General features: G+C 51.5%; 3 protein-coding genes across 8 annotated transcripts; 2 read left to right on the top strand and 1 right to left on the bottom strand.

Moving 5' to 3' along the window:
- Positions 1-51,683: 51,683 nt before the first annotated feature.
- On the top strand, positions 51,684-80,314 carry MTCL2 (microtubule crosslinking factor 2). 5 transcript variants are annotated; one of them, XM_065850036.2, is made up of 16 exons: positions 51,684-52,451; positions 60,456-60,680; positions 62,636-62,794; positions 65,357-65,419; positions 68,689-69,921; positions 70,867-70,983; positions 71,148-71,273; positions 71,626-71,856; positions 72,036-72,143; positions 72,421-72,591; positions 73,580-73,831; positions 74,008-74,079; positions 74,428-74,498; positions 74,696-76,145; positions 76,242-76,383; positions 77,367-80,314. In XM_065850036.2, the coding sequence occupies exons 1-16, from the start codon at positions 51,744-51,746 to the stop codon at positions 77,393-77,395; spliced, it is 5,157 nt and encodes a 1,718-aa protein (XP_065706108.2). In that variant the 5' UTR covers positions 51,684-51,743; the 3' UTR covers positions 77,396-80,314. The 5 variants fall into 5 exon arrangements, with proteins under 5 accessions (XP_065706108.2, XP_071671857.1, XP_065706107.2 ...); XM_071815756.1 differs by having other exon boundaries at positions 70,864-70,983; positions 74,014-74,079; XM_065850035.2 differs by having other exon boundaries at positions 51,685-52,451; positions 70,864-70,983; positions 72,424-72,591.
- A 7,643-nt stretch (positions 80,315-87,957) lies between these two features.
- Positions 87,958-121,020, top strand: ACSS2 (acyl-CoA synthetase short chain family member 2). Of its 2 annotated transcripts, XM_065849630.2 has the most exons (19): positions 87,958-88,133; positions 88,370-88,565; positions 106,243-106,334; positions 106,995-107,098; positions 107,359-107,431; positions 108,199-108,274; positions 109,696-109,810; positions 111,330-111,368; positions 113,160-113,297; positions 113,605-113,775; positions 114,587-114,720; positions 115,112-115,244; positions 115,726-115,782; positions 116,066-116,146; positions 116,584-116,692; positions 116,836-116,904; positions 118,059-118,235; positions 118,969-119,043; positions 119,253-121,020. In XM_065849630.2, exons 1-19 carry the CDS (start codon positions 88,010-88,012, stop codon positions 119,378-119,380), a joined length of 2,091 nt encoding a protein of 696 aa, XP_065705702.2. In that variant the 5' UTR covers positions 87,958-88,009; the 3' UTR covers positions 119,381-121,020. The 2 variants fall into 2 exon arrangements, with proteins under 2 accessions (XP_065705702.2, XP_065705703.2); XM_065849631.2 differs by lacking the exon at positions 111,330-111,368 and having other exon boundaries at positions 87,959-88,133.
- Positions 121,021-122,411: 1,391 nt separating this feature from the next.
- GSS (glutathione synthetase) lies at positions 122,412-132,489 on the bottom strand. Its single transcript, XM_065850001.2, has 13 exons — positions 132,437-132,489; positions 132,052-132,182; positions 130,466-130,611; positions 128,957-129,032; positions 128,274-128,413; positions 128,001-128,117; positions 127,520-127,600; positions 126,226-126,303; positions 125,012-125,078; positions 124,209-124,403; positions 123,932-124,013; positions 123,431-123,620; positions 122,412-122,763 (listed from the first exon to the last, which is right to left on the bottom strand). The coding sequence occupies exons 2-13, from the start codon at positions 132,178-132,180 to the stop codon at positions 122,640-122,642; spliced, it is 1,425 nt and encodes a 474-aa protein (XP_065706073.1). The 5' UTR covers positions 132,181-132,182; positions 132,437-132,489; the 3' UTR covers positions 122,412-122,639.
- Between the last annotated feature and the right edge of the window lie 8,231 nt (positions 132,490-140,720).

Raw genomic sequence — 140,720 nt, 5'->3', positions numbered from 1 at the left:
TCCATGCTGTTGTACATAGGTTGGATGTAGGACATCTTTTAAAAAGTGCTGGGGATGCCTGGAATCAATGCAGCAGTGTGAGAAAAAGGCTGTTCTGGTGAGCTTAAAAATAAATGGATGGGTAGGAGTGATGGATAGAGCAAGGGGCATCTAAAAGTAACAGAGAAGGAAGGGAACAGTCCATGAACGAAGTGTGAAGGAGGGAAAACTGATGATAACAAAAGGCCTGAGGAAGGGAAAACGCAATGAGAAGCAATTTGGAATACTAGGAAAACTAGAGAAGTAGGAAACAGGCCAGCTGAGAAGTTTCAAAGGTGTCCCGTTATTAATGCCCATAAAGCCTTTTTGCTGGCTTCCCAGGTCCAAGACGGATGATCCACAACTCGATCCAACGGACAGGTTTTTCCCATTGATGTCATAAGTCTTTCTGCCTCTCTGGCAAAGTCCTCTTGGGGTCAAGCGATACAGAAGGGACGTCAGAATCTCGCAGGGATGTCTGATATGAGGATTTTGGTTTTCAGCAAGCACTGCAATCACTGCTCAAATCAAAGCTCCAACAAGAAGCTCAACACCGCCAGCCTGGCTGATCGCTGCTGCACTGGGGGAGCAAACCCAGCAGGGTCTGTGCATCAGCTGCCGGCAGCCAGGATGGTCCACGCTGGTGAATGGCAGAGCCACCCCCTGCACCGGCCACCGAGGGGCTGGTGACAGGCTCATGGGGAAATATCACGGGGCAGAAATATAAGGGCATCTTTCCCACTGCTAGCGGCTCATTAGGGCCCTGACCTACAGGGATCTGGCCTTATTTCTGTAGCTGGTGGAACTAGTGGTTTACATATAAATTATCTGATGAATGTAGCCTTGTTTTCTGTTCATGAATCATTCATGACCGGAGCCCAGATTTGGCAAAAGCCTGTGTTTTCTGTAAGTATGCTCCGAACCCGCTGAGGAGTGCTGAGCTCTCGGGCGTGCGCACGCTGCCCATTAAGGCTGCTTGCTACACACAGCCTGCGGTCGGGCAGGTATAATAACTTGTGTGATCTGATTTTTGCCTCCTTCACTGGATGGTTTAACTGTTTAAAACCAGGTGTAGAATCATAATGCCAAATAGTAGTTCTCTTCAGATACGATTTCTCTTGCTTACCTTCAAAGATGTTTGCTTTATGAGCTGCACCTGTTCTTCAAACTTCCCTATAGATAAAAATCTTTACATGCACACGGACTGCCATTATACAGCATATTCCAGCCCTCAATGCTCAGTCCTTCCCCAAAACTTCACAGAGGAACATGTTCCCTGGTCTTGACACCCAGATCCTGTTTGTCTCTTGCAGCTCCATTAAATAAGCTTTGTAATACACAGTTCACACTTCAGCTTACGTAGCTGTTAAAGGGTTTTATCCCTACTTCTTGCTATGTAGACTTTCCCCTGATTGTCCTCATCCCCTTACTGGACACTCTCCTCTTCACTCTCGTGCTTGGGGTAAGAGAACTGTGCACACTATTTTGATGAGGTCAGATCAACCTTTGTAAAATTAAATTAGTGCTTCCCTAGACTTCCAGCCTTCACTGGAAACCCTACTTAGGTATAATTGATATTTTTTCTCCTTGAGACCATATAATTGGCACTTAATAGTTAATGTGTGACATCCAAGTACACTCAGGTCTCTCTCAAACTTGGTCATTTCTAACAAATAGCTGAAATTCTCTCTACTTGTCCGTACAATATATATTATTATATTTTATCCCTTTGCTTCAGTTTTCAAGGTCAAGTCCTCAGTTAATAGCTCCATCCTGGTTTGCGATGACGATGCTCCTACCATCACACGAGCCGTAAGTGTCATTGACATGCTCATACTTTCCCTTCCAAGGTCAATACAGAGCTGAAATATGTTCGGTCCCACTCCTGCTCCTCAGGGATGTCTACTGACAACCTCACTTCAGAGTGATGATTCCCCTTTCAGTGTTCCCTGTCATTGCCTTCCCTTTAGCCAGCGCTGTACCCACTTTACAGTTCCTGTATAAATTCTCAGCACTTTCAGTTCGACTGATAATTTCCCATGTGGCACTATATTAAATAATGTCTTCAGTCCAGATAGATGAGATATCTTACATTTCCTTTGTCTAGAAAAATCATTTATCTTATCAATTTTGTCACAAATGGACACACTTTGCCCAGAAGGGTTTGATCATCAACAGGATGATCACAACTGCAACAAAATATCGGGACACGGGCTATGGTCCCCAGCAGCTCTACTGGACACATTCACTTGTCGAGGGAACCCTAATTTCAAGGACAATATTTCCTGCACTGCTGCCCCTTGAAATGACCCACTCTGCACTGGGGTCTGTGAATACATGACCACTGTTGTTCCCCATACAGAGATTAAAGTCAACGTGAGTGATGTATGTTCTTATAGGCGGCCGTTACAGCCCGGCACCCCGAGGAGAGGAGCCAAAGCATTTACTTGTTTTATTTCGGTTGCTGTTATATATCTATTTGTTTATTACAAGGGAAAAGGTGCACGTTTTTTACACAGAACTGATATGTTTAGTGCTTTCATTTTATGTTTTGAGCAGTTAAGCTATTCAGTGTTTTAAGGGCAGTATTGGTTCTTTATAACTCTATGCCAACAATAGGTATCTAAGATAATGGAGCCTAAAAGAGAGATTTTTCCATTTCCACACTGTTCCTGAAATATGGAGCGATCAAATGCACTCAGTAGAAGGTTTCTATCAGTAAATCTTTAGTAAGAGTGCCTTTAAAAGTTGGATAGAAGAATTGTAGAAGGGAAAATGGCTTGAGGTTTTGGTAAATACTGAAGTTTCGTGAAAATTTCTTAAATGCACCGGAGCAGATTTTCTCTAATTGAGATATCAAAATGCCTCTCCCATCCCTGTTATTCTGGCTCTTTGGATCCATTTCAGCAAAGCTCTTAAGTAATGAGCGTTTGTACCCATTGGAACAGAAAACAAACAGCTTGAAGTTAAGCATGTGCTTAATCCTCTGCAGGCTCTGGTCTCTGCTGTGAAGGTAGAACAGACTCGTGTGAGAGCTGAGGAACGGGACGCCCTTGTCCAAATGTCATCCTCCCTGCAAAGTGATTAAGGGGTGCTCATTAACAACGAGCTCTGCACAGGGTAGTCTGAAATTCAGATCCATCCCAGAAAGGGCAGGGTGCTGCAATGTCATAGAATTATAGAATTATTTTGGTTGGAAGAGACCCTCAAGATCATTGAGTCCAACCATTAACCCACCCCTGGCACTGCCCCGTGTCCCTGAGAACCTCATCTCTGTTCAACCCCTCCAGGGCTGGTGACTCCAGCACTGCCCTGGGCAGCCTGTTCCAATGCCCCACAGCCCTTTGGGGAAGAAATTGTTCCCAATATCCAATCTAAACCTCCCACAGTGCAACTTGAGGCTGTTTCCTCTCATCCCATCAGTTGTTACCTGGGAGAAGAGACCAACACCCTCCATGTCCCATGGGTCTGAGCACACAGAGCCCTCAGAAATCCACACTGCTTGAAGGAAACTGCTTCAACTCCTCCTCATCTCAGTATTCACACAAAGAATGAAAACCCAAGGAGGAGTATTTGACTTTTCCCCATCTCCTGTGCATCCCTTGGCTTGTGCTGGGCAGAAAAAGGAAGGGTTAACATGAGTTGCACCTTCCCAGGGCAGCAATTGCTACCCAAGGCAGTGAAGATGCCCACTGGGTGCCCATCTCTGCTGCAGGATACCCCAAACATGTATCACATATATTTACTCCATTTCTCAGGTTCGTCATCTTCATAAAACCCTGCCTGCTGATTACAGTCCAAATGTTCGGTGTTTCCAGACCGCCAAGAAGTCCTCGTCCCTCTTGGGTGTCTGGTTTTAAATTCCTACTTGTGCACATTTCCTGGAGTGAATAGAAATGTGGGACTTATCTGTGCATGCAGTTGATACAATCTCCTGCAAAACCTGCCCATGGGCAATTATGCATTGAAAGGGCAATTACACACACAGCAGCCCAATTTGCATACAAAATCTAGATTATTGCCAAGAATTGCATGTATATTTTTGTGCAATATTCAGAAAATTGGGCCCCAAAGACATAAACTCTTTCTTCTGCTATCAAATCGCTTTCTACTTCTGCACCTAGAATAGGAATATATATGAGTCATATTAGAAAAAATGTTATTATCAGAAAATGAGTATGGGCGCAGCAGGTCAGAGTGCAGGTCTGTCGCCACTCTCACCACATCTCTCCCAGTTGGAGGGACAAAGAAAACAACCAGCATGTCCCAGGGCTTGCCCAGCATCCTCTCCCAGCCACCTGTACTCCATGGCTCAGTGACTTTCAGAGTCAAAGAAGGGATTTTAGTATTTAATAGCCTGGATTGTTCACTAATAAATGCATTATTATTGCAGATAAAAATTCAAATATAGGATAAACCAGTTCCATTTGCTCACATTCGTCCGTATCAATATAGCATCTGATGAGTAAATGTGCCACAGTGAGCAGATTCCTTTTCCTGCGTTTGCACCTCGGTAGTGAGAAGAGGAAGAGAGGTGGGAACATGGGTGTCACAGCTGTGTCTTCTTGTGTGTGTTCATAAAGGCCTCTGCTGGAGACAGGTAACAGCCAGCCCTTCTGCAGACCTTCTCATGGACCACCCATGGCCTTGGCTGCAATAAGGACCAGTGTCGTGGTTGAGACGGACAAACGACATGGACCAAGTTCTTCCAGGATGAAAGTAGTAGATGCCATTTATCGCCACAAGTGCATTTTTATACAGTTTTACCAATTCATGTGTCTTTTCACTATTGGTTACAAGTTACAGCAGTAACATCTCATTGGCTAATTTTGCTATCATCAGTGTTACTCTTCTACTCCCTTCTCTCTCACGGGTACACCCTTAGCATCTCCGGATACTCCTTTACTCCCATCTTTCTCATGGGTAGGCCTTCATATCTTCAAGGCTAATTTCTGTTCCCATGCCCTCCATCAGGGAATCCACGGACCCACCGTAGTCCCCCACAGACGAGAGGCAGAAGTATCTGGTTTTGAGGCATTTCTGTGCAGGACAATGGCAGCTGCAACAGCAGCAACACCCTCACTCCATCGCTGTGCATGGCGTGGTGTCGAACCCCTATTTTACCTGCTTCAGAGTTCCAAACACGGGATTTGAGACAAGTATATTTCACGATGTGCAAAGACATCCTGATAAAACACTGACAGTTTTAGCATCCTGAAATTTTTAGCGTCTCTTCCTAGGGCTCAAAAAGAGGACAGAGGGAAGCAAGGAAGCCAGGCAGCAAGATGTTTATTTGCTTCATAAACTCCCTGTTAGCGAGGCCGAGAGCACCTTCCTGCGTGACAGCCCACAAAACACCCGGCGCGCTCGGCGTTGTCACTGAGATGGGGCCAATAAACTTTACGCTGGTAAACGTTCTCATTTAGCCAGTGTATTTCAATAACTTTACTTCCCGCTGTCACAGGTATTCAGATTCGAAAAATAAAGTCACCCTTTATAAAAGTACATTTAGTGAGAGTTTAATGTTCACACAGTAAATTTGCAAGCATCTGGATGTGGTTTTAAGTTTCCTTGACGTCTTTTATTTGTTTAATACATGGGTCTATAAAAGCCGTTTCTCTGAGCCTACTAATGAGCAATAGGGGACTCGCAGCTATTTAAAACCTGGAACAAGGCATCAAAATGAAGAATGCAGTAAAGGCTGCTGGAGCAGGGAGCTCCAGATGTGACAAGCGGTGCTTTATGGCGCAGGAAGATGGAGCACCAGGCTGCGGTGTCACCCCAGATACGGGCTTGCTCTGCTTTCCATCAAGCTGAACATGAGCTAATGAACTTGCTCCGTGTGGGTGCTAATGAGCTCGTTTTTTGTCCAAGTTGCAATGGGAGCCTCAGCAGGGAAGGTTTAAGAGGATGGGAAGAGGTAGAACCGGTGTGAATTTTGGGTTTGTCCTATGCAGAGATAGGAGTTGGACTTGATCCTCGTGGTTCCCTTCCAACTCAGGACATTTTATGATTCTATGAGCAATGGATAGGAACAGATAGGACTGAATCGGGAAAGAGAGAACACCTCTATGAAGATCACTAGGAATCTGAAGTATTGCCCATTCATTTACATCATCTTGTATGGAGTAAACACCTGGGAGCCACCAGAATCAGCTGAAGTTGGGAAGACTTTCCTCCAAACATTTGCCGTCAGAAAGATGAAGATACAAGCTGAAGGAAAACTTTTGCTAATGCATTTTGATTTGAGAAATTGATTCAGAAAAATGAATCCTTAGGACAAAAAAAAAATCTAAACTAGGCTATTTATTCTTCATGTCTTTGAACAAAGCCTTTTAAAATTATATAATAACAAGGCATCTGTTTTATTTTAAAAGAATTAAAAACTGAGTAATGAAAATCACTTCATGAGAAAGATTTTTTACTTTAATTTCAGTAAATGAAGTTTATAAATAGCTTCGGGTCGATGTAAAATGATATCCTTTCACATTGCCTTATTCAAGTTGTGCAACAGACAGAGAAATCAGTTCTTTGCACATCTTTACTCTTGAATTTATTGAATTCCTTTGTGAAGAAGGAAAGGCTGGGAATCCTTGCAAAGTGAGTAATTCAGATGAATAGTGCCTTCAAAGCCGATTACTGCTGTGCAGAGGCGATACCTGCTTCTGTCTCATCTGGACTCTCCAGCTCCATTTTTGCTCTAACCAGAATTTTCTGAAGGTTTTTGGTTGCTTTGGGGTTTGTTGGTTGTTTGCATTTGATCTTTTGTTTTGGTGGGTTTTGCGTTCTTTCTTTTTTTTTTTCCAGGCAACAACTTAGAAAAGGATCGCTCTGTTGTGCACATTTAGGGCAAGAAGGTTTAAAACAATTCCCAAATCCCAGAATTGCAGTACTATATTATAAAATTACTCACCAACACCCTTTCGCACCTTGGTCCATACGTGTTCTTCATGAGGCAGGTTACTGGCAGCTCTGGTCCCATCTGGTTTGGACTCACCAAAGGGGGAGAATAGTTTCGCTTTCCCCAAAAAGGCACAAGGGGACACCAGTCCCCCACCATCTCCTGATGAGTCGCGGTAGGTTCCTTCTTGCAGGCTGTATCAGTTTAATGGAAAACACCAATAACTGTGTTAATATCATGAGTATCACGTACGTTACTGCTCCTGAAAGACAAGCATTCAACTTTCCTGCACGCTTGTTGGTTTAAAATAGGAGAGCTGACTGCGCTGCCCGTCTCTGCCTGCCCAAGGTACCTCTGAGTAAGCAAAACTTTGAATTTAAAGCACTTTATCTGCCTGCTGTAACCATCCACCACGAGCAGAAAACCACTATATTACTCCTTTCCCAATGTTCATGTCCATTATATGCCTTTCTGTTTAGTCTGGCAACATGCTGCTACATTTCCTAGTCTTTATTGCTGGGCAGAAAATAAATAAGGCCAATTATTCTTATCGGAGTTGCATTAAGAAAGACTGCTTCCTCCAGCGTAATGTAAATGCCACTTTTCATTCTTACTTTTATGATTCTTTAGCCAGTTATGGATCCATGTAGCTATGCTTATATCAAAGGCAGTTTTAATTTATTTCGAGATTAAAATTTTATGACAGATTGCATCAGATGCTTTTCTAAAATTCAAATAGACAACGCCCACCACATTCCCTGCAGCCAGTAACTGTAATTCTATTTTAATAAGATATTGAGTTTGTCTGTAAGATTATTATTTTTTCCGTACAAACCCACCCTCAAAGAAATATTTATCTCATCTCATATTTGTTTCACATTGAGGAATGGTATGTACTGTGTCATTCTTTCTCTGATTTTCCGACGAGTAGGACAATATTTGCGTTTCTCCCTTCTTCTGGTGCTCCTCACATACCTCGAGTTTCTCAGGAATAAGTCAAGACAAGTAAGCAACTCCATCTGGCAGTTAGTTTATCATCCTGTGATGCTTATCGGTTCTGTTAGTTGGTCTCTGCATTTTGAATTTTGCAAGGATTTCATTAATTTGCTTTATCTTGGAGGAGGGGTTGTTTGGTTTTTTGGTTGGTTGGTTGGGTTTTTGTGTTTTTAAATTGTCTCTTTTATTTTATGTTTAAAACCACCTCTAAGCCAAATCTGGATCCACTACGCAGACACACACATCGCGTGTTGTACCGTGTGTCCCTGCGCACACCCCTGTGCTTGCACAGAGGCGCTCGTTGTGATCCCAGCAGTTTTGTTCAGCCAAAGGGACGTCCCTTGGGCTGTGTCACCTGCGAGATGGAATTCTCTACGCTGGCCAGGACATTTCCATCTCAAACCAGCACACTCAGATGTGTACGAGGAATATCACTCCACCATAGGCTCTTAGTGCCTGACAACAGACTGTTTCAGCTGTAACATATAGTCTGATACAAGGCTATACGTACCCCGTGTTGCAACATTTTCTTAGCAGGAGGTGAACCAGGTCTTTCCAGAGAGAATTAATATTCACCAGTGTGGAAGGATGTCCATGCTCAGCTTGTGGCCACCTCATATCCCATCCCCTATTGCCTTGATTATAGCAACACTTGCCTCTTCTTAGTGTGTTCTCATCTCAGGTGGCCAAGTTGCTTCTGTCAATAGTAAAAATAAGTAGCAGAGCATCCAATGTATTATTGATCAGAGAATAAATATTTTACTGTTTTTCAATAATTCAACGTTGTCTCAAAAAAAAACTCAACCCAAAGCCCCATGAACAATGGAGAAAATTCCCCAAGTCCTGAGAGGGCTTTGGGAAGGATGTAAAAAAGGATGGAATCTGTGTTAAAAGCAGGCATGTCTCTCTCATTTTAAAAAATATTTTCAGGTTCGATAAAATAGTAGAGGGTTTGATGCACATAATGATTCGCCTGAGCTGGTTGGGAGGGTAAAATATCTTTCCGATCTCAATAATTTATCAGAAATAATGTTGCAGTGGGAAGTACACAAAGGATTGCACCCTGATGGAGCAGAGCAGCAAGTATCTGCTTCAGCACCGTGTTTTAAGTGACTGTTTATTTTTATATGCTACCTCCTTCCTTCCTTAAAGAAACCGTGAGCTCCTTCTCTTACACTATAGTCTGTGTCAGATTTACTTATTTTTACCCCTAGGTGAAAAAAAACCTCAATCTTCTACTTTTGATTGCAATGGACTGTAAAACCATACACCTGATGATAGTTTGCCGAACATTAAATACTCGTATTTCTTTTCTCAGTGCATTTACTGGGAGAGCTACCACGCAAGCAGCATAGCTCTTCAAAACTATAAAGATCACAGGAAATACATTTCTACTCTGAAACGTGACTTGGTAAAAAATGGCCCCAAGGAATCCCACAGTTGTTTTTTCTCTCGTATTTGCCCCATTTACAGCTCCAGAGGGATGGTTTCCCCAGCGCTCAGCTCTGCATAGTCATCCATACCCGATAATGAACCTCCTTGGCTCTGACCCAGCGACCAGTCAAAACTTCAGCAGTCACTTTATATAAATGATGCCTGCACTAGGGCAGGATTTTGTTTACTCTCTGCAATTTCCACCAACAGTCGTGAAATTATGGAAACAGTCTTTTCTTTCCCCTCGTTTTCCTGCAGGAACTGTTTGCCTCAGCAGTACACACACTGCAGTGAAATAATAGGAAGAGGCAGATCAAGATATTTAACCAGAGGTTTCTTTCCCAAGGCTGTTTTTCCGCTCTGCCCCGCTGTTCACGCTGCCGTAAATCCCACTGTCCCCAACCCAACCTGTGCCCATTTCCAGGGTGAGTGGGGCTGCTCGCATGGATTTAGAGCCTGTGAGGCTCTGGGTTGGGTGAACTCTCCATCCAGGCAGTGATCCAGGCTCCGATGTCCACAGCGTGCTTGGGAAGGCTGAAATCGTTTTCATGGGATAGAGATGAAACTGCTCAGCTTCACCTGAGCCTGAATCACCTAAAAACCCCTTGGGCCTGTGCTATGGGGGTGCCCATGGCTCTTGGCAATAGTTTTCTGTTTAGAGATGATGCGGTGCTAATCTCCCATAAAAAAAGAGAGAGGCTCCTTTGCAGGGCTGATGAAATAGGATCACTGTAAGAAAAAAAGGGGAGACTTACAGGCATCACTCCCTGTCCTCTTCCCGCTCTCTAGCCATGACCCCTCTTTCCGCGTTCATAATAAACACTTGTGTAGCTCCAAGGAGATGTTTTGACCCCGGAGGATGCTACAAAAGGCTGGTCCAGCTGAGTTCAACGCAGCGCAGTTCAGGTCCGACACGGGTCTAAGCAGAGAAGCTGTGACAGTGGTGACAGCCCCCTTGTCCCTGGCACCTCACACTCTGCTTGTGTGTGTCCACATTAAACGTCCACATCCCTTCACTAGAACAAGGTCAGCTTTGCTCTGCCCAGCCATTTTTAGAAAAGAAGATGCGATTTGGATTTATTTTAGATGCAGACATTCAGCTTATTAACAATTATGCGAGCTACAGCAGCACGGACCAGACCTAATTCCCATGAACGGCAAGCTCATTGAAAAAAAATAGCCTGATTGGGGATGAATCACCATTTTTGTATCAGAGCGAGAAGATTCGGATGAAATGCGTTACTGATCCTGATCCTCTCCTTGCTCAGCTCCTGTTCCTAATGGAGATCAAAGATCCCATTAGACAGGTTTGATGAGGAGACCGTCCCTCATTATGGACTTCGAACAAGCTGAACAAAAATAACACAAAAAATTCAGGGGCTGCTCTTTCAGCACAGAACTTGGCCCTTCCTCCGGCAGATGTGCCCTCGTCTGAAACATCCCAAGGAAAGATTTTATAAGCTCATTTCCAGACTTTGACGGAGTTCTGATGAATCTGTCCTGCTCTCTGACACGGAGGAAGGAATGCAGAAACAGCTCATTAGTTTAAATTAAAAATAAACAAGTGGGAAGAAAACGCTCTGAAAAGGAGTCATCAAGGCATTAAGGCTTTGAATGTAATTTAAATAACCAGCTTCTATGGGAAGCAAGTAGGAATTCAGGTGTCAGAAGAACTTGGGCTTTGGGGTTTTAGTGGGATTTTTTGGGGTTGTACAGAGGGACATTGACCCTGGTGTTCCTGCTACCACCCAGGAGAAAGGCACACTCAGGAAGAACCAGGAGCAAAGCATCAGACAGGGTAGATATTCATTAAAGGCTCCTATTCAAGACAATCCTGTTGTCACTGAAGCCTGCACTTGCTGGTCCAGCAGCTAAGTCATCTTTCCAGCAGCATTAGTGTATCCTAGAGCACTTGGGAAGGACTCTGTGCTGCTCAAACGCATCATCTCCAGTGCTCTTCCTGCCCTTTCTTGGCCACTGTATAAATATATAGATTTTCTGCCGTGTCTTGAAGTCCCATAATACTGGGATCCCCTAATATTAGATTAACATACACTATGTTATACCAGACCAGCTAAAAATCATTTCCATGGCAAACATATTCCAAAGCTTGGTATCATTCTATGTTCCAGCACTCTTCGCCTTCTCCCCATTTAATCAATATTCCTGAAAAACAATAAAAAGTATTTTAAAAATTCAACCTACTTGCCAAAATCTCTGGTCTTCATCAACATAAGTTTAGCCTGATGCACTTTGGAGTTTTAGTTTGTGGGGTGTTTTAGCTGCTCGCTATTTGCTCTCCTCTTGATGACTGGAGATGTCTTTTCCTGGAGAGGAAAGTCCTTCACCATTTCCCAGCTCCTGCTGTTCTATTCCTACCTGGACAGAATGAAACAGAGAGAAATTCAGTGCAAGAAGCCTTCAATTTGTTCCCCTAGTGCAGCCCTGTGGCTGCAGCCTCAATCAGCTGCGCACTAAACACTTTAGTTAATTGGCAACAAATTGGGAGATATGAGCTGATTGCAATAAATATTTTATTAATTTTAAAAAACAAAAGGTTGCATCCCTTCTAGCCCAGTGTGATTGTGCACAGTCACACATATTAATATGTAATTGCCACATCAATTGGCAATCGTGGGCACCGAAGGAGCTCATTATGAAAAATATTTATGCATGTATCCTCGGTAGGTGTCAATCAGCATCGTGCCATTGAGATCAATGGAACCAGGCTTATTTATAGAGCTAAAGCTCCAGCAATTCACCTGGAAAATAAAGTCTACAGCATGTTCTCGTATTTAAGCTGGGCAGAGGATTTTTCTCTGCATTTTTTATTTACATAAAAGTGCGATTTTATCTATATCTTTTCTATGCTTGGAAACAAGTTTTTGGTTTGGTTTGGTTTGGGGTTTTTTTTGCTGTAAAGCCCTGTGCTGGTTGTGGCTGAGACAACATTAATTTTCTTCATAGTAGCTGGCATGGGGATGCTTTGGATTTGTGTTGAAAACAATGTTGATACCACAGGGATGTTTTAGTTACTGCTGAACAGAAAGTCAAGGTCCTTTCTGCTCCTCACACCACCCACCAGTGAGGGGGCAGGAGGGGACACGGCCAGGACGGCTGGTCCTGACTGACCAAAGGGATGTTCCATACCATATAGTGTCAAGTTCAGCATATATTTTGGGGGAAGAAAAAGGAAGGGGGGGATGTTCAGAGTGATGTCGTTTGTCTTCCCAAGTCACCGTTACCCATGGTGCTCCGTTGCTTTCCTGGGGATGGCTGAACACCTGCCTGCCCATGGGGAGCGGTGAATGAACCCCTTGGTTTGCTTTGCTTGTGTGTGCAGCTTTTGCTTTCCCTATTAAACTGCCTCTATCTCACCAGTTTTCTCACTTCTACACTTCTGAGTCTCTCCCCCATCCTACCGAGGGGAGTAAACGAGTGGCTGCGTGGGGCTGAGTTGTTGGCTGGGTTAAACCACGACAATCCCTTAACGAAAACACAAATATTCAAATCAAACAGCATTATAGGTCTCCACAACCTGTGTTTATCTTCTCAGTTTCAGGCGATATACTGCAAACATAAGCCCTGAGTCGCTGTAGCGCTGCTGGTGGGGTCAGGCTCATTTCCATCCCCAGTGGTGCTGCAGGGGGATGAGAACCCATGTCGTGCTCTTTCTATCTGCAGTTTTGAGGTTTAGATGGTAAAATGATTCATGGGGACTATGTTAGCAATGAGCACAGCCCCTTCCCAGGAAGCCTGTCTGAGGTATCTCTGATGCGATGGAGTCTTGAGTAGATCAAGAGTAGCACCAGTTGACTCAACAGACTTCTGTTGAAAGGAGATTGGTGTCAGGATCAGGCCAGTACCTTGCAGTCACTAGAGCTCTTGCTGGAGTGGTATTTTCGTTAGCAGATGTGGTTTTCATTTTAATCAAAGTGTTGCACGGGAAACCATTGATTTCCATAACATTTTTGATGGGGAAAAGTCAAAATAAAGCACTCCTCTCTCATTTTGAGAAGGAAAAAACTTCACATCATCTCCTTAGCTGACTCAAATCTTTACTTTTTTGTGTGATTCTGATGTTCTCACATTTTCAAAACAAAGAACCAAAATAATATAATAAAGTTTATTCTATTTTTCTCGTAAAATTACTGTTCTATGGAAAAGGTAAACAATTTTTCTTCTCTTTGGTTTTTAATTCCATAGTTTTCTGAACAGAACAGAACAGAAATCCCTTTTTCTGATCAATTTGTTGTGCAGATGGGATGAATAATTTTTCAGGCTGTATTTTCTTCATAAGTTGTTTACTTTGACTACTTCCTAGTCATTCTGTGGGATATTTGAGTTGTCACTGAAGTCATTTTGGCTTTCCTTCTGCTCCCGGAACAGAGGACAAATTGTTTAAACAGAAAAATAACAAATGATGAACAGCAAGTAAAGAAATGTAAATAATTCATAAATACTTGTTTCTGCTCGCCCTGGCGTTCATGCTCAGCACAGCCGTTCTCAAACAGCTACGCAAACAGAAAGCTGTTTGTGCAATGATGCTCACGTCCCTTTTGCCGTCGCTATTTGCAAACAGCAGCCTGGAATCAGAGCAAAGAGCTGCAACCAGTTGCACTGAAAGGGGTAAGATAGGGCACAGCAGCAAATTCTGTCCCATCACGAAGAAGTGCCGTTAGTCTCATCTCATTAGTATTTTATATCATATAGAATTCAGCTTTGTGTGAGAGATCGGGATTTGCAATGTGGTGATCTGCTTGTTAAAGTCAGACATCTTAAGGTGAAATCAGGAGGATAAATTCATCAACTTTCTTCAAAGCTTGGGTCTTCTTTCCTTTTTTTTTTAGATCCGAGGGTGGAATGTGTTTTATTAGTATAATCTGGGATCCTAGGATAACTGAGCCAAAGGTGCGGTGAGGATGACATTATTTATAAGGATCTTGACCGAAAGCGAAAGGATAACTCGAGATAATGAAAGAAAACAATGAAAAAATCTTCAGTTAAGCCATAGAGGTGGAAAAAACCATCCATCGAACATTACGGTATTCAAGGAGAGAGTGTGTAAAACAGCTGCTCAAGACAGGAGACTTGGCAGGAGGCGTGAAGCAGGTCGGGGCCATGGGCTGTTGTGCTCCCCAGTGCACATGGAAGGGCAGAAGCAAACCGGGCTTGTGATGAGGTCCCTGCAGGACCAGGAGAAGTGGCCAGCTTGTACCTAGGAAGGGCAAATCAACCCAACCATCACACTCTCCGACATAACATCTCCAGGAGTTCAATGCCAGCAACGGTGGTAAACATCTCCCAGGGATTCATGTCTCCATCTGAATTTCCACAAGCGTTGAATTTGTTCGAGAAACAGAGCCAGGCATTTCTCTTGGCAGCTTCTTCACCTTTCCCACGGTGCTTTGGCTCCTCTGGAGCAGATACAAGTCATGGCACAGCTGACCAGAAAAGATTGGCTGTTCCAGGACCTCATACCCGGCTGCTCAGGCCCAGCCTCAGGCGCAAAGCAGGATCCTCTCATGGTGGTGCCTGTGGGCCACCAAAAATGTGCTCCAAACCTTTTCAGTTTGACATGGGGGCTAAGGGTCTCTCCTACCATATTGCAATCCTTCTGTTGTCAACCAAAAAAAATGACAATAGTAGCTAGATGCGAGTGGATAAATTTGGGTAAGCCCTGGAGCCAGCTCCCCAAGTGACTGTACATTAATCATTTACTGCCAAGGAAGTACACATTTACTATTAGCTCCATTCTGACTCTTTTCTACCTTAATTTTACTTTTCTTTTCTCCACCAGCACAGTCAGTCACTGTACTTTTCTTCTCCTAAGCAAAACGCCATTATTTATACAAGGTGAAACAAGCAGAAGAGAAATGGGTGGCAGGAGTGCCAGGACTTTCTCGTCCCATGAGTCCAGCTCTCTGCAGTGGTTTATGTTGGGACAGAAGAAACCCCAAAACAAAACAAATCACAAACAAGCATCCTACTGCACCACTCTTCCATCGGAGGACGTTTCCAGGGTTGGAACTGGGTGGATGAGCTTTTCCAGTGGCCCCTGACGTCACCTTATGGAGAGACGCCAAATCCCCGCTGCTCTTAAATCCCTCTTTGTGTTTTACCCAGCCTAATTAAGCTGCTTAATTCCATTCGGTGGATACATTGTGGGAGCAAAGCTCTGTTCCAACAATGTTAACGAGCCTGGGTTAGAAGTTAAAGCATCCACTAATGTGTTTAAATGACTTCTTACTCCCAGCTTCATAATCGGCTGGAAGACTCCTGGCTCGGACTTTGTGGCGGTGGGACAGGGCAGGGTCAGCCTTGGGTTAAGGTCCCTCTTCCCACACCTCAGCTCTCGCTCTGAGCTCCTCAAATTAATCCCAGCTTGATGAGACCACCTGAAGGAGCCAACAAGTTGCCATGCACCTCTTCAGCTTTGCCCTTTTGTGAATTTCAATGATTTGGGTATTTTTACAAAAATGGTTCTTCCTGGGACACATCTCCATCCCTGGGAGAGAACGGAGTTCATTGCTGCTGACCTCTCGTCTCCTGCCAAGAAATCCTCCTGGTACCCAGCAGCCCCTTCACCCCCCAGGATCAATTCTGCAGAGGTAATTGATGGCTCCTTCATCAAGTCTTTCTTCCAGCAGTAAATACACTTCCTTGTAGCCAGCATTAGCATGGTCAAGTGAACTCTTTACAATCAATGGCCGAGGGTGAGGAAGTTTCTCAGAGAAAAAGGCTGTGTTAGCAAACTTGGAGGCTTGCTGCTGGGGCAGAACAGGAGGGCTGAAAGGAGCAGCATTCGGCTTCTCTCGGGCTGTTTTATTCCTATACTTTTTTGTATACTTTGCATAATAATGCAATAGAGTTGACAAAAGATTTATTCCCGGCTCCTATAAAATGACACAATACAATGAGTTTTAAATGCAGAGAAGAAAAAAATTCAAGAGAAAAGGTAATTATGCAAACTCTTCCTAAAGTCTGTAAATGTTATGGACAGAAATTCAATTAGTGCAGAGGAAGCTGCAGGAGCATTCATTTTTTCTTTCTTTCTTTTTTCAAGCCTTTTAATGTCCAGGCAACAGGGCATATTTAAAAGATGCCAGTTGTGCCTGTGCACAAGCGTGCAGACGCTTATAGGCACATATGTCTGTATGCATATAATTGCTTCTGTTCTTCTCCTTTATATCCAGGCACAGCTGTTCTGCTTTATGATGGAGCACTGCTTGCTTAAGTAGAAATATTTTTATAGATTATATACAATCTTAAACTGGTGGTGCTCAACCGTGGGCTATAGTGTGTGCATGTAGTTTATATAAATCAATAACTCTCACAGAGCACATTTTGGTTTGAAGTATACCTTTGGATTGAAAAGGAGATGTTTATATGAGCGCTGGGCACCCAAGCCTTTTACAGCATGTCTTGCTTTTTAAGGCCTTATCGGATTTTCACCCTGAATGGCAACAGTTCCCAGAAAAGACTTCGCACAGGTGTTTTTCCTTTCAGAAACTTTTTGAGGCTTTACCTTGTCTACCTGCTGATAAATCCTCTCAGGTACAAAGCGTCATCAGCTCCCATGCAAAACCTAAACATGGAAACTGTAATTGCTATGATTTAAAACGTGCAGCTGGACGAAGGAAGGTGAGCAGCCACCTCACCCAGAACTGATGGGAGAGCCCATGGGGACATGAGCCCCATCCATGTACCAGCAATGCGGTGGGTGCGTGTGTCCCACCACATCAAACTGCCCCAGCCTCATCCCAACTCCTGCCAGGAGGACACCACAAACCATAGATGATGTTTTCTTGAGGTTTGAGCTCTCTTTGGCACAGGAGATGGTGCTTGCTGAGGTCACAAGGAGCCCTGGAAAAGTCAGCTTGTTGCCTATATGCATACTTAGCTTCAGCATCTTCTCGAAGGACATGTCAGCAGGCTGTGCACACGGGGATTTGAGGACTGTGGCTGTCAGGAGACTTAGCAAGGCAAAGAAAATACTGGGGCATACTGAGCTCTGCTTTCCGATGGGCTGTCTCACTAGGGCAGGCTTCAGAGTGACGATCTCCTTATCTCCTCATGCTGCGTCTGCAGGCAGCTGATGCAAACCAAGAGCACCATCTACCGTCCTGCGCTGCGGGAGGATCTGTTATTGTCGCGTCTGTGGTTCAATACAAAGGCTGTTATTACAGTCAGGTTTCTCAACTGTTGCACTGAACGTTGTTCAATAGCTTATTAGAGTTTACTAATAAGGAAACCTCACGGAGGAATGGATTTTTCAATTCAACACTTAGACCACATGTGAAACTCAGCATTTAGAGGGATGCAGCAAGCCCCTGCTAATTGCATACAGTGTAATACCACAATAAAGTTAATTTCTGCAGTATGATAATATGCCCTATGGACTGTGCAGCCAACCAAAAGGGTCATAAAACACTGGCTTGCATTTCTGGGTGGAAGCAACATGTCTGAACAGCAGCAGAAGGAACACGTCATCCTGCATTACATGATGGATTGATGTCAGCTCCATACAGAAGAACTCTTATAAAAATAGCATACGAATTGCATGGCCTGAGGGCTGGGTCCATCATCACCAGGCTGTGCAGAGCAATCTGCCCTCAGTCTGCCAGCAGAAGCACTTGTGTAGCTGCTCCTACCAAGGCATTTTTCTACAGATACCCCAATTTCCCAGCAAACCTGACCTTTCTCCAGAGTGCTTTACCAGGACAAAGGCAAGAGCAAGCAATGGGCAAGGGGTTGCAGGCTGATGGTCATCAGGATGGCTCTTCAACCTCCCCAACCACCCAGACAAGGTGGGGTTCCCTGTCCCCCAACACCCAGGGTGCTGCATGGGGACAAAGTGACAGCAAGCAGAGTCAGGCTGAGCTTTGCAGTTTGCAATCCCCTATTCGGGAACAAAATCTTTCCTTGCATTCAAATCTACAAGCAATGACTGTTGATTTCTTTTGACAATGCTTCTACATTTTTGACAGTTTCTTTGTTGCTCTGTAGTGTATGACAAGGCAGGGGCTTTGCAGGGCAGGGGATTCCTAGCATTTTTTGGGGAAGGTGCTGTCAGTTCATTAGTTGTTCATCCTGTTTTTACTTTTGCTCTTATTTACTTTGGAAGAAAGATGCTATTTATTTATTTATAGAGGTGGAGAGTTCTGTCCTTAAATCCAGAGTGGTGCTTTTAACGTTTTCTGTTAGGGCAGCCAGCGAGACCCCACCACATGAGGCAGGATAGACAGGGCATAGATGGTCCCATCCTGCTCCCTTTAACACCTTTGCTATTGAAGACAGAAGAGCAGAAAAACCCCTGTAACAGCCACAGGCAGGAGTGCCTGCTGGGGATGCAGGAACAGGAGCAAATCCAAGGAAGAACTTACCCCCTTTCTCAGTCATCATTAGACCACATTTGCACCCCATTTGGGGCCACCCAGTAGAAGAAAAACTTCAGCACAGGCATGAGCATCAGGACACTGATGAGAGGCACCCTGCAGCTGGTAGCAAGTGCTGCCATTTTGATTTAGTAGCATTTTATACCCTCTTTGATTTAGTGTAATAAACAGCCAAGGCACAGATCAACTGGCCTCATTTTTACAGGGAGACTTTGAAACCCTTCCCTGTCAGATCAAGAAATGCATCATTTGCAGTCACAGTGATCTAAAATAAATCTGTTTTGATGCACACTGTTGCACAGAAGGTGGAGGCCAAACCGCAAACATGAAGAAACCCATTTCCTTCATTTTCCTTTAGTTTTCTTTTCCACTTTGAACTGCTGAAACTCGGGATGTTTGCAGAGAGCAGCTGTAAGCATGGGGTCCAGACTAAGATCACAGGGACTTTCCTCCCAGCCCCATAAATCTCCACGGGGTCCCACTTTTCTTGCCATTGTTCCCCTGTCCCCCACAGACATAGAGTGGTGGGGTCTGTCACAGAGATGAACATGGATGGGGCTGAGCTCAACAGCTTTAATTGATTTGTGACTGGTACCTGCAGCACAATGGGGCACCTTAGAAAGCAATCGCTTATCCTTTTATGCATTCTTAGAAAACAATTACCAGCAGGAGTGATGAATGCACTTCTAATTATATCCTTGCTGTCTCACCCCCTCCTAGTCATGATCCACTTTAATAGCAAAGGGCACTCAGGAAAAAGAATAATTTCATTCAGTGACTATTAACCCAATGAGAGATTTTCTGCACCTTGTTGGTTGTGCAGGGACAGTCACAGCGTCCATTGCAGATGCTGTGCAGGGCTGAGGGTGGAGACCCAACAGCTGGACTGAGGCCCCAAAATGTCCTCATGTTTCTGCACATCAGCTGTAGCACCGTCATTCCCAGCTGGTGGTTTGGGTGGTGTAGCATTCGGATGCATGTTTTATGGCTTTCACATGCAAAAGTAGTTCCTGGCTCTAGCAGAGAGGCTTTCGTACTGTGATATAGGTGAGACAAATGAGTGTAACCTTTTAAAGCAAACCACTTGCCCGTGCTGTATTTTGACCACAGTTTATAACAGAAGGGTGAAAAACACCTTACACATCTTAACTGTTTTTAGCTAAGAAGGTAACTGAGGCCTGGCAGCGTTTGTAGAGGAGGCACGAGAAAGTACCTGATTTGGCAGATGTCTTTGCTTCATCCAGCCTTGTAGGCATGTTGAACAGTCCCAGAAAGACAGCAAAACCATGGTGTTTTTTTTTAAAGAGATCAACACTCCAGCAACCTGTGACAGCTGTCAGTCTGAAAGCAAACAACTCCGCAAGCAGCAGCAGGGATGGAACAGCCCAGCCCTAGCCTCCTTCCAAATTCCTGCTAAGATTTGCATCCATCTCATTTTAATTGGTCTTTGCTGGACCTGTCTTTAGTTTCCTCTTTGTTTTCCTCCTCATTTCATCTAAATCGTTTGCATTTCCTAACAGCGCTGCGCTGCTCAGCTCGTCCAGCGCGGGCTGCACCGCCAGCCCGCTGTTCTCCACGCGGCTATCGAATCAGTTCGCTATTGTCTCAAAGCACTCTCTTCTTCCTCCTCCCTCCCGAAAGTCTTTGAGAGACACACAATACCCTCTTGAAAATGGCTCATCATGGATGTATCACCTGAGGATCTATTTCTAACTGAGATTCGCACTGAATAAGCGTTATCCTTGACAGAATTTTTCATGCGTTAGATTAGAAGCAAGCATTGATCAATGCAAGTTACAGTAACACTAAGCTACATAAATATAGAGCTCTACTTTGTAATTATTTGCAATACTTGACTATAAGCTTGAAAAATAACATCGCTTATCTCATCAAGCGTGACCTTCTCTGTGTGCCAAACACTGAGCAGCTTTTCCATGGGGATTTCAGACTTCCCTGCAAAAACAAATAGCCCAGCCAGTTTCAGGAGAGGGCATGTTTTGGATGCTGGAGAAAAGTCACCATTTCTAACCTGAGAGCGCAGAAGAAAGGGCAGCTGCAGTAATTTGACAGGATACCCCAACCTTTAAGAAATGTTGGGGCAGAAAATGAATTTAAACCAGGTTAATATCTCCATTGCCAAATGCCAGCAAATAAATTGAGCTTCTTCTCAAACTTTGGTAAAGGGCACAGGGAGAGACAAGGTGGGATGTGACAGAGACTCCTGTAAAACGTGGCCCCTCGCAATGGTGCTCAGCAGTGCCCAGCAGCAAACATCACAGGGATACCATGATGCTCCCCACGTCGGGTGGGGAGGGTGCCCCAGCAGCACACGGGTGGCACAAAAACATCTCCACATCCCTCTGATTACAGCTCTGGGGTGGCTCAGGGTACAACCCCAGCTGTTTTGCCATCGCTGAGGCTGACTCAGTATAATTCTAAATCTATTATCTCAAACACATAGCGCACTGTCTTTTACACTATAATTGAGGCTTCACTTTTCCTCTGTGGATTAGATTTTTTTCTTTAGCTGGCTCATGGCAACCAGATAGGTGGCTTCATATTCCCAGGAAAACTTCCAGTGCATTAGAACCCCCCTGTTTTTTCATTTGTCTTTTTGTAATTAAAGTGAGTCACAGAATATTTTATATTTGGAATGATGTTATTTGCAGACAGCAGTCAAACGTGTTTGGTTAGCAGTCAGATGCAAAGCACGTGCAGCAGAGGAGAGGGGTGAAAGGATGTAGGTAAACGGGGGAGATGCGCTGATGCTGAGACCGACCCCCAGACCTCCCTGTGCTGCTGTGCTTGCTAACATAGATGCCAGTGTTCATGCAGCCTGGAAGGTAAATGAAAGCCAAATTGGAAGGGAAACAAGAAGTAATTTGGAGAATAAATTTTTAATTAAAAAAAAAGCAGAATGGGATAGCAAGTTTAAAAAGATTGCTCTTAAAAGCTTAAGGCTCTGTTTCTCCGCCCTCTATCTTCAGGGGTTTTTTGTCAATACAAAATGAGGAAAGAGTTTTTTCCAGGTGCATTGTATGAAAACAACGCACGCTGTAAGCATCTTTCTCATTTCCATCCAGTATCACTGCTAGACCCCTTGAAAGAAATACAAAGAGAGCAGAAAGGGGCTATCTGCTTGCCAAACTATATGTTTCAAGCAGGGAGCATGTGGACCTAGAATTCTAATAGCTTCTAATTATCTTGCAGGGGTAATTTAAATTAGTCCAACTCTTATTTATGTGTGACATTTATTTCTTTGCATTGCAGCCATTCTTAAGTGTCTTGATGCAGGATCAATATCACTTTGTACCAGGCCAGACCTGCACAATGTGCTGCTCCCCAGAAAGTGTTTTGCAAGCCAAGGGCTCTTGGGCAAGGGACAGAACCCCATAGGATGGGGTTTCTTTCTGGTTCCTGGCTGTAGCTCCTGCTGCCCAGCCAGGCATTTACACAGTGATGCCACCAACCCAGCCCAGAATTGTGGCCTTTTGCTTGGACGAAGATAAATGGGAGGGAGAGGGGACGTGAGCATTGCTGAGTGTATCACTACTGAGTTTATAAACCGCGGTGCAGGAAACTTTGCTGTATATAAACTAAAATAATTTCACTTCCACACACTCTTTGCAAATTCACAATGTGTATCTATGTGACAGTAACTACGTTTTGAACCCTTTCTTACCTTTTATCTGGCTGTTCCAATAACCCAGGCTAGGAGATACAATCAGCCAAGGAGCATCCACGTGGTGCTCTCCAGGTTCTCTATTCCAAGCGTTGGTGGCAGGTGAATGTGTCGCTCTGCAAATTGCATCTGCCTGCGGTTTGAAAAGTTTAAGCTTTTGATTTGCTTTGTGTAGCCACAAATGGATTAGCTTAGTAAAATAAATTACTTCTGTGCCATCACGTGATACAGACATCGCATCCCAGCAGGGGCCAGAGAAAAGTATAAGTGATGGGTATGGTAGGAGAATAATCTGAAATCTAGTCTGCCCCGAGGTGTGCAGTGCTGGAGACTGGAAGCTGTTATCTCTGAGAAACATCAACACTGAAGAATCTACAGAGGAATTTCTTAGATGACAGATCCCTCCGCAAGACATCACGGTCAGAAATATGAGATTTGGTGCAGCACTAACGCGTTTAACTGATGTTTTTAATCACTGACAATTGTATGGGCAGAGATGAAGTAGCTGGGGTCTACCCGCTTTGACATAAAGAGGGGCTGCAGCTCCATCCAATGCCCACTCATTTTTATAGGATGCTAAACTGGGTGAATACAGACATCACTATTCACCACTTTTATGAGTGTCTCCGACTCATTTTATGGCAAGATATCCTCATCCAAGTTAAATGTTTTGACCTATACTCGTACTAAGGGAATTCCATGAGCTTAAAGATGGTCAGGGCAGGAGTTAGAGACTTTTACAAACAAACGTTGAATTCAAGGCCTTTGCTGTTGATGAAATCTCATAAAAGTACCTGGTACTGAATAGAATATGCTCAGCCTACCTGGATGGAGGTCAGAGGGACAAGTGCTGGGGATGGAGAGATGCAGGACCCATCAGCTCCAGCCCAGGGGACACCCAGTGCCACTGACACCAGATTCAGTTCTGCAAACTGGCAGACAAACTCCTGAATGCCAGGCTGGACCTGACTCCAAACAGCACTAGACATGAAGTACAGAGGTAGGAATAAGTCACTTGTGACCTCTGAAAAAGAATGAAATAAAAATGTTACCACATTGCTCTCATGTACCTACAGGTGACAGGTAACTTTAAAAATCCAGAATCTTTACAAACTCAGAGATGAGTGTTATCTACCCTGGTCTCTTATCCCAGTGCTAATTCCAGTTACACCAGTGGAAATTTCTCTGAAATTGCATGTCCATACCCGTCTGCAAGAATGGAGCTCTTCCTCTGGAACTTTAAGGTAGATAAATCAAATGAATGAGGCAAAAGCATCGCTCGAGTTTGTTCTGACTTTAACAGACAAACATCAGAGCAGCTCCAGCCAAGCTAGGGGTGGTGCGCTGAAATCAGATTAACAAGTCAGAGAGCAGCAAGTCCAGAAACCATCCCTAGGGGCCATTTCACAACGGCCCTGATGCTGCTCCCCAGCATTAACCTCAAAAGCCCCACAGTAACGTCCTTTCTGGCACAGGCAGGGATGTTTCAGAGCCAAGTGAACATGGTTTGTTAACGCTGACTGGTCTTAATATTCCCCCTCATTCAGCAGCCTCAGAGGGCAGTTGATACAGCACATGATCAGGCACGACAAGCTGAACCTCAGAGATTAACAACCTTGTTGATAAAGGACAAGCAAGCATTATATTTTAATGATACTAGAAATTAGCATATCAAACCCTTGTTCGTTCTTTTCTGTAGCCCGTGTTTCTGGAGAGGGAGGAAGGAGCTGCTAAACAGTGCATGGTAACATATGCTTGTCTCTGTTCTGCCAGTTGAAGTTCTTCATCAGAAAACTTTATTTGAATCCGTAAGTAGCTGCAGCGGAAGAACAGCGAACAGGGACACACAGCGGTGCTCCGAGTTTGAGGATGCAAGCCTCACACAAGGTCTCTCTTTTCCCTTTTAATTGCAGGATATGTACAACAGAGGCCACTCACTGTCAAGATGAAAAAAATATTAGCAATTCCTCCTCAACATTACTGCTAAAACACCTTAGGCATGTTTCACTGTGGCTATTTCAGGAGAGAAACAATCTCTGCTGTTTGAGTCCTGTGGCATAAAGCAAATGCTGCTGGAAAGGAATGAAACCTGCCAGCAAATATTTCTGCAACAATCACCTTTGTTTTCAATTCCCTTGTAGCATTAATTTTTTTTTGCCCATAAAAACAGCACGTACAGAAGTAAAGGAGCTCTGAGGAGGATTTGCTGTGTCTTGCAAATCCAGGTGGTTTCACAGCCCAAAGTCAGTTGTAAAGGACAGAGAAAATGAGAAAGAACTCTTGCTTTTGTGCCTTGTGGCTGCAAGCACCTGAAGGGAGGGGATGAGTGGGTGGAGGGAAGTTGTTGGTCCCATTACCTAATCTGCCAAAACTACCTCTATTAAATGTATTTTTTTACCCTACTCAACACAGAAAACTACAAAACCTGACTGATAGGAGCTCATGTCTCACCAGCCAATCTTGACAACAGGCAACCTTGACATCCCACAAGCAATTTTAAAAACTGTTTAGAGTTATGCCTGACTCCTTGCAAACTTATTTTTAGGTTACCCATTTAAAAGAAAACAACTGTGAATTCATTGTGTTCTCCAGGAACGCAAGCTGTTTCCAAGGTTCTGTTTCTGAGAACTTCGCTCTAGCTGTATCTTAACAATATTTTTTAATAAGAAACGGACACTTCGAAGCTTGAGATAGAGTCATTGTTTGAGCTAAAGCCCAGCAGCTATCACTACTGAAAAGGAATTAATCCCATCCACTGTCAGAGTAGGTATGCCTATCCCAGAAGCATATTATGAAATTTTCATTGAATGGCCAGTTGTTCCCTACATAAACAGGAATAAAATATCACCAGCTACATTTATTTAGAGAAATGTCTAAAGACAGACAGTAAGAGAAATGATACACAGAATCTGAACGCCTGTTTGAGTGGTGGTGATACGATGGCTCCCATCACCGCCTGAGGAATGAGAGGCAAGTTTTGCTGGGAGGTATGATACATCTTCTATTAGACAAAACAGATTGATACAAGCAAACCAGGAAACCAGAGACAAACAAACTACAAGCAAGAAGCACTATGTGCAAACCACATATGTCCCTTTCTAGCAAGTTTTCAGAGGCAAATTAATACAGATTTTGTTGGTTTGTTCCAACATGGCCCTTTTCTTACTCCTTACAAATGATCTGCTGAGCTTATTTACCACTGGATGCTTTAGCCTGCTCCTTGCTCCAAGCAGAGCTGGGGTGCCTGGGACTTACACTTTACAGCATTAATATTGCTCTCTGATATGTTGATGGAGTTGCAAACAAGTACTCTGGTGAAGGCTAACTGCTATCTGCTCTGAATTTAAACATCAGAATCAAATGCACAGTGGGATGCACCAGCCAGAAGAACCGTAGACAAATCTTTGAGGTCTTCCCCTAGACATGCTGGGAACATTTTTCCGCTCAGCCTTGAAAGCATCAGGATTGTTCCAAGTCATCCAAGTAAAGCTAAGCTGTTGATCAGCATCCAGAGCAGACCCGCCTGGTCGAGGTTGCAAAAGAAAAATGGTTTTATTAGGGCCTGCCAAAGCATAAACCCGATCCCACGCTGAAGACACTGCTTTGCTGTCTGTGATAAAGGACCTGTGTGTAATGAGAGGTTCAGCCCCAGCAGTAAGATAAATTGGTGGCAGAGCTGTCTGGGTGTGCACCACTGTTGGTTCACACTGGATGTGTCCTCATCAGGGAGCCCCTGCAGGGACTCGGTAGTTCCAGCTCTCAAAGCAGCAGCTCAGCTGAGGTTTTAAAGCTTCTGTGGACTCCAACAGCATGAATTTTCCCTTTGTGCACCAACACTGTGTCTTCAAGAAGTCTCAAGATCCTCAGATCTCAGTTCCTTGCTGATGTAGAAATGCCTCCTTCTGTTTAATCAAGTCCATCTGGTTATCGGCATTCAGCTGTGCTACCGCTGCCTTCAGTCTGGCAGCACCAGAGGATCTGAGAGCTAATGTGAGCTTCCCTGTTGATCATGGATTTTTCCTAGGTCTTTGTGGGATTTGTAGTACGGTGTTTCATTTGTCACCTCAGCTTTGAAGTGGTCTTCTCAGTAGTAGTCATCTTCAACCAGAAGCAAAGATGACTCAGGTTTGTAAAAGCTCTGTGTCCAAATACAGAGAATGACCTTTAAAATGTGTGCAAGTGCCATGTGGGTTAGCAAACCATGAAATATGCTTCCCAGGGTGGTCTGCAACATGTGCACTTTCTTCCCTATATTCCCATCGCACATCATTCCAAAAAAATTAGATTTTGGGCTCCTTGTCAACTCAGCAGTGATGGTATCCACCTCTTCCTTGCCAAGTTGTTTTATTACCACCATTGCAGTGGGGTTGAACTATATGACCTTTGAAGGTCCCTTCCAACCCAGATTATGATCCTACAATTCTGCTTGACTTTCTTGCATGCAGCATCTCCAGGCCACTTCAGAAGAGGAAGAGGAGCACCCATGGAGTTGTCCTCACCTGTGTAACATGGGTGCTGTCTCCAGGGAGAGCAGAGCCAGCATCTACAGGATGCAACCACAGTGTAACCAGGAGCATGGCCAGAGCTATATCAGACCCCTGAGAATAAAGGGGTGGTCTCTGTGTAAGCCAAGAACCTCTTCTCTTCAGAGGGGAAATGTACTCAAACACCCCTGGAAGGGCCACTGCCCTGCAGAGACCAAGCTGCACACCCCAGAACTGCTTCTTCCCTCCAGAAATTCCCCTCCTGAGTAGCTTTTCTACAATTAAATGAAGCAGTTCAGGGCATGGGCAAGCACTGTCCTAGAAATACAAACTTCTGTTCTTCTGACTCACCAAGAAGACAAAATTAAAGGAGCACAAACTTGGAGTTGAGAAAAATGTAAATATAATTACCAAAGCCTTGTCTTGCTTCCACTGGCCACCAAGACTGGGTGAGGTGGGGTGAGAGCTGTAACAGTAACCTCATAGGATCATAGAATAGTTTGTGTTGGAAGGACTTTCAAAGCTCACCCAGTCCAATCTCCACCACCATCAGGGACATCTTCACCAGCTCAGGTTGCTCAGAGCCCCGTCCAGCCTGGCCTGGGATGTCTCCAGGGATGGTTCAGCCACCACCTCTCTGCCCAACCTGGGCCAGGCTCTCACCACCCTCAGGGTCAACAATTTCTTCCTCGTGTCCAGCCTCAATCTCCCTCCTTTAGTTTAAAACCACCACATTTTGTCCTATTGCAACAAGCCCTGCTGAAAACTCTGTCCCCATCTTTCTTACAGACCCCTTTTAAGTACTGAAAGATCTGCAGTTATCACAGCAGCAAAGCAAAATACATTTCAAACCATCCTCAGTCCACTTCTGCAAAACTGAGGCAGGAACGCTCTGCTTGCTGTCAGGTGCGTTGAGCAAACCATCTGCATGATGTGCATCCATCAAAACAAAACCAGTTTCAAATTCAAGTCACTGAAAGGTATCTGCGTTATATCCTGTGCTATTGGTGCTTCAGCAGCGAGTATTCTCTAGTTTTGGCAGCGAGGAGCCATTCAGCTGGGTACTTTGGGACCCAAAGCAGTGTCAAGGATGCTGTCATGCTCAGAATGGACAGATGCAGGCAGCTGCCTGTTATCACCATCTCCTCTCCAAAGCAGACAAATACAATACGGTTCTAGAGCAGATAATCCTAATATTCATGTTATCATGGCATGGGGCCCAAGGTAATATGCCAAGCCTCTCAAGTTTATTCATACATTGTTTATCTGTGTTTATAGTCTTCAAATCACAGCTCTCTGCCATACTAAAAGATCCAAAACAACTGCAACAATAAACTGAAACTCAAGACAAACAGATAGCAAGGCAGAGAGAGCAGAAAATAGTACTGGTGAATCACAAATACCGAGACAAAATAAATGAATCAGTCCTAAATAGCCTAATAAATAAAGGTTAATTTATTTATCATCCTGGCTAACCCGATATCTCCGAACTTGTCCAAATTAACAAAAAGGAGCAAAGCACAAAAAGGGCAGCACTAACAGGAAAGTCTCAGCAAATACATTTTCCAGAAGCTTCTCTTTCTGCTACATAAAAAGCATCCTAGGTTCTTTAGCACATCACTGTGGGCAAGGTGCACAGACAAGTTCATTCACATCCTGATTAGCAGCAGCATAATTAAAAGGTTGATAATGGCTTAAATCTTTCTTCTCTTTATCATGAAAGACATGAGAGATGGTCACCAAGACAAGCCCTTCTCACACATAAAATGATGCTTCCATCTTACCCAATGAGTCTGCAGGGAGGAAGACTTCATCACTCCCAACTAACTGAGCCTAGGACACTATAGGCTGTGAAATAATTGTTTACTGAGCCTAATTACTAAGTCATCCTGCTATAACATGCTACTACCTTTCTACATTCATATCTATTCCAACTAGTACATAAAGTTCTGCATCTGGATAAGCAAAGACATCGCTGCGCTTGCTGGCTCACTGCGGTTGTAAATGCAGTTCCACACAGATGCACCGTGCACATCAGCCCTCCCCCAAGGCACATGGTCACCCAACCTTGATGTCTTCTGAAACAAACACAAAATTCTTGCTGAAGACTCAAAACTGACAGAGAAAAAGGAGTCGCATGGTTAAACAGGAAGAGAAACACTGGGAGTAGCTCTAGATGCCCTATTCCTCCCACAACCCCATAAGCCATCCTACATACAGTTCATATAGCAAAAACCATTGCATAATCCTTCAATAGCACAAAGAATCCAGATTTCGTACTTTCCATTGCACCATTAGAATGCTTCAACATGTGCTGTTTGGTAAATTCAAGATTCCCACAAAGCTGTTACCAGCTTTTAAACTGGGGCTTCACTAGGTTCTCCCCCTTCCATTTTGTCTCCTCAGTATGCAAACTGTAAAGCTGATTTCTAATACACTTAAACAGGAAAATAATTGCCTGAAAGGCCTATAAAGACTATTTCATGTCAATGATTTTCAAGTTTGCCAGGAATATAACAATACCAACCTTTTGATGCCCCTTCAAGCTCCACATGCTGATACAAGCTCAGTGGCTTCACCAGAAGGTACCTTTGCCTTCCATTAAGGAGAGATATGGTCCTCACTGAAAAGCTTCAATAGCAGCCTATGAAACATGGAGTTAAAGAAACCTAATGGGGGTATAAAACAAAGTAGAATCTCAGATTATACAGCATAGCTGTGGTCTGTTTTTAAGAGTCCTTCTGGATTACTGCATCCTGTACACTGGAGGTGTTTTATTTTTAAAGAGAAAAGTGGTTGTCACTTAAGAAGTAACTGGGGGAAATGGCAGGACAGCATGTCAAAGTGTTCAGATGGACATGTGCATTTTTCATCACTGCTTTCCTTGACAATTCTGAAGATGCTAAGGAATTTCATCCTCTTTCAACAGAAGAAAAGACACTTAGGGCTGTATTTTTTTTTTAAAGATATAAGAGCAATTTTTGGAAATGAAGATGCTTCCCACTCGGAGCAGACCCGGGAGCTCTGATGTGTCACTGGAGAGAACAGCAGAGCAATTCAGGGAGGTTTTAAAGGTCGCAGCTTAACTGAACTGTAATTGACTTTCAAACATTGATCCATTATTATTAGTGTTTGTTTAAAAATCAAAGGTTACTTGATTTGAAGTAATTTTGCTGCTTTCAGAGTCAGGAAACCCTCAGTTTGAACCCACAAAATTGAGTCATTCCATCAAAACAAAAAACTTCCAGAAAACTTTACTGTAATGCTTTTTCCTCCAGCATCCCAGACTTTTCCATACTCAAATGCTTGTGGAGACTTTGCTTAGCTCTCAAGAAGCTCCTGCTTGGCTTTGGTTGCTTCTTTATCATTAGTACGACCCATTAACATCTTCCAGCTTCTAAATGTAGAAGACAACCCTTGTTGCAAGTTCCCTTTTGTTCTTTGTGTTCAGTTGTACTGACCCATGAGAGGCAATCCTGGGTTGTTGCAGTAGCCACCAGAAAGCCCTGGGCTTCCATCAAAAGGGTGGAAGTTCTCACACTTCATTTCCACTGGTCCCAATTAATTTATTGCTGACATCTTGCAGGAGCAGACACCACAGCCTGAGTGCCCAAGTGGGTTAGTGAGAAATCATTTCCAATTGCTTATTTATTGGCTATTACAGGGGAAAAAAGCTCCAGATATTTCATTTTGTGATAATTTAATCTTTTTTCCAAATACTGGGTAAATAAGAAAACTGATAGTCAAAAAAAAATCTGAATAACTTCATTATGAATTACCATACCTTCTCGGAATAGAATTGTGATTATTAGTCCCAATTCTCATCTCAACCTGAGGTTGACAAAGTCAACATTTTTTTAACCTTGAGTTTATAAGAAATCCATTCAGTTGGTTGCACCCAATGGGGTCTGAGTCATTAGAAGGTTAAGTTTTCCTAACAAAAATTACAGTGATATAAACATATTTCCTTTTTTAAAAGCAGGGATTTTCACATAAGCACATAGCTCCACCTGGGACTTGAACAAAACGGTCAAATGTTGCAGAAGAAAAGCTATGAGCTGCAGTGATTGACTACAGAAAGCAGATGAAGCTCCTGAGACGTTACCTGAAAAATACAGCCAGGTATTAAGCATAATTGGTACTAACATGTTTTAGTCCCCAGTGCAGGGATTGGTTTTGTTTGATTCTGCACAGTAGTTCACATAAAAAGGTCCTGGACCTGAGGCACAACAGTAGTATAAATACTATAAATAATTTGGGCACTGACCATATGGGACTGAATCCATAGAGCAAGACGAGATGATCTGCTGTGGAGGATGGAACTGTGCCAGCATATGCTGAGGAAATAGCCTGAGATCTGATCATGTTTGTGGGAACCAGATGGTGTTTTATTTTATTTTTTTTTTCACTTTAGCTTTCTCAGACTGGCAAGGGGAAAAAGGAACGGGGAACGGTGTATTGCAGCAGGTTGGTGGGTTGTGATGTGGAAGGGAAGGAAACAGTAGCATTTTCCTGGCTTTGTGGAGCGTAACTTAGAATGAAACAGCATTACTGACTAACCAGAGTGCTTGTTACTCTTGGATATGAATATCTATTCCTCTTGTTGGATAGAAGATTTTCCACCTTCTGTTCCACTGAAGCAAACACAGGACCCGGCTGGTTTACTCCAGCTATGGGTCAGGTCTAAGTCTCCTAGAGGTCCATCCTGAGCCCCTCATTGGAGACTACAAGGAGGTTGTTAATGTTAAATGTTAAAGAACAACAATTCCACAAAGTGCAATGAGGAGGTCAAGAAGCTATTTAAGACCTTTCCAGTGCCTTCACCTTTTGCAGAAAATTAATAAGCTAAGCAGGCAATAGCACATAGTGACTTCTCAGAAAACAAAAGCTCAGCAGCAGCTCTACCAGGCAGAAGCTGCTCTGGACATCTTGCCTGCCAGATGAATGGAGAAGCTGCATTAGAGCAGCTGTCAGATCACTGACAGTCCCAGCCCAAGTGCTAATTTGGGTTTGTGCCTTTCCTTCTCCATATGGGTACATGCAGCTATATGTATGTGCATATACACAGACAGTCTCAGTCAATATAATGGAATACAGGTCTTTAAACATTGTATTCAACAATTTTGCAGTAGAATGAAAAGCCATTTGCAGTAAAGCCAGCTGAGGTTTGCCAAGTGTTTGTCAACTGAGTGGGTTCTGTGAAGGCACAGATGTCCCTCCAGAATAGCCTGTGCAGATGTCACCATTCCTGGCCAATCTTCAACTTGAAAAAGCAGCCAAGGAAGGCAGAGTAGTCAGAAATTACACTAAGAAACCCCTACACTGTCAACCAGCCAAAACACAGGGATCATGGTCACCCCCTTCCTGATAAGAACCAGTTGATCATCAAAATAATCTGGTTTTCATTGCTGGACCAGGGGTGGCTCCTGCTGACCCCCGCTCAGCCGAGGACCATGGGGAGCAGATGTCATTTCCACATTAGCACCCCCAGTGCCTATTTCCAGCTGGAAAGATATTTACCAGGTGGCAAACACACAGTGGGAGCTGCTTCTTCAAAGGCAGGGAACAGCATCAATAAATTCCAACAGAGCCTATCTGCTTGCAGGGGAACACTGCAGAGACAGTGATGAAACCTCTGATACTGCTTCTAATTGCAGCCTTTGCCCCTGGGAGCTGCAGTCTTTATTAATGCAATTATGATGTTGCCAAAGGCAGTGAATGCTTCTGCTGACCTCAGTGGGGGAACGGAGGCCTTTAGTCACCACGGGAAATTGCTTCCTCCCCCAGCAAATGGCACATAACCCAGTACGTTCCCCTTTTCTGCAGATGCACCACCTTGTCGTTTGACCAGAGAGTATGCAAATCGCCATTTGATGGCACCTCCCTCACCCTCGCAAATCAGAAATAAAATCCAATGATTTCCAAGTTAGTCTTTTGGTAAAGAAAATGAAAAAAGTAAAACTGAAAATCATACACTTATATCTTGATTCACAAATAGTAGTAGTAATAGCCCTTAAAGAGTCCTAATTGCAGCCATTTTTGAGGACTGAGTTAATTCTAATTTGATGCTTCAGTTCAATTAGCTTAAAGGTATTCAACATGGGTACCTGCTCTCAAAAATTATCTCCATACATTGAAGTTCTGTATTATGGCAAGCACCTGCTATTAACTATAACAACATGGTGTTTGTGGGAACAGATCTTACTCATTCAAATAAGAACGAGATTTCTGACCACACTCCACAGGCTTGTAACTAAATCAGGTTCTAACCTCAGAGCATCATCTACTCTTACTCAGAGGAGCATTTCATCAGTTCACCATATATGCTTTGTAATTATATATTTGAAAGAGGATTACCAGCTGTGCTTGGATTTTAGAGGACAAAACACAACTCTTCTCCAGTTACTAGTCCCAGCACTTTATCCCCAGGAGTTGTAAAATCATACAAACTACCACCAAGCTTTGAGTTTCACCGCATAATAGATCAGTCACAGGAAGAAGTAAAGAGGATCCTGAGACTGGGCATCCCTACTTGACCACTCAAGGCAGACAAGAACGGAAGGAGAACTGTAGCTTTACGTAAAGGGATACTGAAACCTGGAGGAGCTGGATGGCTCATCCAAGCTCATTCAAGAAATCATCAACACAACTACAGAATATCCTGGTGGAATTGGACTTTTTGTGGCGCTGGCTGTGGTGGCCCCAGGACAACCCATGTATCTCTGGCTGGGCTTCACTGCAGAAGCAAGTAAAGCCTCCACCTTCAGTACTTTTCATTCCCAAAGACCTTCTTGGGGGTTTTGTACTTCAAAGAGACCTGCAAAATCTTTTTTCAAAGTTCATGCAAGAAGGACAAAAATACTCAGAAGGTCATTTTGTAAAAGAGAGGAGTGAGAATTAAGAATGAATACATGCGGAGGCACAGAAGGCAAGTTGGGCAGGTTGCTTGCACCTGCCCCAAGGACACTTTTCCTTGGTGTGGCCGGTAGACATCATGACAAGGCCCTGGGGAACCATGTGCCACCAACAAAGGCCCAGAGAACCAGAGACCCTCCCACAGTGCGAGGGCTTGGACAGATGCTGTTATTCAGATGACTCATCTTCCAGAAGCCTAAGGGCCAGAATTTTAAGAAATATCATAATGCATTAGTCAACCTGAAATTAAAGGCTTTTGTAGACCTCAGTGTCTTAAAATAATTATGCCTTAGAGACTTGCCCAAGGTTGCACAGAAACTCTGATAGTGCAGGGAAACAACCGTGTTCTTTACAGCCCCGGATCACCGAGCTGCTCATCCTCGGTACAGACACAAACACCCATTAATGAGCAGAGGGGGATTTACATGAATTTTACTGTGCTGCTCGCAGCTCGTGATAGCTTTCCATTTTGCATGATGCTTTAGTTTAGTCTCCTACTGTTAAGCATGAAAAAGTGCCATAAAGCAACAGCTGGTGCTAGCAATATCTGCTCGGTCCCTAACACCACCCAGCATGTACTAGTATTGAATATTGATGAAACTCAAATCTTATTATAACATGACACAAGATGTTCCTTGCCTATAGATTCACTTCACACAGTTTTTTCCCTACAAAAAACAAAGCAAGATGAGGATGCAGCTCAGGTCCAGGTTCAAAACACCCACTTAAGCTAAGGCTTGGGGAAAGCCCCATGGAAGGGTCTTCATTAGGACTAGGAAGGAATGTTTCCTGCTGCAGAAGTCTATCCCTGAACTTTACATTCACTTGGGTTATCAGGTCTTGATGAATCTCTACTCCAGACTGCAAAGTGTGTTTTGGTGTCATATGTTCTGAAGACAAAGGCACATTAACCACTCCAGGCCCACGTGAGTTTCCATGTACAGCAAATTTTGTTCTCTCTATAGGATCCAAAATTAAAATCTGTTTACCAATGCAGTTTTTCATCTTGATGCATTTTTAAAGTTCAAAACTGGAAATGAAATACTCATTAGAAGCTGCGTCATTCCAGAAATAGAAACACAAATGTACATTATAATACAATGCTATTCCAGATCCAGATACACTATGGAAGAGTCTTTCTTCTGGGAATTTAATGAACTTAGGAGATCTATGAGTCATTGATTTATTCTTTGGTAGTGCTCCAAATTACACAAGATCCACATTATTACCTTGTGTAGCAGATAAGACACTATGGATTCCCACATTCACCCCCAAAGGAATTTGGAGAAGGAGCAAAAGCAGCATTTTTAATACTCTGGTGGTCTGCAAGTGAGTAGAAGATGCTCTGTAAAACAAGGTGTGAAATTCAACAGCAGATGATCACAAATTTTATTGCCTTCCAGCACCCACATACAGAGCTGGATCACAACTGCTCGTACTGATCACAGGCAGCAAACCAACGCCCTTCTCCTGCCCTACAGACCAGAAAGAAGGCAAAAGAACTCAACATGCCAGCCCTCTGCACTGGGGAAGGATCAGCTTTGAACAATTTGTATCTTTATTTCCTCTTCTGACATCATGCTTGCACTAAAGTTTTAATGCTACAGAAGCAAGGGATGTCAATACTTGGTTATCCCTCCTGTTGGGAAGTTGCACTAAAAAGGTGACACCTGAAACCATGACTTCTTCCATGAATAGCAGGCATGGAGAGCATCTTATCCCTCACCTCTTTGTTCAAAATAGTTTTAAATCCTAATCCTTCTCTGGTATATTTGCAGCTGAGACCTTCTGTTTGACCTCATTTGCAAATTTAATAAGAACAATCTCTATCTCATCCCCTAGATCATTAATGAAATACTGATTGACAGTAAATGCAGGATGAACCTTTGCAGAACCCCACTTTCTAAAGTCTTCTGTTTTGACAAGAAGCAACTTTTTAATGCTGCTTTCCAACCAGGTTTGCAACCACCAAATGAAATATTTCATCTCAGGTTTGTCTACATTGGTTATGAAAATATAATGGGATAAAAAATCAAAATATTATTAATGACAAGTTACATGATACCCACTGCTTTTCTTTTGACCATAAAACTGGATTGGACTGTCACTGGAGAAAAATCAAAGTGTTTTGAAAGCCATTTGTTCTAGGCAAAGCCCATGTGATATTGCTGACCCCCTCATTATGTGCTAACAGTTTCATTAATTGTTCCAGTATTTTCCTGACAGCTAAAATTCAACTGGCCAGTCCGTATGTGGAGCTTCCTTACCCCTGTTTGAAAGAGAATGGTTTTTTAATCTTTGTCAAGAGACACCACCCACTCTGCATAAGGTCTCAAAATAGTGGTGAGCAGCTCTGAGTTTGCTCCAGGCTTTTCTCTGCATACCCTACAGTGATTTTTCACAGCACCTGGCTGATTGAAGAATGATTCACATCCTTTTTCTTGCATCCTTCTGTGTTGGCTGCCTAGTGGCAGCTGCACATTATAGAGCATTCAACATGAAATACTTTAATGTGCTGGGCATCACTTCTCCACAACCTTCCCTTTTCACTGAGGACCAGACCAACATTTCCCCATCTTCCTCTTGCATCCAATACAGTTGCACAGTAACTTATCCTCCACATCCTTCCTAGTTTGCTCATGTTTTGGTGCCTTGGCCTTTCAGTTCTGTCCTCACAGGCTCACACACTGGTCTTTTGTGTTCCTCCTCAGTAATGTGACCCAGTTTCCATGGTCTGAACCGTTCCACTTTGCATTTGTGGTGACCAAAGACATCGTGACTTAGCACTAATAAACAAAGCCTGTTAGATGCACAGACAAAGCACAGAGATCTGGGCCATGGGCCCCCCATCCAGCACACCCCATTTCCTCCTGCATACTGATCTGAGAGACCTTTGCAGAAAAAAATAGGAGGCAGCCACTTTTCTGTGGGGTGCAATTAACAGTAATTTGCACTCATGTCTGTACAAACTGGACTATGACACAGTTCTACACACTCAGTGTACAAAGCAAAGAAATCTCTGCCTTAGATGACAAAGGTATCACATGCAAAGCTGACAAGATGGCAGAGGGAACTGGGAACAGATCGCCCTGGCCTGGGAGCAGCACTTGGGAGCTCATTTGACATCCTGTACTTCCCCCATTCCCCTGTGATCTACTGCTGCCTTCACTAGGGCAAGAGAGGCAATAAGGAACCAGGGAGACTGTGCTGAGCAGCCCCATGGGCAAGAAAACCAAACCCTGTGTCAGGGATCTACGCGGTGTTGAGATTTGTAGGTGCAAAACAGATGTTGAAGGAAGATAGTGAAGGACCATCGGGAGGGATCAGCAGCTCTTCACAGGGGGTTCCTGCAGCTGCTCAGGAGAAGCCCCAGAGATACTTGTCAAGAGGGCAGATCGGCATCAGGGAAGGGATGCCTTGGAGAGCAAATACAACATTTGCTGGCACATCAGCGCTGTGACGGAGAAGGGGAACAGCAGGGGTGTGGGCAGAGGAGAGGTGGCCACAGAAAACTGGTAAAAAGACTCTCAGAAGAGTTTTAACTGAGCGGAGTGGGACAAGGCTGCATTTGTTGAGGCCAAACGCAAGGGTGGCAGCAGAGATGAAGTCATAGTCCCAGGTTCCTGGCATGTCTGGGTTTACCTAGTTATGTCTTTTTTCCATCTGAATAAAAACATACAAACAAAGAAACAACTCAGGGCATGAAACCAGAATTTGCAGCACTTTGGGTTTTTTTTTTTTAGATTTTCTATTACTCTGGAAGCTCGGTTAAAGAAGTAATTTGGTTTGGCTTACAGGTATCCACAACCCTGCCTATGCACAAAAATAATCTCAGCAAATCTGTGATAAACTGGTCAAGTTCTAGACCTACTGTGGCTATCAAAGTCTTTAATACCTCCCCATGCACTGTGTGTACCTGGAAGCACCAGGAGGAACATACAAGCCCTGGATAAGCCAGTGGGCACGGACACCCTACCTGCATAGCCGGATCAGAAGAGTTGCATTATAGAAGTGTTAGAAAAAGTCTGCAAAATTTAGAAATAGCTTCAGGACCCATAGGGAACCTTAGTCAAAGACAGCAGCAGAGAGCTGACCTGAATGATAATCATGGTACTGGCAGCAGATCAAGGAGGTAAACAGAGGGAAGCGTGTGGGGAAAAGGCTGAGGTTTCTCTCAGCCACGTGGAGACTGAGCTGATGGTTACGTCTCCAGAGGACATGAAAGAGTCAAGCTGAGATTTTCACATGGACCCAAGGAGACAGGACTGGAGTGATCGCGCAGAGATGCGAGTACAAAATCAGGAGCTATTTCTTTGCAGAAGAGGTTATTCCCAGGTAAAGCTCAAGGAGAACATACGAGTCAGAGATGGGTGTCATCACCACGAAAAGTCCAAGTGACTGAAGCCACATTACAGCCTTGGCCCCAGGTCGTGCTGGTGCCAAATAAGCCCAAGCCAAGAACAAGAGCCCAGCACAACCACGTGGTTGCACCAACAGCACATACCAAGTCACCATAGTGTTCAAGCAGACACACACATATCACAAACCAGTTCATTAAAGAGAGGTCTGAGGGAATAACACCTGATTAGGTTATATAAATTAATAAGAAAATACTTCAGTAAAAAAACCCTGATCATCTTTCTTACTACTGCAGAACCTTGACATGGTTATTCGGACAGTAACAAAGGGCCCTGCTGACTGACAGGTACCAGGAAAAAACCCAAACCTGGATTATTTTTGTCTCGGTGTCTTATAGAAATAGATTGCAGCCTGTGTTACACTTGTTACCTGGCCAACCTATTCCTCAGAATAAAAACAAACAGAAAAAGAAATTCACTAACTGAATGAGCTATTTGTACCAATGCAACCCAGTGAGACCACCTGGCCTCTGCCAGTCCCACCATCATCAGGTGAGAGCACACACCGCTGTTCACCACCCATTTACATCCAGGGGGACAAATCCCAAACCACCCCTATGATGGGAACATGGACAAACCCCAGAACCTGCCACAAATGAAGGTTTGAAGAACCCAGACAAACTGACACTGGCTCAGCTGCTGGACCCAGCCTGGGTATTGAACTGGGTGGATTCTCTGTATTTGTGGGCATCTCTGTGCATCCCGTGGCTCACAGCATGTTTGGTAGCAGATATTTCTGACTGAATTATTCAGCCTCTCAGTCCAGTATTAACTGCTCCTGAATCACTTTGAGGGGGAAAAAAATCTTCCTTTGACTTCAGAGAGCTCCAGATCAAAACCCTCGTAATACTTTTATTTCTAGATGGAGAGGATCTGAAATTAAAAATAAAAACACAAGCTGGTATGTGATTCCTGAACCTCTTTGTATTTTCTATAAACTCTTTTTTCAATGGGAATAATCCAGAGGGTTGCTTTAAAAGAAAGGATCCCTGTGGCAAATATTTGTTCATTCATTTGCTTTCTTTCACTTTCTTTGTAAAGCACTGAATTTTCTAAGAACTGCCCCCACTCTCCATGACATTAATCAAAAGTATCATTATTAATTAATAATATCAATTGACAGAACATGTTCAGAAAAACATTTTCCCCTGACAAGGCCATCAGAGATCAGGAGCTCAGCATCAAAAATGCCCCGAGCAGCCCTCATATGTGCAAAACATCATAACTGGAAGGGAAAGGCACCAAAAGGGCTGTGGGACAGGATTCCCAGACCTGGTTTCCAGTGCCTGTCCACTCAGGGTGCCCAGATGCCCTGCCATACAGCTCTGCCACCACCAGGAGCAGGCCATGAGCTTCATATCAAGCTTGCAAAGCCTCAGAGCTGGAATAGAGACATGGGATGCAGCACAGAGGCAGCTGTGGGGTGACATGGGGCACAGGCTGGCACTGGGGACCCCACAGCTATAAACCATTACTGCCAACACTTCTCCCTTTGGAGGAAAGGAGGATTCCAGCACTTAACCCACAGTAACTCATCTTCAGGATGGAAAATGTTGCACAGAAATAAACACAGTTAGCGAGTATTGTGTATTTTGCCCGTATGAGCTCATGACAGTGAAGAAAGCAGCAACGATGTAAAAGTTTCTTCGTTCAATGAAGAAAGAACAAAGGTGTAAAGCCATGTTAGCAAATATAAAGAAACAACCCCAAGGGAGACTAGAGCAAACAAACCAAAATCACCACAAAGAATATAATGTTCTTAGCAGAGGACCCAGGTGCTGACAACTTGATATAACATCCTCCATTGCTACCAGAATGGAACCACCCACCTTAAGAGCCAGGGGACTAAGGCAGAGATGAACACAACCCTCTAACAAAGGGCTAGAAACCTCATGTGTGTGTAAGCATTTCAACTACACTTTATTTTTCTTCAACATCCTACCTTGTCCAATAATGATTAACCTACTACAATGCTGTCCATACCAGTAATATGTTTGCAGCCTTACCTACACATAACACATGCTTCCTTTTCATCCATAAAGACTGAACATGACAGCAGCAGCATTAATTCTGGAGTGAAAAGGGGCTCAGCACAAGTTGTGATGTGTGGACCATTTAATGGGACTTGGTGACTGCCTTCCCTCTGACCAGGTTTTCCTGCGCAGGAGACTCTCACCTGCAGCCGATGTTGCTCATTCCCCATCTGCACTCCCTGAAGAGACCTTTGCAGACACCACAAGAAATTCAGTTCCTCTGCTAAAGCTACAAATGAATTTTCTGTTACACCCGGTACCATAAAGCTACAGCAAGGGTCCTGGAGCCATGTCTCAGTGTCCCTTATCCCACAGCACCATCTCGTGGGAGCCTGCAGTTTGAAAAACCCTTCATCAGAACCACCAGCTTGGCTTAAATCCACTTCCGAGAGTCCCACCGCACTGCCCGTGGCTTAAAAAAACCGCACAAGAAGCTGCCATGGCACAGCAGGACGAGCACTGCGGCTTCACAGGGTTTGCAATGCCTCCGGAGCGCAGCTGAAACCCCTCACCATGAGCTTTGTTCAGTGGGTTTTTTGTTTGCTTGGGTTTTTGTTGTTGTTTGGGGAGTTTTTTGTTCTTTTGTGTGGTGGTTTTTTTGTTTGTTTAATTTGTTTGTTGTTATTTCTCCCTCTCTCTCTCCAGGAGGAAGCAAAACATGGTGCATCACATCACAAAAGCCATGCCCTTCAACATGCTGGGAAGGCTAAAGGCTCAGAGCAGGACCAGAAGTGTAGCAACTGTTTATTCCATCTACAAAGTGCCTTATTGCAATTCTCTCTGATTTGCAGAAGACATTCCAGTGGCGCCTGCTCAGCTCTCAGGATGTGATCAACACAAGGAAGAGCCCTTCCAAGCCCCCCATCTCATGTGGTCACATCCAAAAGATGGCAAAGCCTCTGACTGCTCAGCTGCCACTGCCTTCCTCAAGCTCCAACCCCATAGCCCTCAAGAGTCTCCCCAGACAAAGCTGTTCCATGAAACCTCTCTTTGGGCAGTCTGGGAGATCTTACGATAGACCCCAAATCATATATTGATGGTATAAGAGTCTGGACCAGAGAAAAGCTTTTCATCATCTCAAAAAAAAGTTTAGATTTGTGGTTCTGTTGCTAGAGGGACAGATGATTAAAGTGGTCCAGCTGTTGCTTGGGTGATCGCCCCCATACTTATAAGATTTCCCACAACAGAACCACTGTTTACCAAGGAAGAGGGGACCAGACCCAGTGGATGAAGACAAAGCTCCTGCTGGAGGTTGTGTCAGACTCAGGGCCTTTCCATCCTCCCAGAATTTCCTGGGGAGCACCTAGGAGGGTGGAATTACCACCTCCCAGAGAAACAAAAAATGATAAAACAGTTTTTAATTAAGCTGGTCTTATTTTCTGCCTAAGTTTATGAGAAAAATCTTTGCTTTCCCTGTTTTGGGCACCTGCTAACAGCTGCAAACAGATCAGTGGGATACAGGAAAACCAGAGGAAACTCCCAAGCTCAGGTGCTACAGGTGATCAGCTGGGTCACATCATGGGGCATGGGGACACTGGATGCTTCCCACCCTCCAGAAAAACATCCCCTGAGACCATTTCAAGGTCACCACTTTCCTGATGGGCATCCACACTAACTCTAGAACATTTTCTCTGCTACCTCTTTAATAAAAATATCACCCTTCTTAGCCAGCACTGCAGTGAGAAAATAGTAGGAGTAGCAAACAGCTGCTATCTGCTACAAACATTTGACACAAAGCACATCAAATTAGCTCTACAACTCTGTAGATGATGCCTCACACCCACACAACCCAGCAGCACATTGCCCTGGGCCACACAATGGGAATCCTGTTTGGTGAGCAGCCACCTGCACCCCTGGGCAGGACATCCAGATGTTTGGCCACATCTCCCACACTCACACCCAGAACTAGAATTTAGCCTCTGGCTTGCAACTGGAAGAGCTCAGTGCTTCTAATTCCTTTAGATACCAGCCCCAAAGGGTTATTGTTGTGCTCAGTTCATACCAGCACATTGGAAATGTGGTGTGTCAGGCATCCATAAGCTTTCAGGTAACCTGCTGAGCCAACATCCAGGCTGATTTATGTTTCCAAACAGAGCGAGGGAGGTCTTTGTGATGGGGGAAGCACTGTGTAGGCTGATCCCACAGCCAGTATGAGGCACAGGCAGCAGAGCAAACGCCTCCGCCTGCCCATTTACACCTTTCTGAGGGGGAAACCAGCAGACAGAGGAGTTTGAAGTGATTTTATCCAATCTCTAGACACTCCATGCACCGGAATGACTCACAACCATGGCAAGCCCAGCCCCAGGGAGGCTCTAGCAGGGCAGAAACCAAGGATCACCATGCTTTGTTCATCCCCTTAATGAATCAGCCCTGGCAGTAAAGTTGCATTATTTCATGTCCTGTTTCACACAGATTTCCTTCTCAAGCATCGTTTGCTCTCCCTCCCACCCAGGAAAGGCTGACCCGCCTGTACAGGGAGCCAGCTGCAAACTTAAACCAGCCAAATCATCCCTAGAGCCGCCTCACTTGGGCTTTCTCTAACATTTATTAACCTGTTTATCACACTATCAGCTTCCCAGTGCTTTCATATCTCAAACTCACAATATCATCGAGCCTGACTCATGCTTTGTTTTGTGAGAAAATGGGCTCAGAGGCAGAGGATTTGCTATCAGCACCCAGAATTTGGGGAATTCAAGCCCAACACTGAAAACCTTCAATCACACTTCAAAGTTTGCTGTGACCAGGTGAGACACTAGGGTTTCTACCCTGACCATAGGACATGCTCAGAGCTTTATAGCAGAGGCAAGATGAGAGAGCAGACCCTCTATTTCAGAGGCAAAAGTTCTCAGCAATTTAACTGAAATAGGTTTTCCATTAATGAGCTGTAATTAAGGCTGACGCTCAGAGCCAAGCAAGCCTGATTCCATCCGAAGGTGGAACCTGCAGTAGCTGTGCTCTTGTGCACTGGCCAACTCATTACAGACACTGCATTTGCCATCATCAGCACAGGCACAGACACCTTCCCTCATCCCTCCTCTGTCACCAACAGCACCATGACACTTCCCACAACGCACGGAAAGGGTACCGGGGGGACAGGATACAGTAACACAGTGAGACAGGCAATCGGGGTCTTCGGCTATAAGTGAAACAGGAATCTACCTTACAGTAAGTATTTGCTTCTCATTCAATATGATTCTTTTCCACCGTGCCCACTACTTAAAAGTTGGTTTGGTTTTACTAACATTATGCTCTGAAGGCTTCACAACACCTCAATTCTAAATATTGTTCAAGCTCTCAAGAAAAAGCAAAGATTGTTTAAGCTTCGTTTCCAAAGAAGCACTTCTCTAAAGTCCTGACTCCCCCGAGCTTGTGCCAAAGAGATGGAGCTGCAGGGACAGCAGCATTTCCAGCCCTGAAACACCCACCTACTAGAGAGGAGAAGGGGAACAACTCGTATTGCTAAAGATGGGGCCTTCCTCATGCTCTGCATGCAGGCATTTCTGGACACCGAGGCTGCTCAACACTGGAATTCAGGGGGATTTTGTAAGTGGGTCATTCTCTTTTGGCTGAACTAAATCCCCCTGAACTTTGAGGGCTTGGTCTCTGCAGTGGGTCTCATCTGGGTTTCGCAGCCTGAGCTCCACTCTGCTAATTAGAAGCAATCTTTAAACAGATATTAAAGATGAGGAAAAAGTGGTAAATCTAGGTCATAGGGGATGGAGTGGCGCAAGGCTCCCTTCACATGATCAAAGGGGCCTTCCAGCTGTGTTTAAAGTTTAAAACTCATTTGAAGTTGAGTTGCTTCTCACACGTAGCCAGGCTTCTTCCTCAAATGTGGACACCCCCACTCTTCTTCCTCAGTCTTCATCCCCAGCCCTTACCCCTTCCCACAAAAAAGGAAGGAGTTTTTTCAATTGAGCTTCATATTCAATAACTGCCCAAGCAAACAGCTTCATACAGCAAGGTGCAAGCAACCAGCCAGCATTAACACAACAGGCCCCAGGTACAGAAAAATACGCTGAACCATTTGCTTCTTCTTCTAAACCCTTAGAGTTTACATCCAGACTTCCCTCATAAAAAGCTCATGCTGAGCAAGGCTCCTGGTCACCCAAGCTAACGCTAAATCAGAGCACCCAAGGGTGTATATCACAACCACATGCCAGAACCACAGGGCACAGACCTCAGCACATCAAGGCTTTACTAAACAGGAGAGCAACAGTACAGCAACCACTAAAAGCTTCCCACCAAAGGCTGTATTTCCTGGTAAGGACAGTGGTCCTTACAATACAGTTCTTCTCTAAGGCTTTCTGCCCCTAAAAGAAGTAGCCTAGGCATGTACCTCCTTAGGGCTTGTAGCCATGCTAAGCAGCTGCAAGCATTTTCTCTGTACATAAAGACAGCTCTTCACAAGCCAGCTACCAAATTACAAAGCCATTATAACAGATTTCACACTTACCATAATGTAGGAAGACACCAGGAGTAAAGAAGTAGTACAGCAAAAATTCCCAACAACAGTATCTTCAAGAAAAACTCCAAGAGAGAGACTATTCCAGAAGGTGTTACAAGGGCCTGGGTCTGGGCTTAAATGGAGCTCCAGGAGCACAGGTGGAGGGTGTGAGTGCAGTTCCAGGTGAGGCTCGTCAGGGTGTTTGGGCTCATTAGTGCCCTGGGGCCACCTGGGCTGTGGCTGGTGAAGCAGAGATGCTGTTTGGGTGAGTTAGGATGACGAGCTCTGTCTAGTCCAGCTAATAGCAAATGTTGATTAAGGTACATGGGGGGGTTCAAAAGGAGAAATTAAACAGGAGTGGTTTTTCTCTTGTCTCTATCCTGTTACTAAATCTTGGTCTGATGTTGGCTGTTTATAAAGCTATAAAATACAGTTTCAGCCTCTCTTGGGACATTTTGCCTGGGAAAGGTGTTTGCAGCCTCTGCAGACCTCTTCCTTCTCCCTGTTCAAGGCCTAATCTGTGTTTTTTGCTATGAAGTCTCTTCCAAAATGTGAGTACAAACATAGCTGGCCTTGTGCTGGGTTAAAAGCTTCAAGCTGTGAATACCAGTATGGCTTAGGACTTTGGACTTCTTTTTTTTCCCTCTACATTTTTTTTAAAGCTAGGTAACTATAGCTTCTTGAAAGCTGATTTGTAGTCAGTCCATAAATGTAACTGGCTAACACTGAAAAAGCTGATATAGCAGAAGATTATAATAGTTTCCCAATGACCAAGTTGAGAAAGGGGGAGGATCTGTTTAGGCTTTTCCTTGTGTAATTTTGATTCTTTGGTTGAACCACAGAGTAGTTGTCCCTTCCCATTTCCCACTTTAGCCCCACTGTTGAACATACTCAGTTGTCTTTGGTGGCTGTGGAAGAGATCAAGCTGGCTCCCACACTGGTGCTCTCAGCTCGACATTTGGGCTGCCCTGACTGAGATGATGTTGCTGGAATATTCTGCTGAGTATCCAGAAAAACTAAGAAATGAATAATTAGCATCCTTCAAATGTCAGCCCAGTCTTTGCAGTGTCACAGCTTCAATACCTGTGAAAGTATTGAGTAAAAGGAAGCCTTGTCTTGCTAAGGTGTTGTTGGGCAGTGCTTTAGCAGCGCTGTGGCCTCTGCTGCCTGCTGCTCCCAGGGGAAAGGCACAGAAGCACCCAAGGTGTTGGGCATGGGGAGGCGAAATAAAAGAATTAAAAGACAAAATAATAAAAACTTGAATGAAGACTAAAGCAACTTTGTATCACATCTGTGTAAATACAAACATAAGTGTAACGATGTGTAAATTCGCGTGTTTCGTTTCCTTTTGCTAAAGAGAAAAACAAAATGCCAGGATCAGAGTATGACCACGTGTCGCTTCAGTAACCTGGTTTTAAGGATCTCATTTTGCAGCTCTTCTTCAGTGCTAGGGTTGGGTTATGGTTGGACTCGGTGATCCCGAGGGTCTCTTTTAACCGAAATGATTCTACGATTCTCAAACCCGCTCCAGCACCTCCGAGGTACCTGCGCTATTTCCCACGGTCACCAGATGGCGATGCAGCCCCGGCCACAGCCCAGCGAGAAATGGGACAGAAAACACTGATTTGGATGTTCGTTGCAAAATTCCGTGTTTGCTAAGGGCCTTGGTTTGCCTTGGGCTTTTGAGTCGTGGGGTCAGGAAAAGACCCCTGGGTAGGAGGTCCCTGTCCGGACCAGAGCAGCTCCTGTGTAGCTGAGCTGGGGGAGCAGGAAGCCTGGGAGGTGCCCTCAGCATCTCAGAAGGATGTTCTGATGCCCTAAATCCCCATGACCGTTCCTGGAGCCAGGTACCTATCTCCAGGCTGCCTGCAGGGGTCCTGGGTCACAGCGTGGTGGCACTTAGCCCAGTGCCCATGAGCTAAACATGGGTGAGATGTGCTGAGTGCTGTGCTGGGTTTCTTGAGCAAATTTTTCCCTGTCGCTCCTCACAAACACTCTCATCCCGCCACATTGCTGTGTTGCCTGTGTCTGACCCAGGACCTGAGCTCACAGCGTTGCTGCTGTTGCAGAGCAGGATTGCTCAGTGTGTGGGAGAGGAAAGCTGTGCAAGAGGAGTGCAGCCTGGACCTGAGTGTGATGGCTTGGTACCTCAATAGCAAGAGCCCCTGCCAAAAAAGCAGCTCCTAGGAGCTCTACTGCAGAGAGATGGGGAGCCCTGAACAAAACAGCCCAGAGCCCCACCAGACTGGACCTGCACCAAGGGCAGGGTGAGGAACCATGGGTATCACCAGTGATGATGGGAGAGCATGAGCTGCAAAGTCCACAGTGCTGGAAGGTGGGATTGACTTGGGGAGAAGCCCTGGGGGTTGTGGCCAGGCTCAGCCAGCACAGGGCCAACATGTGTGGGAGCAGCTGGGGGCCAGGGAAGGCGAGTCCAGGGTGAGTCTTGTGTTTTATTAATCTTTGCATTTCTTAATGCCTTACTCCAGATCAGTGAGATGCTGGTGTTGTGCTGTGGAAACCAGGTGCTGCTCTAATCCCAGGGTGCCCTCAGCATCTGGGTGGGCCATTCTGACTCTCTAAATCCCCATGACTGTTCCTGGACCCAGAGCCCCCATCTCCAAACCCAGAAGCCACTTTGGTGGGCAACACCACCATGATCCATTGTGTAATGCTCTGCTGGCACTGCTGCCTGCTTATAGGTTGCCACTGACCCCAGAAATGCCCTGATGCTTGGGTTTTACTCAATCTTCCTCCTTCCCATTGTGAGATCCAAGCTGTTGGTGCTGAGCTCCAGCTTAGGTACCTTCCCCAGGGGCAGATCAGCCCCTCTCTCCTGCCCAGCCAGAGGTCTTGCTGACATCTCTCTCAGCAGCAAATTTGGGAGAAATCAGTATTATTTCTGCTGGGAAAGGTGCAAAACCAAGGCAGCCCTGTTGCTATGGTTGCCGCAGACCGTCCTTGATATAACAGCATGTCAAGCAGCTCTGCCAGCAGATGTGCCGCAGCTGGAAAGCAAAACTCTTCCCCCAGGTGTGAGTGTGGCATGGCTGGCCACACACACTGGCCCCTCTGTTCCCACAGCCTCCTCTGGGATGCTGGCTGTGTCCTTAGCTGTGTGTCCCTGTCCTTGTCCCTATCCAGGACTCCCTATTAGCAAAATCCCAACAGCAAAACCAGCACTGGGGAGGGGGACCGTGACAATTAGACTACGCAATGCAGGCAAGTATTTTAAGATAAAGCAATCAGAATATTTGTCATTCAAACAGTGTGTGTGTGTGTGTATAAATATATACACACACAGAGTGCTTAGTATCAGATTCAAATCTTGTTGAACAAGGGGGATGGGGATGCTGAATATTGCCTAAGCATTGCAACCATTTCTAAATCTTTTTTCCCTATGAAATTCTAGGATCATCGGTTTACAGGGTTCTCTCAGCTTTGGTCAATACAGTTTGGGCCAGCAAGTAGGTTCCCTGGGTCCCGCTGTGCCCTTGAAGGCTGAGGGCTCAGGCTCTGCCTCCTGCCATTCTCCAGGGCTCGCTGCTCTTTGCTTTGTAGCTCTTTGCTACAAGGCTTTTAGCATGTTAACCCAAAATGCACCTGACAGCCTCATCAGAGATCTGGAGTGAAGCCAGTGGTGCCACTGAGAGCCAGAGAGGGAGCAGACAGCGTGCAGAGCCCAGGGCTTGATCCAGAAAGGTGTTCAGATGTGAAGACCTGCTGGCTGCTGCTTCCCGGTGCTCACCTGGGCTCTGCCCTGTGCCCTCAGGATGTGTACTTTTAGATATGTCCCCCCTGAATCCGTGGTGTGCTTCTGCCCTTGTCCATGCTCAGCACGGTTGGATGGACTCCAGTGCAACCCCTGTGAGGTGGCGACTGGGATCTGCAGGGTTGGTGTCCCTGTACCAGGAGCCAGCATCCACCAGGGACCCTGTGTGGTGCAGTGGGGCATTGTTCCCCCTGGCCACCCCACCTGTGTCCCCTCTCCCAGGCCCTGGTGCCTCCTGCGGGAGCTCCTGCCATGCCTGATCCCCATCTCCAGTGGCACAGACACCGATGAGCCGACCTTTCCCTCTGCGCTGCTCAGGGATGCGCTGAATCCTGGCTCCGGCTGGCTGCCAGCCAGACCTCCCAAAGGCCCAGGGGGCTGCTTAAGCTCATTGCTTTTCTTTCAGAGGCTTCAGAAAGCTGCTCGCCTGCATTTAATTCAAATTTATTGAATAATTCTCCTGGGAAAAGCTAGTTCAAGACCAGCAACTACAACAGACCATCAATGAGATCAGTTGGCACAGCCCTGGCCATGGACGGCTCTGTGTCCTCCAGCGCATCTCTGTGGCCGTGCCAAGGGGATGAGTGCAGGACCAGGCGTTTGGCCCAGGGTAACACTGGCTCAGCTCTAAAACTGGCTGCCTGTGCTGCCTCCAGCCCCAGGGGATGTTTGGAGATCTGGTAATATCCCTCCCACTTCCACGCCGAACCTCGAACCTCATTGTGCCTTTGAGCAGTTGTCCCTTAGGCAGCAGACACAACATGGAGCTGGCTCAGCCCTCACTGCCTCCTGAGCCTGTTGCCAGTTCGCTGTGCTGCAAAGGCGGTGGATGCACTGTGTCTGTCATGGATGCACGTGCAACACTGAATGCACACCCTGCAGTGTTGAGATTCATGTCCATCACTGGGTGCAACAACCTGAGGCCACCTGGACAGGAGTGGGGACAAGACAGGAGTGCAAGGGAGGAGTCTACAGCTCCAGCAAGTGGGTGGTGGGTGACAAGCCCAGCCAGATCCTGGCTGTTCTCTGGGAAAGCCATTTTACTCTGTGTTCAGCCCTGAGTAGTTTTGGGGACACATCATGTGTCCCATCCTCATGGCATCTTGGGGACTGTCCCCAAGGACAAGGCTGGGGACATGCTGCCTTCATCCCTTGCTCCCCCGCTGCTGCATGGCTCTGTGAGGGCAGCCCACAGTGTGCTTTGCGTTATGCAATTAACCACTGCTCAGAGGAAAAATAATGATCTTCATTAATGAGTGCACCACTCATCGGCCAGGGCCTGACGTCCCGCGCAGGGGCATGTGCAGTCATGCAGCAGGACTGAATCATAACTGCTAACGATGCTGCGAGATTGGTGGGCAGAGCAGCCTTCCCGTTAGCTCTGGGCACGTGTTGCTCTACAGCATGTACAGCAAGGCAGTTCCACACTGCCCTCCGTCCATCCATCCATCCCTCACACTCTGGGCTGTGGGACAGGGCCTGCGGCAGCTCAACCTGCTTTCCCGCAGGCTGTGGGATCAGGAGATGTGCCAAAGCCTGGAAAACAGCATCTGGGGCTGAGTTTCAGCCTAGAAGGGGCAAGAGTGCTCGGGGTCCTTGCCCCAATGCAGCGGTTGTGCTGCAGTGCAGGGCTGGGGCACTGAGCCCCCCTCCACCTTCCTGGGGTCCCTTATTCCACCCACATTCCCCTTGTCACCATCATCAGCTGTTGACTGGCCACAGCCACCACCCTGGGGTCTGCAGAGCTGCAGGAGGGGCTCAATGAGCCATGGCCAGAGGCACCCATCTGATTTATAGCACTTCCTCAGGCCATGAGCAGCATGGAGCTATTTCTGCAACAGAAGCTTGGGTTTGTTGTAAAATGCTGGCTTTCCTGTGCCAGATGCACAGCTGGTTCAGGGCAGAGTGGGGGTGCAATCCCACCCCATGTCCCAGAGGGTCCCCAGTTCTTGCAGAGGCTCTCCAGGGAGAGCAGGCAGCTGAGCAGGGGGGGTGTCACACAATGCCCTAATAAATCCCACATCTGTTTATCTTGGGCAGAAACTGACCGGGGTGTGCAGTGGACTCTGCACCCCAGTTGGGCTTGTGTTTGACCCTGAGGAAAAGACTCCGTTGCCTTGGGGTTGTGCTGCTCAGCATTAAAATCCAAATCTGAGCGGTATGGGGGCTCTGTATGGGCAGCAGAGCATCGCTTTCCGCAGCGAGGCCGCGGCTGGCCGCGCTGCCGCAGGGGCAGGCACAGAGCAGCATTTTTCAAACTCAGCCTTTGGATGCTCGCTGTGGGTTTGGGGCCGGGTTGTTAACGTATGAGAGACGCGGGCTGGTGGGTGGGAGCAGAGTTGCACAGGCACTGGCCGCTGACGGATTCCCCCTGGAGAGGCACCGAGCGGGGCTGTGCACGCCCCAACAGCTTGGAAGGCAGATGGAGTAAGCCCTGGGCAGCATGGTGGGGGCCCCAGGGGACCCCCACCCACGGAGCACCTCAGGGGATCCTCAGCAAGAGGGGCCCTAGGGGCCTCCCACCTGTGGGGTACGTGGGGGACCTCTCTCTCCAAGGATGCTCTGCACTGACAGTGGTGCCCTGGGGGACCCCCACCCATTGGGGTGCCCCAGTGACCTGAAGTGGGTCCAAAGGATCCTCATGCACAGGGTGCCCTGGGGATCTTCACCTCCAAGGCTGCCCTGGGGGACCTCTGCTTACAGGGCCTCCCAGGGGACTTGCACAGCTGAGGATACCCTGGGGACCCCCTTCCCCAGACTTGCCCTGGGGGACGTTTGCCCTCAGGGTCCCCCACCCACCGGGATGCCTCAGTGACCTGCTCTGCAGTGGACACACGAGGGAACCCGTATCCCCAGGGATGCTTCAGGGACCCCTGTCCCCAGTGATGCCTCAGGGACCCCCACTCATAGGGACACGCTGGAGGATCCGCACTCACGCCCCAGGGACGTGCGCTGCTCAAGATGCCCGAGGGACCTCTTAGCCCCGGCGGTGCCCCCCCGGGGATGCCCCGGGGTCCCGCAGTAGCGGGGGGGGGGGGTGGTGGGCGGGGGGGTGGGAGCTGGCGGCGCGGCGCTGGGCGGGCGGAGGGGTCGCTGTTGCCGCCAGCACGGCCACCCCCCCGCTCTTCCCCCCCTCTCCACCGCCTTTTGTTCGCCGCCCGCGCTCGTCCCCGCCCGGCGGCGGGGCGGGCGGAGCCGGGGCCGCAGCCGCAGCCGCGGCCGAGCCCAGCGCAGCGCAGCGGGACATGGAGGCCGCTCCGGCGGAGCAGGGACCCCCCGCGCCGCTACCGCCGCCGCCGCCGCTGCTGCCGGAGAAGAAGAAGAAGCCGCAGCGGGCACCGTCTCCCGCCCGCCCCAAGGAGGTGCCCGGCTGGTCGCTGGCCAAGAGCCGCCGCGGCGGGGGACACCCGGGCGCGGCCCCGCGGCTGGCGGCGGGCAGCGCGCACCCGCGGCGGGCGGGCGGGGGCAAGGAGGGGCGCCCCGAGAAGCGGACGGTGGTGGCGGCCCGGGCCGGCGGCAAGGGGCCGGTGGGGCGCGGTGCGGCTCGGGCGAAGGGGCGCTGCCGCGGGGCGGAGACGGCGGCGAGCGGGGTGCGGCGGCCGGGACCGGCAGCGGGGTCGGCGACCGGGTCGGTGCCGGGGGCCAGCCTGACCGACAGCAGCTCGGAGGTGTCGGACTGCAGCGCCTCGGAGGAGGCGAAGCTGCTGTCGCTGGAGCTGGGGCTCAGCGGCAGCGACGGCGAGTCCCCGGGCAGCGCCCCGCCGCCGCCGCCCTCGACCGGCGAGGCCTCACCGCTGCCCGAAGAGCCCTCGGCCGCCTCCATGGCCAGCAGCCGCCTGCAGCTCAGCACCTCGCTGGCCTTCTCCGATCTCACTGAGGAGCTGCTGGACGCCGGCACCGACGGGCTGCTCCGCGAGCTGGAGGACCTGCGCTCCGAGAACGACTATCTCAAGGTGGGCACGGTGTGTTATGGCGTGGCGTCCCGGGGCATGGGACAGCAAGGCTCAGCATCCCATGGCGTGGCATTGCACAGCATGGCATCCCTGGCTGTTGCATGGCATGGTATGGCATCCCAGGGCAAGGGTCAGCATGGCTTAGCATCTCTGGCCACAACACAGCATCCCAGGGCAAGGGTCAACACACTGTGGCGTCCCGGGGCATGGCTCAGCATGGCACAGCATCCTTGGGCAATAGCATGGCACAGTGTGGCATCCCAGGGGTTGGGTCACCATGCACAGCATCCTTGGGCAGTAGCATGACACAGTGTGGCATCCCAGGGCATGGGTCACCATGGCTCAGCATCTCTTGACAGTAGCATGGCACAGCATCCTTGGGAATGGCATGACATGGCATGCCAAAGTGTGGCTCAGCATGGCGCAGCATCCCTGGGCAATAACATGGCTCAACATCCCCAGGTAGGGTGTGGCATCCCTGGACATGGCTGGGCACGGGGCACAGCTCAGCCTGGCATGGCACCATTGAGCGTAGCCTGGCCTGGCTCAGCTGGGCAGCACAGCATGGCACGGCTGGGTGCAGGGCTTGGCATGGCTCAACCCAGCATGGCATCACTGTATGTGGCCTGGCACGGTATAGTTGGGCTCAGTTCAGCACAGCATGGCACAGCTGGGCATAGCCTGGCATGCTAGGGCTGGGCTTGGCTCAGCTCAGCATGGTGTGACATGACTGGATGTAGGGCATGGCTTGCCTAAGCCTGGCATGGCCCAGCTGGATGTAGGGCAAAGCTCGGTTTGGCACAGCATGGCCCAGCGGGGTCCAAGACTTGCCTGTCTCCTGTCTCAGCACAGCAAGGCCCAGCTGGGCATGGTCCAGCATGATATGGCATGGCTGGGTGCAACTTGGCTCAGCACAGCATGGCCAAGCCTGGCATGGCTGGGTGCAGCTTGGCTCAGCACAGCATGGCCAAGCCTAGCATGGCTCCAGCTTAGCATGGCTAGGCTCAACACAGCTTAGGTTGGCACAGTTTAGCAAGACACAGCTCAGTATGTGCTTAGCCTAGCTTGGCATGGCAGAGCATGGCACAGTCCGGTTTGGCATCGCAGAGCACAGCATGGCACAGCTCGACCCAGCACAGGGTGGGATGCTCCCTGCTGCTCTCCCTGCCTGCTGCCTCTGCCAGACCCTGGGGAGATTTTCCACCTCGCTTCTTTCTCCTGGTCTCCACATTCCCCGGGGCCTTTTTCCAGGCGTGTGGTTTGATGCCTGGCTCATGGGCGCCTGGTGAAGCCAGGGCAGGCTTGCTGTGTAGGGACAGGGGCACAGGGCTCGGCTCCAGTCACACATGGACCCACCGCACCCTGGCACACGCTGCCCACTGCAGAGTGGGCACAAACACCCGCCAGGTACCTCATCTCGGTGGGCTGCAGGCCCTCTGCTCTTCTTCAGGGTGGGATGAGATGCTTGTGGACCTGCTGGGGGGATCCAGGGGTAGGTACCACATCTTGCTGGCTGCTCCTTGGGTGTCCCAGGTTGGAAATCAGGCCAGCTCTCAATCACTGGTGCCAAAGTTTGTAAATGAGTCGGGATTATAGCTGCGAGGTGGGAGCTGGGCGTTGGGTGACACACTCAGGGATGCTCCATCACGCTGTTTGTCCGTTAGCAAAGCCCTGGTTCACAGCTGGTGTCCCAACTCCTGCTGGAATTAGCAGCAAGAGCTTAAGGGCTTTGGTTTATGGAGAGCTGGAAAAATACAGATGAGGCCCCTTGGGTTTCCAAGAACGTGCATGCAAACGCTGTCGTTCCTGTGGACCGAGCAATTGCTTCCTCTGTTTCCACGTGATCTTCTTCCTGACAAGCTGCAGGCATGCAGAGTGCAAGTATTTTACCTGCCATGAGGGGTGGCAACTGAAATTCCCCGGCCAGGAGCAGTGGGGAGAGCAGAGAGCTTCTGGAGCCATGCACCAACAAGTGCAGTGGGGATGCTGGTGGCATCTTCCCCTGTTCTCTACATCTTCTATGTCCATGCGTGGGTCTCCTCCCTGACATGTGCATCTTGCTCACAGCCGTGTTCTGGGGTTGTAGCTCATGTCTCCTGGAGCTCGAGCAGGAGACTGTTGGGCTGGTACCCGGGCTCCAGCTGAGTAGAAGCTCCAGCCAGATGCACGTACCCCTTGTGCTCCACAAAAAGATAGAAGTTTCATCTGATTTCTCCAGCAAGGATTGGAAAATCATGCTGGGCTGGGATTTGGGGCTTTATGGCAAAAATCAAGCCCTTAACCCAAGCAATCGGTATCACCCGCCCTGCTGTGCAGCCCAGATCAGAGAGCAGCGTGCAGGGACCCTGTGAAGGTGGCCCCGGCTGCGGCAGCTTCCTTCCCCTCAGCTATGGGTGAATCAGACTCATCAGAGGTGACTTATTTCCTAGGACTCACCCAAACGGCTGCAAATGAATATTTTTTTAATCTGTTCATCGGAGCTGAGTAAAACCTGGTGCTTTTTTAAAGAGAAATGAGCTTTTTTTGGGGGTGTGGGAGGGTTTTGGTGATGTTTTGGCACAGGGCAGGCGTGCGTGGTGCTACTACGCCCGTGTGATGCACGCTGGGTTTCGGGGCTTCCCAGCAGAGCTGTTGTGAGCACGTCAGAGCCCTCCGTAGTGGTGCCAGCTCACATTGCATCTTGCCTTGGCTGCCATAATAAAATGTACATATTTAAGCACACTTCACCCGTTTCTCTTTGCAACCCAGATTTTTGCAAGGCTCTACCTTCCTCCTGTTGCTCTGGGCACAGGGGGCTGATGTTCCCTCTTGCCCATGCTCTCGATTTTGTGCACCTGCTGTGACCCTCCTATAAATGAGTTATTTCAAGCATTTCTCCAAAGAGTGCAATTTCTCACTTGCGGGTTGGCAGCCCAGCAAGGGAGGAGGCATCTCGGGTGTCCTTGCCCTGTCTCGCTGTTGCTGAGGCGTTTGGTGGAGAGCAGTTCCCGGCCCTGCTCAGCGGGCTGGAAAATGTGAGATGCGATACGGCAGCAGCTGCGGAGGGACAGGCAGACAAAGAGTGGGCACAGGAGAGGGTTTGGAGCGAGGGGAGGGGGTGATGCCTGCAAACCCTCTGCTCTCCCCGGGGAGGGAGTTTGGTGAGAGCCACGTAGCACCAGCAGCACCGTCCTGCCTGTCCCTCTCCTGCTCCCTGCGTCACCCGGCGTCCCTTGGGGTTTGCATGTATTTCCCAGCCCCGTGGAGAAACACAGTGAGGGGGTGGATGCCTCATTTTCCCCCAAGGCAGCTGGGGACCTGTGTGTGCCAGCAGCGAGGGCTCGCTGTGAGCATCCCATGGGGACACCCGGGGCTGTGTGAGCGACCTGGAGGTTGCGTCTGGGCAGCATGGTCAGTGCTGGGTCCCAGCTCTGCTGCTGCCCAGATCCTTCCAGGCCACGGGGAGACGTTCTGTGCCCGGGATCCAAGTGACTGCAGGCAGAGCTGGGGCGCAGGGCTCTGCCTTGTGTCACCACATCAGCAGCCACTCTGGCAGGGGCTTCGCAGCGTTTTGCTGTTTCGGATGCTGCACGAGGCGGGTTGCGCTGTGGAGAGCCCCCAGCTGTTTGCCTGTTAATTTATGGGGGCAGGTGTGAAGCTGGGAAATGTTGATTTTTCCCTCGCCGACGTGCTGTGCTCTGTGCCGAGCAGGAGCTGGCATGCCGGCCAGGACAGGGCGCAGCGGGCTGCAGCGTGCAGGCTGCTGTGCTGGGCTCCAACCTGACATGGAGGGAAGGATGGCTGGTGTTTACTGCCAGAGCTGGGCCAGAGCCGCTGTTAATGCATTTAAAGAAACCCCTGTGTGTGACACAACTGTCCCTTACCCATCCTGTGACTCATTGCACCCCAGCATGGGTTTGGGGTAAGCTGAGTTTACTGGGACCCCCTCACTGGCAGTGGACAGACCTGTGCACCCTGAGCAATTTCCTTCAGAAAACCCCTTTGATTTTATTTTGTTCCCTAGCACATTCTAGCACAATTCCCTCTGCTGCCTGGCTGGTGCTCAGAGTTAATTGAAAGCTGCTGCTTTTGTCCTGTAATCTCCGAGGAAGTGATGCTTGTTGCTCCTGGATGGTAATCCCTGTCTTCGCACGGGGGATCGCAGGCTCTCGCGGGCACACGCGCCGCCCGCACGGCCCCGAGCTCCACACAAAGTCATCGATGCAAAACATCCAGGCAGCTTCCACCCTTTCTCCTCCTTTGCATCTTGCGCTGAGGTTTGGGGTGCTGGTGGAGGCTGCGAATGCGGGCAGGGCTCTGTGCCCCTGGGCAGGGCTCTGCGCCCCTGGGCAGGCGGCTGCTGCTTGGCTGCGCCCCAGAGCCCGGGGCTGCCAAAGCTGAGGGTGTTTGTGCCGTCAGCAGCGCGACAGCCAGCCATGGAGTTATTTGCATGATCCTGTTTTATATCCGTTGCTGCTTTCTGCTTCTAAAAGATAGCGGATCCTGCTGAGGAGCTGTGAGCATTGCACAGCGCGAATTCCCTGCTCTGGGCTGAGCTTTGCTGCATTCTTGCAGGCGCCTAAGCCAGCGTGTAACTCCCCTTGGGCAGGAGAACCGAGGGTTTAACTCTTCTGCTGCAAGGCGTGACAGGTCTGATCTGCATTTTGAGCTGTGCTCTGCCATTTCCACTGGTCCCCCTCCTGCCATGCCAGCGTTCAGGGCCAGCACCCTAAAGCTCAGCCCTTTCCAGGTCTTGCCTGTCCTGGAGGAGCTGATGTCCTGCAAGTGGGCGTGTGGACACAGCTGTAGCTGTTACCTTCTCCTGCTCTGAAAATGCATGTTTTTCTTTCCTGAACTGGAACCAGGCAGTTTGCATCCCACCTTGCTGGTTCTTATTTGCCTTAATAATCTCCCCAGGGAGAGCCAGCATCTCCAAGGCTTGCACGGAACAGGTTGAAGGTGCCTGTTGTCTCTTGGGTTCCTCCATCAAGTGTAACACAAGTGGGCTCTTTGCTTCTGCATCCCTTGTGCATTGACTTGTGCAGTCTCCCCAGACTGCAGATCCTCAGCATCTTTTTCAAGACAGGTGACTTCTAGTGCAAAACCACCATGAATTCTTTGCTGCTGCAGTGCTGGGGTGAGCATGAATGCAGTGGAGAATTCCAGAAGGTTAAGCAGCCCATGGGGGCTGAGAGGCTGTGACTTCATGCAGGCATGGGCGCCTTTTTTTACAAGACAAGTGGCCAAACCTGTCAGTTGTGCTGAAAAGAAGTCATTTATCTTGTCCTCAAGGTTGCCCACCTTGTCTCCATTTCACACTTCATTTAGCATCCTTTACGGTGCTTCATGCTTGCAACGCCACCCCTGAATTTTGGATGTTTCTAGGGGGTTCCTCACCATTCTGCTCTCAGCTTTTATCCAAATGGATTTTTTCCTTTGATTTTGCTAAGTTGGGCTTCAACACCAGAAAATGTGCAAAGGGCTGTCTTGGACCCCTGAAGCCAGCTGGGGATCTCCGCACACCACGGCTGCCTCCAGCGCTGCAGGGCTGTTCTGCCACCGCAGCCCGGCCATGGAGGGGCTCAGTTTTGCTGTCCTAAACTCTCTTCCAGTTCACTGGCATTTTGCTGCTCTCTGACCCTAATCCAGCTGCTAGGGCTTAGCGGCACGGCTTGCCTCCCAGGGCCGTGCTCGGGGCGGGCTGTGTGGCTACAGCCACTCGAGGGGTTTATTGACGTTGTGGGGTGCAAGCAAATTCCTGCCACTTTCCAGCCCCCTCCAGTGCCAACCCTGCTGCAAACCCCCCATCCCGCTCCCAGGGGAGCACCCAGCCAAGGAGCAGCTCTGGGCTGTGTGCCGCTGGGCTTTGCCCAAGCAGCAAGTCATGCCGGACACGGCCTCCTCCTGAAATGATGGTTGCTACAACCTGAGGTATAAACAAGCAGGAGCTCTTAGCACAGCAAGCCCAGGCTTCCTTCCAGCAAATGCAAGGTTTGGCTGGGTTTTTTTCCAAGGTCCCTGCTCCCTGCCCTGCTCAGCTGCCGCCTGGGGAAGCCACATGGCAAACGATAACGGGTACGGTCAGCACTGGAGCAGGACACAGGCAGCCCCACCTGCCTCTGCAATCATGTTCAAGTCATGAATCGTGTGACTTTGGTGTTGAAAGGCCGTTTTCCACCACCCTGTTGCAAAATGCCTGCTCGCCTGTGATGCATAATGCACATTTTCCCGTGAAAGCTCCCAAGGAATAGATCCCATAAAACCTGCTCGCGCAGCTCCCTGGGCTGGTTTGGCTTCTGAGGGTTTCACTGGTGTCCCCAGGGCCGTGGCACTGCCCAGTGGGGTGGGCAGTGCTGGCAGGGGGTTTCCATCAGGTTCATTGTCCCAAGGTGCATCGCAGCCATCACAGGACTGTCTGCCAGCGTGTGCAGTTCATCCCTGGGGGTTTCATACCTGAGATGTTTCTTCAGAGATGCCCCTTTAGGGGACAGTCTCTGGGTGTCCCTAGGATGTCCCACTGCCCATCTCAGTGCCTCCGGGCTGTTCCTGTGCTTCTCTTGCGCTCAAGCCCCATGGGCAAGGAGCGAAGCAGCAGAGGGCGGCAGGACACTGGTGGCCGTGGTGCCACCAGCTCCAGCAGCCTGGTCCGGGAGATAATCCGGGATTGTCTAATTGACGTTCCTTATTTATCACGTAGTGCTTCAAGCCAACAGTGAGTGACTGTGACTGGTCCCCGCAGCTGCTGCCCCCCCCTTCTCTTCCTTCAGGCTCAGCTTTGCCTTTCGGGGGAATTCTTGCAGCTGGGGCTTTGTCCGGGCTGGGCGAGCACAGCAGTGAGTGTGCCAGTGCCTGGCAGAGCCGGCACGGTGCTGCTGGCTCGGGCTGTGCGTCACTGTCATGGGCGGTGTTGGGAGCAGAGGGGTCCTGTCCCCCTCTGCCTGGGGTGAATCGGGGCTCTGCGGCCCCGCTGCCGGCACCAGACACATCCTCATCTTGTCCCTTCCCGGGCCGTGCAGCATCATGAGCCCCTCGTCTCTCAAAAGGCTGTGGCGTTTGGCAGCGATGGGAGGTGTTTGGTGCTGGGGTGTTGTAGCAGGAACGCGGATGCTCAGTCCCCTTCCCCGGAGCGTGCTGAGTCCTGCAGTTCTTGTCGAGGAGGAGAACAACGGGTGCAATGGCTGGAGTGTTTGCTTGCAGGGTTTGGGTTGAGACCGTGTTCATGGGGATCTGAAAAGAACTTTGGGCAGCACAGCCTGTTGCCAGGGGCTGGAGGGGACAGTCCTTGAGCATCCCTGATGGCCACAGCCCAGTGCTGGATGGGGAGGTGGCACTGGGGTTGTTGCAGGGAGTCCCACAGCATCCTTTTGCTGCAGACCCGGAGGAGGGTTTGGGTGGGTGCTGGTGCCAGCGGGACATCACCCCCAGCCCTGCTGTGACAGTGACACCACAGCCCCGCATCAGAGGCCTGGCTGGGCTGGGAGAGGTTTGTCACCGGGAGAGCTGATGGGACCAGGAAGGGGTGGGAGGGGGACCCAGCCCGGCGATGGCTGCTTGGTGGCAAAACGAGGGGCAACTTCTGGTCCTCAGTGCTGGTGGCATCTCCTCCATGTCCCTGTATTGGCTCCCCTGTCCTCGCCTGCCATCTCCTCCTTCCCTCGCCTGCCTCCCTGACGCATCTTTTCCAAAGACGACCTACATTTTTCTCGCCGCGGCTGCCGGCTGTGCTGCTGCTGCAGCAAATCCTCTCCCTCCACCAGCTTCCTTGTTCTTTTACCACAAATATCTATAGGTGCCCATGCTGGCTGTTCCCCCCAGGTGGTTGGCTTGCTGGGGGGTGATAGTGCCCAGCTGGTTCTGTGCCCTTTTCCTGCAAGGATGGGGCTTGACTTGAAGAGTTTGAGGTCTATGAAAATGGCTTGTGGGATGGAGGAGTGCAGGAGAACCATGGTGGGGAGAGATCCTAGGGGGAAGAGAGGGGAGAGCAAGCTGCAAGGTCCATCCCCTGTAATGTGCATCTCCCCACAGGATGAGATCGAGGAGCTGCGCGCCGAGATGCTGGAGATGAGGGACGTCTACATGGAGGAGGATGTCTACCAGCTGCAGGAGCTCCGGCAGCAGCTGGACCAGGCCAGCAAGACCTGCCGCATCCTGCAGTACCGGCTGCGCAAGGCCGAGCGCCGCAGCCTGCGCGTGGCACAGACGGGCCAGGTGGACAGCGAGCTCATCCACAGCCTCGAGCAGGACGTCAAGGTGAGGCTGGGAGGGCAGCGTCCCCATCCGGGCAGGCCCCAGGTCCCCGAGAGTGATTTTGGTGAGATGTCAACATGGTGGCTGGTGAGGCAGGAGGGGCTGGCAGGGGATGTTGAGGTGCAGGGAGCTCCATGCGGCTGTGTGGTTTATGGGGTGCAGCCCCTTGATGGGAGTGCCACGATTTCCCACTAGAATTATAGGATCATTCTGGTTGGAAAAGACCCTCAAGATCATCGAGTCCAACTATTAACCCAATACTGTCACTAACCCATGTCCCTGAGAACCTCATTTCTGCGTGTGTTCAACCCCTCCAGGGCTGGTGACTCCAGCACTGCCCTGGGCAGCCTGTTCCAATGCCCCACAGCCCTTTGGGGAAGAAATTGTTCCCCAGATCCAACCTCAGCCTCCCCTGGCACAACTTGAGGCCGTTTCCTCCGCTCCTGGCGCTTGTTCCTGGGGAGCAGAGCCCGACCCCCCTGGCTCCAAGCTCCTTTCAAGCAGTTCAGAGATCAGAAGGTCTCCCCTCAGCTCCTGTTCTCCAGCTGAACCCCCCAGCTCCCTCAGCCGCTCCCATCACACTTGTGCTCCAGCAAGAAGTGGGAAGCGGCACTTTTGACTTATGAGGTGCCCTGGGCATGGGGATGTTTGGGGTGCTCAGAGGGATGGAGAGGCCTGATGTTGCCCAAGGATGGGGGTCTCGCAGTGCCATGTGCCAGATTCATCCTGTGCAGGCAGGAGCCATGTGCCCTAGGGTTGAGCTCCCCTGTCCTGCACCGATGGGGAAATGGACATGGCTGGGGCAGCACAAGGGAGCAGGGGGACCAGGACCCTGGGGACCTGGGAGCGGCTCCTCTCGGCCATTGGGGAAACGTTGCAGAGCCCTGGCCATTGCGGCAAGTGAGCTGGGGCAGGGACAAGGGGATTTCTATGGGGTGATGTTGCCAGCTGCTGGCTCTCGAGGAGCTGCTCGTCCGAGTGAATGTTTGCCAAGGGCTCTTGACGGCACAACCATGGCCAGGAGTGGGGTGTGGTGGCAGCTGGAGACAGTCCAGGTGGGGGACAGGCAATAACTCGAATTGTAATTTAGATTTTTGAGCAGAAAACAGCCGATCCTGGAGCTGAGATGCTCCACAAGCGTGGGGCTGCAAACCCACCTGGCGCCACCTGTTCCAGCTGGGGGCCCGATCCCCTTCCCAAACCACCCAACAGCCCCCAGCTTGTGGTGCTGCTGCCAAAAACACCCCTGTCCAGCTTCTCCCTTTCTGGGAAAAAAAGCGCAGCCCATCCTTGCAGGGGACAGGAGCTCATCCCCATGGCCTGAGCGCTCCCAGCCCTGCAGCGGGGTTTGCTGCTGCCTCCGCAGCACTGGTACCCCAGGCTGGGCCGGGGACCAGGCGGATTGGGAACGATTTTTCCCTTCATGCTGTTAAGCTCTCTTTATGCTGAGGGCTCCTCCTTTCCAGGGGTCTGGAAAGGGGGGATCTGGGCACCCTTCACCCCGGGGCCAGCTGCCTTTCTCTTGTGTAACTCGATGCAGCAGCTCGCCTTTCTCCCCACCAGCGCAGCTGCTGCCTGCGGTGAACGCTGCCTGCTCTGGTGCTCCCCAATGGCTTTTCCAGCCTTATGGGGGCTTTTCCAGACTCACAGTGTGGGAAAAACATACTAAAAGGTGACGAGCACCCTGCAGCATCATGGTAGTGCTGGGGAAGGCAGGGTTTGCCCAGGGGATGGGGATGCAGGGCAGCCTTGCAGCTGGTGAAGGGGGAACAACAGCTGCAGCACACTATCAAGGGGGCACACACAGGGGCCAGGGTGTCACCGAGCACAGTGGCTGCTCCACAGGGTCTCAGTAACAGCCTGATGATCCTTGCATGAGGACTGCAGTGCTCAAGCACTGCGGTCCCAACCCTGTGCATGTTGTACCCAGCCTGATGACAGCCCCGTTGTGTCCCCAGGTGGCCAAGGATGTCTCCGTGCGGCTCCACAATGAGCTGGAGGTGGTGGAGAAGAAGAGGATCAGGCTGGAGGAGGAGAACGAGGACCTACGCCAGCGGCTCATTGAGACAGAGCTGGCCAAGCAGGTGGTGCAGAATGAGATGGACAAACTCCGAGAGGTGAGGAGGACACGGGAGTGGGGACCGCGAAGTGCCCCCAAGGCTCTGCTTGTAGCAGGTGTCCTGGCCAGGCCCTGTGGGATCCTCCATCCCTGCTCGCGTCGCTGAAACCCAAACCCTGCTGCAGATGCTTGCGAAACCTGAGCAGCGCTTGCCCTTGGCAAGGCGTTTCATCCCACCCTGCGCACATGGGGTGGCTCTGCCCTATCCCGGGGGGGCTCTGGGATTTCCCCCCTGCACTAGAGCAGCTTTTTGTGTCCTCGGCCGCTCGCTCAGCCTGGCCACCTGAGCCACGCGTGACCAAAGCTCTGCACGATGTGCAGAGTCCGCCGTGTCCCTGACACAGTGCCCAGTGCTGGCCACATCCTGACCACGTGCTGCTGGTTCCAATGGGGCTGAGCTGCAGGGCGGCATGGCAGCGATGTCCCAGCAATGTCCTGGTGATATCCTGGCGATGCCCCAGTGGTGCTGCAGAGTTGGGCGGGTGCACAATCCCATCTGTGTCCCGGGAAGCCATGTGCCACACATGTACCCATACACACAGGGCCAGGGTGTTCTGTGCCACACTGGGCTTGGGACCAGCTCCCAGCCAGGAGCGATGTCATTCTTGGTGACAGGAAAGGCATCCCGGTGACAGTGTGACCTTGTGATCCATCACAGCGCTTGTAACCCACTTCCCTACTGCCCGGGATGCCTTTGGTCCCCAGGGAGCCTGGGGAAGCCTTGCTGACTGAGCCGCAGGGCAGTGTGTGAGAGGAGACGTGCAGTGGCAGAGCTCGGTCCCTGCTCCCACCAAGGACGGGGACACAGCACAGGGAGGGGTGTCTCTGCCACCAGCAGTAGCACAGGGCTTGGCAGGTTAATTCCAGCTCTGGGCAAACCACAGGACATGGCCACGCTGCGCCCGTCCCCTCTGCAGCCACCTTCTCACAAGGTGGCACTGAGCAGTGTCACCACAGACAGGGTGTCTTGTCCCTGCTCTGCGCAGCCTCCGCTAACAGGCGTGAAATGGGTTTCCCTGCAGCCGGCAAGCGCGGCCTGAATAACAAATGGCAGCAGCGGGAGCTGAGCTCTCACGCTTGAAAAACAAGCTGAGAAAATGGTTGCGTGGTCAGTGCGTGGGGAGACCCGAGCACCAGCTGCTGCTGTGCCCTGGCCAGAGAGCGTGGGATGGATCCGGCCCCTCTCTGCAGCTGCCTGAGCCCAAAGGGGGCACTGAGACCTGGCACAGCTCGGAGCACAGCTCCCTGAGCCTTGGGATGGTGTGTCCCCAGGCTAGCAAGGGCATTGGGGTTACTGGCTGATTGCAGAGTGCTAATTAGACAAATGAGTGAGTTAACAGCCCTCCTCCACCTCCTCCCTCCTGCTGGAGGGCGCAGTGTGGCAGAGCTTGTTAGCAGCCAAGCACAGGGAGGCTGCGGCTGGGCTCACCCCTCAGGGCTGATTATTTCTCCCTTCCAAGAGGTTTTTCCCGTAATTGGATAATTGTCAGGATGGGCAGATCAGCCCCAAAGGCACACATGCATTTGCCCCTCCAGCTCTACCCAGTTGCAGCATCTCCTGAGGGGCAGGAGAAATGTGGGACCAGTCCAGGTACCCTGTGCCAAGGCTGCCACATGGAGCTCAGCTGCGATGGGACTCTGAGGCACAGGCACCCCAAGGGATGCATCCAAGGTGGGGCGATGCCAGCCCACATCTGAACCAGGGTGCTGTGCTTGGGGCTGCTCCGGGCCATTGCAGCCCCGGTCCCCGGCACGGCAGGGGTGAGGGACGTTGCCGTGGCACAGCCAGCCCCAGGGAGAGGCTCTGCAGCAGCTCCAGCAATGGTCATGGCCTTAATAGGAAAGCCTGGAGCCCGGCACCTTGGCACAGGCAGCAGCTTACATTTCACAGCTGCTTTCTTTGGCTGCTGGGCCTCAGCGCCAGCTTGGAAATAGGTCCAGCGCGGCTGCGTGGATCAGCTGGTGCTCACTGAGGGCTGCATGGATGTTTTTGAGGGTTTTCCCCCAGCTCCCCTTCCCAGATAACTGGTCCTGCTCTGGACACCCACCTTTTTTCACCCTTCTAGTCTCTCTTATCAGCCTCCCCATCTCCCAGTTGTCCTTGCTAGCCTGGAGATTGTCCCTTGTGTCCCCAGAGACCCCGAGGGCAGAGTCAGCAGCATCCTGGTGAGAAGCCCTCCCCATAGCTGAGGGACCATGTTCCTTCCTTGGGGAAGAGGTGATGGGGAACATCATCGTCTGCTGTTCCCACACTGGGATGCCCGACAGCCATGCCTTGGTCTGGGGGTTGGATTCCTGGCTCCATCCAGCCCATACAGGCCCGTGACTCAGCCTCTCCACGGCTGCTTTCCTGCTCGCTCGCTGCTTGCTTGCCTGCAGGGGAAATTTCTGGTCAAACCCCATGATATGATGCTCGCCAGAGACCCAAAGCAGGGAGCCTCAGACCACCAAGAGCTGTGGCGTTTCTCCTGGCATTGGTGTCTGTCTGCGCTGGGTCTGTCTGTCCTTGCTAGGGTGCATTACCATTGCTGCAGGTAACGACTCTCTCTTCTCTCTGCAGAATTCCCTGAAGAAGCGGGGGTCTCGCTCCATCGGGAAGACCGAGAAGAAGCCGTCGGTGCAGGTATCAGCACCGCGGGGCCGGGACACGCTGTGGTGGCGCTCTGGTACCGCAGCTCTTGGTGCCAGGATTAAATCTGGGCATGGCAGCACCATCCCCTCGCAGGGCTTTCCTGCCTTTCAGAGATCCTGCACAAGGGAGGGATTGATGTGCTGGGCCACCCTCATTGTCCTCAACTGCTCCCTTGTCTCATTTATCAATGGAGCATCAGTGGCTGGTGGCTTTAACCCTTTCCGGACTGCAGTAAGGACTTGAAAGACTTGGGCTTTTACATCTCAAAGCTGCTCCTGCCCTTGGGTTGTAGCTGTTGCAGCCAATGTCCCTCCTACCTGTGCCAACAGCTCAGCTCAAGGATGGCCTGGGAGCCCTGTGGGGTTTGGGGGAGCTGAGGGTCCCCGGGGGGATGTTTCGAGGCCGAGCTGTCCCTGCCCGTGCCAGGGTGCTGGGGCAGCACCGGGGAGGGGGATTTGCCGGATTTCAGCTGTCACTTGCTGTTGGGCTGAGCTGCTGTGACTTGCTAATGCTGTTACCGGGGCTTGGAGGGGCAGAGCTGCTGTTGCAGGAATAGAAATGCAAGTGTTTTAATGCTGGAAAAATCCTCTTTCAAAGGCAAAAGACCTAAAAGATTTATTTTGGAGAGTGGATCTGCTCCCCCAAAGCTGAGGCACGAATGGAGACACCCATGCAGGCACTCCTGCCTTGTGAGAGCATCCCATGCTGGGGACCCTGAGGGTTTCTGGGTGACCTGTGTCATTGCTGGCACAACCCACCCACGGGACACAGATCCGCAGGCCCTTAAAGACTTTCAATTTCAGTCTTTTATTTATCATCTCCCTTTAGCTCCATCCTTGAGAGCCCTTTCAGGCCAGCCAATGGTCCCAGAGTCCTGCCCCAAAAGAGCAGACTGTGACTTTGCGCCTGCACCCAGCTATGCCCCAAGCCGAGGGGGCTCTCCGGGAGCCCCTCCATCACCACCCTTCCCCAGGCTGAAATACAGCCCTTCCTCTGCCTCCTCCCAGTGCAGGAAACAACCCCCAGCCCTGGGCAGCCCTAAAAACCCCTCTACTTCCCACCCTGCTACAGAGCTGAGACTCCTCCGCCTGAGGACAAGGGGCTGGATGCAGCCCCATCTCTGCGGTGGGACCAAAGCTCCAGGAAGGAGCTGGCGCTGGAAAGCAAACCCTGAGCTTCCCCGGGTGCAAACACTGGGTGTCCCCCCCCGTGCTCCCTCTGCCGCGCAGCCGTGTCTGGGTGGCCCTGCGGGCACAGATGCTTGTGACTCATTGGTGGCTTCCTGGGCCCCTTTCCTGCCCAACCGCACTGGGCGAGCGTTGGTGCTCCCCGAAAATGGAGCTGGGGCAGAGCTGGGGCGGACAGACCCACTGCTGAGGTCTGCCCTGGACCCCAGGAGCACTCGAGGTGGTCTTGGGGACACGTGTGTCCCTCCAGAGATGCCAAGGGGCAGAAGGACATGCTGAGCTGCTGCTGCTTTTTTTTTTTCCCTAGAAAAACAGGAACTGAGGTCATGTCTGCCCTGGCGGGGAGAGCTGCGGGCACCAGCCCTCCCCTAATCTCCACAGCTAATTAGGGGGGGCACAGCTTTAATGCTCCTTAGCGAGGCCGTGTCTCCGTGCACAAGCATGGAAGAGCTGCAGGCTGGTCCCTGTGGTCATGGTGGGGTGTTTGGGGAATGAAACGGCACCCCAGATTCACAAGACCCCCACCTCACATTGCCCTCAACCGCAATATAAGCAGCTTAGGAAGTCTGCAGAGGGGCTGCTGTGGGGCTTGGGGGAGGTGAGTGTGGAGGGGGGCTTGGGGGATCAGGAGCACACAAAGTGGGGGGCAGCTTGTTTCTGGCAGCCAAGGGAACTGGAAAGGGGATGAGTTCAGCCAAGCAGAGGGTTCCCAGGGCCAGCAGCCACCTGGCCAAAGGGCTCGGCCCCCGCCAGCACCAAACGGGGCTCCAGCGGCTGCCATGGGACGAGGGTCCCAGACCGGCCGGTCCCCTCCTGGCAGCACCGTGCCAGAGCTGGGAGCACTCAAGTGACCCTGTGGCATGGGAAGCCACAAGCTGGACGTCAGGAAATCCTGGTCCTCTGTCCAAAAAGCTTTCCGAAGCAGAGAAATGGTCTCGCTGGGCAAATAGCCAAGATCCTTGCTTCTAAATTTAAAAAATGAAACAAAACGCGTGGAGAACAGTCCTAAGAAGCAAAGGGGCTCATGAAGGGACTGGTGGGGTGATACAGGGGGTTTGCCTGGGTTTTCTGTCACGTGGTGGGGTGGTGGCAGCGCAGTGGTTTCAGCACTTGCCAGCTTTTGGGAGGAAACCTTGTTGGTGGCTTTTTTTTTCCTCCACAGAGTCTGACAGCTTGCCTTCCCCCTCGGGCTGCAACCGGGCTGGGCTGGCTCCCCCCAGCCCTGGCAGTGGCCTGATGTCCCTCCTGGGGCCAGAGCCATGGGTCTCCTCTCCTGAGCACCCTGCCCTGTCTCCAGGATCTCCCTGAAAGCCTCCAGGGTGGATTATTTTTTTTCCCCTCCATAAGCAGGGGCTGCAGCTCTACTGGGATCACAGGGGTAGGGGGGCAGCATGTCCCCAGGGCCACTCAGAGCTGCCATAGAATCATAGAATAGTTGGGTTTGAAGGGACCTTCCCAGCTCCCTCAGTGCCCCCCCTGCCATGAGCAGGGACATCTTCACCAGCTCAGGTTGCTCAGAGCCCCGTCCAGCCTGGCCTGGGATGTCTCCAGGGATGGTTCAGCCACCACCTCTCTGGGAACCTGGGCCAGGCTCTCACCACCCTCAGAGGCAACAATTTCTTCCTCATGTCCAACCTAAACCTCCCCTCCTTTAGTTTAAAACCATTACCTCTATTGCAGCTGGCCCTGCTAAAAAGTCTGTCCCCATCTTTCTTATGACCCCTTTTAAGTACAGAAAGTCCACAATAATGTCTCCCCGGAGCTTCTCTTCTCCAGCTGAACCCCCCAGCTCTCTCAACCTGTCCTCCCAGCAGAGCTGTTCCAGCCTCAGATCATTTCTGTGGCTCCTCTGGCCCCTCTCCAGTAGCTCCATGTGTGTCCTGTGCTGAGGACCCAGAGCTGGACCAGCACTCCAGCTGGGTCTCACCAAAGAGGGGCAGAGGGACAGGAACCCCCCCAAACTTGCTGCTCACGCTGCTGGGGATGCTGCCCAGAATACAATTGACCTTCTGGGCTGCAGGCACACGATCCTTGGGAGCATGTTTCTAACACCTGCACCCTCTCGGTCCCCAGGAGGACAGCGCGGACCTGAAGTGCCAGCTGCATTTCGCCAAGGAGGAGTCGGCCCTGATGTGCAAGAAGCTGACCAAGCTGGCCAAGGAGAATGATGGCATGAAGGAGGAGCTGCTCAAGTACAGGTCCCTGTATGGGGACCTCGACAGCTCCCTCTCCGTGGAGGAGCTGGCTGACTCCCCCCACTCCCGGGAGGCCGAGCTGAAGGTCCATCTCAAGCTGGTCGAGGAGGAAGCCAACATCCTCAGCCGGAGGATAGTGGAGCTGGAGGTGGAAAACCGTGGGCTGCGGGCAGAGATGGATGACATGAAAGGCCAGGGGGACAGAGAGCCGCCGGGGCAGGACTCACGGTTCCTGGCAGGCATCTCAGGCTGCGGGGACGCAGGGGACACGGTGGCGGAGCTGCGCCGGCACCTGCAGTTCGTGGAGGAGGAGGCCGAGCTGCTGAGGCGCTCGCTGCTGGAACTGGAGGACCAGAACAAGCTCCTCCTGAACGAGCTGACCAAGTACAAGTCAGACCACGAGCTGGATGTGACACTGTCGGAGGACAGCTGCTCGGTGGTCAGCGAGCCCTCGCAGGAGGAGCTGGCCACGGCCAAGGTGCAGATCAGCGAGCTGAGCGGCAAGGTGAAGAAGCTGCAGTACGAGAACCGCGTGCTGCTCTCCAACCTCCAGCGCTGCGACCTGGCCTCCTGCCAGACCACCCGGCCCATGCTGGAGACCGACGCCGAGGCCGGCGACTCGGCGCAGTGCATCCCCACCACCGGCTGGAGGGGTGGGATGGGCAGCAGCGAAGCCGACGGGCAGGACAGGGTGCCTGGAGGTGGGAAGGTGCCTGATGGTCCCACCAAGCTTCTCAAGGCCAAGGACTGGGAGACCTTGCTGGGCATCCGGGACCAGGCGGCGCTTGTCAGCAAAGCGATCGACGTCTTGATTTCGGATGCCAACGGCTTCAGCTCCGGGCTGAAGGCGTGCTTGGACAACGAGTGTGTGGGGACACTGCTGGGCGAGGCGGTGGGTAGCAGTGGCGAGGGCCCCAGCGATGCCAAGCTGATGAACGTGCTCCTCATGCGGCTGGGTGTGCTGCAACAGGACCTGGGCTGCTTCACCAGGAAGGTGGACAACCTCACCAGTGGCCTCAAGGAGCACACGGACTCTTTCCCCTTTTCCAGCCCTGGCAGCCATGACACCACCAAAGAGGGGCTGCAGAAGGAAAATGCCTCTGACTTCCAGGTATGGGCTTCTTCCCATGTCCCCTGCAGCAGCCGCCGCTTTATTTGCTGCCCCATTTCCTCACGCTTTAACGGAGCAAAACCCCAACCTCTTAACTTAACCTCCCTCCTGCCTCTCCAGAGCAAACCCCAAACTAACACCTCGCTGCATGCCAGTGGCACCGGGGACAAGGTAGGACTCTGCTCCAACAGAGTGTGCCCAGGGCAGGAGATGGTGGCAGGGGCTGGGGACTCTTTTGGGTGCAGTCCCACCTTAGCAGGGGCTGAGGCTCCGGCTGCTGTCTGCCAGCTCAGCCCAGTGACCCTGGCTCAGAAGCTCTTTGTTTATTGGGGATGATCTGGGTGGGAGGAGAGCAGCATGCAGCCCAAATTGCGGGGACGTCAGTTGCAAGACACCTCAGCCCGCAGTGGTACCCAGGCAGGTAATTAGGAGAACAAAACCTCCAGGGCAAGTCTGTATCCGATGGGGAGCACCTTTGGAGCAGCAGAGAGCAGCTCATGCTCTGCCATCCCCGTCTCCAGGGGCTCAGCTGATGCTGGGGGCCAGGGATGTTGATGGAGGTTGGATCTGCAGGCTCAAGCCCCTTTCTGGAGCACACTCGCTTGTTCAGAGTCCTATTTTCCTGCATGTGGTCCCACCAGCCCCAGGTCTCAGTCTCCCCCAGTCACTGCATGGCACCGTAACTGGTGTTTGCACATTTTTTCCCTCTTTCTCTCTTTTTTTCCCCTTTCCCCAAACAATCCAGGCCACGTGTCTCCTCATCCTGTGTTTCCTTTTGGTTTCTGCATTGTCTCCCGCCATGGTGATGAAGCTCCTTCTCCTCCTCATCCTTTTTGTTGTCTTGTAGTTCTTTACTGTTTCGGAGACCCATTGTTTTGTTTTCTGGCTTTTTTTTCTTCCCGCTCTTTTGGTTTGTTCTCATTAACTTGCCCACGCATGCAGCAGCCTGATTTTAGGGACACCGACCCTTACCGCATCCCCCACGCCAAGGACACGGACCCTGTGCAGCCCCGGAGCTACAAAACCTGCCGGCCAGAGGAGAATGACTCCTATGCCACCGAGGTACAATGTGGGCAGGGAGCTGTGTCCCCTTGGCCAGCAGGGTTGGGGAAAGGGCTGCAGGAATGGGGATGTTCCTCTGAGAGCTGGGGACAAGGGAAGCCACGTTGGGGAGGGACATGGGGAGCCTGGCACAGCTCACTGTCCCCATCCTGTCCCCATTGCAGATGAAGGAGCTGCAGCTGGTGCTGTCAGAGGCCAATGAGAGCCTGCGGGGACTGCAGGAGCAGCTCTCCCAGGAGAGGCAGCTGAGGAAGGACGAGGTGGACAACTTCTCACAGAAGATCTGCCAGGTAAGCTGGCAGCAGCTCTGATCCCTGGGACATGGGTGTCCCTGTGACCATGGCCGTGCCACCTCCAGCTCCAGGCTGACAGCCCACTTGGGGACCCGGGTGTCATGTGGGATCACACACAGTGTGTCCCATCTTCAAAGAGCATGGGGGCTGAGCACACTGCTCTTTACATATGGGTGTGCAGCCATGCAGAGCTTCCACCCATGGTGATGCCTCGCTGTCCCCGCTGTCCCCATCACACTGCCAGGGCGCTGCAGCTCCCCAGGCCTGTTAAATACAGGACTGGCACCGGGCTCAGCCCAGCCGCTGGGGCTGTGGCACCACGTCCTGGAGCCTGTGCATCTCTCCACAGCTGAAGGAGGATCACCAGAAAGCGCTGCTGCGGCGGGAGTTCGAGCTGCAGAGCCTGAACCTGCAGAGGCGGCTGGAGCAGAAGTTCTGGAGCCAGGAGAAGAACCTGCTGGTGCAGGAGTCACAGCAGTTCAGGCAGAGCTTCCTCCTGCTCTTCATGAAGCTCAAGTGGTTCCTCAAGCGCTGGCGCCAGGGCAAGATGGTGCACAGCGAGGGCGAGGACTTTTTGGAGGTACTGTGAGCTGGGGGGCTCCTACCTTGGCTGCTGTGGAGGGGGAACCATGCTGTCGGGCATCCAGGGGGCTGTCCCTTTGTGGCTCCATGTCCCATCCCAGGGCTGCTCAGGTGTCCCCAATCCCTGGCCTTGGGCTGTGAGTCTGCTCATCACCCCATCCGTGCTGTCTCTTGCAGGTGAACAGCATGAAGGAGCTGTACCTGCTGCTGGAGGAAGAGGAGCTCGCCCCCCAGCAGCAGGCAGACAACAAGACATGCAGTGGGGACACTTGGACCCCCAACACGGTGAGTGGGGTCCCCATGAGCCCAGGAGTGGGCAGGATCAGCCCCCACCACGGCTGCGTGGGATGGGGTGGATGCTTCTCCCAGGGTGCATGGCCAGGAGGAACATTCCCTGCTGACATGTCACCCCCAGGGGTGGTCCCCTGATCCAGTGGCACCCCCTATCCTTCAGCCTGGGGGTGGGCAGCCTGCAGGGCTGGGATGCAGAGAGGGCAACTCCCATGGGGTCCCACCCCATTTGGTCTCCGTTGGCTCCCTCCTCTCACCCCCAATCCCCCAGCAGCCCAACGAGTGCATCAAGACGCTGGCGGACATGAAGGTGACCCTGAAGGAGCTGTGCACGGAGCTGCGGGAGGAGCGGCGCGGTGCCAGCGAGCTGCAGCAGCAGTTCACCAAAGCCAAGGCCGCCTGGGAGATGGAGCGTGCCGAGCTCAAGTGCCACATCGCCCAGGTGGGAGCCCTGGTTGCCCTGCGGGCTGGTGGGGACGTGGGGCTGACTGGGGGGCTGCTGGCACCGTGTGCCCAGTGCTGGCGGTTGGGCAGGGCTGCAAGGCAGGATGGCACGGTGGGAATCTCAATGAGCAGCTGCTCTGGCAGGCGAGTTTCTATAGCAACGGGGCTGGCATGAAAATCTGACTGTGGCGCAGCAGAGGATGCTCTTTATTCCTCTGCTGGTTTGTCTGAGGCGGGTGGGATGGTACCGGGGCTCAGCATCCCTCCCTGAGGTCACAGCGCAGGTGGGTGCTCTGCACCCCAGGCATGCTGTGAGAGGGATGTACGGCTGTGGCAATGGCAGGAGTTGGAGGCAGGGCAGCCGCAGCACTGGGGAAGCTGCTGCCCACAGAAGCAGTCCCATCGTTCTGTGGTGAGGAGGGGTTTCAGCTCCCTCGCGCTGTGCTGGCAGCAGCCCATGGCCACACAACAGCTCTACTCCCTGGAGCGGGTGCCAGCACCTCCCAGGCAGGTTTTCCTTGGGCAGAGCTCAGTGGTGGTCCCTGTTTCTCCTCTCTTCCCCCAAAAAGCGAGCAGAGCTGCCATAGTGGCAGCATCCCAGTTCCAGGTGCCAGCGGGAGCAGCATCTCCTGCTCCGGCATCCCTGGGGCGATGCTGCACCTCTCCAGGAGCCAGGTCCAGCAGGCAGGAGTGCAGGCAGAGCTCAGGACTGCAGACAGAGCTCAGCCGAGCAGGCAGGATGTTCAGCCCGTGTCCCACTGTGTGACCGGCTGCCGGGCCGTCTGGCATGGCATGGCTGGAAGCCAGTGCTGGCTGTGGCTTGGCTGTGCCCTGGGGAAGCCATGCTGTGTGACATGGCTTTGGGGACACACTCATTGCCCAGCCTGGACCCGCACTGGGAGCTGGGATGCCCACACCTTTGCTGGGGATGTCCAGCGCCGTGCTGGAGCCATGGGGACCCCACAGCCACCAATGTGTCCCCACAGCTGGAGTCAAAGACGGGCAAAGGGATCACGGAGCGTGCGCTGCCGGACTGGAAGGTGGCATTGAAGAGGGAGCGTGAGGAGCACCAGCATCTTCTAGCCGAGTCCTACAGCGCTGTCATGGACCTCACCAAGCAGCTGCAGATCAGCGAGAAGAACTGGAACCAGGAGAAGGTGGAGCTGCTGGCCCGCTTCAAGGAGGAGCAGCAGCAGGCAGAGCAGCAAGCAAAGGACCTGCAGAACAAAATCAATCAGGTATGATGTCTCCTCATCGTGAACGTGTCCTCCAGCCTCTGCCGCTTGCCTCCCCATGCGTGCATTGAGAGCATGGAAACACTCTTGGAACACACACCGGGGGGCAAACAGCAAATGCTTTTTCTTGCCCAGAGGGGCGTGTGTTGCACACGTTTAGTGACCAACACGTTCTCCAGTTGCAGAAGGGAGCCAGCCCATGGGCATTGAAGCACTCTGAAATGGAGAAGCATGGCAGCAACTGGAAAGAGGTGGGCAGGAAAAGGCGGGGGGCTCTTGGGGTGCTCACTGGGCTCAGGTCTGTGCTAAGGGTTAGATGGGAGGTGATGTGAACCTCAAAGAACACGCCTTGAACAAGGGACTGGGAGAAGGAGAGGATGGAGGGTGTGGGTGAACCCCAAGGGCTTCAGTGGGGTTATAAAAAGTAGTTTTAAATTGGATGTGCTCACCATGAGCCACATGTAGCCCTGGGGATGGGATGCTGGGCCTAGGGTAGGTGGCAGTGTGGAAGGGGAGCAGCGTGCATTCCCTGCTCCAGCCCACTGGGCGCTTTGGTCCTGTGCTTGCTGATTCCAGAGCTTTCTTCTGTGTCCTCTTAGGCTCTCAACGAAAAAATCACAGACAAAGAGACAATCTCTGAAGCAGAAGCCAAGGGAACCAACCTCAAAAGGTGGGTGCACTGGTGCCTGCATGGTCCCCAGGGCAGGGAGGAGGCTGCACGGGGCTGTCCCCAGGCTTGGCAGCTGAGGGAGGGTGCAGCAATGGTCCAGGGTTGTCCTGGAGGCCAAGGGCTCCCATGAGGAGCCCAGGAAGTTCCTGTTGGGTAGGAGCAGGGTGTCTCCAGCTGCCCTGTCCTCTCTCCCACAGGACCAAGTCCGTTTCCTCCATGTCAGAGTTTGAAAGCTTGCTTGACTGTTCTCCCTACCTCCCTGGAAAGACCGCGCCGGGGCTGGGTGACCATTCTCGGGGCAAAAAAGCATCTGCAGCCGCCCAGCTGCTGCCCAACGGGATCCGGGACAGCGCCGACGTTCTTCCCTCAAACTGTACATATGTGAATATTGAGCAACCTGGCCCCGACAGCCTGGCCAAGGAGAAGCTGGGCATCTCCTCCTGGGACTACTCACGAGCAAGCAGCCTCTCCAGCCAGGATCCAGCACAGAAACAAATGCAGAGGAGCTACACGGCACCTGACAAGACGGGGATCCGCATCTACTACAGCCCGCCGGTGGTGCGGCGGCTGGAGGCACCTCTGGTGCACAACAAGGAGGGGAAGATCATGATCGAACCCGGTTTCTTGTTCACCATGGCCAAACCGAAGGAGCCGGAGGAGTCAGCCAGTGCTGAGAGCACCTATAGCCAGTGGCTGTGCAACTTCTCCAAACAGCAGCGGGAGCTCCTGGATGGCGGGACGGTGGAGAGCGCGGTGCCGGCGGTGCCCCGCTTCCCCTCGTCACTGCACGACCTGGAGATCTCCGGCAACATGAGCGATGACATGAAGGAGATCACCAACTGCGTGCGGCAGGCCATCCGCTCCAGCTCGCTGGAGAGGAAGGTGAAAAGCACCTCCAGCCAGACGGTGGGGCTGGCCCACGTGGGGACACAGACCATCCAGACGGTGAGCGTGGGTCTGCAGACCGACCTGCCGCGTGGCAGTGGCGTGCACAGCAAGAGCTGGTCCCCGCGCAGCTCCTCCCTCGTCTCTGTGCGCAGCAAGCAGATCTCCTCCTCCCTGGATAAGGTCCATTCCAGGATCGAACGGCCGTGCTGCTCCCCAAAATACGGCTCTCCGAAGCTGCAGAGGCGGTCTTCCTCCAAGCTGGATGCCTCCAAGGACAGGAGCCTTTGGAACCTGCACCAGAGCAAGCAGAATGGCTCCGCATGGGCCCGCTCCACCACCACCCGCGACAGCCCCGTCCTCAGCAACATCAACGACGGCTTGTCCAGCTTGTTCAGCGTGGTGGAGCACGGCGGCAGCACCGAGTCCATCTGGAAGCCAGGGTGCCCTGAAAGCGGCCGGGCCAAGCCTGAAGCACCCAAGTACGGCCTCGTGCAGGAGTTCTTCAGGAACGTTTGCGGGAGGGCGCAGAGCCCCACAGCCCCCCAGGAGAAGAAGGAGGCTGCTGGGGAGGAGGGCGGCAGGAGAGCCGAGCACCCCAGCCTGGCCACCCACCACCCGTCCGAAAATATCTCCCGCGTCTTGAACAAGAAGGTCCTCAAGCAGAGCAGCTGCGAGGACCCCAAGCCCTCATCCCCTGGCCAAGGGAGTAAGGACACAACCCTGCGGGACCCCGACCTCATCTCGGCCATGGCCAGCGAGGTAACGAGGCAGGGTGACCCCCGGGGTGTCCCACCGTGGTGGGGGATGGGGTGCCCAACCCCTCTAAACCCCCCTGTGCCCTGTCTATCTTTGCAGGACATGGCGTGTGACTGCAGCTCCCAGTCCCTCACCTCCTGCTTCGCCCGGCCGTCCCGCTCCGCCATCCGCCATTCCCCCTCCAAGTGCAAACTGCACCCCGCGGACCCCCCCAGGGCGGAGGAGAAGCCGGGGGGCTTGAGTGAGTGAGGTGGGGGCCGGGGGACGCAGCCTGCCTGCTTTCCACTCTCCTGCTGGAAATACACCCGCGCTGGCACCCTGCGGGGGCCCCTCTGGGAGGCATCAGGGGCGCATCTGTCTCCTAATTGTCCCCTCGCCCCCAGGGGATGCTTATGAAGCAGATGTGGAGGCTGCTGGTAGCCCCGGGGTGCATGGGGACATCCCACCGGGGTGGCCGCTTCACCTCCCGCCTGTGCAGAGACCGGCTCCCTCGGAGCCGCTGCCGGCACTGGGGGGTCCTCACCGGTGCCCACCGCCCCAGAAGTGTCAGCTGAGACCCCACCACGCCAAGGGGGCTCGCCAGGGCCCAGAGAAGGGGAGAGCAGCTGGGGGTGGCTGCTGGTGTAGATAGGGCAGGGCTGTGGTGACGCGCGGCAGGGACGCTGTGTGGATGTGATGGATGGAGGCGCGATGCCGCGTTGGGTGGAGGGTGCTGGCTCCAGCCCCTGCGGCCGCTGCCAGCGCTGCCCGCACATCCCTGCCAGCACCATTGCTGCGCGGTTGCATCAGCCGCGGGGCCGCACGTGCTCCCCGGGCAGGAAGGAGGCGGGGAGGGTCCCTGTGGTCACCCGCGCTGGGCTGGGGGGGGGGCCCTTCCTGGCCACCCTTCCACTCTGAAGGGGCTACTAAGGGTCCTTCACTGCCGGGAAGGGGCTGAGTGGCCTCCCTGGCTCCTCCAGCTGCAGGGACGGGGACACCGGTGCACAGCGTGGGGCGAGACAGTGTGTGCGCACTCGTGTGCGTGTGATCTCCTGCCGCCATCCCGAGGGGCCACAGCTGTGCTGCCCCCCTCCATTGCACCCAACTCCCTGCCTGGGGCCACTTGTAGTTATTTACTCCTCCAAGTGCTGAATATACATATTTCAATTTTTTTTTTTTTTCTTCTTTGTTTTGTTTTGGTTTGGTTTTGTTTCTCCACTTTTGGCTCTGCCCAACTCCGGACAGCCTGCAATGTAAAACCAAGTGCTTTTTAAAAATACCGAAATGAGCTACATTGGAGATGCACCAATTGGATTAAGAGATTGTGGGCTGGGAGGCTGCAGCGTGGCCGGCGGTCTGCACCACACGTCCCTGGGTCACCACCAGAAAAAGCCTTATCCGGGGAGGGAGGAGGCAGCAGCCACAGCCCCCGCAGCGGTGCAGAGCTCCCCGGGCTGGGGGGCTGCGTCCCAGCCCCACACAGAGCAGCCGTGGTTCCTCTGTGCAGCCCCAGGAGAGAACAGCAATTTCAGAAGCAACTGCCTGACCTATTTTTGAGCTGTCTGCCATTGGGGCCAGGCAGGGATTCACCCAGATGGAGCTGCCTACAGGTGCCCGCACCTCCTGCGCTCTGTGAATGGCTCTGGGGCACTGTATATTGCTCCAGGACCTCTGTGCATTGCTCTGGGGCTCTATACGTTGCTCCAGACGCTCTGTGTATTGCTCTGGGGCTCTGTACACCGCTCCAGGGGCTCTGTGTGTTGTGGACTCCATGTACACTACTCCAGGGGCTTTGTATGCTTCTCCAGGACCTCTGTGCATTGCTCTGGGGCTCTGTACACTGCTCCAGGACCTCTGTGCATTGCTCTGGGGCTCTATACATTCCTTCAGGGGCTCTGTGCATTGCTCTGGGGCTTCGTACACTGTCCCGGGCTCTCTCCGTGTTGCTGTCATCTTGCAGCTTCACGTAAAAGCTGCTCCTGCTGCGGAAGCTGCTGCCCCCTCCCGTCCAGCCGCACGCTGCCCGCAGCAGGCGGCTGCATCACTGCCACGTCGCAGCCTCCGTCAGCATCTCTGCGACGGCCGCTCACTGCCTGTGTCTCCGGACACACCAGCATCAACCAGGGCTCAGCAGGCCCAGCACCGATGGCCTTTTGCTCCTGCGGCGCCTGTCCTGCCCCACGGGGACCCCGGTCACCCAGGTGTGGGACACGCTGGGCCGGCGCTGCCCACCCTCACCAGCAGCCGGGACCGGGTGGCATCCCTGCCTGCCACCGAGAGCGGGGTCCCTGCACCCTGGCAGGCACAGCGCTGCCCCGGGCGACCTCCTGCTGTACATAGATCCTTTTGGAGTGTTTTTTTTGCATTTGCATTGATAAAGAGGGGTTTTGGTTTTGTTTTTAGGGTTTTTTTTCTTAATTATTATTTTTAAAGACTCTCTACTTTTGGAATGTGGTTTCTCATTTTTACAACTGCCTTCTAATTATTTGTAATATTGGTCAGTTCTGTCTTATTCTGTAAATAGCGGTGCTGGGCATTACCCGTGGGGGCAGGGGATTCACACAGGCGACGGGGAAAATTTCCTGGAGGTGTGGAGGTGGCTGACTCGGCCCCAGCCCCCACGCAGCCTCTGGCCCCCATCCTCCCCCCGACAAGTCCAAGGCACTTTGGGCAAAGCCACGCTTACCCCTGCCCTGTCCTCCCGCTTCATCTCGCCAGCCCAGGCCAAAGTCACATGAAGGGCACCTTCTGCCCCGACGATGGGCCCCATGCTGTCCCCCCCGCACCCTGCCTGCTTGCCCTGTGATGAATAAAGGCCCTGCAACCCCTCACCCGTGCCCTTGGTGCTGCCTTCCTGGGCTGCGGCAGGGGGACAATGATACCTGTCCTGTCTGGGGAACTGGTGTGGGGTGGCTGGGACACCCATGGGTGGGGAGATGCATCTAGATCCTGTCCCTGCTGTCCTGCCAACTGCCCAGTTCACACATGGTATCTGATCCTCTCTCCCCAATGCGGTCCCTGTGTGCTGACCCCAGCTGTGCCATGCCACCACGGCTCCCTGTCATCACCCCTGGGTCCTCCATGGCTGTCACCCCACACTGGGTTCCTCTCGGCTCCACGTTATTCTTGTGATGATGCTGGTGCTTCTCACGCCTCCCCCGTCCCATCCCATCCTGCTCACCCCAGCCTGCACGCAGACCCCACACCCCCTTTCCCATCGCTGCTTCTGGCTTCTTGCCCTTGTGCATCACCTGCAGATCCCAGCCTCCTCCAGGCTCACCACAGTAAACTGTCCCTCCCTGAGGTCCTTCATCACCCACCATGACCAACCCCTCCTTTATTTTTCCTTTATTTTTCATCCTTCATCTTCTCCCCATCTTTCTTCATCCTCTTCTACCTTCTCCTGTTTCCTTATCCCCCTCATCCTCCTCCACTTCCCCCAACCTAAGAGCCATCCTCACTTCCCACCATTGCCCTGTCCAACATTCCCATCATGCCCAGTCCTGCCCCCTCTTCATCACCCTCTCCATTTCCAATCCCCTTTATGCTCTTCTGTTTCCCACTGTGTCCTCCTCTGTCCGCCCCCATGTCCCTCTATTCTTTCCTCCTCTTCTCCCTCCACCTTAATCTCCCATTGCCTCCTTGTCCTTCACCATCTCCTGATCTCCCATCTTCTTTTACTGCCCATCATTTTGCCATCTACATCCTATTCTAACCTCCTACTGTCCCCCATCCCTCCTCATTCCCCAACACCTCCCACTATCTGCCTGTTCTTCCTCATCTTCCCACTGTCTGCCCAGTCCTCTTAATCCTCCAACTTCCCACTGTCTCTCTTTTCCTCTTCATCATCTTCCACTTTCCACTGCCTCCCATACCCTCTCCCTCCTCCTCCATCTCCCACTTCTTCCTCAACCTCATCAGTCTGTCTCCTGTAAACCTCCACCTCCCAGTGTTCCCCATCCCTTTTCATGCTCTTTCAGCTCTTGCCATTGCTCTGTCCCTCACCACCCCTTGTTGTTCACCTCCCTCAGTCTCCTTCTTTCTCTTCTTCCACCTCTCCCCATTTCTCCATCCCTCCTTATTAAGTATCCCACCTACCTCACGGATTTCCCCTTCACCTCTTCCTGACCTCCAACCATCCTCCCTTACCTCACACTTCCCTCTCTCACTGTCCTTTCATTCTTCATCACTTCCAAACTCCATCCTTACCTCCCAGCTTCTCCCAACCTGACCTCTCCCATTCTTCCTCTACTCCATCCTTCCCAAATTCTTTTCCTCCCATCAAATCTGACTCCTGCTGTTGTTATCTCCTCTTCCCCCTTCCCCTGCCTTGGATCCCATCCCTTACCAACCCAGGAAAGCCACCTCCAGCACAGTCATCCCTACTGCAAGCAGGAAGGGCCCTTACTGTTGAGGATGGGACAGTTGAGAGGAACCAGCCTCCCACCCCATCCCCACTACTCAAGGCAATTTCATAGTACAGGTAATGGCCACAGCTTGCAGGCTGGGAGGTTCATCCTGGACATCAGGAAACACCTCTCCCTAGGGCTGGTGCAGCTGGAGCTGCTCACTGGGGAAGTGGGAGGATCTCTGCGTTTTGAAGGTTTCAAAATTCAGCTAGCCAAAGTCACCAGTGTCTTCATTTAGCATTAGCAATAAGCCTTTTGGAACAGGGAGCTTGACCAGAGCCCCCTTAGGATCCCTTGGAGCACATACATCTCTGGGAGACTTCTCCAAGCAGTGGAGAATTTCCAAGAGGGGCAAGAAAGGCCAGTCATGGCTTTGAATGCAGTGCTTGGGATGCTGCAGGACATGAAGAACCATCCCTGCCACTTTCAGCTGCTCCATGGTACTCAAGCAGGACCACCCCATGCTGCTTGAACAGGACCATTCCGTGCTGCTTGAGCAGACCACCCTATGCTTCTTGAGCAGGACCACACCAGCCTGCCTGAGCAGGACCACCCCGTGCTACTCCAGCAGGACCATTCCACGTTGCTAGTGCAGAACCACACCAGGTTGCTTGAGCAGGAGCACTCTGTGCTGCTCCAGCAGGACCATCCCACACCGCTCAAGCAGGACCATCCGCTGCTGCTGGAGCAGGACCACCTCCAGGCTGCTTGAGCGGGATCATCCCTTAGAGCTTTAGCAGTACCACTCCAGGCTGTTCAAACAGGACCATCCCAGCTGCTTGAGTACCATGGGTCAGGCCAAAGTGGCTTCCTGAGCAGACTGACAGATCCCAGGCCAGTGAGGTATGAGATGACCCCCTCAGACCCGAGAGCCAGGGACACTAGCATCGTCTTTGTTTTCCTTCCCTGGGGCTGGGCCATGCAGGGACACACCATCCCCTTCCAACAGCCTTATGGCTGCACTAGGACACAAGGCTGCTGGCGCTGCTGCCAAGGGGAGGACAGGTCTCTCCATACCGAGGGAGCCCCATATCCCGAGGGACCTGCATGCAGGGCCTGTTCAGAGCATCCGGCGTCACTCACGCACAAGGGCCACCCAGCATTTGCCTTGCCATGCTGGAGGCTCCCAGCGTTCCCATGGAGGGGACCCTGTCCCTTCCAAGGTGATGTGTTTGAGGGACTGTCCCACCCCAGTGCAGGCAGGGACAGGGCAGCCAGTGTCTTGAGAGTGTGGGGGTGACATTTGTAAAGCGTTCCTGGCTTGTTAATCTGGGGGAGGGTGGAGGGGATTTGCTACCTGTGTTAGAAAACTAGCTGAATTTACGTGTCTCCCCAAGCTGGATTTCTTATTCCAAACGTTCAAATTGTTGTATATTGTACTGGGATTTTTACATTGAATTATTGTAGAAAACAAAACTTTAAATCAAGTCTGTTAAAAAATAAACATTAAAAATCTATATGAAAAAAATAAATAAAAGCTGTCTCCAAGTCCTCTTCTTAGCAATGTGACAGAGCAGTGATGTGTCTCCAGTAGCAGCTTTGCTGTTCCCAGCCCTGCTTGTCCCTGGCTTGCCACAGCCCCTGGTGACACCGACTATGGTGAAGATACATCTCCTGTGGCTTTGTAATGTCCTGGGTGACAATGGAAACAGCCCCCACCTCCCCATCTGCCCAGTTCTTTGGCGACCCTGACCCCCGGAGCGAGGCAGCACACGGTGTCTGTCGGTGGCCTCCTCAGGTCCCCAGAAGTTGTGTCCCCACTGCAGGGCAGGGCACAGTTGATGCCACGGGTAAGCAACGCCTGGAGCCCTGTTGTGTGGTGCTGAGAACATGGCTGGGGTGGGACAAGCTGCTGCCTGTCCCCACTGAGTCTGGAGGCAGCTCCCAGATGAGTTGCCTGCTGCATTTCACAGAATCACACAGAATCACAGATGGAAAAGTCTGGGGTGACTGTGAAAAACTGACAAGTTTCGGACTATCTTGAAGGGTCTGAGCTTTTCCTTTTGTGCCATGCTGGGCGTATCAGAAGGTGGAGCTATGTGCCCTCCAGCACATCCCCCACCTTGTCTGTCGCCCCTTAGAGTGTTGTTGGTATGTAAATCGCAATTCAACTTATCACCTTATCCTGAAAGGCCCATCTCCTCCTACAATGTTTGAGGCGTGATTCCTTTTCGCCTTTGACAGGCCTGGGGCTGGAGGAACCGGTTTTTGGCACAATGTTTGAGGCAAGTCTTTCCAGCCTGTGACAGTGGCGGGGGACAGCGCGGTGATGTGTGTGCCCTGGCCCCACGGTTGGGCACAGCCAGCCCGGGTGCTGCGCCATGAGACCCGGCTGCAGAAAATTCCTGCCAGTCTCCAGCATCGCTGCAGGAATTCCATCCAGCATCGCTGGCACCTTGGAGCCTGCGTCACTGCCACCTTGGACACTGCATTGCTGCCACCTCAGACCCCACATCACTGCCACTGCAGACTCTGCATTTCTGGTACTGTGTACTCTGCATTCTGGCACTGCAGACCCTGCATTTCTGGCACTGCAGACCCTGCATTCTGGCACTGCATACCCTGCATTTCTGGCACTGCATACCCTGCATTTCTGGCACTGCATACCCCGCATTTCTGGCACTGCAGTCCCTGCATTTCTGGCACTGCATACCCCGCATTTCTGGCACTGCAGTCCCTGCATTTCTGGCACTGCAGACCCTGCATTCTGGCACCGCATACCCTGCATTTCTGGCACTGCAGTCCCTGCATTTCTGGCACTGCAGGCCCTGCATTCTGGCACCGCATACCCTGCATTTCTGGCACTGCAGACCCTGCATTCTGGCACCGCAGACCCTGCATTTCTGGCACTGCAGACCCTGCATTCTGGCACCGCAGACCCTGCATTTCTGGCACTGCAGGCCCTGCAGGCTGGCAGCATGGGCTGTGGCACGGCGGGGCTGCAGGGCGGGCAGCTCATCGGCAGAGGGCACGCTGCCATGTCTGCTCGCCCAGGCTGTGCTACCTGCAGTCACCGAGTGCCCCAGAGCTCCAGCTCCCTCTTACTGCTCAATAAAACAGGGATAAAAGAAGGCAGCTATATTTATGGGTGGGCAAGGACACTCTCTGAAGCCTGGGGACAGCTATGAAGCCACATGGGGATGTCAGTTATTAAACTCCAACCTCTCTAACATGCCACTGATCTAGGCACCATCTCTCCTGAGCCCTGTTTCCCTCCCTCTGCAGTCTGGGCCCCTGCCAAACCTCTTACCAACCTGGCCCCTCTCTTCCAGAATGAAAATAGCAGCAACCAGCGGAGCTCAAGTAAACAAATGAGCCTCTGTGAGAAGAGAATGCATCTTTATAAGGTTAATTGGCCCCATCTAGGAGACAGATAGACATTTTCTCGTGGCTAGATTGCTCAAAAAGCTCATGCAAACAGCAGTAACGTGTCTCCTGGGTTTGATTTATAACACTGATTGCGTTACTAGCTCATCTACATGTAAAATGGTTATGAATATATTGTCTGTACTCTGCAGAGGGCTAAATTATAAGGCTCTGATACTCATCAGCTACTCTTTGAAGCTTAAAACAGCCTGAAATCCAGAGGTTTCTCTCTCTCCCAGTGACAGCAGAGGCACGAATCAGATGGCTCAGGCTTGATCTTTGTGTTTAGCACAAGCTGGCGTGTTTTAACACCTCGATACCCCAATAGCTGGGAACAGCAGCCGGAGGGGAGGGTGGCTGCTCGACCCAAAGGCTGTGGAGCCAGCGTGTACCAGAGCCCAGAGCTGTGTTGGCACAAGCAGGTACATTTACAAACGAAGACTGAAAGGCTGTTATCATGGTGCCGATTACAATTTCCCCTGCGGCCAATGCAGAGGCGGCGTGTCAGCAGCAGGGAGACCTGCGTGCGAGCTCTGGTGTTTAACCATGTTCCCGCTATGTGCTGATTCATTCAGTACAAGTGAAGGGTGCCCCAGCTTGGCCATGGGCTGAAAATTAGCATAGAAAACCCTAGCAGGAAGATCCACAGCCCAGTCCCACCTTCCCACCCCAGCTCCTCCAGCTCATTGTGGCCTCGCAGCTCCCAGGATGCTGCTCGGGGGATCCACACAGCACCATCACGGGTGGGAGAAGGGGATGCATTCTCCTTTTACAGGTGTGTTGTGAGAGACAATGCATCTGCTAATCAGGCAGCTGAAGCACAACAACAAGATCCCCCAGTCCCAGCAGCCTGTACTGGGCAATGCAGGAGGGAGGGACAGCTGGCGGGCTGCAGGGACATGGTGCTGTCCTGGCCTCACGGCTCGGTACGTCCTGCCCGCAGTAGGCAACAGTTGCTGGGAAGAAATCATACTGTCACTGAGCCTGGTAGAGAATTCCAGCTGGACAAAGCGCTGAAAGCAAAAGGCCAATGAGAAGGAAACCAGAAGGTGCCTCCCAGATCTGCAAACCACCTCTTAGTCAATGCCAGGGCCCCCATTCTATGGCAAGGAGGGCGATGAAGCATTTTCCTGGCAGTGGAGTGAACTACGAGCCCCTGTCCTGGCATGTGGGGAGACAAAAGTTTTGTTAGCGAGCTGCCAAGCCCTCCCTGTAAATGCAAAATCCTCAAGACCAAGGCTGCTAAAACCAAGGGCTGGCAACTCATACTAGAAAATGTTCAGTGTGAGGCGGCTTCTGAAATGCTGGCTTTGTCCCCCTTCTCAGAAGAGGATGAGTGCGCTTTCCAGTTGGGTTGCTAGAAAATGTGCCATGTATACCCCAAAAATCATGGGGCTTTGCCTGGACCACGACTGCAAGTGGATTGCTGGAGGAGTGCAACTTCTGTAGCTCCTGGAGAGCTTCAAAAATACCTGTGCCAGGGAGCCCGCGTTACAGGGGAAAAATCGCTTGTTTACCTAAAACTTCTTTTTATAATAGGGAGACTGGAGGTACCAATAGCACTGGCTGGTGGGGGGAAACACCTCGCAGGCTTTGGCTGTATCCGTACTGCGTCTGCCCATGGGGTGAGCCTGTGCTTAGAGACCGGTGGTCCCAGGCTGAAACTCCAACAGGGAATGTGTGAAAATTGGGCATCTGGACAGGTGTGGACTTATGTTGGAGACTTCGCCTTCACCTCTTTGGTTTAGTAGTCGAGGTGGAAGTGCTGTACCCTAAGATCTAATGATTCCTTCCTGTGGTTTTTTAGTTAATAACAATGAAATGAATAAAATGAGGCCACCCTGCAGCTTTCCAGGACAGTGATTTCATGGCATATGTCTAAGGAAGCTTTGTTACATGTGCTACAGTGCCAGTATGAGGGCGGCTGACCTATTCAGGGTGTAAAACCTGCTGAGGTCATGTTGGAGAAGTGTAGAAAGCAAGTCTGGAGTGATGCTCTGTGGAGGGAGGTATCATCTGAACCACTCCTGGGTTTCATCTGGGAGGAAAGCAGCTGCGTCCTCCCAAATGGAGCCACAGAAGAAACTCTGCCCACAAGCAGTATGAGCAGCCAGCAAACTGAGACCAGAGCAGGGAACTGCAGCATCTATTGGCACAGCTGTGCCTTTTGAAACCAGGAAACGTCCTTACTGGAAAATACATGCCAACACCAGCCACTTTTGTCTGTAAAACTGATTATTTCGTCTTCGTTGGTGGGAACATTGCATGGAGTGTGCAGCAATGTTGCAAACCATGGAAAACACCGAGGATCCCGGAATAGGTTGTACCCGCTTGCTGATACCAGGCCACTGCTCTCCAGCCTGCAAAATGTTACACGAAGTTCAAGGTTATGGGCTTTTATCTTTTGAGCACTCCTTGGCCCCAGCCCAAACCACCACAAAAACTGCCTATGACTCCACAGCAAGTTGGCTCCCTGGGCAGAGCAGAGTTTTGCTCAAAGGGTTGATATTCTCCAGTGAAAAAGAGATGTTCAAGGTTTCAGCAGCCTGCCTAGGCGATGCCATCGGGGCAGCCCTGCTCGAGGTGGCAGAGTTAAGCAGTGAGCTGAGAATGGTTCTGCTGCGGGAGGCACCGCCACAGGCAGATCCTGCCCCTAAGGCCAGACTCCCAGAATCACGTTGGTCCCTTGGGAGACCCCAAGTTCAACCTCTTGCTCCAACGGGGCTGGTTGCTCAGAGCCTTGTCTGGCTGAGTTTTGATTATCTCCAGTGGCTGAGATGCTGCCGACACTTTGGGCTCCTGTTCCAGCATTTGTCTGTCGTCTTGTCGAAAAAGATGTTTCTCACTAACTAGACAAGATCTATAACATTTTTTGCAGGGGGAGTGGTGCTTGGGGAACTGACACAGCTCACTGTGCTCACCCAGCCAGTCAGAGGTGGGGAAGTGGAGTGCTGTGAATCAAAATGAAGGTTGTTTTCTGCGTGGCCATGACCTCTGAGCCTGTTTGGAAGCTGGGGAAGGAAGGAGGATTTCATCAGTGGTGCCCTGGCCTGCTCCCTGGGCTTGGCGAGGCAGCACCGACTGTCCCTGAGGGGACGCACAGCAGTAACGGGAGGGGTATGGCTGATTTGGGTGAAATGGCTGAAAGGGGGACACCACTGGTAGGAGGAACAAAAATATACAAGCCACTAGGCCTAATGTAGCAAGACTAGGCACAGTGTAACAGGAACTTACTAGAGAAACAATAGCTCTATAGAGACTGGACATGGGGCAAAGTGGGATGTCCTTTGTTTGCAAGCTGAACATGTGGAATGTTCCACTAAATGAAGAAAGAGCTACATGACTTTTGCTATGTAGCAGCACAAAACAACACCACATATTGCTCAAGAGATCAGGCCAAGGAGCCAATGCTGGGGGGGGCAGCAGGCTGTGAAGATACCCGGGACACTACAGACCCCAATGAAGACCCTTGAATACCGAAGATGGACATGTAGCAAAGGGCGTGATTGTGTAAATAATTATGTTTAATGCATGAGCTAAGTGATACAAACAAATGAATGTGCAATAGGTGTGTGTGATAAACACCAAGAAGTGTGAGTCCTGTGCTCTCGATTAAGGGAACGATCCTCCAAGCGTCCAGCACGCTGCAGTAGAAGTGCTGCTTTTTAACACTTGCAAAACAGTGTGAAGGAGCCTTTTTGCTGACTTTTTGGTATCACCGCTGCCATAGGTGGCACGGCTGAAGGGAGGACACGGCTGACAGGAGGGCACAGCGCTGATCGAGGGAACAGGGCTGACAAGGTGACATGGCTGACGGGGTGGGGCCACCAGTAATGGGAGGCACACGGCTGACGGGGGACACAAGTGGTGGGGGAGCATAGCGTGTGAGCGGGACATGGCTGACACGGTGACATGGCCGACAGCGACACGCCGCCCACCGCCGCCTGCTGCCGATCCCCGGCCTGCCGGGCGGGCTCTGGCAGAGCGGGGCGGCGCTTCCCCCGCCGCCGGGAGGGCGGACCCGCCGCCTGCGCCATCCCCGCCCCCGGCTCCGCGCCGCTTTGAAGCGGGCTCGGCGGTCGCCCGCCCGCCCAGAGCCGCTGGCGCTCCGCCATGGTGCTGCCCGAGGAGCAGGCCGGGCTGTACCGGCCGCGGCCCGAGCTGCTGCCGGCAGCGCACGTCCCCTCGCTGCCCCACTACGAGCGGCTCTACCAGCGCTCCGTGGAGGAGCCGCACGGTGAGCGCCGGCGGCAGGAGCCCCGGGCCTGCCCGCTCCCCTCGGGGAAGGGCCGCGGCTGGACGGGGAGGGCGGGGAGCGGCTCCCGAAAGGCTCCGGGGGCTGGAGGGGGCGTTGGGGCCGCAGTGAACCCCCCAAAAGTGGGGTGCAGCAGCCGTCCCTCCCGTTCCTGAGAGCGGTGTCTCCCCTCGCCGTGCCGGCTGCTGGGTCACGGGCTCCGCACGTTGCCTTTGCAGAATTTTGGGGTGACATCGCTAAGGAGTTTTACTGGAAGAGTCAACACACGGGACCCTTTCTGAAGTACAACTTCGATGTGACGAAGGGGAAGATCTTCGTGGAGTGGATGAAAGGGGCGACCACCAACATCTGCTACAACCTCCTGGACAGAAATGTCAATGAGAAGAAGCTCGGGGACAAAGTTGCTTTTTACTGGTAAATTTCTGTTTGCGTTATTGCGTAGAAGGTGTGTAAATATTATGATTAAATTTACAAGCTGCGTTGGTTTCTACTGAGGTGAATTAAAACGTGGCAACACTTGAGAGGCTTTAATTTTTACATAGGTACAGCAGGTGTTTGCTTTCTGGGCATTTGAGCTGTGCAGTGGAGCTTCTCTGCCTGCCTGGGATGCACTGGAGTGGCCCAGCACAGTACTGAGGAGCTTGTGACTTCCAGCCCTGCCCTTGTGGTTTTGTACCTGCCAAAAGGTGTCAGATGGTATCGAGGCAGGTGCCGTAGTTCCCCTGTGAAGCAGGTAGATGTGGGTAGAGATATGGGATGAGGAACAGCCGAAAGCAAATTAAACTCGCATCTGCTGTTTTCATGTTTTGTGGGTCTGGCAAGATTCCACTCCTGTGGCAGAAAGGTTCTTATAAAATTTGAGCTTGTATGTTGATTCCTTGCACTTGAGTGTGTATAAGGCTGTGAGGTTCTCAGGAAGTCTGGCTTTGCTATGTTACCTTTGGGAAGAAAAGTTAACTTCCATCCCCAGTCTACAGTGTGTTTGTTTTGTGTGTGGTGTTTGTTTTTTTACTGAGTAGTTACTAGTTTGAAAAGCCCCGTGAAACTTGACATTTTCACGTTGATGCAAAACAGGTTTCCTCAGCGACCGGTGAGCTCCAGAACTAATGTTCCATTGCAAAACGAGCTCAGCTGGTGCTGCAGCTGTGTCCCCAAATTGAGGACAGCACCTCGCCCACCTGTGCGTTTTGCTGTTTCCCTTGAACTCGCACACGTTTACGTTGTGTTGGTATGACTGCAGAGAAGCAAATGAAATATGCAGCATGTAAGGATGCGATGACTTGCTGGGTTTTGGTGAATCCCTTCAACAGAGCAGCTGGAGTCGTGCTGCCATTGCAGTAAAAACACCAGATACTCTAACAATTAATGGCTGTGCTGCTCTAAGTGATTTTGTGCAGCCAAAGAGTCGTAACTTGTGGCAGGCATAAAGGTGACTGGAAGCTACCCTGCTAGAGAAAGGAATTCGTTTACACCAGTGTAGTTCTGGCTGTGACTGCAAAATTGTGTTTACACTAGGGTTTCTATCCATACATGTAACGACTCGGTAAGACAACTACATTTATTGCCTAGCAAATAAACATTGATAAGATGCAGATGAAATGGTGGAAAGTATTTACTTCCTTGCTAGTTAAATGCATTCTCTAGCTCACCCAGAGGTTTAATGACTGCATTTTCTGAATGAAAACTCCTTTGTAAACTCATACAGGTAAAGCGGTGCTGGCAAAGCCGTTTGGCAGGCCAGGGCTGGCAGTTGTGCTGGGTTTTATGGAGGGAGTGGGTGCATCGTTTTTCTTGCACATAAATCTTTGGGTGACAGCCAGGCCGCAGCCAACAGCTCTAATTTGGTCTTGGTGAAGGTTTTTCTTGTTAGCTATTCTGGCAGCTTTTGTAGGGATATTTGTGATGCTGAGCAAAACTTGCAGCCAGTATTAAAATGGTGAGTGTCAGTCGTGGTGTTCACAGTGCTAAAAAATACGGTCTCTTCCTCCTTAGCAGGCAGTTTTCCCTGGCTGTTTTGAAATAAACTCTATTAGTGTGGCTCTGTCACAAGGGATGGAGGAGACACTGGATGCGATGTGCGCGGTGCTGATCTGTGAGCTCGTGGCACTGGGGTCTGGAGCAAGCAGAGTGAAGGGCTGCGAGTTGTAAGTGTGTTCTTCAAGGAACGTGTGTGTACTTCTCAGGACAAAGGCTTTTCTTCCATAACCAAATGTAATTGCTGTCATCTTGTCCTCTTGCATTTTGTGTTTAACGCTCTATTGAATGAGCCCAGACTTGTCACACTGTATGAAAGGTCAAAAAAGAAATGAGAGCCTCTGAAAGCCAAGGAGGATTCCCGGGAAAAGCTTGGATTTAAAAACAAAAAATACCTTGGCCACTTGCTTGCTTCTCAGTCTATAGCCTGCTAGATTATACCAAGGTATCAGTGACTACCCAGTTGTATGAGAGCTTTGAAAAGATACAAGATCCCGGTCTTCACTCTCAGAGAGGAGAAATTCGTGAAAAAGTGAATAATGTTTCAAGGCATTGTTGAGTGTCCCTAAGAGATATGTCCTGAGGAAACTCAGCTGCTGCGCGCTGCCAGCTGTGGCCGTCTAAGTTCTGCATGGGCTGGAAGGTGCGACCAGTGTTCATCCCCATCTGTTCTGGCCAAGAAGCTGCTCTGAAGGTTCCTGCACCACCACCAGCCTGGGACTGCCCAGTTGGCTCTGCTCTGAGCCTCTGATCCCAAACCACATGCAGTACATGAGGTTGCTTCATGCTGCAGAACTCGTACGTAGGTGACTTTACTGTCATGGTATCGTCCTCCTGGCGCTGTTAGGACTGTGTAGTTCAAAAGGACCATCCTGAGTCCATAGGAAACACTTGAATTTTCCCTGTTGGCCATTTCATTATGTTTTCTCTTGCTGCTTGTGAATGTTATAAGTATTTCTGTTTCTGCTGCTTTTGATTCCTCTTTCTCTGGTATTGCTGATGTGGCCTAAAGAGGAACAGGAAGCTCCAGGAAATGCTTCTGATAAAAGTGCTGCTCTCAAAAGCGAAATCTCTTTCACAATCATGTGGAAAGGCTGAAGTCAATGCTGTGGTTGCTGGGTAGGTAGATACCTGCGGTGGCTTTCGCAGGCCTTGCAGGTGAAATGCACTGGACAAACTAGCTGGGATGCTGAAGGCACTTGCAGGGACTTAAAGCATCACTGAGGACTTCATTGGTGATGGAGAGAGTTAATTAGAGTGGGAGCACAGCGTGCCATACCCATGTCGCATGGACAAACCCTTAGTTCTGTGCTGAAGTGCCGGTTAATCATCTCATATGAACATCAGCCTGGGCGGCTTGTGGAGGTAAAAATATAACTAGGTGGGGATTTGAAGAACAACACTGGTTACAGAACTCTTTTAATTAGGCTCTGGGGTGTGAAGGTGCATGGATGAGCCTGTTCCCCATGTAACCTGTGTGTAGCTGAAGCACTAAGTTCTTGCCTTTGTTTCTCAAACCAGTCACCCCAGTTGCCGTACTGGTGGTGCCTGTTGGGACAGGGACGGCAGGTAGAGCTTTGCATGTTGTATCCATTTTCTGCTTTCTTAGGTTTGCATGTGAAAAAAAGAGGTCTAGAAGGGAGAAACAAAGATAGTAAAAGCTGCCAGAGCTTACTGGAGCTTTGTTTAAATGAAAGAATATCTCTGTATGGTTCCCATTGCTGGTCTAGAACAAACACAACATGCAAAGAAAAACTGAAGGTGTGGTTTGTTTGTTTTTTTTTAAATGTAAGGAAAACATAAAAACCAACAACAACTATAGGGCTTATTAAAACAAACAAAAACAATACGACAAACCCAAACGAACAGAAAACAACACACCACGCAAACCCAGAGTCCAGACCACTCATAGAGCTTTTAATTAGGAAACTGGCAACGGTTTTTGGACAGCAGCTTTCCAGAGAGGATGCCGAGTGTCAAATGCTGCTTGGGTCATAATGTGCTGCTGGGGCCCCATGGGACAAGGCCACCCTGCTGGTTCCTGGGTCCCTGTGGCAGCACCTCGATCTGGTGGCCGTACCTCCCCATGGGGTTCTTCATGCTGGGATGTGCCATCCCGGGTCGAAACTGAGGTTGGATGAAGCTGTGTTTCAGTTGCATTTCTGCCAGAAGGGTCTGGATTTCTTCTGTTTGAAGCAATAATCTTACATTAAGCTATGAAGAACAAAGTGCTTGGGCTCCATAATCGGACTCTTTAGATACTTTTGCAGCTATCAGGCTTCCATTACTGTTGTGCACAGATGCTGTGACTGAGGATGCTGGCTGTTAACATCCAGACTTTCAGAAGTGCCTAATTGTGGGCAGCTTCTACGCGATGCACTCAGCTTCAGGACTTCTGTGCCAAAGCGACTCCTCATTTCTTTAGTAGCTTCCTGGATGACTTGTCATACCAACAGTGACGCGGCCTCTTCCAGCACTGTTCTGGTAGTGAAAGCACATCCCTAAATCACACAGTTTGTTTAAAGAACAAAAATTCACTGCTGGGAAGGTGTTTTTTACTGATACACATTGGCAGACGTGTGCCTGTGGGCTGCTGAGAGCAGTCAAAGAGATGTTGCAGGTGCTACCAAAGGGTCCTACCCAAAGCTGCTGCTCAGCCGTTACTACCAGGAGGGATTCCTGCCATAGGGGAGCCTGAGTAAGCTCTAGGGCAGTGAGAAGCATCATGGAAAATTTACCATGTGTTTGGTTTGTGCTTGTAGCACTACCCAGGCTCAGCACAGCTCCTTTCCCTGATGAGGACTCTCCATAGGAAATGGGGTGACCCCACTCCACCCAAGGATCAGATAGGCATCCTCAACAATCCGTGTCATCTCCCCATCACCTGTGCTGAGAGCGGAGTGATAGATTGGTGGTCTTGGCAGATATTAATTATTCTGGAAGCATTGCTGGACAGTACAACGCTCTGCTTCTGGAGATCAGTCAGATTAGCCGCACCTAAAGTAGGTAATAAAATACAGTGAATGTACTTGTGTTTTATTAAGCTGCAGATATTGTACCCTCCTTCAAGGGCGATGATAGATACAGCTTTCTGTCACAGAAAGTGTCGCTGTCTTCTGGTGGGTTTTATGAAATCTTCTAGCCTGGGGAGGGTTTATAAAACCGGCTGCATCTACCTGAATGCTTTAGGGCAGTGTTTCTCATACCTCCAAATGAGAACATGTCTGCTTTCTGGGGCCCTCTGACTCTGAGCTGTGTGGGTAGAGCAAGAGTGGGAACGGCAGAAGCGTTGGTAGGAACCTGGCATTAAAACAAGCAGCGAAAGAAGTAGATGTTGTAGCTCAGACACACCCAGGTCGTGTGCTTTCCTCATTTCGTTGTTGGAATTCTTCCTCTCCCAGTTTTGGAACAGTCACCAACCAGCACAGTTAGTGCTGTGGCAGTAGTGCAAACAACCACTATGTTCAGATACTCATATGAAAGTGCAAACTAGGACAGGAGGGACTCATGGCTTGTCCTCAGGTGCAGCTCCCTGACTTTTCTCCTTTGGTGGCTGGAGTCTCCATCTTTAGCTGTGGGCTGTTTAGAGCAAGGCTGTGCTGGACTCAGAACTAATCGATTTCATGTAATCATTCTGGTTGTCCTACGATGGGTTTGGCTGCATATGAGATATGACAACGGTGCTGGCCCAGGGCAGGATGGTGATGCCTGCTTGGGGGGCTGGAAAACGCAGAGATCATGGTCTGAAGCTTGTTTCCAAAGACTGTATGTGTGTGTGTGCTGAGACCTGGGATCTGCCAGTGTTCTGTCATATCTCAAGGTTCTTCTGTCCCAAGTGTTTCTTTTAATGCCTTGCGCTTGTGTGCTGCATTCTATGTCCTCTTTATTGCCAGTGAAATCTCTGAGATATTATATCAGGTGAGCGATTATGCCAAAAGGATGAACTAAACATTTAAGAGCAGCAAAATACCTGCTTCAGGTGGGTGCTGTCCCATGGTCTTCCCATGTGTGGGGTGTGCTGTGAGTCAGGGGGCTGAGCGCCACGTTACTCAGACAGCTGGCAGGCACCGACTCACTTGGTAATCCTTTTTCCCTTCCGAGGGCTGACTGGGAAGCAGGGCCTGACTCATCCCTGTCAGGAACGCACACTGGTTTGCAGGGAAGTGCTGGGGAGGGTGGTTGGTTTGCTGTTTTGGAGGTGTCAAGCCCTGTTTTGGCTCTGCACAGCCTCTTCTGCCGTGGGATGCGGGGCAGGAGCGGAGAGCAGGCAAGTGCTCTCAGCCTTGTGCTGTTCTGCTCTGCAGTGCGGTGAAGGAAGGGGACAAGTATCACAGGTTGGTGACCACTTGGTTACACAGTGCCTGTGGTCTCCTCTGGTTTTGCCCATTCAGATGCACCCCTGGACTTTGTGCCTCTGCAGAAGGGCGTTCAGCATTACTGAAGATTTTCTCTGGAAGTAGTTTTTACTGAGCTCAAATAGGCAGGACAGGACTTCTGTGCTTTGTTAAGTCAAGTCTGTAAAGAAAGCAAGCACTTGAACGGAACTGGGGTGGTTGTCCCATGGCTGGGCAGTAAGGAGAGGGGTTGTTTAAACTCTCTGGCTTGGGAATACACACTGGCAGCAGCTTCGAGCGGCTTTCATTTGGGTTGTGTCAAACTGTTGCTCCCAGCCTTTTGCTCTGAAACCCTTAGTAGCTGCCACTCGTAGGGGTACAGTACCATCTATATAAATACAAGGGAATATCCAGGAAGTATTTGACCAGATAAACAAGTTGGATGTCAAGAAGCACCCAGGATTAGTTGGCACGTGCCCAAAGGACTACGGGAACTTGGATGTGGAATTGCAGAGCTGCTGGCCAGGGTGTGCAGTGTGTTATTGCAAAGGGCTGCTGTGCCAAGGACGGGGAGGTTGCCAGCCCCTCTCCCTCTAGAGAGGACAACAGAGGGGGTCCTGGGAACCAGTAAATCTGATTTGCATCCCTAGTGGGACAGTGAAATCGAGCCACTGTGCACAGACCCGTCAGCTGGGAAAGGTGATGGAGCCGCTGTGAGGTGCTGGCAAACCTACCAGAGTGCAAAGCGAGTGGCACTGAGCGCACAGGTATGGCTGTTTCCAGATCGCCTTTGTGAAGTTTCCCGCAAAAGGTTGTTCAAGAACGTGATTTAACTGTGAATAAAAGAAAGGTCCTTCTATGGAGCTGGTTTAGCCTTACCCTTTGCTTCCTCGCTTGTAACGATCGCTTTTCAGGACCAGCAGCAGGCCCCCCAAGGATCAGTGTCGCAGCTGAACTGCTGATGGTGGACAGGCTCATGTGCCCTTCATAAACAGCATCTCCTGGAGACAAAACAGCAGACCTTGGATCTGACCCAGCGTGGTATTTTGTTTTAGCCTAAGAGGTTCTTGGCTGAGCTGCTGTGAACATCCCAGTGCAATACTGCCGTGTAAATGAGACCTGTGGTGGTGTTTATGTTCTAATTTAGTATCTTTTCCTTGTGCTGCTCGTTGCTCTGACAGAGGGTCTGTTGATTAAGCACAAGAGATTGAATAATTTTTCATGAATTTCTTCTTAGACCCCTGTCGTAAAATGTTGGTTTATACCCTGTCCAGAGCCACCTTTCTGCACGGTTCTGGGTGTGTGGTTGCACAATAAATACCCCGGGAGTGGCGAGGGCTGTGCGTGCCAAGGCAGTAGCTCCTGGATTTTCCTGTCTGTGAAACTTATATCTTGTAATGCTGGCAGATGTTGCAGGAACCTTGTTATAAGAGTAGTTTACTTACTGTTAGGAGGGGCAGTGCGATAATGTAGTGATGGTGTGTAGTGATTATTGGCAGGAGAATTGAAACTTGGGGCGGATGAACAGAGTTCATGGCCAGAGAGGGTGGCGAACTCCCGTACGGACTCAGGTCATGGAAGATCAGAGCCTTCAGTTTGCTCATCGGACTGGAAAACCTGATTATTTCATTTTAGCGGTGTGAATGGTTTGTGCGTCCTCCCTGGCGCCCTGGTGTGAACGGAGCAGAAGTGGACAAGGACTCGGGCTCGATGTGCGCGAGACTTGTGCCAAGTAGGGGCGTTTACAGGGGACAAAGTGACCAGGCTTTGCCAAAAGAGGTACAACTGGGTGCTGGTTCCAAACCCGGCATCTTTCCTGTGGGTAGATGCGTTTGTTGTGCCTGCTGGCCTTTCTGTGCCCGGCGCTGTCGGGCTGTCGTATGGATGGACAATGCTTTGATGAGACCTCTTGGCTCCCACCACCGCCATGAGCCTTTCTTCTCCAATGCCCAGCCCTGCATCCGGAGCAGGGTTTCAGTTCTCTCTTTGCGTTTCTGCTCTTCACTTGTTGTAAATGTTGAAATGTTGTGTGATATGAAACCACGAGCACTGGCCGGTTCCCCGTAAATTCAAAGCCTATCGTTTTCGCAGATGTCACCTCTGTTTTTTGGGGGAATCCCTCAAGGAAATCAGTGGCCTTCCTGGTTACTTTTTCACACCTGGGTTTCTACTAGTGGAGCATGTTTTGCATTTCTGTTGCCACTGACCACCTTCTACAAGATGTTCCTTGTATAGAACGATACGATAGTCCAGCAGGTGACACTGACCATCACCCGTAGAGGTTTCTGGGGCATGAAGTGTCCACCAGAAGTTTAATTTTCTATCATGGCCTTGATGGATGTTGTTTGAACCTCCATTGAAATCAGCTTGCCTGGCTTTCAGTGTCTTGAAAGGTGTTGAAAACTTGGCAGTGAGCTCCATCCAGAGATGCAGAATTTCCCACACTGGGGTGTTTTCCAGCTTGTTGAATATTTTACTTCTAGGAGCTTCATCCAGGATATGTTTCATGGCCCAGCTGCGAATTGTTTAAACAAGGAATCAGCTCTTTTCCCATTGATGTGGTAAAACTAGTCCACGCTCCTCTGAAAATATTACTTAGGGTAAACATCTAAAATGCTTCCTCTGGCGTCAAACTCTCGCATTCTTCTGCAGCATTTGGCTTGCAGGGTCAGACGTGCTGGCCAAACTTGATGACCTCCCGAATGACTCTTGCATATGAGTTCTGTTGCAACACAATGTAATCGTTTCGTTAAAAAAAAACCCAACACTTTATTTTATTTTTTAATTTAAAAATCCTAACCTTTCCTGTAAATAAATAGTTTTTCCTCATTGGCTCTTTTCCTGTTTTGTAAAACACTTAAGAAAGTAAGAACATAATTAGCTAGTGCATATCCTCTTGATTTGGTGGTTACTCAGTATCAGGCGAGTAGGGAAAATGCGAAGCCCCAGAGGAGCAGAATTCCCCTCGCTGCCGAGCAAACACCCGTCAGCGCGTTGGGGGTATTTGTGTGCTCTGTATTACTTGTACGCTGCCTTATTTTGTCATATGTCACAAAATCAGAGTAGATTTCCCTCGAAGAGGGGCTTGCTGACTGCTGTCCATCTTGTCTTCTCTAAAACCGTTACCCGTGAGTGTTCTGGCTCTCGGAGGTGAGCTCAGGCTGTACAAATCCATCACGGTGACTTTGTTCGCTTGCTGGTGTTGGCTGATGAACCAGCCGCAGTGTAACCCGGGGGGGTGTCGGTTCCTTTAGAGATGTCAGAGCATCCCACAGTCCAAAGAAAGTGCATTTTAGGCTGTAGGCTGGCAGGTGAGTGAGAAAACTAATGGGGATTCTGGAGAGCCAATAAATAAATGTTCTGTTTCGGTTTTTTGGAGCAGTGTCCACCTCCAGCTGGGCTCTGTGCTGTAGAGGTTGCTCAGAGTACGGTGAACAGTGGCCGGACTGCACAAGATAGATATTATTTCTTTAGTTGCCTCTGGTACTTGTTCAGGTTCTGAAAGGCTGCAAATAGCAAGAGTAGCTGAGAATGTATTGAGTGAGCAGGAAGGACTGAAAGGTTGATGTGGTTTTTCCTATGGGACGCGAACAGCCATGCAGGGTGTCGGGTGTTTTCTTTGTAGGCTGTGTTTCCACTTGGCTATTTTTAAAGGTGATCAAAGGACTGATTCCCTGATCACAGAGCAGATGGTGGCCCAGTGTCCCTTGAGAAATACGCTCCATTTTAGCTGTTTTGTAAAATAAAGGCACAATAATGCCTGCGTTTGGGTCGGTTGGGCATCAGGGGCTCTGCTTTGGCACGGCACAGCGCTGTTTGCCAGCCTGCTGGGGGTTTCTTTACAGCAATAGGAACACATTAATCCCAGGTACATGATCAACTCTTAATTGAGATGGTTTGGTTCGGAGATGGACTTGACAGTGGAGCTTTGTTAGGCCCAACCTATGTGTATGGAGGACACTGGAGGGGAAAGTCATAGGGTGGTTTTAATACAGGTCTCAGAGTTAACTGTATGGTTTTAGAAAGTGATGCTGTTAAATTGATAAGATTCTTTTCACTGGGATTCTCTTGTCAGGTTTACTCAACACTGTCCTGTCATTGCTGCCAAATACTTCTGCACATACTGGGACAAACCTTTTCGGCAGCCCCTCCCAGGCTGCGCTCCGTCATTACACAACTTCTTCTTTCTTGATCCTTGTCATGATGCAACAGGATTTGAGCAGGACTGTGGAGACCATAGAGGCTGAGCTTTCTGGTAATCCTTTTACTCATAAAACCTCTCAGCCTTCTCAGAACTCCTTTGGGTACTTGCTGCCGTGCATTGCTGTGGTGGGAGACCGGTGACGTTACGCACGGGCAGGGCTGGGCAGTCTGTCCCGTTATTAGGAAATGTTCTCATGAAGGGTTTTGCAAACACAGGTCAGCCTTCCCAGCTCCCTCCTGGAGCTGATGGTGCAGACCCTGCTGGAGACTGTTTGAGGGACCTGGGGGGTTCAGCTGGAGAACAGGAGCTGAGGGGAGACCTTCTGATCTCTGAACTGCCTGAAAGGAGCTTGGAGCCAGGGGGGTCGGGCTCTGCTCCCCAGGAACAAGCGCCAGGAGCAGAGGAAACGGCCTCAAGTTGCACCAGGGGAGGTTGAGGTTGGATCTGGGGAACAATTTCTTCCCCAAAGGGCTGTGGGGCATTGGAACAGGCTGCCCAGGGCAGTGCTGGAGTCACCAGCCCTGGAGGGGTTTAAAAGGTATTTAGATGAGGTTCTTAGGGATATAGTTTAGTGCTGGAGTTAGGTTAATTGTTGGACTTGATGACCCTGAGGGTCTCTTCCAACTGAAATGATTCTATGACCCTTGTGCTTTGGGTGCTCTGCTTGAAAGTGTCTCCATATTGAACAATCCATGTGAATACAAGCACTTTTTTCTGATGAAGTGGTGACTTCTTCTGATTATCTTGCACAGCTGGTGTCTCTGAACTTCACATTTCAATGTAATCTGTTTTCTCAAGGACGTATTTCAAAGGGCTGTCCCTACTCAGGTGTTGCTCCTGTGTCAGGTGTGATACGCGAGGCTGGGGGTGGACTGAGAAATGGCATTTTTTTCAGTTTCGACAGCAGCCGTTCCCAAACTATCGAGCTGTCTCCAGGCAGACCCTTCTCCAGGCTGCAGATTTGCTGGCTCTCCCGAGAGCAGCCGAGGCCAGATGGCAGCGGGAGGCCCGGGAGCAGCTGACGGCCGCGGGAGCCGATCACGCAGCCCCCGGGTGCCAGCGCAGGTGTCGGAGGGGCCGGGGCTCTCGCTGCCCACGCGACGCACACGTGAGCCCGTTCCCTGGGTGGCCGAGCTCCGCCTGGCATTTCGGCTGCTCTAATTCTGGACGCGGGGCAGATGAAGGGCCCGTGAGCCCGTCTGGCTGCCCCCGGTGACCTTGCACGTGCGGAGGAAAGGTCCTTCCTTCACCCCGTGCTGTGCTCCGGGAGAGCAGGAGCTGGAGAACCTGCTGTTTCCACGCTGTGCTCCTCATGCAGAAGTTTGGCCCTGTGCTTAAGATGGATTTTGGGCTCTGAGTGTGTTTTAGATCAGATGGCGCCAGAGATGTCTCAGGGCAGACATTCCCATGGTCCCCATCTCTGCTTTGCTGGCTCGCTGTGATTCCCTGCTGCAAATTATTCCTGTGATGTTGCATCATGTGAGAAAGGGCCCTTTCCCTCTTCCAACACCTTTTTCAAACTGCATTTTCTTAAGGCTGTTTTCCGGTAGCTACATTGCAGAGCCTTTTTCCTGCATTAAGCAAAACTGCTCTGTGGGCTTCTGTCACCTCTGCTGCTCAGGGAATGAAACCTGGTGGTTTTGGGATGCTTTGCTTTGCTCTGAAAACTTGCCTTCCAGGGGCCCCACAGCCCAGCTGTGCTTGATAAGTTTGGGTTAATGCTTTTATTTGAGGGTGATGTGGTTACAGGAGCTTAGAGGAGAAACTTAAATGATCTTCAGCCCTGTTAGTCCTCAGTGGGAGCATGCACAGGGGTCAGATGGGCTTTGTGCCTTAGTTTGCTTTGGCCTGTGATTTTTCTGTTCCCGAATGGTCTGGCAAGTCTTGAAAACTTGTAACCCTCCACTTGTTTGGCTTCATTTAATCATTTTCTGCTGTACACCAGTTTCTCTTAGTGGTGTTATAACCCTTGTAAACCTTAATTATCATTGGCAATTACCTTGGAAACCATAATTCCCACTGATGCAACCTGTGCTTCCCGCTGCTCCCTGCAAACGCTGCAGCAGTGTTGCACAGGGGAGCTGTGTTCTTCTGTTACTCAGACAGGTTATGCAAATTATTTTTATTTAGAAATCTGGTAACAGAGAGACACCAAACAGCATTGCTGATTTGGTTTGGGGTCAGCTTTTCTTCATCCTTTTGGGTGCTCTGTAGCAGGTTAAGAAGTTATCTCCCCTCCTTACTGCTTGTTATGTCACAGCTGAGATGGGCTCTGCTCACTTGGATGGTAAGGTAAGGCTCTTTCGATTACGTGATGAGTGGTTGAAGCCGTCCCCTGCTTTGAAGAGTCCTTTAGTCAGCCCTGATGCTTGGCAGAGCACAGAAACTTCTTAACCTGCTTTGATGCAAACACCCAGACGTGCATCTGCCCGCGATCAATGCTTGAGTTAATGTGGCTCTAAAGAAATGTTCACCTGCTCCTGCAAACGACTTTCCCTACCACACAATGTATGTACAACACTAAATCTTTTGCTTGACCGTGTGATCACTCTAACAGGGAAGCTTAACCTTGGTTTAGCTACATGGGCACGAGGTGAAGTGGGTCAGTGGCTCTGCGTCTCCCAGGTCAGGCTCCCAGCTGAACAGGTGGTCAGTCCATGAGTCTCCTGTGAGTGTGGTCGTGCCACAAGTGTTCAGGTTCCCACCTGAAGTTTTCTCCCTCCCTTGCCCAGTGTGAATTCTCCATGCGATCGTTTCTTGCTGAGGTGCTGATGGGACTGCTGAAGGTTTGTACTGTGTGGGTTTTGTGCATCACGGTGCCTCTTCAGAAGTGGAGAGAGCCCATTATTTTAACTGCTGGCAGAATGGAGCAGTTTGAGAAGTGCTCTCTAGAGCCTCTGCTCCCTCTAAGATGTTGACAGGGACCTATTCTGTGTAGTCCTTGGCACCACCATCCTGCCAGCCACTGTGGCTGTGTCCCTGATGCCCTTGGGCTACCTAGTCCTAGCAAGGAATGGCTGCAGACAGCTACAAAGCTGCCTGCTCTGCATGAAACGTGACCTGTTCATCAAGGCACCGATGTGGAGGAGAAAGCCTGCCTCAAGAAGTCCCCACTTGTGCATCTGTGTGTTTAGTTTAAAGGCCATGCGTTTACTTAGTCGCTGGGTGGTTCAGCTGAGACCATCTGGCCAAAAAATGCCTTTCTTCAGCTGAGCGAGCACACAACATGCAGTATGTAAAACATGAGCTTCCCAAGTGCTAAAGGACTCGTATACATTCCTGCTGTGACCCAGATGATACTGTAAAATTTTGCATTACTAGTTGTTAAATGCAGGACTCAGTTTGAGGGAGATGAGAAGAACATCAGACTCAAGCTGTGTTTCACCATCTATTTAATCTAATGATGTATCTGGGAAGTTAGGGGAGCTGAAAATTGGTTTTTCCTTTCGGAAGAAAGCTTGCTGTTAAATCAAAGATAGCATGCTAGCAAACACAGCAGTGCCGCTGCCAACTGTTTTTGTCACCAGTTCTTAAAACAGGATGTATTTGGGGGATGTTGGATTCTGCAGGGCTTGAGCTGCACGCTGTAGGTATGGAGGTGAGCTTGCAATCATGTTTTCAGAAACATTACTTTTATTTCTTTTTCAATTTAAATTGAATTTCAATTTAATTGAGTCTGTGTGAGAGGCTCAGGACTGACAGCTCTTGCTTATATCCCATGCCGATGGGCAGATGCTGCTTGCAGAACTTTGCTGCCAGGAGTTTACAGGCTCACTTTTGATGCACAGAGTGCTTGGTAGCATGCGAGTGGGCATTCCTTTAAATGCCCAGTCTGAAATACATAATTCTTTGGGCTTTTGTGCCAGAGAAGAAGACAAAGCAACCTCTGAGAGCTGCTGCAACCTGCTGAGTGTAGCTCTGGGCACTCCAAACTATTTTCAGACATTGGGAGACGTAAAGCACTCATCTGCTCTCGCAAGATTGCTTGGGGACCTTTGCTGGAAATGCGGTGAAAGGAGTCGTCTTGTCCTGTAGAAACGTGGATGTGACTCATTTCACATTAAGCACAAGATCATCTTAAAATCCAGAGCCTGAGGTTTGCCCTGCTGATGCTAGTGGAGCTCTTTCGCAGTCACGCAAATTAACGGAAAGGACTCTGAAACCCCTCTGAAAATCCTTGCAAAACTTTTACTTTCTCTTGGACTTTGCCTTTCTCCTGCAGTGCCCCACGTGTGCTGGCTTTGAGGACAAACCTGGCTGCATTCCTTGGGCTGAATTTCCTTCCCGAAGCCCAGTGAGGAGGAGGACCTGGTGTATTTGAGATGCGCAGGGAGAGCAGGGACGTCCGAAGGGTTCCTCGCATCTGGGTGGCTCCAGGCAGGTCCGTGTCCCTCAGGGGCACCGTGTGGTGGCTCTGCAGGGCTGTGCACCCCAGCACCCGCAGTTTGGTGTGTCCTGGCTGCCGTCTCAGCAAGTGTTTGCTGCTCAGTGCTGCCTTTTACGAGAGCTCTGTCTCCATCCCACCAGCAGCCCATCTTGTGGCAGAAGCGACCACCCCTGAAGCAAATTGGCACCTGCAGAGACCAGTTTGCAGAGCAAGGCACAGCCAGGCTCCGCTGGAATCTGTTAAGAAGATGCATTAGAAATGCAACCAGCGAGGCAGGGAGCTGAGATGTCCTGGAGCGTGGGATTGCAGGGGTTTTTTTGGTGGTTTAGCACACAGAGCCTTCCTTTCTCTTCTTAGGTGGGTATTGCACCACCAAGTTGATGGACAAACCTGGTTGCTCTGGCACAGGGAGTCTACATGGTCGCTGCTGCTGTGTCCTTGGCTAAATCTGCCTCCAGCCAGAGCAGCGTTTCACCTACAGCACCCAGCAGAGCCCCCAAATAGCACCCACGGGCTGCCTGCCTGCCTACCTGCCTTACATGGGAAGCCTTCCAGATGGGACAGCCTGTGCTAGGCTTCCCTCCTAATGTGTTTATCTCTTGCTAAAGGTTGTAATTAGATCCTACGTGGCAGCGGAGCAAAGGGATGTCCCTCTCCCTGCCCTGTTCTGCAGGTTGATGCTGGCCTGGGGGCTGGGTTGTCTGGGATCTGCCCACAGTGCCCAGCAGACCCCAGTGCAGAGATCTTCAGGTGAGGGATTAGTGATCTGGGATGCTCCAGCTTGCATTTTGGAAGCATTATAGTTGTCTTTGAGAGATATTTCATAGCAAGGGTCATAGCTGAGGGGCAGAGCTGTGCACACACCGATACTGGACGTCTGGACCCAAAGAGATTTGCACAGCGCTGGCCTGGATGTTGCTGCACCTGTGGTGTAGATGTACCAAGGAAAACCTCTGCACAGCAAGGAAAGGCACTTAGCCTGCAGCCAGATGCAACAGAAGCCGATGCTCTTCCTTCCAGATCAGTTACAGCTGCTCAGTTCAGCACCGAAATCAACTCTTGGATCTTTGACCCTCAAATAATAAAATAAAAAAGAAAACTCTCTGATTTCCTGGTTTCTCTTTACTAGCTGAGAGCCCTGCTGTAAGGGACCTTGTCTAATGGTTTCACAGGTATTGAGCTCAGAGTGATGCTCTTGGTCACGATGGGGAAAGAGAGGAAGCTGCTCTGATGCCAGGGCTGAGCATCATGTCCTGGACACTGGCTCTCATTCCCACGCTTTTCTTTTTCTTTGTATTCTTGTTTCTTTCCTTCTTCAACTTAAAAGGGACCAAGCTTGCGTAAAGGGTCAAGCAGGGAATCCCCTTGCGGGAGCCGCTAATGGGAAGACAGGCTGCCCCGTGCACATCAGTGCGGGTATTGGTACATAAAATTGCTGCAGAGTGCCCTGGAAGCCAGGAGTATAACTAGAAAAATAGAATCACAGAATGGTTTGGGTTTGAAGGGACCTTCCCAGCCACCCCCCCCCCCAGTGCCACCCCTGCCATGAGCAGGGACATCTTCACCAGCTCAGGGTGCTCAGAGCCCCGTCCAGCCTGGCCTGGGATGTCTCCAGGGATGGTTCAGCCACCACCTCTCTGGGAACCTGGGCCAGGCTCTCACCACCCTCAGGGGCCACAATTCCTTCATCATGTCTGGCATGAATCTCCTCTCTGTTAGTTTTAAACCATCGCCCCTTGCCCTATTGCAAAAGACCCTGCTAAAATGTCTGCTGCTAAAAAGCAGCAGATCCATGAGTAGCTCTGGAATGGGATGGTCCAAGTGTCACCACCAGTTCTGAAACCCATGTACTACATGGGGCAGGAGGTATGGGGTTTCCATCAGTGGGGTTCTCCCAACTCTTACTCTCTTCCTACCAGGACTGTGTCTGCTGTTGGAGCACGTGGCCACGGTCACACTGACACAGAGTGGCACAGATTTATGTGAGAAATGATGGTGTTTCTTCATGCATTTCTGCAATGCGGGAGCCCTCCTCCTATTTGCATTGCTGGGGGAAGGGGGAGCAGTGGTTAGTTTTAGCTAGAATTCAGTACATATTTTTTGTATGCTCTGAACTGTTTGAGATGTTAAAGAAGTGAGGTTGCTGTTCCCAACTTAGACGGAGCCTGGCTGCAGTCCTAAGGGAGGTCATGGCATGGAGGTGCTTCCTGGCTTCTCCCCAGCATCAGAGGTTTTCATTTGGCTGCCCATCCTCAAGGGGACTCTTTTCCAGGGGACTGTCACCTGAGAGTGACAGCTCTGTTCTTTGACGGATCACTAATTTTTCGGTGCTGACTGCCTTGGGGAGAGTCCTGGGAAAGTGTCTCCCTCCTGGGTGTGGGAAACCACTGCTCTGCGGAGTGTGAAGTCATTTCACATTCTTCATTAACCTCCCCGTCTGCTGGGAGTGCCACCTCATTTGCATGGCTGAAGGGTTGTGTCACGTTAAAAGGGGCTGGTTTTTACTTTTCTGTAGGGATGCAACATTCCCATTCCATCTCTGGATGCATCTCCTGGCTCTTCTTCCCATCCCTGTGTCTAATGGCAAAGTCCCACTGAACCAGCGCCGGGGCTGCAGGCGTCCAGAGCTGTTTCACAGAGGGCCATGGAGAGAATAATGCAGAGCAGGCATGGCAGTGAACAAATACACGCGAGTATATTTATCTATGACCTTGGAAAATAAGACAGCGCTTGGCATCCCATCACGGTCCATCAGTCACTAGGTATTTAAAGGCTGAGTGTTGCTGCGCGCCAGCACTGGCCAGTGTTTCATGCAGATGTATCTGCAGATGTAAGTGTGTGTGAGCAAGGGTGCTGCACCATAAATCCAAGATTTCTCTTGAGCATATGCACTCTTAGTTTTGGTTCTTTTAGACCTTTTTTGCCTCTCTTTACTCCAAAAGTACCATGTATTTCCACTGCATGCATTCAATTGCTGTCAGATGTAGTGGTCTGTACAAGGATGGGGACTTTGGGCTTTATTTTTCTACTATTGGAGAACTTTAGTCCAGGATTGGATTTTTGGGGTTTGGTCATTCTGTGCTCGGAAGGGCAGGTGAGGACACACATGTTCAGAGCAGTAAGTGTCTGGATTTGTAGCGTCACTTACCTTGTACTGCTTGTACATTAACAAATATCACCTTGTTTTTCCAGGGAAGGCAACGAACCTGGGGATTCTGCGAAAATCACATACAGCGAGTTGCTGCACAAAGTCTGTCAGTTTGCCAATGTCCTCCGCAGCCAAGGTACGTGGCTGAAGCAATGGGAGCACTGGATGCTGGGAAGGTGTTACACCAGCATTTTGGAGATTGGGTTGGGTTCGTTTTTTGCATGGTTGCCAATCTGTTGAGAAATTCTGTGCAAAATGCTTCGCTTGTCTGTCTGCTTCCACAGTTGTAAAGTGGGGTGAATGCAGTTTTGCTCTGCAATGCACTTTTTGGGGCTTAGGGACGTGGTTTAGTGATTTAGATTATAGTTGGACTCGATGGATCTTAAAGGGTCTCTTCCATCCGAAATGATTCTATGATTGTGTGATGTGGAGATTCATCTCTGGCTCTGTCTGTGAAAGTGAATCAGTGTTGGTCTTGTCAGCTGGAGAAGGGGGAAACCTGTGCTCTAAACTTTCTGCTTTGGGGTTTTCCAGCAAGCAGGGGGTGCTGGTTACCTTTTGCCTCCTTTGAGGGCTGTGTTTGCTGAGAACGTGGAGTGTTCATTGCAGTCGTCTTACAAGAGCCGCAGGGCTTCAAATGCAAAACCCAAGGCTGGTTCAGCTTTTAACTCCAGCCGAGGCTTTCTTACGGGCATATAAGCGTTGATTTAAAATCATTCGTTTCTTTCTATATCCTGTTCTTGTGACATATGATGTGTTCATTTGGACGAACGGCACGTTCATTTTCCCTCCACAGGCATGAAGAAAGGAGACCGAATTTCCATCTACATGCCAATGATCCTGGAGCTGGTTGTAGCCATGCTGGCCTGCGCCAGGATCGGAGCCGTGCACTCCATTGTGGTAGGGATGCGCTCTCAGAGCTGAGCTGTTGGGGCAGAGCAGCTCTTGTTTTAGGGAGACTGGGGGAAGGAGGAGCTGGAAAAGATGGGAAATTTAATCAAAGTGCTGTTTCCCAGCCCTTTTCTGCATTAACTTTAGCTTTCTCTGTCAGTGCCTGGCGGTATCGTTTACCGTGGGTGAACTGCGCAGCTGCTGTTGGGTTTTTTGGGTTGGTTTTTTTGTGTGTGTCCTTGCTGACTTGGTTGTGTGATCTCTGTCAGTTTGCAGGTTTCTCGGCAGATTCTCTCTGTGAGCGGATTCTCGACTGCGGTTGTTCTCTGCTCGTCACGGCGGGTAAAACCCACTTCTGGGCCTCCAAGCCATTACTATTGCTTGTCTGAAAAGCCTTTATTTTAAAAGGCAAACGCACTTGGAAGAGGAAGGGGCAGTGGATCAGCTGAGCTGCCCCAAGGCTGATGCTCTGCTTGTAGCTGTGCTTGGGTCCTGTTTCCCGCTTTGAACGTACAGTGAAGCGTCTGAGCAGCCCTCCCGCCTTGTCCTGTTGTGCATGATGTCACCAGCTGCTAATGACATGTTTCCAAATGCTTCTCATCCATGTTCCTCGTCAAAATCAGCCAGATGTTTGCAAGATGTATCATTTATGAGGCAGTCGTAATATGAGAATTCCCTCTTCCCAATTTCAAGGAATTTTCTGTTGCAACTGTCGCCTGGTAAAGCAAGGGATCAAGGGAGGGGGGAGTGTTTGCATGTAAGCCCGCTGCATTTCCCCAGCTGTTTTTTTCAATAGTGCAAAAAATAGTGGGTTCATTAATAGGTCCACAATATGGAAAGGACCCACTAAACTTTGCAGCCTGTGTTCTGGCCACGTTGGATCATTCCCCAGAGAATATTCCCAGGAGACTCGTCAGTTGAAGTTGGAACCTCTCCCAGGGAAGAAATTTCACCATTTCTCTTGGCATCCGTTTCTCTAGGCTAAAAGGGCATATTAGGAAACTTTTCCCAGCAGCTTCCTGCCTGCTCTCCCTCACTGCACGAGCTCTGCTCTGCCCTCCTGAAACTGCTTGTCGATTCCCCCTGATGTTTTTTTGACCATTTTGCAGATGCCTTTTTTCGAGGGGACAAGCTGGTCAACTTGAAGCAGATTGCAGATGAAGCTCTCCAGAAATGTAAAGACAAGTAAGTATGGATTCCCATGTAAGAAGAGCTTTGCTGGAATCTGCTCCTGCACGAATGGAAGTGTTTATAGGTGAGCAGACTCTGCAGCAGGTCAGACACAAGCTGCGTACAGAATCACAGGCTGGTTGGGGTTGGAAGGGGCCTCTGGAGATCACTCCAGATGTGGCCTCACCAGGGAAGAGCAGAGCTCAGGAGCCTTTCAGAAGTAATACACGCTTTGACTCCCTTGTCTTAAAAATATTTTAACTTTCCTCTTGTCCGTTGTGACCTGAAGACCCACATATTGGGGGGAGGATTTGCTGGACTGATCCACCACCATTATGGCCCATGGGAGATCCTCCCAGTTCTGCAGCAGCAACTCGTGAAGTGGGAGGGAATAATGCACCGTGGTGCCAGTTGTGACCAGCTGGACACAGTGTTGTGGGGCACGTTGAGACTTAAATCTTGCTCCAAAGCCCCTAATTCAACAGTAATGAATTAAACCAGACATGATTCAAGTTTGGAAAGTGGCTGTGTAAACAGGGACAGGCGCTCCAGCTGACAAACGCCAACATGTGTGCAGGATCAGGGCCTGGCTGTGCACAAATATATGGTGAAGCTGCTTTATTTTTGTAAGTATCTTCACTGAGATACTGTAAACCATAGACAGATCCATCATCGGATTTTACAGAAAGGGAAATAATCATATGAAATGACTTTGCCAAGCTTACAGACACAATGTGGTCTTGTTACATCAAACACGAAAATTCAGGGCAGATGCTCTGTATTTCACACTCTTGAAAAGCATTTAAAACACTAACACTTGAACACGTGAGTTCATGTGTGTGTAAAAGTAGGTACCTGGGAGGATAGAAGTGATCCTGGAATTGGGAATTAAGTGATGGAGGCAGTGTGTCGGTATCCTGACAGGGCTGAAGGGAGATAAGGTCGTTGTGTTATAGGTCGGCTGTGTTGGCCCTCATAAGGGGACAAACGCCCACTCTTTTCCTTGATGCGTAATTTGGCTTTGGAAGCCTTTCTTCCTTCGCCAGGCAGCTGGTCACGCGTAGGGATGGGAGCAGCCACCTCATATCTCCTGAGTGCTGTGGGAGCTCTTGTTTGAGGTCACAGGCGGTAAAATTTGGGATTTGGATGGAACCTCCCCAGCAGTGACCTGTGAGAGGTGCTCGGGGGATTCCCGCTTCCTCCGTAGGAACCACACCGGACAAATGCCCAGTGAGCTGTGACCTTTCCTGTTCTCCCAGCGATGCTCCTGTGGCTGGTGTCCCTGGCAGTTCATGGTGTGCTTGGGGTTTGCACAGCAGCACGTTCTTCAGCTCAACAGGCGTCTGCTCGGGCTCCCGTGCTGCCCATAAAGCCCACGATGGGCAGGCTCTACCCCTGCCCGAACAGCCGGATCTGACAGCTCTTGCCTTTTACAGGGGCTCCCCTTTGAAAAAGTGCATTGTGGTGAAGCACCTGGGGAGGGAAGAACTTGCGGTGGACGGGACATGCAGCAAGTCTCCCCCTCTCAAAAGGCTGTGCCAGGATGTACAGGTATGTTCCTGCAGGGTGTGAGGGGGAAGGGTTTATTGCCCAGCAAATCAATCAGTGCAGAACCACTGCAGTGATTCATGTGGATACTCCCAGTCACTGAGTCCTACTTCTGTTTCCTCCCCTCCTTGCTGTCGTTGTGTTACAAGTGGTGTGAAAAAGGGCTCCTTTGCCTTACCAAGGTCCTCTCCCCACTGCTTCCTTTACCACCATCGCTCGCTGCCAGGCTGCAGCACCCCTGAGCGCAGCGGGTACACCTGCCAAAGCCATGAGGACAAGGTGCCCCTTTTCCTCCACCCAGCGAAGGACTTGACCTTCCTAATCCTGTGTTTATCTCCCCGTTTGTGCGAGGAGCAATGCCTTCCCGCACTGCGGCTGTGACAGTGGCAGTGGGAGAGGAAAACCAGGATATTTGCGCTCGTGGCGTGGGTTCAGCGCAGCCCCCCAGCATGACAAGAGCCGGGCGCTGAGAACCGTGCGGTCTCTGTCGCAGTCACTGTGTGAGCTGTCGGAGCTGGGCCTTTCCAAGGCAACTGAAACCAGATGAAAGGATGTGGTGGGACAGGGATGGAAGGAGGGGAAAGTGTCGTGGAGCCCTGGCTGCCCGCTGAGCTCCTGAGGCTGCTGTGCAGCCCTGCCTGCCCGCATCCTGCTGCCTGCATCTGCTTTAAGGCAGGATGCTTTTGCTGCCGAACTGCTCCGTGCCTTGCAATAGTGTCCTCTTGTCCCTGTGTGTTTGGTGATTACTTGCACTGGGTTATCCCAAGGCTGGTGCTTGCTCAGAAATGGGTTGTATTTGGGGAGTGCATCCGACTGAGGGATGGTCTGTGCGCATCCCTGGACAAGAAGTGCAACAGATTCTGTATTTTTGCGTTAATTTAGCTCACTTGGCTGTGTTAATTTTACCGACCTGTTTCTTGGTGTTGGCCAGTCTGGCCATGTCACGTTGGCCTCCTCTGCCCCTTCTCTGGCGAAGGCAGGGTAGCTGCAAAGGGTGGGAGAACTGGAGCTGAGCAGAACTGTGTGAGGTTTCCCTGGTCGGGAGGTGACAGAGAAGCCTGTCCCTGAGCTGGTTGCTGGTGATGAGGTTCTTGTGCAGAAGAGGAGGAGGCTGGAGGGGGCTCTCTTACCCTTTGGCTCTTGCTGCTCTACTTGTTCAGATGCTTTATTAAAGATTACTTCCCCTTGAGGGTGCATTTTACCACGCCGTTGGCTTGTGTAACACTGTTGGGCTGTCTGTGGGCTGTGTGCCGGCTCTGTGTTTCTGTACCCAGCTGGCTGCATGTGGGGGTGGCCTCTGTGACCTGCTGTGGTGGCAGCGGGTACCCAGGGGAGGCGATGGAGATGAGCAGGCGTTTGCTCAGAGAGCATCTCCTGGCCTGGCCCCACATCCCAGCGCTCTCCACCTGCCCGGATGGTTTCCCAGCATCCAGGCCTGTGGGCTTCCAGCTCCTTGCCTGCAAAGCCCGGTGTGGATCCTCTGCTTCTCAACTTTCATATCCTCTTTGTGGATTTTTAACAGGAAAAAAAGACTGAGAGCTCACAGAGACTCCATCCCAAGGTATTTACACACAGCACTGCCTTCCATCTCCCGGCACCTCCCCGCCGCTTCCCCCTCCAGCTCTCCACCTCCCTAACCACCCCGGCTGCACGGCCACACGTGCCTTCCTAACCAGGGGACCAGCGGTTGCATGTTAGCCATAGATCCCACTCGGCGCTTGGCCAGAGCTGCCCGCAGTTTCGGGGTGAATGCAGTGCCACCAGCTTTGCTGCTGGAAACAAATCCGCATCCGTAAAAGCCCCCGGAGTGCAGCACGTCAGCGCGCTGACGGGGAGAAATGTGGAACCTCTGGGAGGTGCTGCCGGTGTATGGATGATGGTTCATCTCTCTTCCTCTTAAAAGCAGCTCTTGCGACGCACATCCTGTTGCGGTGAGGCTGGCAGGGATCGCCTGCAGCTTCCCGGCTGCGGCAGCGTGCCACGGGCAGCAAACCTGGAGCTCCAGACACAACACAGGGACTCTGCCCATCCAAGGAGCTGCAGCCTCAGGACCCCATGGGCCAGCGGTCCTGTGTCTGGGGGCTGTGTGCTGTGTCGTGGGTCTGAGCAGTGGAGTTTGGGTGGTGAAATGGAGGGATCTTTGAAGGACAGATGCAAGAATAGTGACTGTTGGATGGGCTGGTGTAAGCCTCCCTTGGGCTTGGTTGATGTGGTGCCTTGCGGGGAGGTTGCTGGTGGGACAAGCTTGTGGAAACTCCTTCCCCAGGTAAAGCCAGGAGCCATGGGCATCCATGAGAGCTTTCCAAGTGGGCTCAGTTATGCTGGGCTGCGAAGCAGCTGGTGTCCCCTGTACCGTGTGTGCAGGAGCTGTGTGCTGGGCCATGGGATCTTGGTGCCTCCCAGTGGCACATTGAACACCTTCAGGGCCACAGAGAGTCGGGATGTAGCCCCGTGGCTGCTCTCTGTGCCTCCAGACACCCCCACTGAGGGAGCAGGGGGGACTCTGTGCCTGCACAACCGGCCCGGGCTCTGCAAGGAGATGTTCCTCAGCAAGGCTCAGCTCAGTGTTCCTGGCCTTGCAGAGACGTCTGTGCTTCCCTGGGCTGGGGAGCTTTGTCCGCTCAGCTGCTCCAGATCTTTGAGGAAGGGCAAAAAGGTCAGATGGAGTTGGGTCTTGCATTGAACTGAGCCACCCCAGAGGGGCAGCGAGCCAGCACAGTGCTGGGGTGACCTCTGCCCATCAGCCTTGGTGGCTCCGTTACAGCTCTGGCATCTTCCAACAGCTCCTTCAGGCAGCCGGTGCTGGGTGGCTCCACATTGGAGCAGTTCCTTCTCATCAGGGTAATTACCTTAAAAGAAGGAAAACAGATTTTTTGGGTCTTTGGGGCCTAGCAGTGTGAGCCCGTCACTCCTTGTCCCAGCAGGGAGTGCAGGACCAGTGGGTGTGTGGATGTGCGGGGGGAGATTTGCAGCTTTGCTTTTTCGGGGCAGCCCGAGGGGCAGGAGGAGCCCGTTTGCTGTGAGAGCGCAGGGCAGCTGCTGCCGCAGCCCCTGTCCTGCGGGCTGCTGAGAGGGTTCTGTTGGCATTGCCAGTGGTTTGGACAGTCTGCTTCAGGTTTTGCAGCCAGACCAAGCTTAAAGGTTTTCCTCATGGCTTTGGGCTGAGAAAAGGAGCTTCTGGAGTGGCAGCTGCGGCTCTGGTGCATGGTTTGCAGCAGACAGCTCCAGGGCAGAAGCTGTGCTGTGAACATCTGCCTGGATGGCCTGCGAAGGGGGTGAAGTCGGGACTGCAGCCCCTCATTCCCCATCTCTGCTTTTGGGGGGCCTGTTTCTAATCTTCTGCGTTTCTCAGATCTCCTGGAATCCCACCATGGACACGTGGTGGCACGAGCTGATGAGCAGTGCCAGCACCGAGTGCGAGCCGGAGTGGTGCGACTCGGAGGACGAACTCTTCATCCTCTACACAAGCGGCTCGACTGGGAAGCCCAAGGTACGGTCCCCACCTCAGCGCCCATGGGATGAACTGCAGGGCGACCTCGGCTGGGGGAACCGGTGAGGGTCATGTTGGGAGACCCCAGTAAGAAGAAGAACCATGGAGGTCATGGGCAAGGGGCTGTGCTACTCATTACTCTCAGCTGCTGTTTGAGCTCAGTGGACCAGTGATGCTCAGGATCATAGAATAGTTTGGGTTGGAAGAGACCTTCGAATGTCATCTGGTTGGGTTGGTCAGCTTGGCTGGGGAGGATGAGGGCCCTGGTGGGAGTTTGTCCTGACGGTTGTGTGTCTTGTCTTTATAGGGTGTGCTGCATACGGTGGGTGGATACATGCTTTATGCCGCCACCTCATTTAAATACGTGTTTGATTACCAACCTGAGGATGTCTACTGGTGCACAGCCGACATCGGATGGATAACGGGCCATTCCTACCTCGCTTATGGACCCTTGGCAAACGGAGCAACTAGTGTGTTAGTAAGTGCTGGATGGCAGCTGGGTGCTTTTAATCCAAGAAGGCAGAGCTTGTGGTGTTGAGCTGCATCCCTGCATTGCTCTGTGCCGAGTGTGCTGCTGCCTTGCATGCAGTGCCCTGGGCTCAGCAAGGAGGGGTGGCCGTCCCCAGGAGGGTGTGGTGACCGCTGGGTGACAGACAGGCTTCTAGTCTGTGTGTGGCTTTTGGGTGGTTAATGTTTCAAACACTTCCCTGTTTCCTTCCCTGAGACCTTTGTGTAGCAGAGGAGCCAGGGCTGCTGTGGGGTAATACCAAAGCTGGATCAGGAGAAGGGGGTGATATTGTCACTGCAGATGCTGATTTGGCAACCTGGATTTAACTCCCGTGCCTGTATCTCCTTTGGTGCTGTTTGGCTGTGACTTGTCTACAGACCAAGAAGCCACAGGCGTGTGCCCAAGGCTCCCTGGGGAGATGCAATCAGGAAAATCAGTCCCATTGGAGGAGTCCTTTTTGAGCTTCTTGGTACTTTTAGTTGTGGTTCTGTCGCTGTGTTTGGACCTCTCACCCTGTAGCATGTGGGCTGGTGTCACTGGTAGCCACCCAAGTGTTTGTGCTGCTAGGGTGTTTTGGGGGACATTTGCTAGGGCACCTGGGGTGGGGTGATGCCAAATCCATCCCTAGGAAGCAGTAAGAGTGGTTCCTGCACTGGGGATGCCCCTGGCATTCCTGTGAGGACATGCTGGGGTCCCTGTTGCTCTCAGCTCCTGCTCAGGAAGGTGCTGCAGGTTGGTGGCACTAAGGAACAGCTGTGTCACTGCCTTGTCTCCTGCTCAGTTTGAAGGTGTCCCCACCTACCCAGACGTCGGGCGAATGTGGAGCGTTGTTGACAAGTACAAAGTGACCAAGTTCTACACGGCACCCACAGCCATCCGGCTGCTGATGAAGCACGGGGAGGAGCCCGTCAAAAAGTGAGTGCAAACCAGGATCTTCTGCCTTCTACACAGCAACCTGCAGGCCATGTTGCTGCAGTCCCAGCACTGACTTCCTTATGGGACTTCTGAGCATGTCCCCCTCTTGCACCATAAGCTGAAGCCAAGCTCAGAGGTTGCAGGTTCTCCCTGCTCCTGGCCTCGCAGAGGTGTGCTGGGCGCAGAGCCCAATGGAAAGAAGGAGCAGAGCAAAGTGGGAGGCACTAAAATTGCAGAGATCTCCTTTATTCCCCTCTGGAAGAGGGCTGAGAGGGTGTGAGCCATGCCTGGGCGCCCCAGGGACACTTTGGGTAGCCCACGGGTTCCTGCAGGCTCGCTGCGGTGGCTCTCGGTGGCCTGCTGAGCCCTGCCAGCCCCCTCCTCTCCGCAGGCACAGCAGGAAGACTCTGAAGGTGCTGGGGAGTGTCGGGGAGCCCATCAACCCTGAAGCCTGGCTGTGGTACTACCGCGTGGTGGGAGAAGAGCGGTGTCCCATTGTGGACACGTTCTGGCAGACAGAGACTGTGAGTCCTTGCCTCCTTGCCTGAGTGTCCCTGGGACTTCTCTTTCGCTCGTGCTCCCTGCAGGGAACGGTTTTGCACAAAGTTTTGTGCTACAGCAAAGCTTTGCATGTTTGCCGTAGTGTCTCTTGGGCTCTATGTGTACTAGTTGTCTTGCTTGCCCAGGAGATCCTGGTATGGTCTGCAAGTGTTGGATCCCCTTCTCCTCTTTCTTTCCTGGACCTCAAACAGGCTCCAAGGAGAAACCTTCCTCTCTGAAGGGTCCCTGCCAGGGACCTTGCTTTCCTCCCCATCTCTGTCTCCCCAGGCAGCTCCAAAGCTTCATGCCCGAGCACGGGCTCCCTGCTGTATCCTTTCCAAGGCTCTGTCTCCATGACTGCCCCGAGCAGCCTGTGTCTGATGGGGATATGATGTGACCAGATGCAAACGGCCATGGGACGGGCTGGCATGGCCCAAACTCACTCATTTTTGCCTCTTTTTGCAGGGTGGCCACATGCTGACACCCCTCCCTGCCGCCACCCCCATGAAGCCGGGCTCTGCCGTGAGTACTGATGCTCCCCCACCTCAGGGGCCGTGGCAAGGCCCTGCAGCAGCAGCTGGCACTGCCCAGACCCTGCTAGCGTGGTTGTGGGACAGTGGTACACATGGGGAGGTGGCCACCACCCCAAATCCTAGGCCTGGCCGTGTGCAGGTGCGCTCACAGGCCCCATGTGCCACAGCCTCTCCAAAGCTGCCCTTGCTCTGTCCCCTGCTGCCTCTGCTTCATGGGGTTTGGATGCTTGAGCTCACCCCTGTGTCTCCTTGCTCTCTGGTCCCCATGGCAGACCTTCCCCTTCTTCGGTGTGGTCCCTGCCATCTTGAACGAGTCGGGAGAAGAGCTGGAAGGAGAAGCAGAAGGCTACCTGGTAAGGCAGGGCTGATTTCCCCACCCTTGTGTGTTCCCTGTGAGCTCCAGGACCTTCCTGGTCACACATGTGTGTCTCCACTTACTCTGCGTCCACACAAGGGACCCCTTTGGGCGGTAGGAACTCCTTTCACTGCTGTAGCTCTCTGGGAGCTTTATGCTGCAAATAAAGTGTTCAACTGACCGCTAAATGCACTTGCACACATGAGCAAGGCAGGAGGATGGGAACAAACTTCCAGCCAAGCCCCTTCCTCCATGCCAAACCTGGCGAGTGTATCAGCACTGGGCAGCAAGTGTCTGAGTATCATCGCTTGCAGCCATCTCTCTGTCATCTCTGTCACCACATGCAGGGACTGTGAGCATCTCTATTGCCGTGGTACAGAGACTGGGTTATTGCTTTTCATCTCGCTAATTCGGGTCTGCATTTTCCACCGTCAGGTGTTTAAGCAGCCCTGGCCAGGAATAATGCGCACACTGTATGGAAACCACCAGCAATTTGAAACCACGTATTTTAAGAAGTTCCCTGGGTACTACGTGACAGGCGATGGTAAGGTTGTCCGGGCAGTGCGTGGCTATAGTAGTCTGGGGACAGCAATTCAAACCTTGCCGTGTCCTGGCCTCCGAGTCCCTTATCGGTTGCTCTGAGGGCTGGCACTGCTTCCTCACGCTGTCATTTCTGGCTATTTTTAGGTTGCAGGAGAGATAAAGATGGTTATTACTGGATCACAGGGCGAATTGATGACATGTTGAATGTTTCTGGTAAGAACGAGTTTTGTTTTCAGTGGGGACCAGTGTGCTTTCTGACACTAGTTAAGATGCTTTATGGGGGACACTTCTGCATCCGTTTCTGACACTAGTTAAAAAAGCCACTTTGCTTTGTGGGGGGTGGGTCTGCATCCGTGACTCTGCCCAGCAACCTGCGCTCAAAGTGGATCTCATTGCTGGGCCAGGTTTACTTCTGAGAGAGACAAGTCTGTGATTTGGTGACTTTCTGTGTCATTTCCTCTGGGGACAATGCACTGGAGGGAAGAAGCTTTCTGTAACCTCGTAGAAGAGGTTCTTACGCAGCTGAGATGCCTCTGTGCTGAAGGATTTAGGGCCACGGGATCACAGAGGTTGGGCAGGACCATGTGGTCCCTGGTCCAGCCAGCTGCTCCATGCAGAGCTGACCCTGAGCCTGGCTCAGGCTGCTGGGAGCTGCGTCTACAGAGGTGGAGTTTCTCCCACCTCTCTTGCCCGAGTCTTTGAGACTCAGTGGCTTCTCAACCATTGTTTTTCACCTCCTGCATTTAACAGCTTCCTCTCTCCTTTGCTGGAGGCTGTAGCCTACAGGTGCTTACTGCTGGCTGCGAGATGCTGCTGTACTTGCCCCTGGATCAAACCAGATCCTTCCATCTGACCAGCAGTGCCTGATCCTCCACCAAACGGTCATTCTGGGAGTTGACCACCTTCCCATGGGTTTCTGTGAGAGCAGTCCCAGGGTGCAGTGTCAGAGCAGAGAGCACAGGAGCGAGTTGTGCCCCTGCCCACGGAGGTGGAGCATCATTTCATCTCCCTGGGCGATGAGCTGGAGCAGCGCACGGCGCTGGGTCACGGGCTCTGCAGATCCAGCCCCTTCCTCCCCTGCGCCTTCCAGCTGACGGTGTGGGCAGCTCTCCCAGTACCAAACCCTTCTCAGCCTGGGCTTTGGTTAATCCTGTGGCTGTGAACTGTTAAAGAAGCCTAAAGGTGGGAGGGTGAACAGCCAGGGGAGCGATACCTGGCAGCCTTCGAGCAGCCCAACCCCTGCCCTGCTGAAACCTCTCTCCAGCTCTTACTTTTTCTCAAGCAAACAAAATCGGTGCTCTCACACCTGCAGGTTAGAGCCTTTTACACTTGTGGGTTTGCAAAGCATTGCCTCTCCTCGCTTCCAGGCCACTTGCTGAGCACCGCAGAGGTGGAGTCGGCCTTGGTCGAGCACGCTGCTGTCTCAGAAGCCGCGGTCGTCAGCCACCCGCACCCCCTGAAAGGAGAGTGCCTCTACTGCTTTGTCACCCTGAGAGACGGCCACGAGTTCACCCAGAACCTGGCGGATCAGCTGAGAAAACAAGGTAGCAACAGCCAAACAGTTGGGAGGTTGCACGGCAGGGAGAGGGCGGACGGTGCCGGGCAGGTGATGGAGGGGTTAAGGGCTGGGTGCTTGGTGTAGTCTGGGGAATGCAGCAGGGACAACTGCGACAAGGTGCCCCCTCTGATTAGAGAGCACGGCTGGCAAAGACTAAAATTAGTGTTCCTGGCCTTCAGCTGCTCATGTGATGCCATCCCTGCCCCCTGGGAGCTGGCAGCCACGCGAAGGGCTGGGCAGCCGGCAGCTTTCGGTGCAGCGGCGCTGTCCTGCGTGGGCACGGCTCTCCCGGCAGAGTTCGACCTGCGGCAGGGATCCTTCGGCTGCTCTGAGCGTTTGTGCCCTGCTCTCCAGGGAGCTCTTTCATTGCCACAACAGGGAGCAGCATTTAGTACATGAAACAGACCCCTTCTCTGTAGGAACCCAACAGTGATTCAGTCCTTGCTGTGCCAAAATGGTCATAGTGTAGCCATTTTAGAGGTCTCTTGAACATGGAGAGAATGAAAAAATGAGAACTTCTGCCTTTGGAAGATGTGCTCGTAGCCCTGTTGGCACTGCGGGTCTTGCTGCCCACTCCCGCAGCCCAGGGCCTCGGACACAGCGTTGCCAAGAGCCCAGGGCTCTGCGGTCTTAGCTTGGTCATCCCACCTGGAAAGGATGTGTGTGGTATCTCCTGGGGCCTACTATGAAAATATACATTTCTTTTCTTTTTCTTTCAGTCAGAGAAAAGATCGGGCCGATAGCAACGCCTGATTACATCCAGTATGCGCCGAGCCTGCCCAAAACCCGCTCAGGTAAGGGGCCCAGGGATGGTGCTGGGGAGGACTCAGTGGTTCCTGCCAGTGGAAGGACAACAGCCATAAATCGCTTGTCCAGGGCCACTCACATTCAGGGGGAGCAGCCTCGGGGAAGCCGGATGCCGCAGGTCTGGGCACTCCCCACCCCTGCTGAGGATGCTGAGGAGACCCTGACTCCTGCTCTCCTTTCATGGCTTTCATTACAGGAAAGATTACCAGACGGATATTAAGGAAGATTGCCAAAAATGACCAAGATCTGGGGGACATCTCCACCTTAGCAAACCCGGGCATCATAAAACATCTTTTCAAGAGCAGATGTGACACTAAACAGTAGCAGCGTGACCTGTCCCTGCTGAGCAGAATTGTGGCGGCAGCAGCGTCCTGATGAGCAGGTCCCTTGAATAACCGCTGCCTGCCCTGGGAAGGAAACCTTCACCTGCTAATTAAATGTACGGACGTTACAGACGAGGGAAAAGCTGGGTCTGGAGAAGCCACGTCTCACGTCTGTGCCCTGGAGGAGCGTGTGCATCGTGTTCCAGACGGGTATCGTATATCTGCGGTTCAGCCTTATGCACAGAGGGCTCGTCCTCCTCCCTTTTAGGCACCTCGTTCTTGATTTTTAATATTTTTTTGGGGGGGAAGGGGGTGTTAATTAACTTGATGTAGTGTATGCGGCACCTCGCACACTGTGGGAAGGAACTTAGGGGCTTGGAGGGGAAGTGGTGCCTGAGTTACTCAATGCAGGCAGGCAGGGGAGGTTCATCTCCCGCTGCCCACACACCAGCTAAGCTTCCTTTTCTACTGGGAGTGCCACAAGCTGGAAGAGAACATAAGAACACTCTCACACCATAACCGTATAGCCCAGTTTTAGCCTTGCATCCACTGCCCAAGCCCTTTGCTAGCAGAGGTCTCAGCCTGGAAGGGAGCGGGGCAGGCTCAAGGGAGCTGCATATTTTAAACAGGTTTTTAGAGCAGTTTGATACCAAGATCTGCTCCTTCCTAACTGCGTGGTGCCAGCTGGTGTGTTTTTCGCAACCCAGGGACCTTCACTGGCCCTGGGCAGGACAGGGAGCCAGGTACGGTCTAGGAGGAGCAGCCTGGGTCTGACACTCTCCATGGAGCACCATGTCCCCCTGCTCTGCTCTCCCAGCTCCCGCTGAGCTGGGGCTGTGCGCTGGATGCTCCCGTCAGTGCCGGGTGCAGGAGCGGGTGCTGTTGGTAGCCAAGGATGGAGGGAGGGAAACTAAGCCCAGCCAAGGCACCTTTCCCCTCGTGGGCAAACCGGGCGCTGGGTTACGGTGCACTGTAGCCACTGCTACAGCAAAGCAAGGCAGGTAGGGCATTAGTCCTAGGTCATGTTTTCCCATCAGGAAAAAAACTGAAAAATCTAGTTTTTGTTTAAATTTGATACGGCTTTATAATCATGAAAGGGAAATAAAAACAACCAAAGCCTTGAGCCAAAAGCCTGCACGTCACACAGGTACTGCCAGAGCAATTCTTCAAATTAATTACATTTAACCCCAGCCCTGGGTTGTGCTGGGACAGATACCTCTTTGTAATGTCTGTATGAAAATTGCATGTGAACTGTTTGATTTTTGCACTTAAACCAAAGGAGGAGTGGGCTTTAAAACTTGCCGCAACGGCTGTTTTGGTGCGTACCAACGCGTGGGCTTTACCTGCAAACTGAGCTGAGTGTGGTTGGGCTGGGAAGGGAGGAGGCAGCTGCTCAGGGCAGGGGCTGCAGGCGCTGGGGTGGGCGGCTGTCCAAGTCCCAGCTCTCACTTCTTACCTCTGTGTGTGCCAGTGTCCCACACGCTCCCCAGGCTCTGTACCACTGGATTGTGCCGCATCCTTGACAAGGATTCCTACATCATCTCTCCTCCCCTGTTACTCTTTGTTGGCTATGTAATTTTGGCTGGAAACAGCCAGAATTGTATGCAAAATGGAATAAAAATCAAGGAAACCTAAAGGAAACAGGCTTAGAGCATTTGCATAGGCTCAGATGTTGCTGTTGGATGTGCTGTAACGGGGGGAGGCTTTTGGGGATGGGGAGGGTAGGTTACTGCCAGCGCAACACTTTCATGGTCTGGGATGTACAGGCAGTGACTTGGTCTGTGCTGCTGTGCTGGGCCAAAGGCAGAAGCTCAAAAAACGGGCACAAGAAGAGCGTTCAGATTGCACATACATTTTAATGTCTGGCTGGGGGTAATCAAGACCCCCTGCCAGCAAACCAAGGCCACGGGAATCACAGAATCGGCCAGACTTACAGAACTGAACTCTTCCCAAGGTGAAAGATTGAAGATTGCAGCGCTGCCACACAGCAACAGCAGCAACGCGCCCAGCAAGGTGCAGATCTGTCATCAGCCCCTTCGCGTTTGAGAAACACTGGACTTAACGCTGCTCCTCGCTGGTGTCACTGAGAGCGTAGAGCTGGAGGCTGCCCAGGTGCTTTGCCGAGGTGCATCTTTTATGTTTCCTCTTGGACTGCTTGGCAGAGGAGGAAGAAGGGCTGGAAGAAGAGGCAATAGCCCATGGGATGGACGGGCTGCACTCCTGTCCCTCCACTGCTGCGCTGTTCCCACCGAGTCATGAAACCCAGAGGGTGACACATCTCACTGGTGCTGGTCCCAGTATGAAGCAGCTGGGGCTGTGCCCACCCAGGCTCTCCCACAATTCCATTGCTTCCCTGCTGCGAAGCTCCCAGTCCTGTGTCCCAGCAGGACCATTACTGACACTGCTCCTGGGCTGTATGTGCTGCGGCTGAGCAGGTGGGACACACTATTCGTGTGTGATCTGCAATGGGACACCCCTGGCACAAGGGGTCCATCGCCATCATCGAAGGATTCTGGTGCCAGCCCACGGGGATGTGTTGGACAAGGCTGCAGGAGGCAGTGGGAGCATATTCAGCCCTGCCAGCTGCATTCTGCCCTGTGTAGCACAGAGGCACTGGTTGGGATGAGTGAAAACAAAGAGAAGCCCTTGGGCAAATTACACCAGGGCAGCTGTTTCTTGTGCAGGAACACTGAGGATCCACAGGGAAAAGCAGGAATGGGGGCAGCAGCTAAAGGAGGGCAGGAGGAGCTATGGGCAGGTGGAGCTGGGCTACCCTCATTAGCCTGGAGAGCACTGAGGCACTGGTAGACAAATCCCACAGCTGAAGGCTGTTACTTGCACATCCACTTTTCTCCTCCTGTTCTATAGGCTTTGGGTTTGTGCATCTCCAGAAATAACGCAGCATCAAGGAGCACAAAACTGGGAACAGCACGAGTGCCTATTGTGGTACATCAACCCTTGAGCACTGCTGTACATACCCCTGCCCGCAGGCTGGACCCCAAGGGAGCACCCAGACCAATGCAGTCCTGGGATATGCACAGGGCAGGCAGAGCAAGAGGGCCCTTTCTTCCTGCAGGGGGAACTGCAGAAGAGAAGCTGGGGCTGGCAGGCAGGGCATTTGAGCAGTTGCATCCACACAGTCCGTCCTCACAGTCCCCAGCACGTCAGACCTTGGTAAGTGCACCTTAAGGAGAACGTCCCTGCGGCAGATCAGCTCTTCAGGCAGCAGAGCAAGGCGGGTGGGATGGGGCATCGCCTCCTCACACCAGGTATGGGGTGTCTAGCACGGCCACCCCCGCCGCTACCCCGCCATCTGCGTGCTCGATCGCCTTCGTCCGCAGGAGGTGGCCGGCGGCCTCGTTCATCACCATCTCCTTGCCCCGTCTGCAAAGAAAAGGACAACTGAGCACCTGCAGCCCAGAAAGCTTATGGCATTTCTACCACAGTGCAAGAAACCAGTGTGTGAGAGCCCCAAGGTTAATAGAGAGTTCTTGGGTCTCTGCAGACAACAGAGCTGCGCCTGGGCTGTGCCCACCAGGGCCCTTCCTCAGTGTCAGGTTGTGAATGCTGCCAGGAGTACATTTGTTTCTAAAATTGTATGAGAAGTCCTTTAATTTATAACCTATGGGAACATTTCTATGGCCCCAAGAGTGTTTTAAACAAAAGCAGCAGCTATTTAGGGATGAACACAACCACGTTAAGCCTTCAGATATTTCTGAGATCACGAGGGCTTCAGGAAAGCGTGCAGCTCTGTCTAGATCCTCCAGAAACGAGGGATAAGACACACCAGTTCCCGATGGATGTTACACCAGTAACTGCCAGCACCAGCTCTGTGGTTTTTCAGCAGGTACTGAGCAGCAGTTCAGCATATGAACACAGTGCTCAGAGCTGCTGACGGGGTGGAGACTCAATGGTCCCATCTGTCCCCTGCACCTCCATGTCCCCAGAGACACCGGCCCTGCTGCTGTGCTCAGACAGCACAGAGAAGAAAATGCTCCCAACCCAAGTGCCAGCTGGAGTAAACCACCCCATAACACAGCACGTTCCTCACCTGACGTAGACACCAAAAATACCGAGCTCTGAGATGCACTCGGACACTTGCAGGGGACTGTGAGCCCTCAGCAAGTAATTCATCACTGGCTGTGGTTTGATCTTATCCATTAAGATGTAGGAGGTTCTTTCAGGGCTGTCTCTGATCTTCTCCAGAACCTGCCTGAGCTCTTCACCATAGAGGTTGTTCCCTGGCAGAACACAAAACAAAACCAAACAGCAGATCAAACACTTCCCAGGACAGCAGAAGTCATTGGTCCCAAGAGACCCAGCCTTTGCCTCCCACGTGCTGCCTGGGCTCCCAGCTGTGGGCCTCAGGAGCTCCTCCAGAAGCAGCAGTTTTATTGCCATGACTAGTCACCATGGCTACAAGCAGCCACCGGCCACCCCACCCCACCTTTTACCCCTCAGCACAGGTGTAAGAAGCATCACAGAGCTACTGCCTCTCCTGGATACAGCATGAACCACGGTGAAAACCCACACAGGCCCACTGAGCTCATACCTCCACCTTCTCGCTGCGGCTTCAGCACAAACCGGTCAGGGTCAGCGATAGCTGCAGCAGCCATCTTGTCACCCTCTTCACCCTGGCAGGAAACGATGGCAAGAGCAAAGCATCAGAGAGGAGCAGGAGCTCCTCAACGGTCCCCTCTGAGCAGGATCAACAGGGTTCCCCTGAGGCCACAACAAAGTCTTCTCATTTTCTTAACCGAAGAGGAACATCACGCAGGCCGAGCACACGCCTGCATGTTCATTCCTGCTCCAGCTCTGCTCACACTCACCATGTCCAGGGAGTAGAGTCCAGCAAACGTTGCTCTTATCCGTGCGACAGCCTCGGCACGGCCGGGCAGCAATTTCTCCAGCGTCCCTGGCCGGCTCAGCTCCTGCTGCACCTTCTTGGTGCCTGCGAGCTGGGTAGCAATGTCAGGGCACTTCACTGCCCTTGATCTCTCCAGCAACAACCGTGCCTCCCAGTTCTGAGACAGAAAGAGAGCAGCCGTCCAGTCAGAAAAACAAAACCCAAACAACAACAACCCCAATGTTTTTCTCTAGTCTTTCCTGTTCAGTTATTGACATCCAATTTGCCTTCTCCCTACCTGCCTGGCAGGGATGGCAGGTGGGAAGAGCACTCCAGGATCAAGCAGCCATGCACACACAGATTTCCCAGCACCTCCAGTAACAGCACAGCCAGGTTAGTCCACAGCCATCGCCTGATTCCCCTCCCCAGCTTGTCCAGTGCTGCCACCTTCAGACAACACCATTATTATTACCTGCAGCTTAGTAGTCCTAGCAGAGGATAGAAATTTATCTGTAGGATCAAGCCTAAACCCTTTAAGCAGGTGCTAATCCCTCTGTTAACCTATATTGTACAGAAGCATTTCAGTGCTCTAGTAAGAGGTCACCACAAGTAGTTACTGGAGAAGAAAACCACTCATTTTCTTATTGTGTGAGTGCCAGGGACACCCTCAGCACTGCAGAGTCACTGCTGCCCAGTGCCATCAGCGCACAGGACTAACCCATCCAGGACAGGACAGATACCCCTGAGGAACGGGCAGCTTCTTGGAGCAGAGCAGTCAGCACTGACCTGCTGGTCATAGTTCTGCGGCACGTAGCCCTCCCTGTAGTACACCACTGCAACCTCCTGGCCGTCCCTGCAACAGAGACCAGAAGCATTCAGAGAACCAGGTCAGCCCCAGAGCTCCCCAGCGCCCTTGCAGCCCCCTTGGTGCTGGGGAGCTCGGGGGATGGTTCATCCCACCACCTCTTTGGCCAACCTGGGCCAGGCTCTCACCACCCTCAGGGGCAATAATTTCTTCCTCATGTCCAGCCTGAATCTCCCTCCTTTAGTTTAAAACTGTTACCCCTTGTCCTATTGCAACAAGCCCTGCTATAAAGTCTGTCCCCGTCTTTCTCATCTGCCCCTTTTAAGTACAGAAAGGCTGTAATAAGGTCTCCCCAGAGCTTCTCTTCTCCAGCTGAACACCCCAGCTCTTTCAGCCTGTCCCCCAGCAGAGCTGTTCCAGCCCTCTCATCATTTTTTGTGGCCTCCTCTGGTAGCTTTTGCCACCAGGAGCCAGGCCTGGGAGATTCCTGAAGCTGGGAGGAAGCAGGGTGGCAATTCAAGGCAGGACAGCACCTCAACAACCTGCCCAGGCACCAAACCATCCTGCCAGGGCAGGGCTGTCAGCACAGCCACAGCAGCACACTCCCAGGCTTCGGCCACACGAACTGCCAAGGTCAGGAAGAACAGCACAGAAACTGTCTGCAGCCAGGCAGTCTAATTGTAAAGGTGTTCGTCAGTGAGGGGAGAGGAAGCTCTGGAGGAAGTACAGTGGACACACTTTAACTGTCTGGCAATGACAAATACATTCGTTAATTAAACACAGCAGAGGCACCAAAGGTCAAACCATGGAAAAATTAGCCTAACTACAGAAAAAAACATTGGCATGAAACCATATCAATCCTTTAGGCTTGTACAGCTCCAAACACATCACCCTGGAAACAGGACAAACATCACACTTGGGACCAACTGCCAGCAGCTGGGTCTGTGACCTGCACGTCCCGACCTCCACAGGGTGCAGGCGAGATGCTGAGTGTGTTCAAAACCAACAACACTGCGAAAGCACAATCATTTCACCTCTAAACGGAAGCAGCATGCTGGAGCATGGAAGAGAACTGCTTTCTCAGAAAGTCACTATTTACACTCAAAACACACCACCAGCTTTGATTGAAAATTCCCATTTACAGCCCTGTGTGCCCAACATACAGCCAGGAACGCGCACCTTGGCTCATACTCACATATACAGCCTCCTGGCATCATCCAGAGACCCCTTTTCAAACACATCTCTGAATCGCTTCCTGATGACCCGAATATTCCTGTTAAGAGAGGAGTGGGAGAGTCACCAGGCTGGGCATAATCACCTGAGGTGGAACACAAGTGGAGCTAGTGGCTGCAGCAAGGAGGATCTGTAGGCTTCTGCACAAATAACCTCAGGCTTTGTGCTACAGAGCCAGAAGAATCCTACAGGCCAAAACAGTTCCTGTTTTTAGCACTCATCTTACGTTTCCAGCCTAAACATTGTAGGAAGCAGAACACATGCATAAAAACCATGGATTTCTGCATACTCACATTTCACCTCCTAAAGTATTTCTAAGAGAAGTCAATAGTTTGGTCTTCTACCCTACACAACAGATTTACTCAGTGTTGCCTTCAAAGGCAAGAGCTGCAGTCAGACAAGTGATTTCCTGCATGTTTTCTGTCCTTCTCTATAAATATGCTTTAGAGTCATTCCTCCACAGAGCGGCAGTGTGGACTTGCGGATCTGGAGACGCTGCAATACAGCTCCCAGCGCTCCAGCGCAGGCTTGGGGCCAGACCTCAGCAAAACACCTCCTTCTTCGAGTCCTTTGCTCCACTGCCACGTTGCTTTGCCCAGATCTTTCACAATTTGAAGCTTTGTTAATTAAGCATTTATGAGATAACCTGTGCCCAGTTGCAAGTCGCAGAGCAAGCAAGACACTTATTAACTCTGCTCTGCTCATTATTGTCTTGTCTAAGAGACTTGGCCCACAGCAAAGTTACCACTGGTGTGGCTCTGAGGACCACACAGGCACAAAAATCAGTGAGGAATCAGCCCTGGAGACCAGAGGCTTTGATGGCTGCTGGTAATTCTAGCGAAGAGCTGTGAGAGGTTTTGGGAGGTAGGTATGAGGACAAAGGTGGGCACTGAGTCCTGGCAGGAGGCACCGAAGGAACGCTGGAGATAGCTGCGCAACAGACCACAGAGACAAGTCCAAGCTGCCCTGTTACATACCAAGACATGCCCTCTCACAGTCCCAGAAACTATGAAGTGTTTTGACTTTATCCCTGAGTAGGTGGAAAACTAAAAGGCAAACAGATTCTGCACACCCCCGTCTTTCCATGGCCTGCTCCTACACTCCCCCCACCACGCTGTTCCCTCTGGAGAGCCTGGAGATGCTCCACGAGCTGCTTCAAGGGAAACACCACAACCCAGCAGAAGTTCATTCTGCCTCCCTTTTCTAAAACTGCATGGTCTCCTTCCTTCCCCATCCCAGGAAAATTCAGCCTTTACCTGTTCCAAAGCTCGTTTTCTACACATCGCTGATCAAAAATGTTCCTTTGGACTTCCTCCACTAGAAACATCACCACAGCACTGCAAGAGATACCAGGGACATCATTAAACCTGGAAACACTCCACATGCACCCACAATCACCAACTTTTGATCTCTAAGTGGCAGCACGCAAACCAAAGTACCAATCCTGCATCATCATCAAACCATTGCAGGGCATCAGCACAATGGGAAAAGGCAGGAGGAAAAGCGAGCTCTGAGCAGGGTTGAAGCACACACAACTCTTCTATGCCCCCCCTGCACACAGCAGCCTTGTGCACCCAGACAAGCCCTTTGCTCTTCCCAGGGTGCCACAGGCTTTTCCAGAACAGCTCATTTAGCACACAGGCATCTTTCAGAAAGCACAAATTCAAAACCAAACACTTGCAGCCCTAAGCGAGACCAGACAAACCAGCCTTTGGCACCTCCTCTCTCTCTCCCTACCTTGGCGACCCGTAGAGCTCCCAGGCTTTCGCAATACCTGCGGCAAGCCCTTTCGATGGGTTGTTGGGCAGCAGGCGCGATGCCTCCTCAGACTTGCCCAGCACTTTCAACACCTGCCTGGGGAACAAAAGAGAAAAAAAAAAGCTGTAAATGGCATGACAACCCCGACCAGACCGAGGGAGGAGTTTGGAGAGCACACAATGCCAAGCGCAGCAGGCCAGGCGGTACAGCTGCTGCAGTGCCCGGCAGCACAGGCTGGAGAGGCTCCCTTACCCGTGGACCGCCACAGTGCGGGAGGTGAGGCCGGCAAAGCTGGCAGCAATGGTGTTTATTTCTATCTGCTTCAGAGCCGGAGTCCCATCCACCCCATAGTCAAACATGTAATCAGAGCGGTTTATGCCTAGAAACACAGACTGAGAGAGAAGGGACATGAAGCGGGTTCTCCTGTTGCCTTTAACTGCAAACCCTTTGATGACCTCCCTGCAAAATCCTCCCAAGGCAGATCCAATTGCTTTAATTTTGATAAAAATCTCTGCAAGACATGCCCGTGGGTGCTTTGGCCACTGCTGAGGGCGCACAGCCCTTCTCAGTGCTCCAGAGGAGTTAGCAACACTCATGAGAGTAAAGGAGCTTCTGCAGGGACAGTCTGTCCAGCACAGGTCCCAACACAGCACACATCTTTGCGCTCCCCCAAGGGTCCAAGAGGACAAAGACAAACCAGATTAAATCCTCCCAGTCAAGGCCTGAATTTCCAGCAGCACAAACCAAAGGGTGTGACTGCCAAACAGGGCAAAGTCCTGAGTTCACAGGCTGTAACCATCATAGCACAGGAAGTGACCAGCCTGACTAGGGGACAGTTCAAAGCTCACAGCAGCAAACAAGCTTGCAGAGACCAGGCAATCCCACCACAGCACAAAGGGACACGGCTGCTGGTCACGTGGGTCCCGCCGAGGTACCTGAGCCAAGCCCTCCTCCAAAACTTGCGCGTGGATTCTGAAGAGTTGAGCTGTGAAGTCATCTACCTTGATGGTGCTAGAGAGAAAGACAGACCAGATCAGCTCCCCTTATGCTGTCAGAGAGGAACAAGAAAATTAATTCCTCTCCAGAAAAAAAACCTTATGGGGACATTCTAACAACACATAACAGGGCTGTGGCTGGACCAAGTCCCAAAGCAGTGTTAAGCATCTCACCATGAACGCACTCGTCATCAGGGGCCGCAGTGCACAACCATAACACAAAGTCAGCCTGCTCAGCACAGCCGCTCTAGAAAAAGCACCGTTGTGCAGAAGTGACTTTCATTTGCAGGGCAGAGAGACAGGACAAGCAAAAGCAAAGAAATGCAACAGAACTCTGCAAATACAGGAAAGAAATCAGAAGTGTTTCTGTGCCTGCACACACAGTTCACAGAAGAAGCTTCACAAGCTTCACCAAATTCCCCCTGTCCTGTCAGGCTCCAAATCCTGTGCACCATGGTGCCAAGTGCTTTGGTGCCTCTGCTAGAGCAGGTCAGGCTTTTCTTAGGGTCCTGAACTCCTGAGCCGATTGTGAGCAGCACCTCCAAGGAGCTGCCCTGAAACACTGCGTGAGAGGCAGCACAGGGCAGACACTTGAGTGCACACAAGCCCCAGGCGCCACGTTCCTCAACCAGAGGTACAAACGTGCCCCCACAAGCTCTGGGTGGAGCCAGCTCTGGAACAGGCACAAGCTTTGAGAGCCCGGAGGGGTCAGACTTTAGCAAAACAAGAACGAGGCTGGAAAACAGTCTCCTTTGCTTTGTCCTGGTGCCAGTGAGCCATCAGCACCTGCATGGGCAGCACAGAACAGGCAGCAAGGATGGGTTTTGCGGAAGCATCAGCCCTACGGATTATGGGGCCCACAAGGATGGTCACGCCAGCACAGGGCAACAGCCACAAACAAATCCAGCAGAGCTCATGAGCCAGAACTGACGAGTCCTCCAGCACCCAGAGCTTGCCCATCACCTTCCTGATGTGGATGGGAAAGGAGGGGACATGGGGTGACTGATCAGAGGTAGAGGTGGGAGAAAGAACAAACACCTTCTCTTCAAAACAAGCATCAGAGCTGGTGGTTACCAGAGAGCCACAGGCAGATGCAAAGTGAGACCAAAACAGACTACTACATCTAGGACTCAAGGAAGCCTTCGGCGATTTGAATTTAAGGCCCAGGGCTAACAAATTCACAAACTTGAAACATTGGAAAAACTGAAGATCACTGGAGGGTGTCAACCAGATACCCCATCCTCTGAGGCCCAAGGAGACCTCAAAGCACAGAGGCTTGACGGAAATCAGTCTCAGGACATATAATGCAGCAAAGGAGACACTTCCTGCAGAGGACAGGAGTGCCTGCCTCAGCTTGAAGGACATTAATGGTTGGAAGGTAGGAATGCCTGCAGGGCAATAAATAGCATTTAAAATATTTCATTAAAATGCAACATGAAACAAAGTTACTTGGCCAGAGTGTGCTCCAGGAATTCTTTGTTTTGGCTAACAGCATCCACCAGCAGATTAAAGTCTTGCTGAACAGCATACGCTTGTTCAAACAGGGCACGTGGTACTGCAGACGGGAGCAGTGTGAAGGGAGCGTAATTCACCACCTGTAAACAAGAACGCAGCAACAGAGAAGTCAGGTCTCGACACAAGGGTCCACAGGGCTGGAAACCCACCCTGGACTATGCAGTTTAAGCGAGGCTAGAGATGTGCTTCCTCCACTTGGCTGAAGGTTCAAGCCATCCCCAGGCCCCCTCGCACACCCTGGACAGACACACGGCCACATCCCACCCCCCGACTCCTGACTTTCGAGGGTTTTACTTTGCAAGCTGTCTGGTGGGCGCTGCGGAGGCAGGAACAGCTGCTCCAGAGCTCCAGCTGAGCTGAACACTTCCCTCTGAAGGATGCTCTGTTTCCACCTTAAGTGGAGAGCACTGTCTCCAAAATGCCTCAGTTTTGGAGAAAAGGTGAATTTGCCACTCCTGGGTTTTGGCCATAAGAATCACTTCCTCTGATCCCTGCTTAATGAGCCCCAGATCCCTGGCTCACCCCACAGCTCAGGCACAGGGCCACCCTCAAAGCCAAAATATTACATCAGAGAGAAATTCCCAATTCACTTCAATTTTTACACAAGCCAAGGGACACTGGGATTCACCAGAGATAATTCCACACACTGGCCACCCCGTCCCCATCACCCTGCCCCAGCTATGAAGCAAAAGCTGACTTGTAGCTGCAAGCACACCAAAAAAGAGGCCCCTCCAAGAGACATTCCCTTGGTTCAAAGGACCATACAGGTGGTGAGAGGCTGGCAGAGGGATGAACTCCCAGCACCACACACACACAAGGCTGGTGGCTTCCCAAACTTTTCCAGATCTATCCCTCCCGCCTTGGAAAAGGGGACTTGTATCACAGGGCTGGATCTTGGGAGATGCATTCATCAGCAGGACAGGGTGCGAGTTCACAGAATCCCAGAATGTCAGGGGTTGGAAGGACCCTGGAAAGCTCATCCAGTGCAATCCCCCCATGGAGCAGAAACACCCAGCTGAGGTTCCACAGGAAGGTGTCCAGGCGGGTTTGAATGTCTGCAGAGAAGGAGACTCCACAACCTCCCTGGGCAGCCTGGGCCAGGCTCTGGCACCCTCACTGGGAAGAAGTTTCTTCTCAAATTTAAGTGGAACCTCCTGTGTTCCAGTTTGCACCCATTGCCCCTTGTCCTACCACTGGCTGTCACCGAGAAGAGCCTGGCTCCATCCTCCTGACACTCACCCTTTATATACCTGTAAACATTAATGAGGTCACCCCTCAGTCTCCTCTTCTCCAAACTAAAGACCCCCAGTTCCCTCAGCCTTTCCTCACACGGGAGATGCCCGTAAGGCAGAGTTAGGGCCCCCAAGGTCCACTGTGCTCCAACCTTGAAACATGGCACACTGAGGAGGGCTCAGCACAGCCGGGGCTGGCAGGCGGCTCCTTCCCACGCCCCTCCGGCCGTGCTGACTCACAGCCCGGCCAGGACCGAACGCGCCCCGTGACTCCGCTCCGGCACTTACATCCGAGGCGTTGGGCCGCCCCTCGGTCCGCATCAGCACCCCCGCCAGCAGCGCCGCGTCCACGGCCACCAGCGCTGCCTCCCGGATGGCCGCCGTGTCGCACAGAACGTCCTCCCACGGGGCGGCCATGGCTGAGGGGAGAGAGCAGCGGTCACCCACCCGGAGCCCTTCCCCACAGGCGGCCTGGCCCTGCCCGCCCGGCGGGGCAGCCCGGGCCGGCACAGAGCTCCGCACCCCCGGTCGAGCACCAGGGCCCGAGCGCGCCGACCGCCGCAGGGCAGCACGGGCAGGTCCCTCGCGGTGCTGCACGGCCGGGTAGCGACAGCCAGCACCGCCCGGCCCGGCGAAACTGCCCCCGGGCGAACACCAGCCCCGCCGCCCCTACCTGCTCCGCGCCGCTCCGCTTGGCCCCGCCGTCCACCAGCCCATTGGACAGACCTCCCATCCACGCCCCGCCCTAGACACGGATTGGCAGTGCAGCCACCCTATCAGCGCGGAGATCGCCAGCGGAGGGGGAGGAGCTGGGCGCGCGCGTGCGGCCCCGCGCGGCGGTGCGTCACGGGGAGGTGTGACGTCTTGCCGTGACGTCAGGAGGGAGGGAGGAGCGCTGGCGGGAGCTCCGGACACCCCGTGGGGCTCGGGGAGCGGGCGGTGCGGGGTCACACTGGTGTAAACCAGCAGGGGCCGTGCTGCTCAGCGCCGAGCTGAGGCGGGAACAGCTCAGAGCCTCTTACGTCATTCTCAGCCATAACCATGTCACCCCCCCAAGAAGGGACACAACACCCGCGGCACCGCACAGGCTCCAGGAGAGCCTTGGTGGGGGAGCCAAAGGTGCCCCATGCTGTGCGGCAGGGCTGCGGGGCGCTGGTCAAGGCTCAGGCTTCCCCCTGGTGTAGGTGCTACATCCCGTGGGGACGTGGGCAGCTGGGGAACCAGCGCTGGTTTGGTTGCTCCTGCTGGAAAGCAAGGGCTGCATTGTGTCACCGTGGTTGCAAGGATGGAGTGGGCACAGGGCTTCAATTTTGCCTATGCCTGCAGGCTGAGGAACAGTTTGGGGCTCACTAGGGTTGTTCTGCACAATGGATCCATCACCAACACTTGGTGAGATCATGTCCTCTCTGAACATCAATAATTTTATGGATTTATAGAGACAAACTCAAATCCACCAGAGTTTGGTCACAACGCAGAACGACAGAGTTCACTCAAACAGAAGCATTTCCCTTCTCAGTCCTTGGTCCCAACAGGGTCCTGATTCCCCTCTCCATTTGCTCCGAGAGGCTGAGGAAGTGCACGAAAAGCTCGAATTTCTAAGCAAAACATTGCAAAAAATGGTCCCATTTCATTGCAAGTAAGCTGGAAAAAAGAACTGCCCTGTCCTTGGGAGCTCCCGGAACAAATGCACCCTGCTCTGACTGGGAAAACTTTTTATAGAGAGCTCTGGCTTGCCTTTTCTTTCTCTTTTCCAAATTCAGTCTGGAAAATGAGATCTTTTCAAAGGAATCCAGTAGCCCGGGAAGGATTTGAACATGCAAATAGCCCATAATCTCTGTTACAGCCTGAGAGAACCGCAATGCGGCTCAGAGAAGGTTAAATGATAAAAAAATATGGCAGACACGGTAAGTATTTGGCATGTTCCATGCAACAAAAGATGAACAACAGCAACTGGGACATTATCTTTATTTGCTAAAAATAGAGTCCCCCAAAGTTTAAAGAAAAGTACTTTATACTTGTAAACCTCTCCTCTGGCTGTTAAAGAGCCTTTGTGGCTTCGGGATGTCGCGTCCCCTTTCAAAGGCTGCGCGGGGCTCAGACAATTGAAACTCAATACAACATCGGCCACAACGGGGCGGAATAAATACTTCTAACATGACCCTGCTCCTCTCGTTCGTGAGGGACGGACGTGTGAACGGGAGCGTTGTGGCAGATCTGTCCCCACGCAGCCACGTCCAACACCCGGGATGTCCCCGGCACAGCCCAGGTACCCCGGCCACAGCGGGCAGAGGCTCCGAGGGCACCGGCAGAGCCACCACAAAGCAGGCAGATCATCAGCCCACGATGCTGCCGAGTTATGCAGGGGCATTTGATACACAGCAGCTGACGGGCCGGTTGCAGAGCTGGGCTGCCCGTCTGCACCTGCAAAGCATCGCTCATCTATTGGATGTGGGTGCACGGGGCAAAAATCATCCCCCAAATCTCCCTTGCTTCAAAACCAACATAACCAAGTCTGAGGTTTTGGCCAATGCTGTTGTATCTCGCAATATTTCTGCATTAATGCAGAAGATTGTTTTTGCAATAGCGTGGTGCCAAAGCCATTAACTTGCCTGTGTGAGCAGAGGGGATGATGTGATGTTCGGCACCAGCCAAAGGCAGAGAGAACAATGGGGTTATTTTTGTGGAAAGAGAGTTCAGAGGGCTCCCCGGGGACCCAAACGTCCCCCTGGCCCATCATGCACAAGAAAAACAAGATGGAGCTCTTGCACCCTGGTTTCTCTGTCATATAAATACCAGCTTCAGCCAGGGCATGAAAGAAATCTATTGTCTCTAAGGCTGCATTTTGATGCGAAATGCTCTGGTAAGGCCAGCAATCTTAAATCCCCCACACGTGTGCCTATTGTTTGAAGTGCAGAACAATTGAAGGGTGCTCTCATGGGCTAAAGATAGAAAGGCAGCTGGTGCTGTCCTTTTCCCTGTAACTGAGAATAAAACAATACCCAAGTATTGTCTGCATTGCTGGGGCGACGACATTGGACTCTCTGCCAAGAGAGCATCTACAAGATCAATGAAACCCAGGTTATTTATAAATGGGTAGTGTCATTTCTTCCCCAAAAGCAAATTCACTTCCTTCGCTTTTCCACCAGGCCTTTCTGTGCCGTGAAGTGGCCGTGGAGTGAGGTATAAATAGCAGCGAGCCAGGCTGTGGGGCCAGCTGCTGGAAAATGAAGCTGCCGTGCTGAACCTGCCTTTGGCTGCACCTTCGCTGCCCTGAGCTGTGCCCAAGCTCCTGCAGCACCGGGCTGGGACCAGCCGTGGATGCTGATGCTCTTCTGCCCAGCAGCCACCACGCTGGCTGGTCATGGACCCAGCAGCTGGTCCCAGGGTCCCTCCAGCACCAGGATGTGCTTCCTGGGGGAGCTTTTAAGGAGGTTTATTCCCCTCATATGTGTGTGTGTGTCCAGCTCAGCTGCGGCACCGAGGTGCTCAAGGTAACCCTTGAGCCCAAACGCCACAAGGCAGAATCTTGCCTGGGGAAGGGGGACATCTTGTAAGGGAAAGCTACTGTTTGCAAGGTGGCATCCCACCAGGGCACATCCAGACTAGAGACTGGAAAGCTGGAATCAGATATTCACTGCAGTTTGGAGAAAGAAAAGCCCATCTTGTCTGATGGGCCACAGTGAGGTGAGAAGGTCTCCTGTCGTGATGTGGGGACATGCAGGAATAGTGCTCCTTTCTAGGTGACAGCCGGTCTTGAGGAAGGTCCGAGCCTACCAGATCCCATGAAGAACTCCCACGTCTGCTGACACTCCATCCTGAACAATTGTCCCTTGTCATGAGATAGACTGAGCTCGATCTACTGCGAGGCTTGGTGGCCAAGTGCAGTGGGGAGGACCAGCCGAGCAGCGTCTGAGCCCGTCGTGAGCAGAATGCTGGGTCGATGGGCCAGGGGAGCAGAGCCATGACCTTCATCAGGCCAAGGAAACAACTGCTAAAGCCAAGCAGCCCTGTGTGGCCACTTCCAACAGTTTATGTCCTCAACACCACCCTGGTCTGGTTTCCTATGGAGGGAAGGAGAAGGAGCAGGAGGAATGGAGAGAGCAGAGGGCTGTGATGGGATCATCCCAGGAACCGATGCTCTGCACGGGGCTGGTTGTGCAGGCTTGGTGGGTGTGCAGGACTCTACCCAACCTTGTGCTCCAGATCTCAAAGCAGATCAAAACTGGTGCAAAACCAGAGCAGCTAAGGCACTGCAGGGACAGATCCTGCACACGGACTGGCAGAACTGCGACCCAGCTCTGGTTCTGACCTGTGCCTCCCTTGCAGTGTTCAAGCAGCTCCTGATCATGATTTCCAAAGGCTGGTGTGTGCCAGGGTCTGTCCCAGCAGGCCGGCTGCAATTAAGATGCTATTAAGTATTCAAATGAACTGGGCGAGATTCTCTTGTCTCTCGTTGTTTTGAAGTGCATTGCCCAAACCTCGAACATCTTTACAGACGGCTCACACATTCCTGTAGGTTTTTGCAGTGTTCAGTACAACCTTAATTCCTAAACAGAAGTACTATGGTGGCAATCCCCAGAAGAAAACCTCTTGAAACTCAAAGCTGGTAAATTCAAAGTGAACAAACAAAATTCCTCCGGTTTTCCCAGTCTCCAGGCAATCTCACTATCTCCATGCCCATATGTCAACTTCCTAGCACCTTGCTTGCTAACTCCAGGCGCTAACTTCTCATGTCACGTCTTTTTCAGGTGCCTTCTCAATCCTGATCCTCAGCTTGGAGCCTCTCTGCAGGCAGTGTCAGGGCAATGCCTGAAGGCTCAGCCACCAGCGTGCCCACACTGCCCGAGCCTCAAGCCATGCTGAGGTGTGGATCACTGCACTGAGGAGCTCATGGCAGCAGCTTCATGCATATTCTTGAAGAGTTATAGAGGCAACACTTCACCCCCTGCCAAAGGACAGAGAGCTCAGGACAGGGGGATCAGCACTGTCTCTAGGGTTGGCTCGTCACAGAATCATTTTGTTGGAAGAGACCCTCAAGATCATCAAGTCCAACAGTTAACCCAACTCTGGCACTACTCCATGTCTCTGAGAACCTCATCTCCGCCTGTCCAACCCCTCCAGGGATGGTGACTCCAGCACTGCCCTGGGCAGCCTGTTCCAATGCCTGACAAACAGTTCAGGCAGCAGGGCACTCATGCTGGGAAGTGCCCAGGGAGCTGTGAGATGGGGGATCCAGTGCCAACCCCATCCCAAGCCCCACGGGAGCATCTGCCCTTTGGGGAAGCTGTGCTGTGGTGGTGGCCGCTGTCTCTCTCGCTCTGGTGGGATAGGGATGTGGAGATTTAGGGGTTTGCTTTGGAGGGAGCCTTGCATGGCCAGGCTGAGCCAGAGGGACACTGTTGGGCTGGCGGCGCTGGCCTGTCACCTCTGCCTCTCTCACTGTGAGCAGACATTCTCATTGGATGGAAATATGCCTGAAATAGCCCCTCTGCAGATTGTCTTTATCTAATCAGCCGCCTTCACACTCCCCTCCAGTGCATTTCAGGGAGCTGATAGCGGTGATATGTTAAGTGTGGAAACCTCTAGCGAACTGCCTGACACGTAGAGTAATTCTCCTTCCTGCCACTTATCAGAGCCTGCTAATGGGAAACATTCCTCCTAGGGGTCAGGGAGCAGCTGGGGGATTTGTCTGGAGAGGATGGCTGAGGCCCTGGCACCCTCCTGGCTCTCCAGGGCTGGGTAGGAGATGATCTGACCACAAAATGCTCACGGAAGGGGCAGCTCCACAAGTCAGTGCTGGTGGTGTCCTGTCCCACGGGGAGAGGCTTGTGCAGCCCTTGGGGACATGGCTGATGAGCTCCATCCTCTGCCATCATCTCATGGGAGGCCAACATCAAGCACAGAGCTTATGGGGGAATAACAGGGTTGCCTCAATGGTCAAAGGAGATGCTCCCACCGCTGAGAATGGTCATGCAGGGCTGGTGGGACACTCAGGCAGGCTATTTGGGCAACAGCAACCTCAGGCAAACTGCTCTCTGCTCCAGTTAAATCCATGGGCTCCTTGTTGTGCATGGGGTTTTTTATGGGAGGTCCACAGGAGCCCTCTGCAGCCACTGCCCCACTGAAGATGCCCTGTCACACCTGTCCGAGCAGGGCACAGCTCAGGCCTCGACAGCAATATGAGGATGAGCTTCCTACCACCCTGAAAACCACATCACAAATGCCAGAGATGAAAACATCCAAACTCGGCGGAACTGCGGTTCAAGCAGCTGCTGGAGCGACCATTCCATATTTCCCCTTCTACAGATCTGCTTGGCCTTTGATGGATCCTGCTGGAACCTCTTCAAAGAGGGAGAGAAACTAGGGCGAACAGAAGGAACTGCAGAAGGAATCTCCGAAAATAAAATCGCTTTAAAGAGAAGGCAGGGGAGGGGGTGAGCAGAGCGTGGGGAGGGCACGTGCCCTGAGAAGAATGTGTGAGGCTGGGCCAGCTGGTAGATCTGGGCCAAGAGCTCATCCCACTGCTGGGATGCTCATGGCAAAGGTACTTGGCACCAGACCCACCAAAGGCCTTGGGTCCCTCCAGGGTGTGGGTGGAAACCTGACTCCAAGCTCAGGGCAGAGAGGCAGGAGACCACCAGGGTAACCTCAGAGGGACCTGTGGTCCACCAGCACCCATGGCTCTTCGGGACACTGAAACTCTGCCATCTTGGCAAGGTTGAGCACCTCTGTCACACCGTGGTCAGGAGGGGTCTCAGCAATGGTGTCTCCCCGAGGGTCTCCCCAGGGGAGTTGCAGTAGACACATATGCAGAGTCCAGCTCCACACCAGCTGCTGCCAAATCCTGATGAGTACCTGAGCTTCTGACCAGCAACCTGGTGAGAGAGTACCCACGTGGGACATGGAGGTGGGGGCTTGCCCTGTTTTATCCTGATGTGCTCAAAGTCACCCTGTTCATGCTATAGAGTCCCCTCTGTGGGAGCATTTTAATTCACAGGGGAGACTGGCACCACACAATGCCCTTACATTGCACCGTGCAGTCAATGAAGGCAACATCAACCCATCCCTGAGCTGAGCCATCCCCTCAGGGGACAGGTCTGGAGTCGTCCTCCATGCCATGAGTCTCCCAGAGTTCACTCCAGAGCAGGGTGGGAAGGCGGAGGGACCCCCTGTCACAGGGATGTGGGGGAGATGGCACCGGGAACCCAAGTTCACGAGTGCAGTAGCAAACCCTGCCTGTGTGGTGGATGGAAGGACTGAGTACCACTAGAAAGCAGAAACCCCCTCCAGCACCTGGCTTAGGTTCCGGGCAGGTCCTGTGGCTGAAAAAATCTGCAACCTGGGCTGTGTGCCCAGGCTGAAGCCGCATTCCCAAAGCAGCTCCCAGTGATGCTATTCTGGCCATGGTGGAGGCCACGCCACATACAGACTGGGCACAACACTGTGCAGCTAATCCTTAATCACCCCGTGCCTCAGTTTCCCCTTCTCTCGGGAGGATACAACAACCCCAAGTCTCTTTGAAGCGCAAGGGGTAGTGAATGGGGAATGGCAAAACCCTGCAGCCATGGGCCTTGGTTCTCCAGCATCATCTTGGTGGGGTTATTTCTAATTTCTGTGTCCCTAGGACATGACCACACAACTGAGGAGCCAAGAAGCACCGAGAGACCTTCGTTGGCTGATGATGGGGAATGCAGCTATTCGTACTGCCGAGGGGGGCCAGATGCTACCTGTCCCTGAACATGCACGTGGGTCCCAAGTCAGCCAGCCCTGGTTAGGCTGATTTCCAGCTCTGGAGGTGGCTGCAGCTCATTTCACATGAGCCTGCATTGAATCCAAGCAGCCCACAAGTGTCCCTGTTCCCATGGGGCACACAGAGTGGCTTTGTGTCAGGGAAGGAGCAGAGCAGTGCTGCAGAGAGGACTGTCCATGTTCCCTGGGGGCTGAACGGCTGTAGCCCACCCCATCAGGGCATGAACTTCCCGGCTGCAATCCTGGGCTGCTCTGCAGGGCCCTTTCCCCAAGGGACGGTACATGATGGTCCTTCCCTGGCTTGGTGTGGGCAGGAGGTGATGGGGTACAAAAAACCAGCCAGGCCTGCTTTGTTTTTTCAATGCACCAAAGCAAAGGCAAAGAAAGGAGGTGGGAGGCAGCAACGTGGCCAGCACAGGGGCAGAAACCTCACTTCAGATATCAGCAAGTAAAATGGCTTTTCCTTGAGCCGGGCACAGAAATCCCCATGGCACAGATATGGGTCTGGCTGTGTCCCCCAGGTCCTGTTCCCATGTCACGCAGCCCGTGGTCATGCTGCCGGGACAGTGGGGTGCTCTGGGCTGCGATCACATTGTACAATGGTGCCTTTGGGTGCTGCCCTGGTGAAATGGTGTGGAGGACACCCAGAAGGTTCTCTGTAGAGAGATCACTCATCTGTTCTAGCCATGAACCGAGCTCCCAAGTCAAGGCGAACGAGCTCTGGGAGCAGGACCTGGGGTTTTACTGCTGGGCAGAGCTCGCCAAGGGCAGAGTCCACCCACATCAGCGAGATAGAGCAGGGAGCTCGAGCCCACCTGCTGCTACGGCTCTGGGGAGCATCAGACCCCCCTGACAAAACCAGAAAATAAAATCCTGATGTTTGTGAGGTTTGATGTTAAATAGGCAGCGGCCAGTGTGCTTGGGAAACAAGCCGAGCCCTTTGAGAAGAAAGAGGAGAGTAGCAGAGGTCGAACCCCCAAGCTCCTTCCCTGGTCTCCACTCTTGGGCAGTGTGGTCAGGGAGAGGCTGAACCGGAGCAGGGCGAGGGGCTGGGATGCTGCACACCGGTGCCTGCACACACCCCAGCAGGCAGCGGCTCTCCTGGCGGGGTGCAGGGAAGGAGCAGGAGGACGGATCGCTCAGGTGCAGGAGGAAATGGTGAAGTTCTTGTTCCTCTGCTGCTGGCCGGGCAGGCTGGGAGAGCTGGG

Source organism: Patagioenas fasciata, chromosome 16 (assembly GCF_037038585.1).
Source record: "Patagioenas fasciata isolate bPatFas1 chromosome 16, bPatFas1.hap1, whole genome shotgun sequence".
Classification (NCBI taxonomy): Eukaryota; Metazoa; Chordata; class Aves; order Columbiformes; family Columbidae; genus Patagioenas; species Patagioenas fasciata.
The sequence above is the reverse complement of the archived record's forward strand: the minus strand, read 5'-3'. Positions and strand labels throughout refer to the sequence as shown.

Coding starts and splice junctions, on each gene's coding strand:
- MTCL2 (XM_065850034.2), top strand. CDS start 51,744: ATGGAGGCCGCTCCGGCGGAGCAGGGACCCCCCGCGCCGCTACCGCCG. Junction 60,681..62,635: donor GCCTCGAGCAGGACGTCAAG/GTGAGGCTGGGA, acceptor TTGTGTCCCCAG/GTGGCCAAGGATGTCTCCGT. Junction 70,984..71,147: donor ATGACTCCTATGCCACCGAG/GTACAATGTGGG, acceptor TCCCCATTGCAG/ATGAAGGAGCTGCAGCTGGT.
- ACSS2 (XM_065849630.2), top strand. CDS start 88,010: ATGGTGCTGCCCGAGGAGCAGGCCGGGCTGTACCGGCCGCGGCCCGAG. Junction 111,369..113,159: donor CACAGAGACTCCATCCCAAG/GTATTTACACAC, acceptor TGCGTTTCTCAG/ATCTCCTGGAATCCCACCAT. Junction 118,236..118,968: donor GGATCAGCTGAGAAAACAAG/GTAGCAACAGCC, acceptor TTTTTCTTTCAG/TCAGAGAAAAGATCGGGCCG.
- GSS (XM_065850001.2), bottom strand. CDS start 132,180: ATGGCCGCCCCGTGGGAGGACGTTCTGTGCGACACGGCGGCCATCCGG. Junction 124,404..125,011: donor CGCAGAACTATGACCAGCAG/GTCAGTGCTGAC, acceptor TTTCTGTCTCAG/AACTGGGAGGCACGGTTGTT. Junction 122,764..123,430: donor ATTTTTGGTGTCTACGTCAG/GTGAGGAACGTG, acceptor TTTTCTTTGCAG/ACGGGGCAAGGAGATGGTGA.